At 38.6% G+C, this 144179-nt stretch overlaps 2 pseudogenes; both read right to left on the bottom strand.

Annotated features, from left to right (window-relative positions):
* Positions 1-24845: 24845 nt before the first annotated feature.
* On the bottom strand, positions 24846-95000 carry LOC110287142 (large ribosomal subunit protein uL10 pseudogene; annotated as a pseudogene).
* Positions 95001-96989: 1989 nt separating this feature from the next.
* LOC110287140 (macrophage immunometabolism regulator-like) lies at positions 96990-98821 on the bottom strand (annotated as a pseudogene).
* Between the last annotated feature and the right edge of the window lie 45358 nt (positions 98822-144179).

Raw genomic sequence — 144179 nt, 5'->3', positions numbered from 1 at the left:
CAGTTGGCTGCCATGCCTAACCTTTGGATATGTTTTCTACAGGTTCTCTCTTCCCTTTGTTGAATATTTTAGCTAATGTCATCTCCACTGGGTCCTGGGAGCCTCTTGCTTTCCTGGCACCTGGGACTTTCTGGTGACTAAATAACCATTAAAAATTTTAGAAAAAAAATGTTAAGGTAATTGTTAAAGTTTGCTTTTTTTTCCTATAGTTTGTTGAATATCTGAGGACAAAAAACATGATGTTTTATGTTCATTGTTATAACATTACCATATTGGGGTTCTCTAAAGGAACAGAACGAATGGAAGTGTGTGTGTGTGTGTGTGTGTGTGTGCACATGCATCTGCATATGTATGTGATGTCTTGGAGTGGCTTATAGAGTGTGGTCCAGGTAGTCTACCAATGGCTGTCTCCCAATAGAAAGGTCAAGAATATGACTTGTTCAGTCCACAAGACTGGGTGACTCAATGGTCCCAGTCTGCTGTTGGAGTCAGGGAGGACTCCTAGTGAGCTGTCCATCTTCAATCCATATTGGAATCCTGAAGAAGTAGGCTCTAACAGTGTAGGGTTGTTGGCCCGTGTCAGATCTGCCACTGAACATGAACACTTAGGGAGGCAGGAAGGCAGGGGGTTTGATTGTGTGCCATGTTGGGTGTTGGGATGTAAGGAAGTGCTGAGACACTGCTTTGGGGGGTGGGAAAGTGCAGTCTGAGGCATGGGAAAGCTGGAACTGCTTCCGGGGTCTCTCAAACTACAGTGAGGCCTGGGTTTTGGGGTTCTCAGACTCTTGGACACCCAGGTGGCACTGGAAGTTGCAGAAGAGCAGAGAATGGAGTCAGGGCCCTTGGGCTGGGGACAGTGTCTAGCCCAGGATGGGGGGTGATGGGAGGGGAACTTTGGCTTGTCCCAGCAGAGATGATTGTCCTTGTCTTGGCAGAGGCAGGCTTAGTGGCAGTTGTGGCAGGGAGCACAAAGAGGCCTTTTACTGGAGCTTGGGCTACAGCTCTGTAGGCAAAGACCTTCTTCATGGTTTCCTACAACAGATCTTGATTAAAAGAGACAGCCCATGGTTCTAAGCAGTTTATTGTCATGGTGGAAAGTGGATGCATAAAACCATACCCCACTTCTTAGAGTCGACCTGAGAGTAAATACCTTTTGTAGGGAGGAATGTCTAGGAAGGGAAGCTTATTGCCTAAGCCCTTTGGGCCTCTGCATACCTCCTTAACATTGAGAACTCTATTTTGAGCTTAAGTGGCCACAGGTCACATCCCTTTTCCTATAGTCTTGGTCTAAAATGTTAGGGATGCCTCATCAACACTTGAAAGGGCTTGAGGAGTTTCCCCTATGTGATGGATGGCCACAAATCTCTCTATGGGAGGCTGTGGCTACATGACAGTTCAAGGAGGAGGTGAAGAAGCTCTTCTTTGTCCTTTCAGGCTCTCTGGAGCTTCTAGCCTTTCCTTGACCTTACCAGGCTTCCTCTCATGGTTCACTGCCATGAGCAATAGGATAGATAAACTTGTCAGTGGGAGTGAGGGCAAGAGGGCAAAAAGCAGAAACTTTCTTTTCCAATGTTCTTTGATGTGGGCTTCCACCTGAAGATGTTGTCCAAATTTAGGGTAGGTTTCCCCAGTTCAAATAATTCAATCTAAAAATCCCCACAGGTGTGCCCCACTGCTTAGCTTTAATCAGATGTGATCAACTTGAAAATCAAGATTAGCACTCATGTCCTTTCACATAATATATGGTGCTTAGAAGATGGAGTCCTATGGTAAATAAATAAGGAGGTATTGTTTCCACATTTGAAGGTAGGGGCCATTTCAAAAGATTTCTCATTCTTTATATGGTGGTAATAGTTTACAGACCGAAAATGAAACTTATGTGACTATTGGCATAACAAGAGGCTTGGTAAATTGTTAGTTTTCAAAATATTATTTTATTATCTTTTAAAACACACGTATCTGACATGATAGTTGTTTTCATTGCTTATATTCATTTCTTAGATTTTATTGAAATATAAATTTTTAACTAATAGTACAAGAAAGTAAGAAGACAAAGAGGAGTGGGAGAAAACCTTTGAGTTTTATACACACATATATATTTTTATACATATATATGTGTGAGTTTTATACACACATATATATGTGTGTGTGTGTTTCATGTACTTATATATGTATCACACATAAACTCTACATATATGTATATATATATATAACTCTACATATATATATATATAATTTATCATAAGATCTTAAAAAGAACTCATATATATTGACAAGAAATATGACCGATCATCCGATTTTAAAATATTTGAAAATCAGGATAGGAATTTCACGAAATAAGATATTGAAATGGTCAATAGCATAACTGGTTATCAGGGAAATAAAAATTAAGAGCACAACCTGGTACCACTATGTGCTGATTAGGATACCTACTACATAAAAGAAGTCAATAGTATAAACAATTATTGAAGTTATATAGGAAACTAGTGGAACTCTGATAACATTGTCCATTGTAATGTGAACTAGAAAATGTAGAAAGTTTGGCAATGTCTAAGTCAAATATTTATGTACTCAATGACTGTAACAAATCATTTTCTATGTATAATCTCAACAGCATTTCACACATATATACAGCAAAGCAGGTACAAATGTTCAAAATACTGTTTTTATATTCATATTAGATTTATTTAATTGATAAGAAAACTAGCATACAGAAATCAAATGAAAGTTTCAAGGTTAGTCCAGTTCAACAATGAAATAAGACAGAAAAACAAAAGCCATAGTATAAGGGAATGACTTCTCAAAAAGAGGCCAAAGGAGTCCTTAGGGAGTTGAAGAATAAACATTGTATTTTAAAAGTTAAAATTTATATGTAACTTTGTATTCTGTGCTGTTTCATTTTAATTCATTTTTCTTAATTTGTCATCAGCAGAGTATTATGTTTGAATTACAAAGAATAATTAAATTAAATACATAACATATCAAACTTAATAATTACCTCCCAGTTTGAGCCAAAGGCCTAAAATAATATTTCATAATGTATTTTGATTTAATAAAATAAAAAGGAAAGGTTTAAAGCCTTGATTTCCTTAAAGTATAGAAATCCTGATTTATTTGTTTTATCTAATAATGGTTTTATTAATTCTTTTGGGATTTAGACAATGTACTTTGATCATTTTCAATCTTCTCTCTCAACTCCACCTGGATCTGTAGATACTTTTTTACCCACCCAACTTCACATCCTCTCTCTTTTGAATGCATTGATTTCAATTTGTTTTGCCCAAATACAAATATGCAGTTTGCGCTGTGGCATGGTAGACTTACTAGGGAATCAAAATATCTAGTTATACTATGCTAGGACTTATATCCCAGAGACTCTATGTAGATTAGTTGTTTTGTCAACTTGACACAATCTAGGATCATCTGGAAAGAGGAAATTACAAGGGAGAAAATACACTCATCAGACTGGCAAAGATTGTTGGCATTTTCTTGATTAATGTTTAGGTTGGTGGTGCCATAACTGGGCTAATGGTTCTGGACTTCATAAAAGAAGCAAGCGATCCATGGAAAAAGAGCAGAACAGTAACCAGCATTTCTCTATGCTCTCTGCATCAGTTCCTGCCCTACTTGAACACTCTTGTTTTTAACAGCATCATTTTAAAGGCAACATAACCATTCATACACATTAGAATGAATAGTATAGTGTGAGATAATTGTGCAATAGAATATTGTAAGCAACTGAAAAAGCAAAATACTCTGAGATCGATAAATTTCATGGCTATCAGGTTGAGAAATACACCAAACAAAAACCATAATCCATTTATAGCAAGTTTGAACACAGATAACACAAACAGCAAGGGAGTAGATGCACATTGAGAGACCTTGGAGGTACTGAGCATAGTCTGAGCTTTAATCACAGTGGTTGCATGCTGCTGCTGTGCTCACTGTATAACAGTGTGCACAATTCACATTCAACTTTCCTGTTGTTTATTATGCTTTAATAAACATTTACAAAATAAATGAGAATATAAGACAATTAAGCTGGTTACCTTTTCATGTTCTCTGTACCTCTGACTTATTAAGAATTTATGTGAAAATTCTTAGAAAATAAGAAAATCCACTGTGATAAGGTAAGGAATTGTGATCAGTGATAGATAGGCTGGGCTTCCTATTTATTTTATTTTACACACACACACACACACACACACACACACACACACACACACACACACACACACACATTCACTTTACATCCCAATATCAGGTTACCTCCTCCCAGTCCCTCCTCAAACAGCTCTTTCCCCTATTCCCCCTCCCCCTCCTCTCCGAAAGGTCTCCCTCTGAGTTTCCCCCAACCATGGCAAGTTACTGCAAGGATTAGGTGAAGCCTTCCCCACTCCAGGCCAGATAAGGCAGCTCAACTAGGAGAACAGGATCCACAGGTAGGCAACAGATTCAGGGTCAGCCCTTCCCCCCAATTGCTGGGAGACCCACATGAAGACCAAGTACATTAGCCACACATGTGCAGGAGGCCTAAGTCTAGTCCTTCTATGTTTTGCTGGTGGTTCAGTCTCTGGGAGCCCTCAAGTGTCTGGGTTAGTTGACTCTGTTGGTTTTCCTGAGAATTCTCTATCCTCTTCTGGTCCATCAATCTTTCCCCCAACTCTTCCACAAGACTCCGGAGTCCATCTAGTGTTTGGCTATGGGTGTCTGCATCTGTTTGAGTAAGTCCTCTCAGAGGATAGTTCTGCTAGGCTCCTGTCTACAAGCATAACAGAGTATCATTAATAGTGTGAGTGTCCATGGGATGGGTCTCAATTTAGGCCAGTCATTGGTTGGCAATTCCTTTACTATCTACATCATTACCTGTACTTCTTGCAGGCAGACTTGTTTTGAGTCCAAGGTTTTATGGATGGGTTGCTGTCATTGAGATTCCACCTTACACCTATTGGAATAGCTAAGATTAAAAACTCAAGGGACAGAAAATGCTGTCGAGGACTTGCAGCAAAGGAACCACTCTTCCACTGTTGGTGGGAGTGCAAACTTACACAACCACTCTGGAAATCAATTTGGCAGTTTCGCAGAAAACTGGGAATAGTTCTACCTCAAGATCCAGCCATACCACTCCAGGCTATATACCCAAATACGCTCCAACATTCTACAAAGATACTTGCTCAATTGTATTCATAGCAGTTATATTCATAATTGCCAGAAACTGGAAATGACTCAGATGTCCCTCAACTGAAGAATGGATAGAGAAATGTGGTTCATTTGCACAATGGATTACTACACAGCTATTAAAAATAAGGATGCCATGAAATTAGCAGGCAAATGAATGGAACTGGAAAATATCATCCTGGGTAAGGTAAATCAGACTGCAAAGGATATGCATGGTATGTATTCACTTATAAGTAGATGTTAGCCTGAAAGTGCAGGATGGCCATGCTGGAGTCTGAGGACCCAAAGAAGCCAAATAATAAGGAGGTCCCAAGGGAGGATATATATTAGTCTCTGTCAGAAGAGGAAATGAAATGGGTTTCAGATATGGATGGAAGGAGGGGACTTAGTGGGAGAGGGGATGGGAATGGAAATGGGGTAGGGGTCAGTTGTGTGGAGAGCAGAGGAGAGAGAACAGAAATTGGTGGTAGGCAAGGGGGTAGTATCTCTAGGACATGCCAGAGACCTGGGATGGGGGAAGCTCCAGGGAGTCTATGGGGGTGACTCTAGCTGAGACTTCTAGCACTGGTGGATGTGGAGCCTGAAGTGGCCACCTCCTGTAGCCAGGCAGGATTTCCGATTTCTTAATTGAACTATAACGAATATTTTGAAATTTCTCTATATTTCATTTCCACCTTGGCATTTGTTATCTCTCCCTCCTGGTTCATATTTATTTTCTAGTTTCTTTGAAGTTTTCCTTTGTAGACCCTGGATGCACCATGAAAGACATCTGTTTTGGAGCATGAAACCGATTACTCCTTACATTTTGAGCTGGTAATAAACAACAGCAAAGCCTCTGAATGCAAAGCAGGAAGGTAAAGGTGACTGCCTTCCAATTGCTTTGAGCCAACTTTTGCCTTTGAGTCTCTCTGCCAATCTTTTCTACATAAGCACTGATTACAGTTTAGCCCTTCAACATTCCCATCCCCAATTTTGTATGTTGAATGTGCTGTTCTCAACAGAGCAGTGTTTTTATGTGAAGTCCTTAGGAGGCTAAGATCATGGGGCTTCTTGCTTAGTCAATGAAGCAGTCCATAGATGGATTAAAAACTTAATGAAGTGGTGGAGATCTTTGTTATGAGACTGAAGGAATGACCATCCAGAAACTGCCCCACCTGGGGATCCATCCCTTAAGCAACCACCAAACCCAGACACTATTGCAGATGCCAACAAGAGCTTGTTGACAGGAGCCTGATATAGCTGTCTCCTGAGAGGCTCTGCCAGTGACTGACTAATACAAAAGTGGATGCTCACAGTCATCCATTAGATGGAGCACAGGGCCCCAATGAAGGAGCTAGAGAAAGTACCCCAGGAGCTAAAGGGTTTTGCAGCCCCCTAGGAGGAACAACAATATGAATTAACCAGTACCTTCAGAGCTCCCTGAGACTAAATCACCAATCAAAGAAAACACACAGAGGGACTTGTGGCTCTAGCTACATATGTAGCAGAGGATGGCCTAGTTGGTCATCAATGAGAGGAGAGGCCCTTTGTCCTGTGAAGGTTATATGCCCCAGTATAGGGGAATGCCTGGGCCAGGAAGCAGGAGTGGGTGGGTTGAGGAGCAGCGGGAGAGGGGAAGAGGATAGGGGGTTTTCAGAGGGCAAATTAGGAAAGGGGAGAACATTTGAAATGTAAATAAAGAAAATATTTAATAAAAAAAGAAATTTCTGACAAAAAAATAAAGTGAACAGATTTGCTCTGCCATGGGTTCTCTGCAGTGACACTCGCCATCCCCTCGGTTACTGAGTCAGGAACTCAGGTAACTAGGAACTGGGATCACTATGGGCCACAATAAACTTTTTCCTTTAAGTTGATTGCTCCTCATTTTTTTTTCTTCATAGTAATGGAAAGCTAAAACTGCATATTGTAGTAGTGGAAAAGGAATAATTTTCCCAGTCTTGTGACTTCTCTCAGAGGTCCATAATTTTGATATCAGAGGAAATAGTACTACAGTGCTATAGAAGTACAATAAGAAACACTTGACTGTTATTTCCAAGCATAGTCATTCAAATAATTTAATCTTTCAAAAGGATTTATTTTTGTCCGAGTGTCTGTGTGTTTTCCACCTCCAGTCATGTGTGTATGCACACATATGTGCAGGTGCCCAAGGAGGCTAGAAGACAATATACGATTCCCCTGGAACTGGAGCTACAGGTGGTTTTGAACCGTCACGTGGATTCTAGGAAACAAATTCCTCTCCTCGGCAAGATCAGCAAGTACTTCAAAACACCAAGTCTTCTCTCTAGAACCCTAATGATATTAGCGTTATAATTATCATAACGTTCTTTAGCCTTTTCAGTAAAATTGAGTTAATGAGTCTACCTGTAGGCATAGTTGATAAAATATTTCACTTATTCTGAGAGCTAGGCTTTGGCTTTATTGAAGCCATTGGGGTTGTTTAGAACTCACTGTGTTCTTTTTTATTTATTTTTTTTCTTTTCTTGGAAGTTTTTCTGTCTTCAGGTATTCATTAAATAACCAACTTCCTGGTACCTAAATGAAAGTGTGTTTCAAAGGTATATTGCCATTCTAATGCTTGACCTGGGGGAAAATGTCAAAAATTTCTTTAAAACCCATCTAGTGAAGTATTTTAAATGCTCATCTTGCACTTTTGAGTGAAGTGTAATTTACATTTCATAAAAGTAGAAGCTGAGCAGCAAGCTGTAAGTAATTATCATATAATTAAATGTCTACTATGAAGGGGATGAAAACGTGAGCTCCTTCCTGCTTTCCGTGACTGGGTTACACAATGGCAAATTAAATTTTAGCTCTTTATCTCAGAAGGGCTCCAGGGGACCTACTTAGAGTTTGAAGAGATACTTCTGAGTTGCCAACATAGTTTTAGTTGGAAGCTGAAGCAATCACTTCACCCTCCAAACAAGCCATATGGAAATGGTTTCTGTGGTTTCAGTTTTAGAAATGGAAACTGAAGTATATATTTCTCTCAGTGACTTTGAAAACCCCCTCTCTATGTTAATGTTTGTAAATGGGAATCACCATCAGGATAATTAATACCTAATTATTACTGTAGATGACTCTCATTTTTTTCAATTTCACAAAGCAGTTGGCTTTGGGGATAATAATCAAATGCCAAGTGCATTTATAATTAGTTGAAATGCTTCCCCTAATCTGATTTTGTTTAATATTCATTTAAAAACGTGCATTAAATACCTGATAAGTTTGAGATTCAGGAAAGTACCCAAAGGTCAGAAAAAAACCTCTTTGCTCTGAAGAAGAGTGTAGATGGAAAAAGAATAAAAGATATGTACACAAAGCCTACAAAACAAGATAAAATTGGATGGATATCACATAATCTAAGGTGTGAGTATATCAGGAGAGATAATAGTCACATTTTTTGGCTATTTGAGCTGGGCAGTTTTCAAGAAGATATATAGTATTTAACTTGGTGTGTGAGGGTTAGATTTTTGATCTCAGAGTTTCCAATAAAAGTCAGAACATCTGCTAGAGATATTCTTAAAATATACACTACTACGAGAGAAGATTGAGGAGAACATTAGCAGTAATGGAGGTAGGATATTTGTACAAGGGTTTTTCAGAGGATGAAGGAGACCAGTTTAGTTACTTACTCAACAAAACAAAAGTTTATTGAAATCTGTGAATGACTGCCAACTTTTATGAACTCTCCTGTCAAAAGTTATAATGTGGTATTTTTAACTGTTTGTGTTGCAAAAGTCTTGGGCATCAGTTCAATGAAGATTGTCTTTGTTCAAAAAATATGCACTGTTTAAATAGTTATTGGACTATTGTGAATTGGGTGCTTTCAAAAGCATGCAAATACAATGTTGAATGTTGTTTATGCTTCTAGGGAAAGTACGACAGTGGAGTAGATTAGTGAAAAATGTGATAGCACCAATCCTGGGCAGGATGTGAGCTCTCATGGAAAGGCAGGTCTTGTAGAAATGGAAAGCACAGCTGTTGTGTGATATCATGCACAAGATCTATGCAAGATCAAGCCAGACCAAATACCAACATGGAGGAGGGAGGAAGGCACATAGTATCATCCTTAGTAAAGCAGCCATTAGCAACTGAGAAATTCTAGGAGAGGGGGAATTAATTAATTTTCTTTTTTAAAGAGCGTGAACACACTTCCCACATAAAATTATTTCATTGCTACTTCTTAACTGTATTTTTTTCTATTGTCATGAATTGTAATGTAAATAGTATATCTGATATGTGAGCCCAGTGAAAAGGTCATTCAACCCCCAAAGGTTGAGAAACAATGGTATAGACCCTAGTAAGTAGACCATACACCAGTGGAAGATGATACATCCAAGAACGAATGGTCAAAATGTGTTGGGCTTGGTGGGATCAAAATAAAGGACATACAAAGTTGGGTAAATAGGAAAGGGGGAGTGGATCTCAGAGAAGTTGGGGAAGGGACTGAATGTGATAAAAACACATAGCATAAGATTATTTTTTTTTTTTGATGCAAAAGCAAGAGATTTATTTTTCAGCACATTGGGGTCAACCCTCAATCAGTCCCTCTGGGCAAGTGATGCGAAGGCAATCCTGAATTGTTATTACAAGCAGTTTTTATGCTTTTTAGAGGGACAGGTTATATCAGCTAGGTTACAGTTCAAATTTATTGGCTAAGCATCTTGACCTTTAAATCTATTGGCTAGCATTGTGACACACATTTGAACTCTACCTGGGACTTTCCAGAGGGTCAGGTGACTCTCAGTACATTCTGAGATTTTTTTTTTTTTTTTTTTTTTTTTTTACTCAAGAATGCTCCTGTGGGTGGAGAATGGAACTTGGCCTAGCCTTGATCCCAGGTGGGAGGAAGAAGCTGTAAGGAGGGTGTGGGACTGGAAAAATCCTCGTGTCCCTCATTCCCCCCTTTTCTTGTACAAGCTCCAATCCTAGAGCTACTTTTAGCGGTCTTGGGTAACTAACTCACATATTTCAGGTTCTATTCTCAGGGTCTCATATTGTTGGCACAGGACCATCAGCCCCACTGCCCCTATTCTGTTTTATGAAGGCTATAAGTTTGTTCAATATGCAGGGTCCAAAGGTCAACAATAGCAGGAGAACAATTAAGGGTGCTAACAAGGTCGATATGAGGGTGGCTAACCAAGGGGAGGAGTTAAACCAAGACTCAAACCAGCCCTGACTCTGTTCTCTTTCTCTCTTCTGCTTGGCTAGCCCTTCTCTCACCTTAGCCATGAATCTTTTAGAAGCCCAGAATGGTCTATATGAAAGCAACACTCCTCAGTTAAGGCAGCACATGGGACACCTTGCTGGAGGAGTAGTTAGGTCTAATCCCCTCCTATTCTGTAGTACTACTTCTGATAATGAAGTAAGTGATTCTTGAAGGTGACAGATGGAAGTTTCTATTCTCTTTTCTATCTAAATCAATGGCTGTCCTCAGAATGTCATAATTTTTCCCTTGCATAACTCCTGGTGGCTGCCCTGGCCACACCCAACCCCAACAGAAAGGAGACAGTGAGTGCTGTAACAGGTTTGGTGGATGGGAACATAGGATGGGGAAAGGAACCAGAATTCGAAGGTAGCACCAGGCAGTCATGAATGATCAAAGTTGAGTGATCTTGATTGGATTGCCCATCAAGTGGGGGTTCCTGGGGAGTGGGGCATCTGCATGTTTCACATGGGAAAGTGTGTGTCTACCTTGAGGGCTGTGGGAGTAGTTAGCAGCACCAGAAAGGGTCCCTTCCACGGGGGTTCCAGTGACTGTATCTAATGCCTCCTTATGTAGACCCAGTCACCAGTCTGTAAAAGGTAAGGAGTCTCTGGCATCCCTGGAGCATTTAAGGCAGACAGTTTGGGCCAAATCTCGTGTTGTATTGACTGAAGGGCTTGGAGCCTCATTTTCTATCAGTGAGTTGGGATACCTCCAGGGAGGGCCCAGTGGACACCAAGGGAGTTGGGGTACCAAATAGAATCTCAAAAGGGGTCAGGTTAAAATGGTAGAGGGTGTTCTGAGCTCAGAACAGGGCCAGGGGAAGGAGCACCACCCAGTCAGTGGCAGTCTCCAAGGACAATTTAGTTAATGTTTCTTTTAGGAGTCTGTTCACTCTCTCTACCTGCCTTGAGCTCCGGGGATGGTATGCACAATGGAGCTTCCAATTAGTTCCCAATGTCTGCCAATCCCTGACTTACCTTAAAGACAAAAGCAGGACCATTATCTGATCCAATTACCTTGAGCACTCTGAACCTCAGGAAAATTTCCTCTAATATCTTTGTGGCTACCATGGTAGCTATTTCCTGCTTGGTGGGGAAAGCCTCAACCCATCCAGGGAAAGCATCCACGAACACTAGAAGGTATTTACAACCATATTTTCCTGACTTAACTTCTGTATAATCGGACTCCAATATACTCCAGGCCATTCTGTCTGAGGTGTTTTGCCCTGTTTACTCTTGGCTGCATAAGCATTTAATTGCTGGCATACCTTACACTGTTCTACTATCTCTCTGGCCCAAAACCTGCGGTCCATTATATATACTTTAGATCCCTTAACTGCTTAGACAAGCTTTTTATCCCCTAAATGAGTCCATCTGTGTATTTGGCCTGGTAAGTTTTTTGCTTGCTTTCTGGGAGTATAGTTTTCCCTTCTTGTGTGTACCACTGTCCTTCCTTCTCTAGGCAATAGTTGGTAGGGTGGTTAGAAATCTGAGTCCTTTCTTCTTCAGTATGTTTTAAATGAGGCCATTCCTTAGTCCAGTCCCATTTCCCAATGGGTGTCTCTTGCCGGCCCATAACTGGGATAGGTTCCTGCATAGCCACTTCTTGAGCCTTCTTGATCTGCCTGGTTATTGCCCTGGGCCATTGAGTCTCTTTCCTTCTGATGTCTGGGCAACGAATAATACTCACAGTTGCTGACTTCATCAGGGCATCCAAGAGATCCAAGATTTCTTGCTTGTGTGTGTGTGTGTGTATGTGTGTGTGTGTTATTTCTTTTCCCTCTGATGTGAACAGTCCTCTCTCTTGGTATACAGCCCCATGAAGGTGGGCTGTGGCAAAGGCATACCTGCTATCCATGTAGATGTTAATTTTCTTGCAGGCTCCACGTTCCAAGGCCTTTGTGAAGGCAATTAGCTCCACTTTCTGTGCAGACTTGCTGGGAGGTTAGAGGTTTGGCCCAGATGACATTTGTGTAGTTTACCACAGCAGCACCTGCTCGTCTCATGGAGCAAATTGTTCCTGTCTGTAAAACAGGTATCCTCAGCTTCTAGCAGGGGTTGGTTGAAGAGGTCTTTCCTTCACCTATGCGCTCTCCATTTGGGCCAGTTAGTTGTGGCCCATAGGCAGCAAGTGTATCTGGGCCCCCGTTTTGGAGAGTAAGTCTCATCTCAACAGAGGGTAAAAACAGTCTGGGATGACCATAAATGAATGGGATACCAATCTCATCCCAAGGTCCACTGTTCTTCGGGTAGTCCATGAATACATTTTGGTGCCAATGGATCCTTGGACCCAAGATCTTTTCTTAGAAACGGCGCCATTGGTTTGGTGGAGGACTGAGTCTCTGTATCGACCAAGAATTGAGGGAGTTTACCCTCCACTCTCAGAGTTACCCTGGATTCGGGGAGGAGGTCCAAACGCTGTCTATACCAATCACTGTCTTCACCCAGGGCTAAAACCTTTGCTATTTGGGGGTGCTTTTCCCAAGGTCTGGGATTTCCCAACCTGGCTTCCATTTGTTGGGCATTCTGTGGCAGAGCAGTTGAGGATCAGCTGCACTCAGAGCAGTTGGACAACAGCTTGACTGCTCCACTGAACACCCAACAGTCTGAAGGCCTCCAAGGAGATCTACTGCAGCCAGGGCAACAGATCAGCAGCTTCTTTGCCCCAGTGATGAGCCCCTAGTTGGAAGGCTCCACAGGTGGTCTGCTACAGTCAAGGCTGCAGGCCTACCCAGAGACCTGAAGCAACCCAGGGACAAAAGAGGCAGACACCAGACAGTCACCCAGACCAAAAAATTCAAGAGATATCCAGATGACAAAAGGTAAGTGCAAGAAGCCAATATATGTGGGAATCATCAGAATCCAGTTCTCCCACCAAGCAAGTCCTGAATACATTAACACACCTGAAAATCAGGAATCTGTCCTAAAATCCTATCTCATGAAGATAATAGAGTCCTTTATGGAGGATATCAATAACTCACTGAAAGAAATACAGGAAAACAGAGGTAAACAGGTGAAGGAATTGAATAAAGTGATCCAAGTCCTAAAAGTGGAAGTGAAACAATAATGAAAACACAAATGGAGGCAAGCCTGTAAATGGAAAGCCTATGAAAGAGGTCAGGAATTAGAGATGTAAGTATTAACAATAGAATACAAGAGATAGAAGAGAAATGTCAGGCGTAGAAGATACTGTAGAAGATATTGACACAACTGTCAAAGAAAATTCAAAATATGAAAAACTCCTAACTCAAAGCATCCAGAAAATTCAGGACATAATGAAAAAACCTAATTTAAGAATAATAAGAATAGAGGAGAACCAAGATTTCCAGCTCAAAGGACCTGAAAATATCTTCAACAAAATCATAGAAGAAAACTTCCCCAACCTAAAGAAAGACATGGCCATAAAGGTACAAGGAGCCTATAGAACACCAAATAAATTGAACCACAAAAGAAAATCCCCTTTTTACATAATAATTAAAACACTAATTATACAGAACAAAGAAAGAATATTAAAAGGTATAAGGGAAAAGAGCCAAGTAACATACAAAGGTAGACCTATCAGAATGACACCAGAAATCTCAACAGAGACTATGAAAGCCAGAAGAGCCTGGTCAGAGGTCAGGCAGACTCTAAGAGAACACAAATGCCAGCAAATACTACTTTACTCAGCAAAACTCTCAATCAACATACATGGAGAAACCAAAATATTCCAAGACAAAACCAAATTCAAACAGTATCTGTCTACCAATCTAGCCCTACAGAGTATCCTAGAAGGAAAACTCCAACATAAGGAAGATACCTACACCAAAGAAAGGACAAGATATTAAGCACCTCACAACAAAGCCAAAAGGAAAGAACCACAAGCACATAAAGCCACCTACAAAAACAAACATATCAGGAACCAACAGGCATCTCTCTTTAATATCTGTCAATATTAATGGATTCAACTCACCTATTAAAAGACACAAGCTAACAGCCTGGATATGCAATCAAGATCCAGCATTTTGCTGCATACAAGAAACACACTTCAATAACAAAGGCAGACACTATCTCAGAGAAAAAGGATTGAAAACGGTCTTTCAAGAATATGCTCCCAGGAAACAAGCAGTAGTTGTCATCCTAATATCCAATAAAGTAGACTTTTAACTAAAAGTTATCAAGCATGATGAAGGAGGACACTTCTTATTCATCAAGGGGAAAATCCATCAAGAGAAAGTTTCAATTCTGAATATCTATGCCCCAAATGCAAGAGCACCCACATTCAAAAAGGAAACTTTACTAAAGCTCAAAACACACATTAAACACCACACAATAATAATGCGAAACTTTAACACCTCCCTCTCATGAATGGACAGGTCATTGAAACAGAAACTAAACAGGACAAAGTGAAACTAAGAGAGGTGATGAACCAAAGGAATTTAACAGCTATCTACAGAACATTTCACTCTAAAACAAAAGAATACACCTTTTCAGCACCTCATGGTACCTTCTGCAAAATTGACCATTTAATTGGTCACACACACACACAAAAAATCCGTCAACTAATACAAGAAGATTGAAATAATACCATACATCCTATCAGATCACCACAGCCTAAGACTGGTCTTCAATAAAAGCAAAACCTAAAGAAATTCCATATACACATGGAAACTGAACAACTCTTTACTCAGTGATAACTTGGTCTGGGAAGAAATAAAGAAAGAAATTAAAGACTTCCTGGAATTTAATGAAAATGTTGACACACCATAAGCAAACTTATGGGACACAATGAAAACAGTGCTTAGAGAAAAGTTCATAGCATTAAGTGTCCTGGTAAAGAAAGTGGAGAGATCTTAAACTAACAACTTAACAGCACACCTGAGAGCTCTAGAACAAAAATAAGTAAACTCACTGGAGAGAAGTAGAAGGCAGGACCAGAGAGGAGTAGAAGGCAGGAAATAGTCAAACTCAGAGCTGAAATCAACCAAATACAAGCAAAGAAAACAATACAAAGAATCAGCTGAACTGAAAAATCTAGATGAAGTTGATGGTTTTCCAGACAGATGCCACATATGAAAGTTAAATCAAGAGCAGGTAAACTATCTAAACAGGCCCATATCGCACAAGGGAATAGAAGAACTCAGTAAAAACCTCCCAACCAAAAAAAGCCCAGAGCCAGATGGATTTAGTGCAGAATTCTACCAGACCTTCAAAGAAGACCTGATACCAATTTTTCCTCAAATTATTCCATGAAATAGAAACAGAAGGAACACTACCTAATTTGTTCTATGAAGCCACAATTACTGATACTTAACCACACAAGGACCCAAGCAAAAAAAGAGAACTTTAGACCAATCTCACTTATATTGATGCAATAATACTCAATAAAATTCTTGGAAACTGAATCCAAGAACACATCAAAACCATCATTCACCAAGATCAAGGACCTCAACATAAAACCAGATACACTGAATCTAATAGAAGAGAAATTGGGAAAGAACCTTAAACTCATTGGCACAGGGAAAATTCCCTAAGCAGAACTCTAATGGCTCATGCTCTAAGATCAAGAACTGATAAATGAGACCTCATGAAACTGTTAAACTTCTGTAAGGCAATGGGCATAAGCAGTAAGACAAACTGGAAACCTACAGATTGGGAAAATAATTTCACTAACCCCACATCTGATAGAGGGCTAATATTCAAAATATATAAAGAACTCAAGTACCTAATCACCAAAAACCAACTCAATCAAAAAATTGGGTATGGAACTAAACAGAGGTTTCACAACTGAGGAATCTCGAAAGGCTGAGAAGCACCTAAAGAAATGTTCAAAGTCCTTAGTGATCAGAGAAATGCAAATCAAAACAACCCTGAGATTACACCTTATGCCAATCAGAATGGCTAAGATCAAAACCACAGGTACTAACACATGCTGGAGAGGACGTGGAACTCCTCCATTGCTGGAGGGATTGCAAACTCATACAACCACTCTGCAAATCAATCTGGAGGTTCCTCAGAAAATTGGAAATAGATCTACCTGAAGACTCAGCAACGGAGGGAAGGCAGAAAGAATGGAAACAAACAACCTCAGGAGATAGGAGGTTGGGGGACCCCTCCAGAATGCACCAGAGACCTGGGAGGTGAGACACTCCCAGAACTCAAAGGGAGGGACCTTAGATGAAATGTCTGACAGTAGGGAGAGGGAAATCATAGACTCCACCTTCAGCATGCAGACAGGACATCAAGTAAGGGATGGAGTTGTCATCCCACAGTCACAACTTATAATTGTTCCTGTCTGAAAGAACTACAGGGATTGAAATGGAGAGGAGTCTGAGGACAAGAAGGTTCAGTGACAGTCTCAAAGTAGGATCCAGGTCAAGGGGAGGTCCCAAGGCATGACACTAATACTGAGGCTATGGAGAGCTCACAAAAAGGAACCTATCATGATTGCCCTCCAAAAGACCCAGCAAGCAGCTGAAAGAGTCATATGCAGATATTTGCACCCAACCAATGGACAGAAGCTGCTGACTCCTGTTGTTGAATTAGGGAAAGTCTGAAAGAAGCTGAGGAGAAGGCGATCCTGGAGAAGGACCAGCAGTTTCAATTAACCTGGATCCCCAAGATCTTTCAAACACTAGATCATCAAACAGACAGCATACTCCAGATGCTATAACTCCCCCCTCCCCCCCATACAGTAGAGGACTTCTGAGTCTGTGTTCATTCAGAGATGATGCACCTAACCCTCAAGAGACTGGAGGCCCCAGGGAGTTTAGAGGCCAGGTGGGGTGGGTCTGTTGGGACATCCACATGGAGAAAGAGGGGTGGGGAGGAATGGTGGGATGTGCAACAGTCGAAGGGTGGATAGTGTTGGGGGAAATAAAATATGGAGTGTTAATTAATTAATTAATTAATTAATTAAAGAAAACATAAAATGGCATTGTGAAACCAATTACCTTGCAGGCAAATTAAAAAGTTACTAACAACAAAAGATATGATAATATAAATGAAGACTAACCATGTTGTACCATTTTTATCCCTTAAACTCTTTCTTTCTCTCATACTCATGCTGCTAGTTTCCTGACTTCTTCAGTTACTCCAAGTTATAGCAAATGAAGATGTGAAACTGAAAGGGGAAGGTGAGGTTGTGGTCCTGGAGGACTTGAAAGTAGTGATGGATGTGATCTGAAAACATTGCATTCATGTAAGACATTTTCAATTAGGAAATAAATTTCAAAAACAAAATATTTAAATATATTTTGTCTGGCATTACAGTCATGTAATAAAGTAGCTAACAGGACTGACTAGTTATTGTAAATTAGAATCAAGTTATACAAAGAAAAAATGCTTTAGCCCTGTTGGAAAAACATGGTAGTAGGAGGGAAGAAGAAGGCATGCACTTGAGAGTTTATAGGATCTCTAAGCAGTGGTATGAAAATCTAGAGAATAGGTACCAATGTTGGATCTTGGCTTAACTGTTAGGGAAGGGGGAAGTAGAAAGATAAAGCTTGAGTTGGAGGAGCTGAACTGTCTATGCTGGCTGTAGAGGTGCCTATTAGATAGTCTAAAAGAGATAAGATGTTGGCTGTAATTCAGAGTGTAGGAATTTTGTTTGGCTATAGATAATGCTTTTAAAAAGAATCATTAACACCAAGAATCACATTTGTAGGATGGGAAAAGTTATATAAATGGATGATTTTGGCTGGACTGATATACCCTATATCAGCTTAAGACAGGGTTATCAAGTTTGATAACAGTCTGGTAAGCCAGCCAAACAAAATCCATTGGCAAGCTGCATGCAACTTGAATTAGCCAGCTTTCCATACTTGATCCTGGAGTAGTCATCATGGAGAATGTGTGTGTGTGTGTGTGTGTGTGTGTGTGTGTGTGTGTGTGTGTGTGTGTGTATGTGTGTAGGGTATAGAAAATGTCAAGGATAAAATTTCAGAGGAACAACATAAAGAACAGGCAGTTATTATGAATGTGCTTCCCATCTTTGACTTTTGAGGTTGTACTTTGCAAATGATTTCTCTGGTTCTGTAGTTACACTTTTGCATTCTTGTAGAAGGGTCATTCACAGAGAGAAGGTTCTGCATTGGTTGAATTCCAATATATCAGCTTTCCTTTTGTGAAATGTGCTTTTATCTATCTTAGTTGTAACAGTTTCTTTTGTGTTCTTAAAGGGTTCCTGGTTTTATGTTTATTTAAAAGGTCATAATCGATACTGAATTATTTTCATTGTTTTTGTTAAACATCAGATTTGTGTGCATGTGTGTGTGTGTGTGTGAGAGAGAGAGAGAAAGAGAGAGAGAGAGAGAGAGACAGAGACAGAGAGACAGAGAGAGACAGAGAGAAGAGAGACAGACAGAGAGAGAGAGAGAGAGAGAGAGAGAGAGAGAGAGAGAGAGAGAGAGAGAGAGAGAGAGAGAGAGACTACTTGTGGTTTCTTTATTTTATTCCATTGACTTATGTACTTCTCTCTCTGCCAGTGCCACAGTCTTTATAACTGTAGCTTATAGCAAGTTTTGAAATGAGGTAAACTGACTTCTCTTCTTGTTGCAAGTTTCTTTAAAAAATATTTTGATGAGAGGGGTTTATCAACCTCTCTGTTTGGATTTGGAACCTCCCTCACAGAAGGAAATACATGACTGCTCAAAATCCATGGTGGGAGACATCATAGGCCTTAGGGGTGGGTCTACTGCTGTTGTTTAGATAAATTAACAAAATGTCAACCTGCCTTCTAAATATTTGCTTATACTCATAGACAAACACTATTCTCTGCATTAGTCAGAGAAGCCTCTCTTTCCAGTGGAATAATGGTGGTAAATGTACAGGCCCATGGCTGTAGAAGATGAAGTGAATAAGTGATGGGCAAGTGTTCAGTCCTAAACAAGACATTTTCTACTTGGTCCCTGTAAGATTCAGGGAACATTGTGGAAGAGGGAGGAGAAAGAATCTGAAAGAGGGAAGAAATATAAAGTGTCATTTTCTGGATAAGACTCTTCCATTGCAATCATCAACTCCCAGCAGCTTCAGATGCCTGCCGTGGGTTTTCCTAAGAAAGTAATGTCAACAGTTGAGCATAGGTGGAATGGGGGCACAGAAGTCCTACTTGTCAATTCTGAACTATTTGCTACTGATGGATTCAGGGATTGGGGCAATCAGTTTGCTTTTAGTTGTATAGCTATTGGTATGTCATACGGCTCCAATGTATACTACAGTTCAATAATCACACAATGGCCCTGGTTCAACAAAATATGTTACAGAAGCAACCCAAAGTCATGATTCTAGGAAGGGGTTGGGGTTAATAAGGATAGGAGGGGAGATCAGAGAGGGTATAGCAGAGATAATACATTATGTGCATGAATGAAATTGTCAAATATCAAAATCAATCAATAAAAATATTTTAGCTATTTTTGATTTATTTACCGTTCAATAGAAACATTGGATTACATTTTAAAAGATTTGGTTATTTATTATGTATATAATCTTCTACCTGCATGGCCAGAAGAGAGCAACAAATCTCATTATAGATGGTTATGAGCCACTATGAGGTTGCTGGGAATTGAACTCAGGATGTCTGGAAGAGCAATCAGTGCTCTTAACTCCTGAGCCATTACTCTAGTTCCCTGGATTACATTTTTAAAGCTTCTGGAAATTTTGTATGCTTTAAGTTTTGCTTGAAATATAAACACATCATTTCCTCTCTTTGCTTTTCTCTCTCTAACTTCTCCCATTGGGTTTATTTCTGTGTATATGATTTTAGGATTGACAACTTGGTATTGGATAGCCAATTAGGGGCCTCATGCCAGGAAAAGACTAATTTTCTGTCTCCCAGCAAAGATTAGTTGCTTGTAGCTGTTTGTCTACAGGTGGGACCTCATGAGATTCCCCCCATGCAATGATACCCATCTAAGTCTTGGTATGTAAATGTGTGTTTTCAATTTACCTGAGTCAGCAGTTCTTGATATTTATGAAATTCATTGATCTTTTAAAAGTACCAGCTCTCCATTTTACTGATTTTGTTGTTTCTCTTTTCAATTTTATGGACTTCTGGTCCTCCTGTTTTTTTTTTTTTTTGCTTTGAACTTTATTTTCTCCTTTTCTACATTCAAGAAGTGAGACCATACATTATTGATTTGAGACATTTCTTTTATTAATAGTGCTGTAAATTTGTTAAGCTGTGCCTATAATTTTGGTGTGTTATTTATATAGTTCAAAGCACTTTAATGCCTTTTAAGTTTTCCTTATTGATTTATGAATTATTGTGAAAATGTGTCCTTTATTTCTTAGTGCTTAGAAAATTTCCTTTTAATTTTCTGTTACTGATTTTTTTGTTTGATTTTATTTTGGTTGCAGAATATATTTGGTATTGTATAAATTCTTTGTTTTATGTCTTAGTATATGGTCTATGATGAAATGTTTCAAAAACATTTGAAAAGTATGTATATTCAGCCCTCTTTGGGTACATGTTTCTATATCTGTCCATTAGATCTTGTTGGATAATTATATTGTTCAATTTTAGAACATAATTGATTTTGTATCTAGTTCTATTAATTGCTAAGGGTTGAATTTTGAACTATTCAATTCTAATTGTGGATTTATCTATTTCTATACCAATGAGTTTTTTAGGTTTTTTTCTCTCTTTCAGTCCTGTTGTTGGGTATACATTTAGACTGCTATTTCTTTCTTATAATTTATTTGATGTCCACCCCTCATCTCTGACAATTTTATTTTTAGCTTACTGTATCTGATATGATTCTTACCTTATTTTGTAGATGTTTCTATAAAATATATATGTTCATATACATGAATGCATATGTGTTCCTAAGTTTATTTCCAACATATCTGTAACATTTTAGTGGAAACCAGTGTCTTACATTAAGCACAGAATTGGGTTATAAGGTCATATTCTTAAATTATTTCTTCTATTTCAATCTTTTCATTCATATGTTTAGATCATTTATGTTTGGTGCAATTATTGATAACCCAGGGATGGCTTAACTCTCCCATTTATTTATTCTGTATTTTTACAATTGTGACTCAAATGTAGTTTTTCGTACATTTCTTTACATAGTATTTTGATGCATGCATTTACTATAAAATCATACCTACATAACTTATCTGTCTACTTGTGCCAGTGACACTATTTTACCAGTTTAACCATAGAAATTTTACCCCCTTTTAATGCATCTAATACAATGTTGTAAGTATTTTCTCTACATATACTTAGAACCATATCAAGTAGAGTTATAATTTACTCTCAAATCCTAAAATATAATTTATAAAATAATTTAGAAAACACAAGAGAGTGCATGTGAATATAAATCAACATGTTTTTGTTTTCTATATATTTTTCCTTTTTGTTTTCTATATATTTTTCCTTTTCTATTCTCTTTGTTGTGAACTCCCTTTAGACATTCTTATTTGTTGTATTGATTTTATTTGTTTGCTTGCTTGTTTCTTTCTTTCTTTTTTATTTTGAGACAGGATTTCACAATGTTGCTTTGACTGACTTGAAATCCTGAACTCAGACCAGGCTGGTCTTGAGTTCACAGAGATTTGCCTGCCTCTGTCTCCTAGTGTTTGGATTGAAGGTCTGTACCACTGTGTCTAGATCCATAACTTATGTAAGACTGCTAGTGACAAACTTCTCTCACTCTCTTTTAAATCCAATACTGCTTTGATCAACCCAGTTCCTGAATCAACATTTGTTCTGGATGTAGGGTTTTAGGTTAATAATGTTCACACTTCAGCACTTTCAAATGTACAATTTTGTTTGGATGTCTATGGTTTCTAATAAGAAATATGCTGTTTCTTAAATCATCACTATAAGGAAGGAGTAATATGTCCCTCACTTTGTTCTTATGGATTTAAGCTTGCCCTTTTTGGAGATTACTCACTTTCTTGAATCTATAAGTTATTGTCTTTATGGCATTTAAGGATGTTTGCAACCATTATTTGTTTTTTGAGAAAATTTTTAGTTTTACTTTATTTCCTCCTTTCAATATTTTGATTCAAATAGCTAGATCTTTTGTTAGAGCCCTCCAAGTCCACAGGTCTGTTTATTATTTGTCAATGTATTTTTATATTGTTTAAATTAGTCATTTTCTATTGTTTCATGCTCTAGTTCATAAATCCTTTCCTTTATCTAACTACATATATTTAGCCTGTTAATTTATTTTAATAACTGAAATTTTAGTTCTAAAATTTCCATCTTTATATGTTGTAGAGAAATTTTAATTCAGCAACATGGCTGCTCTGGCAAAGGATCATATCTAAAGGCCTTTTAGGTCTATATGATCTGGCCAGAATGCAGAGACAACCTGTATTATGGTATGATCCGGCTGGAATACAGACATACCCTTAGTACATACCTTTAATCTTAAACATTAAAAGTAAGGTTAGTTTATAGAAGAAAGTGGCCATGTTTGAATGTGACTTCTAATTGAGTGGCAGACAAAGTAATAAGTCAGAGAAAGATTTGACAGGATGAGTCAGAGAGAATATACACCCAACTCTCATGAGAACAGCACAGGAAAGGAAGCTATTTAAGATAGGTACAGTGAGAGATTGAGTAAGTTGAGTGCAGAGCAGTTCAGTTGAATGGAGTTCCATTCAGTTTCCTGTAGTCAGTTCATGGTGTTCAGAGGAAATAAAAGTTACTCTTACAATAAGGCATATTTCTTTACTGATAATTTCTATTTTTTTTCAGGCCCGTGTTTCTCCCCAAAGAGTTCTCAAGTGTCTGTTGAACCTTGGTTGTGATGACTGTTATTATAATTTACATCTGAAGTGTATTTAGAGGCCCACGTATTGAAGCTGTGTTCCATAATGCAGCAAGTGAATGAGGCTTTGGGCAAATTATTGGGTCACAGGGGATCTAATTTCTTCACGGATTAATTCAGTGATGGATTGCTGATGGTCTCTTAGTTTGATGAACTATTGCTTTAGCATATGCCTTTGAGGAGTATATATTGACTATTCCCCTCGGTTTTGCATCTTCACAAGGATGCCCTTCTCTGTTACCACACCCAAAACTATTTCATTATCCCTCTGTGTAGGACTAAGAGAACAAAGCCAGCCTATCATGAACTCAAAGTTTGAACCCATAATTCAAAATGAACATTTCCACTTTTCAATTTTTTCAAGTATGTTATTACAGTGATAGGAAGTTAACACATTTCCAATAATCTCTCAAATGTTTCTAAACTCTGTGATATGCCAGCATCGTCATCTATTGGCTGTCTTTAATCACTCAGTTTGATATCTTCCTGTTTCCTGGCATGAATAAAATTTGGAAACATTTTCTAATATGTTGTGAAACTTTGAATTTGATTTACATGTTGTGTTTATATGACATTGTAAACAACATTATGCCAATGAAAGTAGAATATCAGGTTGAGATAAAAAAAAAAAACTATATTCTCCCCTTATCCTATGTTGATGCCCAATGTGAAGATCTTCATTATTGTACAAGAATAGAATTTTTAGCTCCATCCTAGGCTATTGATAACTCTGTGGGTGGGGAAAAAGAGGACTGCTTTATTACTGCTCACAGGTTGACTTCTCTTTGACAACCCTAATCGAAAGGGGAGAGAGGCATCTTATTACTGTCAAAGTCTCTTCTGATGATGATTTCTAATGAGAGAGGTTCATTGCCTCCTTGGCAAGGGTAAAATCCAAACTTTGTGCACGGACTTCCCTGATACTCTAATAGATATTTGAGGACTGTTCTTTATAGCATTAGAAAAGTAGGAGTTGATGTTTCCTGCTTGGCCTTTGTTGGCATGGGTAAAGGAGAACATTAGCATTATATGGGGTTTTTGGCTTGAAAAGAGTACTAGTTGTCCAAAATTTTCTTTCCTATTAAGGCTTTCTCTGCCCTTTGGTTAATGAAGCTTTAGTTGGTGGTTCCATTTTGCCTAAGCCCACGTGGTATTTCTGCATTGCAGGTTCTTCTTTGAGGCTGTGATATATGATACAAAGAGAAATCTCAAGAAGTTTACCACTGTGTTGTTCCTCAGCTACAAAATCCCTAGTCAGTCTTCCTTTTCTCTGCCTTCCAAAGCTGGCCTATTATGCTTTACACGTACTTTCCAGAGAGTTTCTTTGTAGTTAGGAGAAGGCATAGAAGAAAATACAGTCGAAGTCCTGGGTCATTTTTCTTTAATCAAAGTAAAATATTTGCATACTTTAAAAAGCCAAGGTAACCATAAGAAAATGCATTATGGACTTCTAAATCCTAGTTTTAGAAGAGACCACTTTCAACGTTTTTAGCTGTTTCCTCTCTTATATAGTCCTACATTTATTTATTTCTTTGTTCCTTTCCTTCTGCCTCCCTCCCTCCCTTTCTTCCTCCTTCCTTCCTTTTTTCCTTTTCTTCCCTTCTTTTCTCCTTTTCCTTTGTTTGTTTCTTTCCTATGTCAAAGCGTCTTTATTTCCATGTTTCTCAAATTAAGCTGGCTGAGTGGGTTGCTTTAAGGGGATTAGTCAAAGAGGCCAAATCCCACATCCTCATCTGATTCCTTGGCTGAGGCTGCAGCAGCAGGAACAGCAGTGATGGCAGCAGTCACAGAGTCTGTAACCATGGATGCAGATGGGTTATCCCAGAAGGCCTTGGCTTTTTCCAGTAAGTGGGTAGGTGTACTCAGTTTCCACAGGCTAAGGCAGGACCTGCTTCTATCAATTGATAATAGAGGCAACATTTGGATAACCATTCTGCAGACACACTGTCAATAATGATGACACCCTTCAGGAAGCAAGACTGCAGAGTTTCCTTTATGATGTCATATACTTTTGGAGCTATAGATGCTGCAATTGTAAAATACCTGCTGGATGATCAGTCCAAAGCAGCATGTTCAACAGTGTGGCTTCATCAGCTTCCACTTTGTTTTCTGTCTTCATCAGCTGCACAGCACTCTGAATGTCAACGGCACCCTGGAGATTTCAGTGGCGATGCCTAAGACCTTGAAGTAAGGAGTCTTCTGGGGCCCAAGACCAGTGTTCTGGACTGACATAGTGACTTCACATGGGGTTATGGCACAGGTATGGGTGCCAGTTGGCACCTAATTGCCAGCATGTCTCTGACCTCTGTAAAGTCTTTAGTGAACACAAACTCTGCATTCTCCTTGGATATGAAACAACAGTTTCTTCAGAGCTGGGTTGTTTTCCAGATGCCTGCTCATGGCTTGGCCTATGACAGTGTTGCTCATCAGCACCATAGCCTCTCCTCAGAAGTATATGCCAATCTGCTTGGAGCCTACGTGGCTCCCAAAATGAAGCAATTGGAAATATTTGGACTTTCATGTTGTCCTGTATTTTGGAGGCATCTTGGCAGTGTGTCAGGTTTAAAGATGATGTCACTCTAGAGAAGCTGCCTGGCAAGAGAAGCTGCTCTCCTGTCTCTAAACAATTGTGCAACTTCATGACTTCCTTAGTCTGCCAAACAGGTGCCACTCTGGGAATTCCTTTCTCTTTACTCTTTTCCTTATCCACGAGCCCACTTACAGCCTTATTGAAATTGTACAAATGCAGTAGAGTGATAATAACTATAAAATCTAAGTGGATGATATGTAAGTATTCCTTTTATTTGCCTTTTTCTTATTATGTAGGTTGAAATTTTTCAAAATAAAAACATTTAAGGAAAAATTTCCATAGAATTTTGGAATGTAATACCCCTTTCTCTTTCCTTATGGAAACTTTTAGAGTATCTTGTTTTTATTTTAATTAGGTATTTTCTTCATTTACATTTCCAATGCTATCCCAAAAGTCCCCCATACCCTCCCCCCCATTCCCCTACCCACCCACTCCCACTTCTTGGCCCTGTCGTTCCCCTGTACTGGGGCATATAAAGTTTGCAAGACCAAGGGGCCTCTCTTATCAATGATGGCCAACTAGGCCATCTTCTGATACATATGCAGCTAGAGTCAACAGCTCTGGGGTACTGGTTAGTTCATAATGTTGTTCCACCTATAGGGTTGCAGATCCCTTTAGCTCCTTGGATACTTTCTCTAGCTCCTCCATTGGGGGCCCTGTGATCCATCCAATAGCTGACTGTGAGCATCCACTCCTGTGTTTGTTAGGCCCTGGCATAGTCTCACAAGAGACAGCTATATCAGGGTCCTTTCAGCAAAATCTTGGTGGTGTATGCAATGGTGTCAGCGTTTAGAGGCTGATTATGGGATCTTGTTTTATTCTGTAATGGTTTGAGGTTTCATTGCTTTACTCTGGCATTGGACCTTTTTATAATCATTATACTAGACACTCTGTGGTCCTGTTTAATAAGTAGATTCATGTCCTAAAGGTCCGAGAAATTATTTTATACTGTTTATTGATAATTTTCTTTACTTCTAAAACTATTTTCTAATGTAATTAATTAATAGCATCCCAAATGCTGGCCCCCTTCTGATACCCCATCACAGAGTCCTTCCCCTCTCTCCCTCCCCTGTTACTCTGAGTTGGTGCCCCACCCATGGTTTCCTCCTACCCTGGTGCATCAAGTCTCTGCCAGATTAGGTTCATCCTCTCCCACTGAGACCTGAAAAGACACCCCCGTTGGGGTACAGATACCACAGTCAGTCTACAGCTTTAGGGAGAGTCCCCCACACCAGTTGTTGGGGGACCCAGATGGAGACTGAGATGCATGTCTGCTACATATGAACTTGGGCCTCAGTCCAGCCTGTGCATGTTCTTTGGTTGGTGGCTCAGTGTTGAGAGCTCCCCTGGGTCCAGGTTAATTGATTCTTTTCATCTTGCTACTGGAACCCCAACCCCTTCATGACCTTCAATCCTTCCTATAACTCTTCCATAAGAATCCCTGACCTCTGTCCAATGTTTAGCTGTGGGAATCTGCATCTATTTCAGTTAGCTGATGGGTAGAGCCTTGCAGAGGACAGGTATGTTAGGCTCCTGTCTGCAAGCATAACAGAGTATCATTAATAGTGTCAGGGATTGGTGCTTGCCCATGGGATGTGTTTCAAGTTGGTCCAGGTATTGTTTGCCCATTTCTTCAGTCTCTGGTCCATCTTTGTGCCTTTATTCCTTTTTTAAAAATTTTTTCTTCATTGTTTTATTAGATATTTTCTTCATTTACATTTCAAATGCTAACCCAAAAGTCCCCTAAACAGGTCAAATTTTGGGTAGAAAGTTTTGTGGGTGGTTTTGTGTCCTTATCCCTCCACTGAGGGTCATACCCGACTATAGGAGGTAGCCTCTTCAGGTTCAATGTCCTTCCTGTTAGACATCTCAGATAAGGTGACCTGCATTGACTCCTGGGAGCCTCCCCATTCCAGGTCTTTGGGACTTCCTAGAGATTCTGCACCCCCTACCCCCCCCCAGGCAGCTGCAGATTTTCATTTATTCTCCTGATCCTCTGGGCCTCTCTCCTGTCTTTCCCCATACATGGTTCTGCTTCCCCATTCTCCTACCTCTCCACTCTCCAGTCCAATTCTCTTACATCCTTTGCCTCCTAAACATCCTTGCTTGGACCTTCCTTCTTGTTTAACTTCCTTGAGTCTGAAAGGTATATCATGAGTATTCTGTACTTTATGGCTAATATCCACTTATTAGTGAGTACATACCATGCATCTCCTTTTTGGTCTGGGTTACCTCACTCAGGATGATATTTTCTATTTACATCTATTTGCCTGCAAAATTCATAAAGTCACTGTTTTTAATAGCTGAGTAGTACTCCATTGTGTAAAAGTACCACATTTTCTGTATCCATTCTTCAGTTGAAGGGCATCTGGGATGTTTTCAGTTTCTGACTATTATCAATAAAGCTACTAGTGGGGCATGTGCCCTGGTTCAGCATCTTTTGGGTATATGCCCAGGAGTGGTATAGCTGGGTCTTCAGATAGAACTATTTGCAACTTTCTGAGAAACTGGCAGATTGATTTCCAGAGTGCTTAAACTAACAATGATTCAGATATTTTGCCTTTTCTATTGAGAGTATATAATTAATATTTTCTGGCTTTAAAATTCTCATTATTACTATTCTATTTTGGATATTTTTGCTTTACTTTTTCCACATTATATTGAACTTCTCTTCACCAAGTTATAACTATTAGATTAATTTTCTATACAATTAGCTGTTTATTTCTCTTAAGTTTCACACTCAATGAAACTTATTGGTTTTTAGTTTTTTCTTATTTTTTATAATATTTTGTATTTGCTTTATAGGTCTGATACTATTGTTATATTTCTCCCATTCCTAGGTTTTTTTTTTAGTTTCCTTTACTCTTTCATTTTTCTCATATTCAAGAGCTTTCCTCAGTAATCCAGTGATTATAGTTACCTGTTTGATGAGCAAAATCCTTTGTTTATGATTTCTGTGTATAAGCATAGTGTGAAGTCCAGAGGTATTCACCATGAAATGGTCACATGGTCCAGTGGAGACCTCAGATGCTGTGTGGGAATCTTTTCTTTCAAGTTATGTTTACCTAGGAAACTCAATTCTAATTTCTTATTGGACGGCAATAATCTGGTTGTAAGGCTTTTTGCTCAGAATGTAGAGTCAAGGTTGTACATTAGTATTCAAAGATTTGTCAACTAATATTTGGCTTTGTAATTCATGCTTTTTTAAAAAAAAATTTCATTTGCTTTTCCTGATTCTGAAGAAATTCCAATGTTTTCAGCCAAAGAGTAGGATACAGCTTCTGGCTTATGAAGTAGGTCTTGGCTAATGATTTTCTGTGATTACAAGATGCATCTGTATGCATGAGAGTAAATTTTGAATATTCATACATACATTTCCAATTCATTTCTCATTTGTTTTTGCCCCCTACCCTTTTCCAAAAAAGATGGAGCCAAGTTATAAGCTTATTGAGTATCTTTTAACAAAAATTCCCAGTGCACATTTTAAGTTATGAGCTTCTTCACTGCGCCAAATTAGTTCCTACTTCCCTACTTACTTTTGGTCTCCTAAAAAGTTTCTTTGGTCAGCTGCTGCCTAATCTCCTGCTATAATTGGCGTTGATTATCCTTTTTAATATGACAAAGAAACACATGTTTAAAATATATTTGTTCTTACTGTTTATGAATATAGGGAGTGAAACTAGGCCTCACATATCCTAGATAAGAGCTCAGACACTGACATACATTCCTGGCCCTTATTTATTTGTTTATTCATTCATTTATTCATTTTTATTTGAGACAGTATCACTAAGTTCCCTAGGCTATTGCCCTTGTGTAGCCTTGGTGGCCTTGAACTGTAATTTTTCTGTTTTAGTCTCATATGTAGCTGGGATTACAGGACTGTACTGTAGGCTTAAATTTTTTCTCAACCCTATTTTTAATAATGATTATTAAACAATTTAACATCTCTTCTACCCACCCATCACCAGGAGTTATGGAAACGAAAGGTTATTAGTCTATGAGGGAAGTAGACCTATTTAGGAATTGTTTTTTGGAGCAAATCTCATCTGCATTCAGCAGTTCAATGCATAGGAATCATCACTGGCAACTCTATCCATCCGAAAGTGCTTCGTGAATATACAAGCAGTCAAGTTTGGTAGTTTTGGACTAGCAAACACAATTCAGCAGCAGTGGCATGGCATAGCAGAGACATTCAGGCCTCAGTCAAATCGTCATGAGTCAGCAGGAAGAACCAGGACCACCAGGGATACCAAGTAAGTTCTCTATCATGCCTCTTAATGAAGAGAAGATCAGTGATGTCAGGAGACAAAGAGGCATTGCAAAGATAGCTATGCGAGCAAGCAAGTCCCTGTCACTCTTCACCAAGTCCTATTTATACTTCCTCTACACATCATGTGTTCTCTATGTGTCTTGCCTCTGGACGTGAGTCTGTCTTAGCAAAACTCCACACGAGTCTGTATCAGCTAACATCACTTCAGTCAGCCTGAGTGTCCAAGGAAGTAGCAAGAAGCCACCAGAAGGTTTTTGGTGTGTTTCTCTCTATGGGTTCCAACAAATGATGACCAATAAACAATGGTAAGGCTTACCAATACCATTCAGCACCATCCATCATCTGTTGGGTCCTTCTTAACTTCACATGTCCTTTCATGGGTTTGCTTTAGCAAAACCTCATTTCACTTGTGTCCACTTCAGGAAAACACTCCTTCCTGTGTCTGCCTCAGCAAAACACCATCTGACATAACTGACTTTTAAAGAAACTAGAAGTTTTCACTTCACTGTACTGACATTTTTCATTCTAATCTTTATTGGAACATGTCTCAAGAATAAAATCATCTTAAGCTTTAACATGTATATGGATCATCAAGATGATTACACATTATTGAGATTCTGCATTTCACACCAACATTCCTGAAAACACAATGAGTAGCAATATTCTATAGCACATTCTTTGCCCAAATTACTTTGATAGTTCTACTATTTGTCATGTTTAGGTTACAAATAAAGTTGGATTGTTGTTGTGGGATTTCTAGATGAGGAACAAGAGTTGAAAGGACGTAGAGAAAGGCTTTTAATTAAAGGTACTTCTAGTAAGAATTTTTACTCATGGTCTTTAGGACCCAGAACATTTCACACAAATACACACACAAACAAACTGCCACAAAAAGTTTTTAAAATGAAAAATATAGTATGATGCTTGTGTTTGGATTTTTCTCTGAAAACCAAAATGGTACATTGTTACAAAAATATCCAACCAACAGTTCTGTTACTCTACTATGGTGATATTTACTAATGTTTACATGGGATAAATTTCTATAGAACTACCTGTAAAAAAGTACAAGCAAAACTGGTGAGCTTTTACTTTTGCTGAAGATGCCACACATTTTGGTCTCAGGACATGCAGAAATCAAGCTAGAATTGACTAGAAACTTCCCATGTGTTGGCCAGAAGGCACTATGCAGGTTTCTCGGAAAAAATGTCATCAACATTATTACTCAGGTGTAGACTTGTGTGCAACAAAATTAACTGACCAGGCAAGATGTAACAAAGCTGGCAGGCCACTGGTGAAATGGTAGTAATTCTTTTATGGAAGTAACTAACTGCTATAGTAAAGCTGGTGAGAAGCTGAAGACTGGGGAGGTCACAGGCCATAGTGAGGAAGCTATTATTGTTGTTTTGCTAAGTATATATGTTGTAACCATCCAATTGACTTTGAACTGATGTTTATATCCACAGAGTAGTGCTGCTGTAAGCTGTTTACAAATAAATTTCCTTTTTTCACTGGCCAATACTGACTACAGTGACACATACGAGACAAAATGATAGGCGAATATCCAGCCATGTATAGGACATCTACATTATCCCCTCCAAGGCTTAAGGAATATCTTGGGAAAAGATAGAAAGAATGTGGGAAACAAAAAGAGACAGCAGCGTGTCATGCTGCCAGACATGTTGTAACAGTTTGATCTCACAGTGACTATGTATCTTCAGAAAATCCTCAGAAAATTGGATCTATTAATACCATATCATACAGAATGGAGTGACTCATGGGGGCTTTGCCTCTACTTGAGGATTTGTAGACAGTTAATGGTTGATGGGCGATGGAAAGACAGTATATTGAGTGGTTCAGCCACTAGCAAGGTGCATACGCTCCTGGAAACAAATGTTCAGCTCATGTTCATGCTAGCAACTCTAGTAAAATTCATTGGTGTACACACACACACACACACACACACACACACACACCACAGTCATTCAAGTAGGAGAGCTAGCTGGGAAGAGGAAGGGGATTAGTCAGAGTAGAAGAAGGAGAAGAGAGAGGAGCAGTATCTACAGATGATCAAAATACATTATAAACAGGTATGAAAATATGAGACCCATTATGAATAATTATATATGTAAATGAAATCATTAAACACCAACTACCTCAAAAGTTTGAATCTTAAGAGACATCCAACAAACTGGTGATCGTTGAGTAAAGTTTGTGCCACAGCTAATAGTATTGTGCCAGTATTTATTGCCTGACTTTTGCCATGGAGTATGGTCAGGGAAGAACAGATGAGGAGAACAAGAGAAGATGTTATTTTACTGAGTTTTTTGTGTTTTTGTTTTTTGAGACAGGGTTTCACCTATCCTAAGCTGGCCTCTAATGAATATGGCCACCATGAAGGTGCTAGGAATTGAACCTATGTCTTCCAAAAGAACACCCAAGGGTTTTAACCAATGAACCATTTATTCAGACCACCTTTCTGTGTATTATTAGCTTATTAGCTTCCTATTGTCCTCTGTTGAAGATAACATTATCATTCTCATTTTACTCATGAAGAAAACAGATCTTAGTTGAACTTCTGTTCCTCTTCATTGTGTCCACCTGACTTCTGGAATTACTGGCAGGTGTGACTGAACCTAGCCATAAAATATTGTTTTAAAATTGCCTTCAATAAATAAAACAGAAATATGAGTTACTAGCAGATCAATGGTTTTATAACAAAAAAGAAGTTTGGAGGGTGATTGACATCAAGCATTTTCAAACTGTATACTTTATAGTTTATATGTTATATATAATTATTTCACATAATTTGTGTAAATGATATATATGGGGTACATATGAAGGTCAGATGAAAACCCCAGGTGTTTATCCCCATGTTATACATTGGTTAAGGTCAGGGTCTCTTATTGTTCACCACTACATACATAAAGTTAGGAAGTCTGTAAGTTTCCAGGGATCCCTGTTTCTGTCTTCCATCTAATAAGAGGAACACTTAACAACACAGGTATCTACTACCAGGCTGACCTAGGTTTGGGAGACTTCATCTTAGGTTCTTACATTTTCATGACAAGTGCTTTACCCACTTGGCCATCTCCCTAAGCCATAAGTCATATATTTATATGGGTAGTTATTATATCTCAGTTACACTTCAAAAAAGATATAAATAAAATGAAACAAAGTAACTAGAGAAAATAAAGATCTCTCTCTCTCTCTCTTCCTCTCTCTCTCTCTCTCAGAATCCCACCATTATGATGTTATTACTGATAATTTTAGTGAACATTTTCTGCATTGATATCTCTACATTTATTGGTCACTCCTTATATTCAAGGAATTTATCTGTATATTATTGTTTGTTTTATTTTTAAATATATGGGAATTTTTCTTGCATGTATGTATGTGCATTATGTGTTTATGTGCATCATGTGTGTCCCTGCTACTTGGGGAAGTCAGAAGAAAGTGTCAGATTTCCTTGGACTAGAGTTACAGTTGGTTTTGAACTATCATGCAGGTGCTAGGAATTGAACCCATGTCCTCCAAAAGAACACCCAAGGGTCTTAACCAATGAACCATTTATTCAGACCACCTTTCTGTGTATTATTATCTTATTAGCTTCCTATTGTCCTCTGTTGAAAATAGCTTTATCATTCTCATTTTACACATGAAGAAAACAGATCTTAGAAAGATGAACTAGTTTTTATTATACCATCCAGCTAGTATGTTTCCTGGCTGAGATGTAAGTTGATAGCTGTCTGATGAGTAAGCTAATTCTTTTTCTTGCTGTAACCACCATACCTTCTTGTAAGCACTGACATGTGAGCTTCCTATTCCAAGTACCTGCCTCAATGGTTCTCATTAGGATGGTTATATATGACACTTATTTTCATAAATTTCCATCTCTTTATCTGCTGAGACTTCCTTCTTTTCCTCAAATATTTTCTGTGCTATTTTTTCCTTCTATAGGAAAATATGCCACTTGCAGAATTTTACTTCTAGCTTATTTCCCTTTTGCTTTTAGATTTATAAATTCACAGTGTCTTATTTCAGTCTTTCAGGCTTCCTCTGAATATTGACAGAGTGGTTTTGATCCAAGCATTATCTATCTGGGTATATTTAACCCCTCCCCCTTTCATCTTTAAACTCTACTTCTCTCAAATATGATATCATCACTTTCCATGAGAGAGGCGTGACAGGCCACATAAAAGGATAGCCTTTCCTTGCTGCAAGTATCATTTCAATTTATTCCCTTTCCCACCCATTGCTATGTGGTATCTTGTTCAATTTCCACAATACATCTGGCATTTCATTTCTCTTCAAGAATTTGAGAAGAAAATCACACACCAGAGCCTTTTCTTGATCCAGACACATTTCACAGCCTTTGACATTTAAAAAAAATCTGAGAAATCCTAGTTCTTTTCAGTCAAATACTGCCTTTTCCTCTCTTGCTGTTTCTAGCACCTTGAGGCATATGCATTCTGCCAGCCTCAGCGCCGACTGCAGTTAGATTCCATGTGTCACCCTGATGACCATTTCTCCTTCTTCCCAGGTGCCACTGAAACCAGCAGCTTTCAAAGTTATGCTGAAGCTGCTGTCCTCCAGTCTTGTTGAACTCAGCAGTAAAGGCAGCAGGGCAGGGAGTTTTTCCCTGCTTCAACAACTGGATCCTGCTGCTCACTTCTGGAGCTGTCATGTCAGCTCCTCTATATACTCTTTCTGCTTTGATTGGTACCTTAGCATAGGAGCACAGCTTTTCCTTTCTCTCTAATCCTAAATCACTTAGGATGGGAACTCCATGATCCAAGTTTCTTTTCTTCTGCACTGACAAATCTCTCCAATTTGATTATTAGGGCTACCTCCAACCAGTATTCTTCTATTTTACTTAATCTTTTCTTGAATGTTCATAGGATTTGACTTTTATTTTACCTTAGCTAGCTCTCTTCATTTTCCCCCTTCATTCTACTTACAACTAACTTATTTTTTCTTTTGAATTTTGTTTTTGTTCTATCTCTGCTACCCATTAAACATATCCTGCATTTGAGAATTTGTGCTTGGCTTTCTTAAGCAATTGGTTTGGCTCTTTTCTTGTGTGAGACTTCCTAGGGAGATGTGAAGAAATATATAGTCATCCCAGATAGGGAATCAGAATCTGCCATAGATCAAAGTGAATGATTCCAACAAAGTGCAGCTTGGTGAACCAAATGGGTTTATTGGGGTTACTTACAGGAATGTAGGTGAAGGGATAGCTCAAAGGAAGCTGTATCACCAAAAAAGATCATCCTAACCTTGGTGAACACTCAAGAAAGTTGCATCACTGGAGATCTCTGGGCAGCTGTTTAATGCATGTATAACCTTGGGGAGGGAACATGAATCTTCAGTTTTATTTCTCCAGGACTTGTAGGATTATTTTCTTCCTTAATTTCATGCACCTTGCCTCCAGTAGGGAACTGTTGCAGAACACTGTTTCTGGTGGGGATTTCCTTTGAACGTTACTTTTCAAGTCATCTCTGTGGTGACCCCAAAGTGCTATGCAGCTTCTAAGAACTTATTCTGAGAGAAGAGCAGCACTTGTATGTGATGATAAATGTTTATATAAGAGTTGGGAAGATGGTCCAGTTATTAAAGTGTTTGGCATACAAATATGATGACCTGGGTTCAATCCCTAGACTTTATGTAAAAGGCTGGGTATAGCAGTGCACATCTATAATACCAGAGTTACAGCAGTAGTGCCATGTGGGTCCCTGGAGCTTGCTGGCTAGCCAGTCTAGCAAATTGGCAACCTCCAGAGTCAGTAAGAAAGCCTGACTTTAAAAAAAAAGATGGAGTGCTATTGGAAAAGATACCTGAAATTGACCGGTGGCCTCTGACACACACACACACACACACACACACACACACACACACACACACGCATGTATACCCATATGCATGTATACACATATGTATACTATACACATAAACCACATACATATATGCATACACGTGTATACCAAATGCATATATAGACATACAGAAAATGAAAATATGGAAATATAACCAAACAAAATATAAAAGCTATTTCCTTGCAAAGAAAATAATCATTCGAGTGACAACATACAGACCAGGAGAAAAGCTTGCAGACTGTAGATCTTTTATGATGTCATTATCCAACATATATACTGAATCCAACCCAATACCAAGAAAACCAACCAAATGAAAAATGAGCAAAAGATCTGGGTACATGTTTTTTAAATAGACATACCAATGATCAAGAAATATCTAAGAAAATATACATTTCTCTCTTGTTCTCTAGTCATCAAGGAAATGTATTACTACATCACTTCACCTCAAGTAGAATAAGTATAATCAAAAGAATTAAAGATGTTATCAAAAGGAATTCACATTCATATCACTTGCTACTGTCTGGGATCAAGTTGGTCTGAATTGTTGATGGAATTACTACTTTCATTTGGATTGGAAATTTTAGTTAAGTATATCCAGCTACTAAATATTGGATGCAGGAGTCTTGTTATTCCATGATATTTTCAGAATTGAGCCATGACATGTGGTTTTAGAGGAAGCTATGTATCCAGAGGATTTCCAGTCTTGAGAACCAGAAGATATTATCAGTTCTGATTCTGAAAACATGAGTTCAACATTTGGCTCAAAGGTGTTCTTATTTTATGTATCATTTTTAAAAAATAGTCAAAAGATAAGCCTAACAGATTTTTCTTAGGATGGGAACATTTATTATCATTTGTTATCCATTCTAATGTATTTCAATAAATTTTTACTTACAAAAAAAGCAATCAAGTATTTGTGAGGCTAAGGAAAGAAGGGAATACTTGCACACTGTTGGTAGGAATTTCAGTTATTTCAACTAGTATAGAAATTGGTATGAAACGTCCTAAAAATTAAAAAAAAAACAGAGATACTATAAAGTGACTATTTTTATACATAACAGAAAAGAAATATAAAAGAAGTTAATTAATGTATGGAAAAGAAATCTTTATTCTCTTGTTCATTACAGCAAATGATGATGAATACTGTCAATTCAGCAGGATTGCCTATCACTCAGACACTTATCTAGACATTTCTGTGATGTCGTTTCTATATTAGAATAATTGATGGAGAAAGACTGACCCTGAATAATGCTGACAACATTCCTTGTATTTGGGTCTTTGAGTGAGTATAAAGAAGGAGTTTTGTACACTAGATTATGTCTCTCTTTTTCTTGGCTATGAATACAACATGATCATATATCTACCTCTCACTTCTGCCACCATTTCTTCCCTTCCATTGTCATGATGGATTGGATTCCCTCAAATTATGGACTGTAGTAATCCCTTTTATCTGAAGTTGCTTCTTTATATATATATATATATATATATATATATATATATATATTCATATATATATATTCACATATATATTCAGTTTTCCAAAAATGACATTTTGTAATTTGTAATAACCTGGATAAGGCTGGAGAACATTATGTTAAGCAAAATAAGCCAGACACAGGAAGACCAAAACTATATAATCTTACTTATATTTAGATTCTAGCAAGGTTGAAGTTATATGAATAGAAATGTAGAATGGTTGTTACCCAGGGCTGGTAGTATTTTGAGGGGTATTTTTGTCAAGGAATATCACATTTCAAATTTATGAGAGAAGTACTTATGTACAATTTTTGTTTATAGTACCTAGTAATATATTGAATTATTGAAAAATATTGAGGATAAATTTTAAGTGTTCTTATTACACACAAGGGAAGTTTACTGAGGTAATGCATACTTTAATTAGATTGTCACTTTACAATGTATCCATATTTCAAAATATGATGCTTTTCATGATAAACATATGCAACTAATAATGTTATGGTTATGTTGATTGATATTCTTGCGGGACTCCTAACAGTGGAGGTAGGAACTGTCTCTGACTCTTTTGCCTGCTTCTGGAAGCCTTTTCTTTCTACTGGGATGCCTCATTCAGCTTTGGTATGAGAGTATGTGTCTAGTCTTATTGTAACTTTTTATGCAATGTTTGGTTGCTGGCCCTGGGAGGCTGGCTCTTTTCTTATGAGATACAGAGGAGGAGTGAATCTGAGGAAAAGGGGACTTGGGGGGATATGAGGAATGGAAGGAGATGGAAGGAGGCAGGAGTGGAAGGTGTTCAGGGTGTGATATATGAAAGAAGAAGAAATAAAAATAAAAAAGAGTGACATGATTTCTGAGAGTCTCTGGTTTGTGTAAGGGAACCTTGACCTTACCTCTAACCTCATTTCACCTGTGTGTAGAGGGGACACTTAATCGAATTAAATCATTTGATATGTTTAATATATTATTACAAGGAGGCATATTACAGGAACACATACTGCCTGTCTTCCTGAACGACACAGGACTTTTCATTTGGTCAAGTGCTTACTTTTTTTTAACTTGGCAGACTTGATTTTCAACCTAGTTAATGTGATAAAAGGTTACATGGGTTTTAAAAATGTTTAGAATAATTTAGAAGCCATATTAGTTATACAATACAGCAGACACTGTCATAAGTATATGTAGTGTATATTGTTCACATCCACTCCACTCTTGTCTTTTGGATCAAGTTTTAAAGAATTTCCTATCTGCCAATGTTATTATAGAGCCTTTTCCCCCTTCCTCCAGCTGTTCTCATGCTCTTTCACCCTCACTTCTTTTCAAGTTAATAGGTTCATTTTCTTTAATTGCTATTATTATTACCTGTATGCATATATAAGTATATAAATATAACCAACGAAGTCATTTTAAGGTTGCTTCTATGTACGCGTGTTAATGGTTAACCTCTTGGTGTTGGGTAATGGATTGAGAGGCTCATCCCTAAGGAAGACTGAATGTCTCATTCTCCGCAGCCATTAATTGCCTATAGTTCTTCATATAGCAGTGGGTCGTTGTATGATTTCCACATCCATATTGATATAGTTACTGATGTTGTCATTGTTCAGGCCTTGTTAGGGCAACTGTGTAGTTGAGATTTCATGGTATAGCTTCCCTGTCATGTAAGACATGTCATTATGTCTTCTAAGACATAATCTTATAGCAGATTTCCTGATACTCTAACTTTTATACAAAGGTAGAAAGAGGTGCAAGAGTATCTATCTAGTCTGTATAAACCGTGTTACTGCTAAGAACATGCAAAGATAGGAGTAGAGAAAGCCCTATAATGGTAATTTCCCCTGCCTTTCTTACCATCATTCTTTAGGCTACTGATGTTAGTGCTTCATCTTTGAGTCAAGGGAGTGTTTGTACACATATTTTGATTTGCCTTGGGCCTTGTCCTGACATTGATTGTTCCCTACCTTCCTGTGACCTCAAAAAATGGTTAGAATCATAACAATATTCTTTCCAGAAGTAATCTGCTGCTTGGATCATGGACATCTCTGGAGCAAAGATGATAAATAGGTTTAATCTTGAGCCAATTCTGATTGAACGGTACTTGCCATGGAGTAAGAAGTTATTTGGGTCTCATCTGAACACATCATCAGAGGATGCCATGACCAAATAATGGTATGTGCTCTATAGGTATGGGATGAGAGATTGACAGCATCCATATCTCAAAATGCATTATCCTTGGGATCTAGGAACAAGCTGTATAGTTCTGCCAAAAGATGTGATATGAAACTTGTTAGGTCAAGAAGTTACAACACATGACTACTGATTTTAAATCCTTGTACATTTTCTGGCCATCAGCATCATATACTAAATTAAACCTTGATTTGACAACAAAATCATTTCTGAATTCTAATTACAGCTGATTCCTGACCCTGGGAACAAGTTGAATCCCAGTTTAGCAACAGATAATAACCTGCCTTCAGGTAGCTCTTATACAAAGAATCATTATTACGTGGATTAAGCCAAACCTATTGCCACTTTTGGAAACACAATTCAAGAGCTGCATCTTACCTGAGGGGTCAGTACCTCTGCCTTTTGTCTGTGAGGGCAGTGCATTATTGATATAGTAATATGCCTGTCAGTGTCTCTCCTTCAATTATCTAGCTGCAGAGAGCACAAATGCTTTATTGCCATTGCAGACAGTCTGTTCCTTAAAAAAGATCAAAAAAGAAAGAAATGAAACTCGGGTGAAAGAAGTAATTTCCTGTGACTGTGAAAACATAAAGCCAATGCCCGAGCATAATTTTAAATGGGTCTGTGAATGCAGCCTATAGAAGCAAGCTTTCCTGGGAAGGCCACAACTGTGAGGGCTGCTGCATACAGTGCACATTAGGGGGTGAGGAAGCCAGTAGTCATGTGCTGGAAGTCAGTTTCTATTAAATGAATAGGCTTCAAACAGCTACTAAATATGGTTTGGATAAATGGGATTTTAGAATAATATTTTTTTAAAAATCATGAAGTGAGTTGATAAGCTAATAATGAAACTGTCAGAATCTCCCCTTTGACTGAGATTTAGGTGTAGTAGGGGATTTATTTCAATATTTAAATCTTTTCAGAGTGTCAGGAGGGAGAAGCTGAGGAATTAGAGCTCCATTTGAATCCCATTACTGGGAAAGGAGTGGGGGCTCTGGGCTGTTCTAGAGCAGCTCTGTTGAGAACTTTCTGTGATAATGGAAATAGTCTGTATTCTCACTGTCCAATATAAACACCTCTACTAGCATGTGACTATTAAGCACTTGAAAAGTAGCAAGTACAATCAAGAAATATAATTGTGAATTATCTTCAGATGGAAATAAGTTAAAATTAAGCAATGATGGCTACTGTATTATACAACACAGTACTAGAAATTTAGGTCAGCTTCAAGATCTAATACTCTAAAATAAAATCCAAAGGAAAGAGCCAGTAAACATGCTGTGTGCATGTGTGTGTGCTCGCGTGCATGTGTGTGATGTATAGTATATGGTATATGCAATATGTGTGTGCCCATGGGAGCCAGAGGAAGATGCCAGGTATCTTACTTTATCATTCTCTGCCTTATTCCCATGAGACAAGGCATCACCTTTGAATGTAGAGCTAGGCTGATAGCCACGGATCTTATTGATACATACAAACTTAGAGCTATAGGCAAGCATGGTCACACCTGACTTTTTATGTATGTGCTGTGGATTTGAACTCAGATACTTATGTTTGCACAAAAACATTCTTCCCAATGAGCCATATCCTCAGCCCCAGAAAACAATATGTCTGTACTTGATATACATCTCTGGTGAGAAAGACAGCCTCCTGTTCACCTTGGAAAGACCCAGTACCTTGATTTTAGATGCCAGAATGTCAGTTGTTTTCAGTAATTTTTCCGTTACTGTAATAAATATCTGAGATTCACACCAGTCAGAATGGCTAAAATCAAAAATTCAGGTGACAGCAGATGCTGGTGAGGATGTGCAGAAAGAGGAACACTCCTCCACTGCTGGTGGGATGACAAGCTGGGACAACCACTCTGGAAATCAATCTGGAGGTTCCTCAGAAAATTGGACATAGTACTACCGGAAGATCCCGCAATACCTCTCTTGGGCATATATCCAGAAGATGTTCCAACTTGTAATAAGAACACATGCTCCACTGTGTTCATAGCACCCTTATTTATAATAGCCAGAAGCTGGAAAGAACCCATATGTCCCTCAACAGAGGAATGGATACAGGAAATGTGGTACATTTATACAATGGAGTACTACTCAGCTATTAAAAACAATAAATTTATGAAATTCTTAGGGAAATGGATGGATGTGGAGGATATCATCCTGAGTGAGGTAACCCAATCACAAAAGAATTCACATGATATGCACTCACTGATAAGTGGATATTAGCCCAGAAACTTAGACTACCAAAGATACAATTTGCAAAACACATGAAACTCAAGAAGGAAGACCAAACTGTGGATACTTTTTCCCTCCTTAGAATGGGGAAAAATACCCATGGAGGGAGTTACAGGGACAAAGTATGGAGGTGAGATGGAAGGAAGGACCATCCAGATACTGCACCATCCGGGGATCCATCCCATAATCAGCCACCAAACCCAGACATTATTGCATATGCTAACAAGGTTTTGCTGACAGGACCCCGATATAGCTGTCTCTTGTGAGGCTATGCCAGTGCCTGGCAAATATGTAAGTGGATGCTCACAGTCATCTATTAGATGGAACACAGGGCCCCCAATGGAGGAGCTAGAGAAAGTACCCAAGGAGCTGAAGGGCTCTGGAACAACAATATGAACTAACCATTACCCCCGAGCTCATGTCTCTAGCTGCATATATAGCAGAAGATGGCCTAGTTGGTCATCATTGGGAGGAGAGGCCCTTGGTATTGCAAACTTTATATGCCCCAGTACAGGGGAATGCCAGGGCCAGGAAGCAGGAGTGGGCAGGTTGGGAAGCAGGGCGGGGAGAGGGTATAGGGGACTTTCGGGATAGCATTTGAAATGCAAATGAAGAAAATATTTAATAAAAATATAAATATCTGAGATTAATCAACTTTACAAAGAGGAAAGTACTTTTTGAATACTGTGTAGGGAATAACATTCCATACTTGATTGACTTTGTAGCTTTGGGTCTGCTCTACAGAGAATACATCCTTGTGACCAGCGTTCCAGAGTTCTCCTCTTTGAGAATATGTCTCAATGACCTAAATCTTACACCAAGATTTCTATTCTAATGTTTCTATCACTTTCCTATCGGATTAAGCTTGGGACCATGACTTTAACACTTGGGACTTTCGAAGATACTTTAGATCTTAATTATATTAAAGGTTTTGATAGAGTCTATAGCTCTGTGATCAATCTAAGGCTACTGAAAGTTCAAATACATTATCTTTTACTAATGAGCATTAATAACTTTAATGAAAGTAATCTATCTCATTTGAAGACGAGAAATGACTAATTCGCATAATATAAATAAGATTTTGATTAAAAGATCAGCTAATGATTCTTCTCTGCTTTAGATATAATAACCAGAATTCAATCTTATATGAAATATACAGAGTTTATTCAAAGTTAAGAAATTCAAGAGTTTGCTTCAGTATCTCTTTAGTGATTACTTAAATTTCAAAATAATGAAAATAACATGTTGCAGATAGCTCTGGGGCTAATTGTATTTGATGTTAATTCTGTCCTCCTGTGAGGGGCTACAACAAGGAATGAGTCAGCACTCAGGTGATTTCCTGTAAACCTTCTTCCCACCTTAATTTATAAATAAAGGCCAGAGTCGGTGATTAGGTGGAGAAAGAGGGGAAGGTGGAGCTGATGGTTTTGGGAGAGAGAGAGAGAGAGAGAGAGAGAGAGAGAGAGAGAGAGAGAGAGAGAGAGAGAGAGAGAGAGAGAGAGAGAGAACAATGGAGGAGGAGGAGGAGGAGGAGAAAGGAAAGTGGAGCAGAAGCACCTGGCCTGGAGAAACTGCAAGTTCTAAGGGGTCTTTTATATGGGGAAGATGGTAGTGTAGAGGTAAATCTGCCCAGTCTAGGCGCACAGCATGTATTCATATTAATTGAGTTGTGTTTTCTTTGCCTGGGCTTATTTTGGTTAGAGATTTACGGCAACAATGACACACCAAAATTCTATGAGTTTATATGGACATAGGTTGAATGCAATAAGGCTGATTGTATACTTGACTGGTTTCTATGTATTCCCTTGTTCTTTTAATGATTCCAGTGTCAAAGACTGGCTGTTGAATTTACAACTTGTTTTTCTGTGTGCTATATTTATTCTTATTTTTCAGTTTATTATATATAATGCATCTATTTAAAAAACAAAAATACCTACTCTGTCTGGTGTACTGAATAGGTTGGATTTTTGCCTTTTTTATGTAAATAAATGGAATTTATTATGGGTTACCAAAGATTTTATTTATGCTCACTATTTGTACTTATTTATTTATTATTATTTCTTTATTTATTCGCTTTACATCCACTCATTGTCCCCTTCCTGGTCACCCCCATCCACAATCCTTCCCCCCATCTTCTCTCGCTTTCTCTTCTGAGTAGATGCCCCCCCCCCCATAGGTATCCACCCTAGCACTTAAAGTCTCTGTGAGGCTAGGTGCATCCTATCCTACTGAGGCCAGTCAAGGAATCTCAGCTAGAAGAACATATCCCATGTACAGGCAACAGCTTTTGAGATAGCTCCCACTTTGGTGTTATAGTTTGATACATTAATATAGTATATGGTGTTCAAATCAAGTCAGTTAATGCAAATTTTATGTACTTTATATGACTATAATTTTTCTGAAAGAAAGAGTTTCTTGGATATCTGATCTGATTTTCCTGTTTATTAGTAAATCTTTCTACCTATTAGAGTCATACTACAGAGGATGAGTTTAATTCTATTCTTTCAAAATTATTTAACTTTCTGTTTCTCACAAGGTACTCTGTGGAGATCTATTTTTATATTAGTGAACAAGATCTTTAAAATGGGTAGGACACAGAAGCAAATAAATATGAAAAACCACATTATTTTGTAACACATAGGTATTGAATATCAATGATGCCAGGTGTTGCAGATGTATAATTTCTAGCCTCATGGAACAAACTTTCTTCTAGAAAAAGTAAGTCAGGAGTTTGCTAGGTTAGTAAGGAAAGGGGTTGGGGGCGGGGAGTTGTTGGTGGTAAGAAAGTTAGAAATGGACCTTTGGTGTATTACAAGTTGATTGTATAAGACAAAGGGGGAAATGCATTAAATAATATGAAAAAAGGTAGAAAGCAGCTGGACAGACCAGTGCTAGTGAAATTGAGAACAGAGGAAGCCAGAGTGTCAGAATGGGCCCACATTAGTCCCAGGTTCAACTTCATGTCCAGAAATTCCTGGTGCAAGAATATGGCCAAGAAGATGGTAGATGGCCAAGATATGGGTAATATTCAAGGGCACAGATATCCTTGAAGTTCAGAGTAGATCAGCACTGTACTTTAGAAGAAAGAACTATGCACATGTACAAGGACAGAGTGGGAGTCAGGGAAATGAAAACTTTCAGAGTGATTTTGACATTTAAAGGGAAAAAATGAAATGAAATAGCTCACATTTCCCTTAAGATTTATTTTTTCTTGTGTTTATGAGTGTTTTGCCTGAATGTATGTACGTATGTATGTATGTATGCTATATGCAATGTGCATGCCTGGTGCCCATGGAGGATGGAAGAGGGCTTCAGATCTCCTGGAACTGCAGTTATAGGTGGTTATGAACTGCTATGTAGGTGCTGAGAACTGAACCCTGATCCTCTGCAAGAGCAGTAACTGCTAAGCCATCTCTCTAGTCCCAATTAGCATCCTTTTGCAAAAACATGTTTGGAACATAGAAGGCAATTAGTCACACCACTGAAACCAATGTTCCTTTAATTCTCTCCTTGATTAGGATCTATTTGAATTAAGAGCTTGCTGGTCAATTTATAGTTGACTTTAGGTTATAGAATGAGGTAACACAATCACAAAGGAACTCACACAATATGTACTCACTGATAAGTGGATATTAGCCCAAAACTTAGGATACCCAAGATATAAGATACAATTTGCTAAACACATGAAACTCAAGAAGAATGAAGACTGAAGTGTGGACACTATGCCCCTCCTTAGAATTGGGAACAAAACACCCATGGAAGGAGTTACAGAGACAAAATTTGGAGCTGTGACAAAAGGATGGACCATCTAGAGACTGCCATATCCAGGGATCCACCCCATAATCATCTTCCAAATGCTGACACCATTTCATTCACTAGCAAGATTTTGCTGAAAGGACCCAGATATATCTGTCTCTTGTGAGACTATGCCAGGGCCTAGCAAACACAGAAGTGGATGCTCACAGTCAGCTAGTGGATGGATCACAGGGCTCCCAATGGAGGAGCTAGAGTAGTACCCAAGGAGCTAAAGGGATCTGCAACCCTATAGGTGGAACAACATTATGAACTAACCAGTACCCCGGAGCTCTTGACTCTAGCTGCATTATGTATAAAAAGATGGCCTAGTCGGCCATCACTGGAAAGAGAGGCCCATTGGACACGCAAACTTTATATGCCCCAGTACAGGGGAAAGCCAGGGCCAAAAAAATGGGAATGGGTGGGTAGGGAAGTGGGGGGTGGGTATGGGGGACTTTTGGGATAGCATTGGAAATGTAATTGAGGAAAATATGTTACAAAAAATATTAAAAAAAAGAGTGGTACCTTGGAAGGAAAGAGGAACTTGCAAGATCATTAGTGATAAATTGAAGAATATGTATTATGTCTTCTCAATATTTTTACTGCATAGAAACAAAATACTTGTAAACAGCAATTATTTGACAATGATGTCACAGTACTTAAAGGAAAGCACAGAGAATACATCTATGCCTTTATTACTAGAAAAATGACTCCACCCAAGTTTAACTCAATTAAGGTTTTACCTCCTCCAATATGCTAGAATCACAAATTCTGTAGGGTGTTAGTTATGCATTCAATTTACTTTTGCATATTCAACCGCAGCTAAATCATTTTTACTTTTATATTGCCTTCTTACTGATACTTTGCCAAATTCACATATGGACAGAAAGAAAGTTGATATTTTCTCTGTTAGCATAAGATGCTTTATTGCTGAACTCAATGGCACCACATTAATTCAAAGGGAGAGAGGCTACTGAGACTGGAAATCAAGCCATTCAATCCAGCATTTCCACATTTATTGCATTTGAGGATGCCAGAGTGTAGTGATGAAGCATTCCAGCAGGCGGAACTCACAGTTTTCAGCCTATTTACTCTGCTGTAGTTGACACATGTTGTGAATAAGTACATTTCAAGGCCAAAGAGCTCTGTGAGAAACTCCATCATTCTAAAGATCACAAAGTCATTTCAGAAATTGAACAATATTACTGCAGCTTAATAGCAAATTTGAATCTTATGTCTGCAACACGCCAAGAGCTTAAAACTACCATGCTTTTTGCACAAATGGCTGGTGTTCCTTTGCTTTGGACCTGTCAGGAACTCAAGCTGAAATTCCCCCAAGAACAGAATGGACTCAGCTACATGGTTACAAGCTGTGTGGTCAAGATTGTCATGGTGCAGGAACTCAGGAAATCAGGCTTTGTTAGTGTGAACAAATCATATCAGTTGAACAAGGAACACACCACACAGCTTGAAATTAGAGACTTCACTTCTAGGTTGTAGAATCTGAAACATTAGAGTCAACAAGTTACAAGTAACACTTGTCTCCTTTTGAAATGGGTTTAAAAGGTGCTGAAAAAAAATCTAATAAAATACTTACCAAGAAATCTCTGTTTTATATGTGTACATAAACCCCGAGTTCCAAGTGTTTTAGAAGGATCTTTGTTAAAAAAAAATCTTCTCAGGCCCAGAAACTATTGCTGCTTGCAAACCATTCTCTTACTTTCAACACGTCATTTTTCTGACATTTTTTTGAACATGTTTGAGGCAACACGAAATCTCTGGTAAGACAGCTTGAGTTAAAGTTGACATTGGCCTTGTTTACTATAAATTTAATTTTCAGTTTCAGAAGGAAATTCTTGCATTGTACCCTGAACATGAGAGGGAGGAAGATAGAAATTAATCCCAGGATTCTATGGCATCCCATACCTCACTGAGCATCTGAGTTCAGCTGGGAAACAGGAAGAAAATAGGAAAAAAATAAAGCTAAGTGGGAGAAGATGAGACATCTCTGTATGTTTACTTTCTTCATTAAAAAAATTTTTTTTGAAATAGGTTCTTCCTAAGTTGTTCAGACAGTCCTCTAACTAATGAATCTGCTCGTCTCAGACTCTGAAAAAGTTGGGGTTACAGGTGTGCACTACCAGTCCTGGCTCATTATTATATTTTGGTGGAGAATTTGGTAACTGTACCTCCTAATACTTGTTTAAACACAATTCCAAATCAACCAGTTTAGAAGGTAATTTGCAGAGCTGGGTCCACATGGGCACAGCCAGCAGAGATAAGTTGTTGGCTTTCCTCTGACTTCCATCGTCTGACCCATGGCTCTCCTTGCTGTTCCAAGGAACCATGTGGGACCCCAAGTGTCTTTGCTTCCCTGAAGAGGCCTTCTAGGTGCAGGAACAAATTAGACTGCTTCTCAGACATTCCTCTGCTTGCTGGGTCTGCCTGGGACACAGTCAGCATAGGTAAGCAGCATGCTATTCCCTAAAATCCATTCTGAGGCATGGTTCTGACTTCTTCCCTGAGGAGATCTGCTGACATCAGGAACATCCAGCCAACACCAGGGAAAATCTTGATGGCTCAAAGACAGTGTAAGAACACAGTCAACTGGATCCAGGGCAATATGGAATTATCAGAGCTCAGTTATCCTGATACAGCTATCCCTGGCTATCCTAACATAGCCAAAACACAAGATGACCTTAAATCCAATCTTATAAAAATGATAGAGGCCTTTAAAGAGGAAATGAATAAATCCTCTAAAGAAGTACAGGAAAATACAATCAAACATGTGAAGGAACTGAATAAATCTGTTCAAGACCTGAAAATGGAATTAGAAGCAATAAAGAAAACACAAACTGAGGGAGTCCAGGAGATGGAAAACCTTGGGATGAGAACAGGAACAACAGATCCAAGCATCACCAATAGAATATGAGAGACAAAAGGGAATCTCAGGAGTAGAAGATATGATTGAAGAAATCAGTATGTCAGTTGAAGAAAATGTTAAATCTAATAAGTTCCTGTCATAAAACATCCAAGAAATACAGGACACTATGAAAAGACCAAACTTAAGAAGAATCGAAATAGAAGGAGAAGATTCCATGATCTGTCCATTGGTGAAAGTGGTGTGTTGAAGTCTCCCACTATTATTGTATGAGGTGCAATGTCTGCTTTGAGCTTTACTAAAGTTTCTTTAATGAATGTGGCTGCCCTTGTATTTGGAGCATATATATTCAGAATTGAGAGTTCCTCTTGGAGGATTTTACCTTTGATGAGTATGAAGTGCCCCTCCTTGTCTTTTTTTATTATTTTGGGTTGGAAGTCGATTTTGTTAGATATTAGAATGGCTACTCCAGCTTGTTTCTTCATACCATTTGCTTGGAAAATTGTTTTCCAGCCTTTCATTCTGAGGTAGTGTCTATCTTTTTCTCTGAGATGAGTTTCCTGTAAGCAGCAAAATGTTGGGTCTTGTTTGTGTAGCCAGTTTGTTAGTTTATGTCTTTTTATTGGGGAGTTGAGTCCATTGATATTAAGAGATATTAAGGAAAAGTAATTGTTGCTTCCTGTTATTTTTGTTGTTAAAGTTGGCATTCTATTCTTGTGGCTGTCTTCAAGATTTTGCTGAAAGGACCCAGATAATGCTGTCTCTTGTGAGACTGTGCCAGGGCCTAGCAAACACAGAAGTGGATGATCACAGTCAGCTATTGGATGGATCACACGGCCCCCAATGGAGGAGCTAGAGAAATTACCCAAGGAGCTAAAGGGAACTGCAACCCTATAGGTGGAACAACAATATGAACTAACCAGTACCCCGGAGCTCTTGTCTCTAGCTGCATATGTATCAAAAGATGGCCTAGTCCACCATCACTGCAAAGAGAGGCCCATTGGACTTGCAAACTTTATATGCCCCAGTACAGGGGAACGCCAGGGCCAAAAAGGGGGAGTGGGTGGGTAGGGGACTGGGGGGGTGGGTATGGGGGACTTTTGGGATAGCATTGAAAATGTAAACGAGGAAAATACCTAATAAAAAAAAAGAAGGAGAAGATTCCTAGCTAGAAGTTCCAAAATATATTTTCAACAAAATCATAGAAGAAAATTTCCCCAATGTAAAGAAAGGTATGCCCATATACATACATGAAGCTTACACAACATTAAATAAATTGACCTAGAAAAAGGAAATCCTGTTATCATGTAAGAATCAAAACATTAAATGTATAGAACAAAGAAAGAATTTTTAAAGCTGTAAGGGGAAAAAGCCAAGTCACATATAAAGGCAGACCAATCTAAATTATACCCGACTTCTCAACATGGACTATAAAAGCCAAAAGGACCTGGACAGATGTTTTGCAGGCCTAAAGAGACAAGAGATGTCAGTCCAGAGTACTATATACAGCAAAATTTTCAGTAACCACAGATGGAGATATTCCAGACAACTATTCCATGACAAAATCAAATTTAAATAAAATCTATCCACAAATGCAGCCCTGCAGAAAGTATTAAAAGGAAAATCCAATTCAAGGAGGCTAACTACACTGAAGAAAATACATAAAATAAATACATGAGCAAATCATACATGCACATGCACATATCCCATATACATACAACCACTGCCAACATCAAATTAGCAGGAATTAACAAATGCTAGTCTTTAAAGTCTCTCAACACAAATGGAATCAATTCTCCAATAAAAAGATGGAGACTAACAGAATGGATGCAAAAACAGGATTCTTCATTCTGCTACATACAAGAAAGACAGCTCAAGCAACAAAGATAGTCATTATCTGAGAGTAAAGGTCTGGAAAAGGGTTTTCCAAGCAAACAGACCCAAGAAGCAATCTGGTGTAGTTATTATAATATCTAGTAAAATAATCTTCAAATCAAAGGAAATTAAAAGATATGGGGAAGGACACTTCATACTTGATCAAAGGAAATATCAATTCTGAACATGTATGTCCCAAATGCAGGGACAACGGCAATTGTAAAAGAAACTTTCTAAAGCTTAAATCATGCATCAAACCCCACACATAGCTGGAGATTTTAACACCCCACCTAACCAATGGACTGGTCATCAAGACAGAAACTAAACAGAGAACCACGCAAGTGAAAGTTCCATATGAAGAGAAGTCCAAGTACCTAAAGAAAGAAATTGAAGAAGATATCCAAAGACGGAAAAGATCTGCCATGCTCATGGATCCTTAGGTTTAACACGGTGAAGATGGCTATCTTACCAAAAGCAATCTATAGATTCAATGCAATTTCCATCAAAATTCCAACACAATGCTTTATAAACCTCGAGAGAACAATTATCAATTTCATATGGAAAAACAAAAAAAAAAACTCAGGATAGTAAAAACATTACAGTACAATAAAAGAACTTCTGGAGTATCACCATCCATGATTTCAAGCTGTACTACAGAGAAATAGTAATAAAAACTACAAACTATTAGTGTATAAACAGACATGTTTGCCAATGGAATTGAATCAAAGACCCAGAAATAAACCCACATGCCTATGGACAATTGATTTTTGACTAAGAAGTCAAAACCATACCTACAATGGAAAAAGAAAGCTTCTTCAACAAATGATGCTACTGGATGTCTGCATGTAGAACAATGCAAGTAGATCCATATTTATCATCCTTCGCAAAACTCAAGTCAAAGTAGATCAAAGACCTCAGTATAAATCTGGACACATTGAATCTAATAGAAGAGAAAGTGGGCAACTACCTTGAGCACATTTGTATAGGAGAGAAGTTCCTCAACAGAACAGTAGTAGCTCAGGTACTACAATCAACAAGTAATAAACAGGACCTCATGAAACTGAAAAGTGTCTGCTGGGCTAATGATACAATCAAATCAATGGGACTAGCAGCCTACAGAGTGGGGAAAAAATCTTCATTAACCCTATATTGGACAGAGGACTAATATCTCTATCTCATCTATGTATCTATCTATGTATCTATCTATGTATCTATGTATCTATCTATGTATCTATCTATGTATCTATGTATCTATGTATCTATGTATCTATCTATCTATCTATCTATCTATCTATCTATCTATCTATCTATCATCTATCTATCCAATTCAAGAAATTAGACACCAACAAACGAAATAAAAACTGAGTTACAGACTAAACAAAGAATTCCCAGCAGAGGATTCTTTTTCTTTTTTAAAATTTTTTAAAAATTTTATTTTATTAGATATTTTCTTTATTTACATTTCAAATGCTATCCTGAAAGTTACCTATACCCTTCCCCCACCCCGTCCTGCTCCCCTACCCACTCACTCCCATTTCTTGGCCCTGGAATTCCCCTGTACTGGGGCATATAAAGTTTGTAATACCAAGGGACCTCTCTTCCCAATTATGGCCGACTAGGCCATCTCATATGCAGGTAGAGACATGAGCTCTGGGGGTACTGGTTAGTTCATATTGTTGTTCCACCTATAGGGTTGCAGACCCCTCAGCTCCTTGGGTACTTTTTCTAGCTCCTTCATTGGGGGCCCTGTGTTCCATCTTATAGATGACTGTGAGCATCCATTTCTGTATTTGCAAGGCACTGGCATAGCCTCATACGAGACAGCTATATCAGGGTCCCTTCATCAAAATCTTGCTGGCATATGCAATAGTCTGGGTTTGATGGCTGATTATGGGATGGATCCCCGGGAGGGGTTGTCTCTGGATAGTTCATCCTTTCATCTTAGCTCCAAAATTTGTCTCTAACTCCTTTCATGGGTATTTTGTTCCCTGTTTTAAGGAAGAATGAAGTATCCACATGTTGTTTTTCCTTCTTGATTTTCTTCTGTTTTGCAAATTGTATCTTGGGGATTCTAAGTTTCTGGGCTAATATCCACTTACCAGTGAGTGTATATCTAGTGGCTTCTTTTGTGATTGGTTTACCTCACTCAGGATGATATCCTCCAGATACATCCATTTGCCTAGGAATTTCATAAATTTATTGTTTTTAATAGCTGAGTAGTACTCCATTGTGTAAATGTACCACATTTTCTGTATCCATTCCTCTGTTGAGGGACATCTGGGTTCTTTCCAGTTTCTGGCTATTTATAAATAAATGCTATGAACATAGTGGAGCATGTGTCCATATCACCACTTGGAATATCTTCTGGGTATCAGGAGAGGTATTGCTGGATCTTCCGATAGTCCAATTTTCTGAGGAACCTTCAGACTGACTTCCAGAGTGGTTGTACAAGCTTGCAATCCCACCAGCAATGGAGGAGTGTTCCTCTTTCTCCACATCCTCCCCAGCATCTGCTGTAACCTGAATTTATGATTTTAGTCATTCTGACTGGTGTGAGGTAGAATCTCAGGGTTGTTTTGATTTGCATTTCCCTGATGATTAAGGATGTTGAACATTTTTTTCAGGTGCTTCTCAGCCATTTGGTATTCCTCAGTTGAGAATTCCTTTTTTTTTTTAGCTCTGTACCCCATTTTTAATGGGGTTACTTGAATTTCTGGAGTCCAGCTTCTTGAGCTGTTTGTGTATATTGGATATTAGTCCCCTATCAGATTTAGGATTGGTAAAAATCCTTTCCTAATTTGTTGGTGGCCTTTTCGTCTTATTGACAGTGTCTTTTGCCTTACAGAAGCTTTGCAATTTTATGAGGTCCCATTTGTAAATTCTTGATTTTGCAGCACAAGCCATTGCTGTTCTGTTTAGGAATTTCTCCCCTGTGCCCATATCTTCAAAGATCCCCCCCCCCTTCTCCTCTATAAACGTCAGTGTCTCTGGCTTTATGTGGAGGTCTTTGATCCACTTACTCTTGTGCTTTGTACAAGGAGATAAGAATGGATCAATTCGCATTCTTCTACATGATATCCGCCAGTTGTACCAGCACCATTTGTTGAAAATGCTGTCTTTTTTCCACTGGATAGTTTGTGCCCCCTTGTCAAATATCAAGTGACCATAGGTGTGTGGATTCATTTCATGGTCTTCAATTCTATTCCTTTGATCTACCTGTCTGTCACTGTAACAGTACCATGCAGTTTTTTAACACAATTGCTCTGTAGTACAGTTTAAGGTCAGGCATGGTGATTCCACCAGAGGTTCTTTTATTGTTGAGAATAGTTTTTTGCTATCCTAGGTTTTTTATTGTTCCAGATGAATTTGCAAATTGCCCTTTCTAACTCAGAGAAGAATTGAGTTGGAATTTTGATGGGGATTGCATTGAATCTGTAGATTGCTTTCGGCAGGATAGCCATTTTGACTCTATTAATCCTGCCAATCCATGAGCATGGGAGATCTTTCCATCTTGTGAAATCTTCTTCAATTTCTTTCTTCAGAGACTTGAAGTTCTTATCATACAGATCTTTCACTTCCTTAGTTATTGTCACACCAAGGAATTTTATATTATTTGTGACTATTGTGAAGGGTGTTGTTTCCCTAATTTCTTTCCAAGCCCGTTTATCTTTTGTGTAGAGAAAGGCCATTGATTTGTTTGAATTAATTTTATATCCAGCTACTGCACTGAAGCTGTTTATCAGGTTTAAAAGTTCTCTGGTGGAATTTTTAGGGTCGCATATATATATATATATATATATATAATATATATAATAATCATATAATATATATAATCATATCATCAGCAAATAGTGATATTTTGACTTCTTCCTTTCCAATTTGTATCCCCTTGATCTCCTTTTGTTGTCTAATTGCTCTGGCTAGGAGTTCAAGTACTATATTGAATAGGTAAGGAGAAAGTGGGCAGCCTTGTCTAGTCCCTGATTTTAGTGGGATTGTTTTGAGTTTCTCTCCATTTAGTGTGATGTTGTCTACTAGTTTGCTGTATATTGCTTTTATCATGTTTAGGTATGGGCCTTGAATTCCTGATGTTTCCAAGAAAGATCATGAAGAGGTGTAGAATTTTGTCAAATGCTTTCTCAGCATCTAACAGGATGATGGTTTTTGTCTTTGAGTTTGTTAATATAGTGGATTATGTTGATGGATTTTCGTATATTAAACCATCCCTGCATCCCTGGGATGAAGCCTACTTGATCATGATGGATGATCGTTTTGATGTGTTCTTGGATTTGGTTTGTGAGGATTTTATTGAGTATTTTTTCGTCAATATTCATAAGGGAAATTGGTCTGAAGATCTCTTTCTTTGTTGGGTCTTTGTGTGTTTTAGGTATCAGAGTAATTGTGGCTTCATAGAATTAATTGGGTAGAGTACCTTCTGCTTCTATTTTGTGGAATAGTTTGAGGAGAGTTGTAATTAGGTCTTCTTTGAAGGTCTAATAGAACTCTGCAGTAAACCCCTCTGGTTCTGGGCATTTTTTGATGAATGCTTCTATTTCTTTAGGGGGAATGGGACTGTTTAGATTGTTAATCTGATCCTGATTTAACTTTGGTACCTGGTATCTGTCTAGAAAGTTGTCCATTTCATCCAGTTTTTCTAGTTTTGTTGAGTATAGCCTTTTGTAGTAGGATCCGATGATGTTTTGGATTTCCTAAGGTTCTGTTGTTATATCTCCTTTTTCATTTCTGATTTTGTTAATTAGGATACTGTCCCTGTGCCCTCTAGTTAGTCTGTCTAAGGGCTTATCTATCCTGTTGATTTTTTTCAAAGAACCAGCTTCTGGTTTGGTTGATCCTTTGAATACTTCTTTCCAGCAGAGGATTCTAAAGGCTAAAAATCCCTTAAAGAAATGTCTTTAGACATCAGAGAAATGCAAATCAAAGCAGCTTGATATTCCATATTACACTCGTAAGAATGTCTAAGTTAAAAAATCTCAAATGGTAGCACATGCTGTCGAGGATGTGGAGTAAGGGGTACCCTCCCCAATTGCTGATGGGAATGCAAACCTATACAACCACTTTTGAAATCAATTTGGCAGTTTTTCAAAAAAGTGAGAATAGGTCTACCTCAAGACCCAGCTATACCATTTCTGGGCATTTGCCCAAAAGATGCCCCACTATACCACACTTGCTCAAGTATATTCATAGCAGCTTTATTCATAATAACCAGAAACTGGAAAAAACCTAGGGGTTTCTCAATTGAAGAACGGATAAACAAATTGTGCTACATAGAAAGTCTGGTGTCTAGCAGTGCTAGAAGATGGAGGTGGGAGGTTCCTGGAGGGGTTGCTCAGCCACTAAATCTAGCCAAATCTACAAGCTTCAGGTTTAGTGAGCAACTCTGTCTAAGGCAATAATGTGAACAGCAGTAGGAAGAGACAGCCAACACTCATCTCTGGCTTCTACATATGCACATGTACATATATACTATAAACCAACATGATAGATAAACTTTTTAAATTTAAAGGCAAAGAAACTGGATACTTCAGTTAGCTGTTAATTACATTCCCACTAAGTTTTTAAAATACTGAAACTGGTTCTGTGCTATTACTGTCTTCTATTGCACTACTGAATCAACCATTTTTAAGAAAATAAATCCAATTTCAAAGATATATTTTGCAAAATACAAAATTATCTGTATATGTCTGTGTATGTACATCTGTGTTTTTATTCTTTTTTCCTTCCTTCCTTCCTTCCTTCCTTCCTTCCTTCCTTCCTTCCTTCCTTCCTTCCTTCCTTTCTCTCTCTCTCTCTCTCTCTCTCTCTCTCTCTCTCTCTCTCTCTCTCTCTCTCTCTCTCTCTCCTTCTTTCTTCTGCTGATCAAACCCAGGGCCTCAGATATTTACACATCTGGCAAGTTCTGCCACTGAGCTACATCTCTGGGCACAGTTTTTTTTTTTCCTTTTGGTTTTTGGAGTGTTTCTCTGTGTAGCCCAGAGTGTCTTGGAGCTTTCTGTAGACCAGGCTGGTCTGGAATTCAGAGATCTGCCTGTCCTTGTGTCCCAAATGCTGGGATTTAAGGTATGTGCCACTTCCATCAGGCTTCAACTGTTCTATACAGTATGTATTCTGAGAGCAAAATACTGAAAAGAAGCCAATTTTCCTTAACTCAATGATAATGTTGGTAAAACTATACAATAAAGTACTGAATACTTACTTTTAAAAAGAAAATATTGTATATTTATACAACGGAATGCTACTCTGCTATTAAAAACAAAGACATAATGAAATTTACAGACAAATGTATGGAATTTGAGACTATCCTCTTGAGTGAGGTAATCCTGACCCACAAAGACACAAAGGTATATACTTGCTTATCATTAGACATTATTCACAAAGGGCAGGATAACCATGCTACAATTCACAAACCCAAAGAAACTAAGTTAATAAAGAGGGCCCAAGGGAATATCACTCAGAAGCAGAAATTCAATAGACATTGGAGGTGGATGGATGGGAGGAACTAGGTGGGAGAGGAGGTGAGTAGGGAAATGGGGATAGTGATCAGGTATGGAGAGGGTTGGAGGGAGAACAGAAATCAGTGGGGGACATCTCTGGGACTAGCTGAAGACCTGGGATAAAGGAGGTTCCTGGGAGTCTATTTGAGTTACCCTAGCTGGCATTCTGAGCTGCTGGGGATATGGAGACTGAAGTGGCTAGTTCCTGCATCCTGGTTGGATATATCCAGTGGAGGGAGAGGTACATCAACCCATCCCCAAAACTTTCAACCCCAAACTTGTCCCGGCTACAAGATGCATAAGTATAAAGATGGAGCAGAGATTGAGGGAATGGCCAACCAATGACTGTCCTAATGTGAGACCCACCCTACAGGAAAGAACCAACCCCTGACATTATTAGTGATACTTTGCCATACTTGTATACAGGAGCCTAGCATAACTGTCTCTGGAGAGGTTTCATCCAGAAGCTCATAGAAACTGATGCAGAGACCTACAGTCAAGCATAAGGTAGAGCTCAGGGAGTCTTGTGGAAGAAACAGGGGAAGGATTGAGGGAGTCAGGGAGGTCAAGGACACCACAAGAAGACCTACAGGGTCAAGTAACCTGGGCCCATGGGAGCTCACAGAGCCTGAACCACCAACCATAGAGCATGCAGGGGCTGGACCTAGGCCCTATGTACATCTGTAGCAGATGCATAGCTTCGTCTCCATGTGTGTCCCCTAATAACTGGAGTGGGGACTGCCTCTGACTCTGTTGCCTTCCATTTGATCTCCTTCTTGTAGCTGGATTTGCTACTTCAGGGGGGAGGGTGGAACCCAAGAGGGCTGGAACCCAAGGGGGAGAGGGGTTTGTGAGGATGAGACTGGGAGGAGAGGAGGGGTTATCTGTAATTGGGATGTAAAGAAGTGAGTACATAAATTAACGAAACAAGAAAACACTTCACAGTAACAAGTATGGTTTTTAAATCTCATGAAGATAAATACTCCCCCAGGCCCCATCAGGTTTTAATTGTTAAAACATCTTTCTATCACCTACATGAATCACGAACACACCCTAAATCTCAGCAGGATCAAAGTTTTCACAGTTTGTATGTTTTTTTGTCAGGTTAATTAGCATCTCTTGTAGTCCAATCCTTCATTTTCAGCTGACCCACCCCAAGAACTTGCATCTACTTTTGGAGCTGTGGGAAATCTGAGTGTCATGACCCATTGAGCTGAATTTATATTTTTGGGTGGCAGGGACAACACTAGGTCCTTTCTAGGTTGGTGTTTGAAACCTGAGATTGTACATGTAAACAGGTACAGTGCTTTCAAGCAAACAACAGGATCTGTTTGGATTTTGAGGTTATAGCCAGAAGTAGCTGCATTTGATAGACAGCACTCTGGTTTAAGCACTAAGGCTTTCTTTAGATTTACTAGATTTTTTATTTTGTTTGCCTCCGGGTACTCATGCCTTCTTTCTCTTTTGCAAAACACCAACCCGTTCTGCAAATATTTGATACCTGCAGGCTTCTGCTATACTATTTGAGTCAGACTTCAGTGTGAATGAAATGCCAGGTGTAGGGACTATTCAAATATATACAGATAATAAACTAGCGAAGAAATGAGAATGGAAGAACCATCCTTACAGCGAAATACCAGTGATATGTGTGAAAGGAGTGAGTAGAGTGGGAACTTCAGTCGTTTTTGCTATCACAATGCATACGAGTGCAGGAAAGAATCATCAAAAGATGAGAACTTTGACTTTTGATGAGGAACTTTGTTTAATGTCAGGTTCACTGTGTTCCTTCATAGGCTATATTTTATATATAAAGTGAGAGAATACAGTGGGAAAACTGGACAAAGCCTCGAGTTTGTGATCAAAATCAATGGGAGAGACCATGTATTCTCCAAGTATGATGCTCTGAAGTAGAACACATTGTTCCGCACGCTAGGAATGCATTTACTGAACCTAATCAAAAGAAAAATTTAGAATACATACATATCTCTATACCCTTCAAAGATATCAATGTTCTGAAAGACAAAGGTTCAAAAAACATTGAGATTAAAGGAAGCAAGAAGCACTTCAAGAAAAAAAATGTAATTTATGATGCTTGGTTGCTCCTGGTATTGTAGGAGGAAGCAAAACTGCCATAAAAGAAATCATTAGGACAATAGTTGTGATTCAAATATGGACTGTAGATAACTTTAGCAATATTAAATTCCCTGAATTAAAACACTGAATTGTGACTATTTAAGGTCATTGTCCTCAGGAGGTACAAGCTTAAGTATCTTAAGTAAAGGCAATTGATATATGTAATATACCTTCAAATAGCACACAAAATAAATGACATGAAAATGTGAAATCAATATGATATTTTTCTATATAGCATATAGAAATATATTTTATTTATTTGTTATGTGTATATGGGCAATTTGTGAATTTACTTTTTATAGAACTTCATGCCAAACAAATCTCTTTAATGTATGTATGTACGTGTAGTGGCAAATACAGAGATAGAGATAGTTAGAGAGGAAGAGAAAAACAGAGAGAATGAAAATGAAGAAAAATGTGAACGTCACTAAATCTGTCAGAAGGACATGCAGAGGAACTCTATTTCTCAACACCTCTAAGTTTGAAACGTTTTTTTTTTTTTGAAGGTTATCATGGTTCATCATAGTCAACTTAATGAGATTTAGATTCATACCTCTGGGTGAGTCTGTATGTACATTTCCGACCAGTTTAACTGAGCAGGAAAGGCCCATCTTGAAGATGGGTGGCATCATCTCATGGACCCAATAAAAGGCAGATAAGTCCAAGCATTTATTTGTCTTTGTTTTTTGACAATGGATCTAGTGCGGTCACCTGCTTGGTGCTCCCACTCACAAGCCTTGCCTGCCATGTGTCTTAGTCAGGGTTTCTATTCCTGCACAAACATGATGACCAAGAAGCATGTTGGGGAGGAAAGGGTTTATTCGGCTTACACTTCCATACTGCTGTTCATCACCAAGGAGGTCAGGACTGGAACTCAAGCAGGTCAGGAAGCAGGAGCTGATGCAGAGGCCATGGAGGGATGTTCCTTACTGGCTTGTTTCCCCTGGCTTGCTCAGCCTGCTCTCTTATAGAACCCAAGACTGCCAGCCCAGAGATGGCACCATCTACAAGGGGCCCTCCCCCCTTGATCACTAATTGAGAAAGTGTTCCACAGCTGAATCTCATGGAGGCATTTCCCCAACTGAAGCTTCTTTCTCTGTGATAACTCCAATTTGTGTCAAGTTGACACACAAAATCGACCAGTACACCTTGTTAGAAGATGTACATTTAAACTGAATCCTCAGGGACTCCCCCTCCTTGATGTTGCTTTTGTCAGGAATTTTATCAGAATAAGGAGAAAAGTAACCCATAGAAAGCATATTGGCTTCAGTAGGTAAAAGACTTGCTGTGCAAGCCTGATAACCTGAATTAATCCCCAAGTCCCAATGTGGAAGGAGGTACCTGACTCCCCGAAGTTGTCATCTGATATCTACATATACTGTGGCATGCATGTACATCCCCAACGATAAAAAAATTAAAAAATTAAAATAAAAAGAAACAGATGAAAAAAAACTTTATATATTGCCTTCACTGACATCATTCGGATCCTGCTCCTGGACCTCAACCTGACAATCAGTTAATACAAGTCCTCTAAATCTTGCCCAGATCTCTAGGTCTAGCTCAGTTCTGGCCTCTTTTTGTGCACTTCCTCTTTTGTGTGTTTTTCTGGGCATATGGTTAGTCTCAGAGTTATGTGACACTAAGCCAGTTTCTGTTGGCCATGTGCTTAAACTACAGACTTAGATTACACAGATTTAAGTTTCAGTTCTGCTGTGTACACACCTTCTGACTTTAGGCTCCTACCTTCTCTTTCAGTTTAATAGGAAGCAGCATTTCATGAGATGCTAAAGAACATTCACAAAATGTCTAGAAGCTTGAATCTAGATCTAGAAATTATACCGCAGCCTATGACATTGGGCGACACATCTCTGTTCTGTGAGCCTGAGAACTCTCTTATGATCTATAAGGGAACTGGTTGGATGACTAAGTACTTCTCTACTCTGGCTGCACCTCAGAATTGCCTGAGGCATTCTAAAAGCACATTTAAAATTCATTGATGACTAGAACTCCACCTCATCCCCCAATTCCAACTGGATTGGCCAGGGGTAACTCAGGTCTGCTCCTGGGTTTGTCATGTATGGCCTGGGTTGAGCTCCACCGAAGCAACTAGCTCTTAAGGTTGCTTCCAGCTTTATAATTCTATGGAAAAGTAGTTATGTCATTCCTTGTTCGGTGCATGTTTAGAAAGGCATGTTGGTGACTTTAGGAGCATAGTTTATGACATTAATAGACATAATCTCACAACAAACATACTGCTTCTCTGGCTATTACAATCTCTCCGTCCCCACTTCAGCATGTTTTCTGAACTGTAGGTGTAGGTGTAGGTGTGGGAGTATTTGTTTTATGTATCCATTGAGACTGGGCCCCACAACTCTGCATTTTGATTGTTTGTGGTTTTCTATACTGATCTCTGTCTGTATATTGCAAAGATATGTTTCATTGATGAGGGCTGGCTAGTTTTATGTCAACTTAAAACCAACTAAAGTCATCAGAGAGGACAGAATCTTTTTTTTTTATTGGATATTTCATTTATTTACATTCCAAATATTCTCCCCTTTCCTGGTTTCCCCTCCACAAGCCCCGTCCCCCTCTCCCTCCTCCTGCCTCTATGAGGTTCCACCCACGCAACCACTCCCACCTCACTGCCCTGCCATTCCCCTATACTGGGGCATCGAGCCTTCACAGGACAAAGAGGAGAGGACAGAATCTTAATTAAGAAAATGGCCTCCAGCCGGGCATTGTGACGCCAGCTTGGTATATAGAGTGAGTTCCAGGAAAGCCAGGGCTACACAGAGAAACCCTGTCTCAGAAAAAAAGAAAGAAAGAAAAGAAAAGAAAAGAAAAGAAAAGAAAAGAAAAGAAAAGAAAAGAAAATGTCTACATAAAACAGGCCTGCAGGCAAGCCTGTAGGGAGTTTTCTTAATTAGTGATTGATAAGGGAGGGCCCAGCCCATTGTGTGTGGTGCCATCCCTAGACTGGTGGTCCTGATTTCTATAAGAAACCAAGCTGAGCAAACCATTGGGAGCAAGCCAGCAAGTAACATCCCTCCACGGCCTCTGGCCTCTGCATCAGCTCCAGCCTCCAGATTTCTGCCCTGTTCTTTTTTTTTTTTTTTTTTTTTCTTGAGACAGGGTTTCTCTGTGTAGCCCTGGATATCCTGGAACTCACTCTGTAGACCAGGCTGGCCTTGAACTCAGAAATCTGCCTGCCTCTTCTGCCCTGTTCTTGATCTTACTACTTTCAATGATGAGCTATTATATGTAATTGTGAGGCGAATAAACCCTTTCCCTCCAACTTTGTCATGGTGTTTCACCTCAGCAATAGTAACCTTAACAAAGGCAAGGAGAGAAGACTCAATTTATCTGTGGGTATAAGGTCAAATATTTAGAATGTAGTTAGGCATTACGCTGAGCCCATAAAGTAGCAGTTGTAACTTCTCTTCCAAGATCCATGGCCTTACTAACACTAAGTAGTTGGCTGGGTTTCCAGTATCAGGCATGGTTTCCCTCTTGTTGAGTGGGTCAAGCCCTAAGACCAATTAGAGAGATGTTGGTTATTGACAAGCTATGTATGCCACTATAGAGTGATCAAGGCATGATGATCTTTGTGGTTCATAGGCATCGTAGTTGGGTAGGAATGCTGGTTGAGGCATTCAGATCAGTTCCAGCTCAGTAGCCTCTGGGCCATGTGTCTGAAGTGTATGATCCTTTCAGTAATTATGACTGACTTTCCACCTCTGAAGGGTAACCAAGGGCAATAGCACAAGTCTGCATGTTTTGGAAGTCTCTTAGAAAGCTGTGCTGAAGAATTCAAAAGAAAACTCTTTCTGTTTGGTATTGGGGTTTTGTTGGGTGGTCTTTGGAAGGAGCATTATCAGCTCAGTTAAAATAATTTTATTAAAACCATACGTGTGTATTTATACACAGAATTACATTATTACAGTTTTTTATATTTTTATTTTTAATTTTTTCAATGTTTATTATTGTATTTATTTACATTCCTGTCATTGTCCCCCTTTCGGTGCCCCCTCCTCCACAGTTTCTCATCCCATTCCTCTTCACTTTTGCCTTTGAGAGGGTGCTTGCCCCTCCAGGTCTTCCCCTTCCCTGGGGCCTCAGTCTCTCAAGGATTTGAGGATTAAGTACATCATCTCCCACTAAGGCCTGACCAGGCAGACCTCTGCTATATGTGCTGGGACCTTGGAATACCCCATGTATGCTCTTGGTTGGTGGCTTAGTTTCTGAGAGCTCCCTGGAGTCTGGGTTGGTTGAGACTGCTGTCTTCCTATGATGTTGCTCTTCCCTTCGGCTTCTTCAATCCTTCCCCCAATTCAATCATAAAGGTCCTCAACTTCAGTTCAATGGTTTTCTGCTTCTGTCTCAGTCAGCTGCTGGTAGGGACTCTCAGGGGACAAGCCATGTCAGGCTCCTGTCTGTAAGGCACATCACAGCATCAATAATAGTGTCAGGCCTTGGTGTCCTCCCATAAGATGTATCCCAAGTTGGACCAGTCATTGGACCACCTTTCTTTCAGTCTCTTCTCCAATTTTGTCCCTCCAAATTTTGACTGTGGATGAGTAACCCATTCCTCCTCTTGAGGCGCTTATCTATCTACCAGAGGTGGGCTCTTGTAGTTCCCTCTCACCAAAGTTGGGCATTTTGTCTAAGATCACCCCCATTGAGTCCTTAGAGTCTCTCAACCCCTGGGTTTCTGGTACTTTTTAGAGGGTCCTTCCACCTCCCCCCAAAAGTACAGAATTTCTAGGACACAACCCACAGACCATAAGAAGTGTCACAAGTAGAAAGGCCCAACTGAGGAGGTTTCAATTCCACTTAGAAGGGGGAATGAAATAATCATGGGAGGCAGAGGGTGGGAGGGACCTGGGTGGGAAAGGGGAGGGGCAGGGGAAAGGGGGAAGAGGATCAGGTATGGGGGTAGAGGAGAGGAGTATTATAGGTTTTAAAAGATAGTTAATAGTATGATTCCCCAAAGCTGACAAAGTGTAAGGGAGAAAGTTGAAAGGCCCCAACACTCCTCAATAAACTCCAGGCAATTAAGGAATGTTGAGAGTAGGGCAATAGTCTTCCCCAGGGAAAAGCACACAGATCAGTTATCCAATAGCAAATGATCAGCCCTGAAACCTTACATTTGAGTAACTATAGAAACTGAGCAGGTCCTATCATATTTATGAATGTTTATGTATATATATATATATATATATATATACATACATATATGTCTGTAACAACAATTAATGACAAAGGAGTTCATGAATTTGAAAAAAGAGACAGGAGTATATGGGAGGATTAAGAGTGGAGGAAAAGGAGGGGGATGAAATTATCTCAAAAATAGAAAGAAAAATAAGTACTGCTGTGGGTTCTTTGCTGTTGGTATTGAACTCCTTTCTCATATATAGTGGTGCAGAGCTTGATGACATGGTAGGGAAATAAAATTTGATATGTTAGTCTTAATGAAGAACAGCTAAGATTTTCCCCACCTCAATGAAAAGAGACCTCTTTGACAATCTCAGCATCTTCACAAAATGATTATTGCTCCTTGTATCCCCTACTAGCCATAAGAAATTAGCTGCTGTAATGTATGTGCTGAATCGGAATCTGGCATGTCAATGAGCTGTTTCTGTCCTTGTGGTTTAGGCTGATATTCCAATATGCCCCTGCTGCTTTTCATGATACTTAGGGGTGAAAAGAGAGACAGTGGTCCCCCCTTGGTTCACAGCTGACCAATTGCAGTGCTTGGGGCAATCACAAAACACCATAGGTGTGGAAATGATTAGGGTCAATTAAGACAGTGTTCTCTCTAAGGAAGAAGCCACTATCAAGCCTTCGATCTCCCAACAGCACAGGTTGCGTGTTCCTGCAGCAGCAATTACCTAAAAATATCTAGTACTTAATTACTTCCAAAGTGTCAGTCTTCATAACAGGGTATTAGAATGTTCTAATTGATAGCACAGCTGCAGCTTGTCGGCTTGATACTGGCATATGGCTTGCAATGTTATTTTACCTTGATCAGTTTTCTTTGTTTATGAAGCTCACTTAAAGATTGAAGATTTCAGAAGCAATCCAGCTGGGGTTTGTATTACAGTATTTTTTTTTAATTTATCATTTTCTGCTTTGCAAAATAGTAAAAAATAGTGAAAAAAATAGAAAAGAAAGTAAAGAAAAAACAATAGCTCAGAGGCCAAGAGTAACTGAATTACGCTGGAAAACTTTCTGGTTCCTATGGCTTTTACATTTCCCTTTAAGAAAACCCTATACATATGTAATCAAGGGCTTGTGGCAAACTTATCATCCTTAAAACCTTGATAAGATTGACCAGAGCCTCTATCCCAGAGGTCCTCAAGCTGTGAGCTTCTAGGATGCTAACGCTACTGGAGACACCTGTAGCTCTGAGCTCTTACCATTGCCGAGTCTGTTTTATTTCAAGATCTTCTTACTGAGCTGTGCGTGCTGTTTCTGTCCTATGCCATGTTGACTCAAACAAACAGTGGATTTTACTGAAGCTTGCTGATCCACGGGTTTTCTTTGTTTCTTTCTTTCTTTCTTTGCCACAGGCACGTAAACAAGTTCAAGTGCTATGGTAGGCTCCCTTTTCTGTACACAGAGCTCTTCTACAACATTTCTCTCCCGTCCCTCACCCCACCCCTGGGGTTCTTTCTTTGTGATTCTTTACTTTTTGTACCATTTGTCTCCGGTGGAAAATAAACACATTACAAATACTCCCATGCAGAACAGCTCTGCTCTGTTTTATTCCAACTTCCAAATTTAGTCTGTACCCCTTGAATAGCCACAGGTGTGTAACTGCCTAGCAGTGCCCTTCTGGTTAGATTTTTTTATAGCAAACACACACACACACATACACACACACACACGCACAGTGTCTCAAAGTTTATAAAGCTCACATGTTGATTTTAATTCCTTTAAACAATTTGGCAATGGAGAGTTTCTTATACTATGGCTCCCTAAATGATGTGTAAGGCTCTGGCTTTTTACTGGTTCTAACTGATTGTCTACATAACTGTCAAAGGAGTCATCTAGAAGATTTTTAAATAGTGTTAATAGGATCTAATGGCTATCTAGGTATTCACAGTTAGTAGTGGATGGATATATTACCCTTAGTTAATTTATAATGTCTTAATTACCTTCAGGGACATATGGTATCTTATACTAAAGGGATAATAACCTCTATGTTCTGCTTAGAATAGATACTGAAATATAAAAAGCACTCAGTAAAGGCAAATGGCTAATATTATTTCATTAATATTGAGATTTAAGGGCGTGGTAGTGGTTGAATCAGTAGGTCAGTCACGGGAAATCCTCAAGTCCTGGGGAGTTGCTGGTGCTGTTTAGATTCCTATAACTAAACATTTCATTAGATGTATGGGTAGTGGCAGAGCTAGTTATACACATTGCTCCTTCTTTATCACAATTCTCTTGCTTTATTTACTTTCTTTGGGCAACTGGAGAATTATTCTTAAATGAATGTCCAATCTCCTTAGTGTTCTATGTGACATCTTACCTTGATTCTCCTGTGCTCTGCACACTTGTGTTCTAGTTATAGCCATACCCCCAAGAGATTATGCTTGCTGAAGTAACTCTAAATGAGAATTCTCATTTCAAATTACAGGTAAACTCTGATCTGCCTAAATGGTATGGTGGGTGAAGGGGAATACTTTAGGAGTTAAATTATGTAGTGTTAAACTTACACATCATTGTCCATTTCCTATTTTCTAAATAATTAGATATAGTGATTTTGTTCATTTCCCTTTACCTTTCAATATGTAAAAATACTCCAATCTTAAAGGCTCCAAGTGTTTTCAGAACCCCATTGATGTCTTGCTAGCTCATTGAGCAGGGTACTTTAAGTCTGCTCTAACTTTAACCTCCTTTTTCATGAACCAGATAAGGCCAGGGAAGATGTTCTTCCGTAAACTGAGGCAGGGTTGTACAGAGGTCAGAGGCAAGTACCAACTCAATTAGCAGAACATGGGAGGCCAAGCCCTCTGGGAAGTGTCTTAAGCACTGTCAAGTCCTTAGGTGGAGGATCTGGGCATGCTTCAGCTGCTCAATTTCTGCCTCAAGCTTGTTCCAAGGACAGTAACTTCAGAAGTCTAGCTCATTTGTTGGTCCATACTGTAATGAATATGATCAATCAAAAGGCATGCTGCTTTCCCATAACTGAGTTTATTGTTGTCTTTCTGAAATGATTTCTTTGGCTGTTTAGCATCTAAACAGAATTCTATACTGGAGAACATATTGAAAACACTGTTGTTTTGCTTCGTAAGATGGCAAAATTGGTGCATCTGTTTTTCTCCTTGTTTACCTGTAGCTGCACAAATGCTCAGACACACCCCTTGCTTTCTGCCTCAGGCTTTTTCTAATGCATTCAGCCAGCTGGAGACTCTTGCTTTTATTTCTGGAGTTGTTTCCTTTAACAAAGGGAACAGAATATTTAGGGGGGAAAGGTCTCCATTCTGTTGCAAAGATTTCTCTTACCACACCTACCTGACTTCAAGAAAGGTATGGGCAGGAAATGTGAATTACAAGGAAATTATGGCTCAAGCATAGGGCCAGGATGGGGCACGCACACAAAATTATATGTTATTGGGAGCTAAAATCATATAAGTTATTGAGTGCCTTAGAGAGTAGATGGGGATATATGGAGCCTGAGTTTAGCCCACACTGCTTCTCTCTCTGTGTGTCTCTGTCTCTCTCTCTCTCTTTCTCTCTCTCTCTCTCTCTCTCTCTCTCTCTCTCTCTCTCTCTGTTGTTCATATGGAGGTTGGCAGGCAACTTGTGCGAGTTGATTCTCTCTTCCTACCATTTGGGTCCAAGGGATTAAGTTTGGGTTGTCAGGCTTAGTGGCAAATTTATTTATACCCTGAACCATCTTACCAGCATTTAATTTTTTTTTTCTAACAGGATCTATGTAGCTCAGGTTGGCTACTAACTTAGCATGTAGCAAAGAGATTTTTCAATTTTTTCTTGCCACCCCCATGTTGACCAAAAGTATAAAACAGTTCTGAATCTATATTTATACTTTGCTCTGGGAACTCTACAAAATTCTCAAGTGACTCAAAGTAATGATTGTGAAAAACTTTGTAAATAGAAAAGTGTTGTACAAATGCAGGGACTTGGCTAGACAAACACAGAATCTTAATATTTGATGAGACATTAAAGGTCATCCAGTCCAATTGCTTGGCCTGTGGTTGAAGAATGTACAATTATTATTTTGTATACTTGAAGGTTTACAACAAGAAGGAAGTATTAACTGGCAAGAGACTGAATGCATTATTCAGCAAATAGTCACTTGGTGCCACTGTTGTTCAGATGCTGTTATGGATGTCGTAAATGCCACAGTGAACAGAACACACATGACCTCTGCCCTCAAAGAACTTTGAGGAAATTTGAGTAGGATGAGACATATAGGTGAACAGAAAAATGCACCTCACTTCTGATAGTGACATATTGTCTGCAGGGATTTCAAATAGAAGTATGTACTAGGGAGTGATTTTGCCAAAACAAAAACAAAACCAAAAACCTAAAAACAAACCAAAACCAAAACCAAACCAAAAAACAAAAAACAAAAAAACTTAGATTAGATGGCCAGAAGAGGGTTTCTCTGAAGAAGTGGTATGGATTTAGTTCTGAATGGCAAAGAGAAGCCAGATAGCAAAGAACAAGAGGAAGCAGTTTGCAGGCAGAGGAGATAACCAGTGCCGAAGTCCCGATGAGGAAGGTATGTTTGAGGAGCAATGGGACCTCTTCTGAGTTTGTGCAGAGGAGATAGAGATGAGAGGGCGCCTTAGAGGGAGGCTGGGCCAGAGCATGAGAGAGATTGAAAACAAACAAAATCTTATATTTGGCTACATGTTATGGGAAGCCATTAGGAAGTTTTAAACAAGAGCAATTATGTGATAATTTATGAATTTTCATAAGAATCCTCTGCCCTGAGCCAGGTGTAGTGACTCACATGTGTAATCCCAGAACTAGGGAGACAGAAGCAGAAAGCTCACCCTCTGTCTGAATTTGAGGCCAACCTGGGTTATACAGTGACACTGAGGTCAGCGAGCGCCAAAGAGGCCCTATCTTAAAAATAAGAAGAAAAATAAATAAATTACTGTAAATCCACTTTAAAAAAATCTGATGCTTGCTTTGTTGAAAATGTAATGGTGGGTAAGGGTAGGAAGCAGGACAAAAGTAACACCAGGATCCACATTATCCATTTCATTCCTGCCATGATTTCCTGTAGGGTGAGTCACTTGAGGCTTTGCCTCTTAACTTAGTTTGGTGAATAAAATGTCAGCAAGTATCCAGTCTGAGCAGAACTTCAAATATATCTGTATTTGGCTCTGCACTCTGAGCCTTTCATCCCCACCATGAGACTAACCCTTCCTTCAGGCTGGGTGCTTAGAAGACACGTGGAGCTGAATGTGTCCTAGCAAAGCTTAGCAGGGTCCTGATGAGGTGCAGCCTTCCATGACTCAAGTAACTGATAAATATTTATTCATGAAAAGGCCACAGGGTTATTTGATTGTTTTTCAAGCAAATACTAACCTCACAAAACAAAACACTTACTGGTAAGAGTGGAAGTAGTGTGAGAAGCAATATATCATTCATTCATACATACATATATAAATTATATATACAATATATTATATATTATATATAATTTAAAGAGAGAATAATAACACTTGCTATTTTATATCATGTTTATATCATGTGGGATGAAACAGATGTAGAAGAGACATAGGTGACTTTTGAGCAACTGGGTAAAGTTGCCTTATTGCTAAGAAGACTTTGGGAAAGCAGCTATAGAAGGGCATGGATTCTCATTTTCTCAAAACATAAGTTTGAGGTGGTTGTTCATATATTGATCTACCTATGCCTCCCAATAAATTCTTACTTCTATTAGTTTGTTTTGAAATTACATCTGCAGGAAGAATGTTTGGTGACTTATAGTTAAATTTCTGGTAAAATGGTTAATACAAAAGGATCCAGAAGGGAAATTATGTTGAGAAATTCTGGCAGAGAAAAACTATTCCAATCCAGTACAATTAGTTTTGAGCTTCTTAGCAACCAAAATGAAGAACGAAAGGCAATGACTTATAAAAGTCTCATTTTCTGGGGCAGTGGCTCTCATTCTGTGCTGCAGAGTATAATCCTGGGGATTAGCTAAGCACATTGTGAATGGTGACCCTGGAACTCCAGCTCAGCAGCCCTGTCCAGTGCCCATTCCTAGAAATTCAAATTCAGCTGTTCTGGGAAGGAATTGGCACACAAATATGTTTACTGTGAGATATTTTAATGTGGTGCCAAGATTGAGAACTGCTAGTTTTGTAGAAGAAACTATACCCATTGACACGGAAAGATAAATTTGTTCTTGAGCTCTAATTAAATTTGTCCCCAGCAATTTTATGAAAGGGGCACTGAGCTGTGTCATGGGTATTGCTATATTCAGCAATTTCACAGGAGATATAGAAACCTTCCCACTTTGCTGCTTATTATATGCACCCCAATTGAAAGCTGTTGTGATGAAAAATTATAGTCATATAAAAATCATCTCTCTACAAGACAGAGTGACAGGGTCCAGTTCTATAGCTTTTGGGCAATTTGATTCAGTGCAGCATTAAGCTTACAGAATCATGAAGAAGATTTAGTGAAACTGTTGCGACCACCAATAGTTTCAATCGGTCAGCGGACCACGGTGGACCATTCCTCAGGGGCTCAGGTCTTTTGGTTGCCTCTTTTTACCTTAATGGAAGCTGGCTTATGGTGGGACATGGAGTGGCTTGTGTTCTCCTTTCCTTCTACTTTTGTCACTCTTATGCCAAGCATGTTTTTCCTTTGGGGGAAGACACTTAGGCAGAGAATAAAATTAAGAAATAATGTAATGATGATGGTGGCAATTCTTTGCACAGCCTAAGAGCAGTTGGCTGCTAATTGTAGAGTTGTAATAAGGGGGGCCCTGGGCCATAAGGTTTGCATTTGGAACACCTGTAGTTTTCATTTAACACCATGGATCATTAAACAGCTGCTCAGAATGGCCTTATTAAAACAAACACAGTTGTGCTGTTTTGTGCATGTGTTATATTGCACCAAGCAGATCAGATGCAAGCTGAGGGATCTTGATTTTACAAAAGCTGTAACCATAGCATATTCTAAAGGTGCTATTTCCTGAAGACCAACCTATATGGATGCTTCCTTCTGCTGTTGGGAAGCTGAAGTTTGCTTTAAGTGTTTTGGCTTTGGCTCAGGAGTACAGGAAATGAGGTGATGGGAGCCTTTTGGGAGGGAGGCCCTCATTCAAGCTAGTAGTGTGCTCTAAACCTGGCTTGTCAAGTGTGTTCTCACTGAGAAAAGCAAGTGACACTGTTCTCAGTAATGCGAAGATGGTTTTCTGGGAACAAAGAGAGCTTTCTGAGGATTCCTGTCATCAAAATTGTATTTTTTCCTTCTGTCTCCCATACTTCCATAGTGATATCCCCTTAAAATTTTTATCATACACTTTTTAAAAAATTAAGTATTTTCTTCATTTACATTTCCAATGCTATCCCAAAAGTCCCCCATACCCTCCCCTCCCCCATTCCCCTACCCACCCACTCCCACTTCTTGGCCTTGACATTCCCTTGTACTGAGGCATATAAAGTTTGCAAGACCAATGGGCCTCTCATTCTAATGATGGCCAACTAGACCATCTTCTGATACATATGCAGCTAGAGACACGAGCTCCGGGGGGTACTGGTTAGTTCATATTGTTGTTCCACCTATAGGGTTGCAGATCCCTTTAGCTCCTTGGGTACTTTCTCTAGCTCCTCCATTGGGGGCCCTGTGATCCATCCAATAGCTGACTGTGAGCATCCACTTCTGTGTTTGCTAGGCCCCGGCATAGCCTCACAAGAGACAGCTATATCAGGGTCCTTTCAGCAAAATCTTGCTAATGTATGCAATGGTGTCAGTGTTTGGAGGCTGATTATGGGATAGATCCCCAGGTATGGCAGTCTCTAGATGGTCCATCCTTTCGTCTCAGCTCCAAACTTTGTCTCAGTAACTCCTTTCATGGGTGTTTTGTTTTCAATTCTAAGAAGGGGAAAAGTGAAATCACTTTGGTCTTCTTTCTTCTTGAGTTTCATGTGTTTTGCAAATTGTATCTTTTACCTTGGGTATTCTAAGTTTCTGGGCTAATATCCACTTATCAGTGAGTACATATCATGTGAGTTCTTTTGTGATTGCATCACTCAGGATGATGCAGTTGTGATAAAAACTGCATGGTACTGGTATAGCGACAGACAAGTAGACCAATGGAATAGAATTGAAGACCCAGAAATGAACCCACACACCTATGGTCACTTGATCTTTGACAAGGGAGCTAAAACCATCCAGTGGAAAAAAGACAGCATTTTCAACAAATGGTGCTGGCACAACTGGCAGTTATCATGTAGAAGAATGCGAATTGATCCATCCCTATCTCCTTGTACTAAGGTCAAATCTAAGTGGATCAAGGAACTGCACATAAAACCAGAGACACTAAAACTTATAGAAGAGAGAGTGGGGAAAATCCTCGAAGATATGGGCACAGGGGAAAATTTCCTGAATAGCTCAGCAATGGCTTGTGCTGTAAGATCGAGAATTGACAAATGGGACCTCATAAAATTGCAAAGCTTCTATTATACACTTTTGAAATGACTAATTAAAATTAGATTCAAAGTTGGTGCCCAGGGTTAAGATACAATTTTTTTTCTATATTAAAATAACTGATTGCTATGTGTGGGGCAATGGGCACAGACAGCCTGGCCTACAGTCAAGCTGAGCTCTTGAATCCCAGTAGGTCCTGATGGGTGATAATTTTCACCTACATGGGACCTGGACCCCTGACTCCTGTCAAAGTTACCGCCCCCACAGCCCCTAAAAGAGAGACATGTGGCTAGCAGTCAAGTAGACAATGTCCCAAGCTTCTGGCTTTCTGGCTAGACTCCTCCCCACAGTTACCTAGCAACAGCAAGATAACAATCCCACTATAAGAGGGGCTGTTTGGCCCCTCCTCGCTCTCTTACTTTCTAAGTTTTTACCTCTCTCTCTAAGCTTTCACCTTTCTTACTCTCTTCCTATATCTCCAGGGCTGAGTGCCCCCTGGAGGCCCCTATTCTGTTCTCAGCTCCTCTTCCGTACCCAGTGTGGGATGGCAGAGACTGAGAACCTGGTACCAAGAGCTGCCCCTTCTCCACCCCCTCCCCCCGCTGTGTGGGGTCAGTGACTTCACCCAGCCAGATGCCCACCTGGGGCTGCATGGAAAGCATCTTGCAGTCCTCCCCTGTCCACCATCCCAGAGCACCGGAACTCTGACAGGATGCTGGCACTCTCTTCCACCCTTCTCTTTCCCAAACACCCACGGCCCCACAGCTTTGTAGTTGTCTGGAGGTTCATGTGGTTGAAGCTTTGTCCCTACTACAAAGGGGTAGGTATTAGTTAGCGGATGAGGTCTTAGGCAGACTACTCTTGGGCTGAATCATGGTAGTTCTAGAATTGCATTTGCTTATGAGAGTGGGCTTTTACAATACGAGGCTACCTGTTATGCTTGGCATCTTCTGCACACAGCCTTTATGTTTTCTTCCCACTTTGCTATAATTTAACTAAAGGAACTCTAGTCAGATGTCATGTTCTTTGAACTTTCCAGAAACTAGACTTGTAAATTAAATAGGCAAATAAATCCATTTCCTTCGTAATTTACATAGCCTTAGGTGTTTTGTTATAGTAGTGTAAAATGGACTCAGCTATCGATTCTGTCCTTTGTGAAAATATTTATTATTTTTTTTATCAAAGGACAGTGAATGTTTCTGGATGCATAAATCCCAAAGATATAATTTAAGTAGGCACATGCTGGTATTTTTAAGGTATATTCTATGAGTCTGACAGTAGAGAATGCATAAGGAGAGAGTGAGAGCACAACATAAAGCTTTGAATGTAGATTAATCTTTGATGTACAAATACATGTCCATGAGTAGTAATTTATGTCTTTTCCCTAATTCTACAAAAAAATTCTCTTTATTTGTGGCCTTGATTTCATTAACTGGCAAGAACTTGTTTTTATCATTGTAATCCTAAGTGATATTCAGAGTAGGCTAAGAGATCATAGTAAAGGCATTTTCTTTGTCATTTGAATTATAGTTATGTGTTAACTTCACATTACTTCAATGTAATACTTGAGGCAATTTGCTTTATGAAGAGATAAGGTTTATATTCTATTCTTGCTTCTGTAGCTACATTTTTTGGGGGCCTTTGTGTGTGTGTGTGTGTATGTATGTATGTATGTATGTATGCATGTATGTTTCTGTGCTCCTTTACACTTGTGCATGCACGTTTACATGTAATGGAACAAAACACATTATGATCCATGGAGCAGAGAAAGATTCTGAGAAACCTGAGAAATCAGGGTTCTATAATCTTCTTGGGGGCAAATTCTTAGTTATTTTAGGCCCTCTCTCTATACCCATCTGCCCAAAGGATCACCCCTTCCCAAAAGAGCCACTCTGGAGACAAAGCCTTTAACAGAGGAACACATGAGAACCTTATTCATGCTCAAAGCATCACTGGTTACTCTGAAGAAAACTGACATGACAGGGTAAATTTTGAGTGGATGCACTTCACACTCTCTTCTCTCCTGTAGGAACCCCTTGTCAGGTGCCACCCACCTCAACCTACTTCCTGGCTCTGGGCTATACTGACAAGTTAATCTTTATCATAATTGTTAAAGCTAGTCGTTCAGTTTGAGTATTCTTTATCCTCACCTCTGTTCTCCTTTTTTCCTTTGGTGGGTCAGCCCTTCTTTCCTTTGCTACTCTCTTGTACTTACTGGCTAGTTCCAAGATCCCTTCCATGACATTTTGTCAGATAGGTTCTAGGAGAAGATGGGAAAGTACTGCAATATGATAGAGAAACTGTTGGAGGATCCATTGCCTCAAGGTCTTGTCCTTCAGTTAATGAGATGAAATACTACTATAGGACATTCAGGCATCTTGTTGGCTAGGGATAAAGTTGGGAGTAGGGGCAAGATTTAATCCTTTCCTATTAGATTTTGAGACCAAATCATAGCACATGGACTCTTTCTATGTACATTTGTTATTAGATTTAGCTCCCAGGCATGAATGATAGAAGGCTATCAATAGCCAGATAAATAAATAAATATCAATGACCAGATAAATAAATGAGCAAGTATATCTAGGGAGATCACTTTGTCTATTTGCAAGCTTTATCCTAGGCAAACAAACAAACAAACAAACACCAGCATCCCCAAGTAGAAGAATTAAATTACCAAGAACATCATCCATGGTTTTGGTTTGTAGTTAAATTTCAGTTAAAAGATCAAGCTAAGCTTTATGGGCAACAGGGTACTGCCTCTACCATTGTGCAAGAATGGGAAGAAGAAACCCATCTTTTCCCCTTAAGTAGCTTCTCCTTAAATGCACTTTTAGATTGGCAAAATGGAGCTTTATAAACAAAGAGTTAATTTCTCCCACTCCATTTTCCTTCTCTTTCTTTTCTTTTCCTTTCTTTCCTTTTCATTGCTTTGCTTTTCAGTTTAAATGTATTTTTAGCACTAGGGCTCTCTCCATTCTTCTCTAAATTATAATTACTAATGCATATTAATTATACATACTAATATACTTAACTATGTCATTTCCACACATACATATATAGTGCTTTATAATCTCACTCCATTTCAAGATCTGGCGACAATGAAAAGAAGAAATAGTTCTAGTTTTAATTTCTATTTTTGCATGGAGACTGATTACTTTCAGGTTTTTTTCCTGTTTTTTGGTGTCTTGAGTCTGGATTCAAGTTAATCTGTTCAGTCAAACATTTTATTCTAGGATTCTAATCTCTAAGGCTTGATTTAGTTTTGGGGACAGACATTCAAAGACTTAAACCACTGGCATTTTATCCCCCTCACATTCCTCATCATGTCTGTCTGAATACTTCTAGGCTATTTGAGAGGTATTATATAGCCAACTGTATATTAGAATTCAGAATGTTTAGGTTTTTGTAAGGTAATCCAAAGTATGTTTTTATGATATCCTTAAAGAAATGCAAGGCAATGCTTTATAATCACACATAGTTTTCAGCAGCAAACTGTATAAATATTCAACCTATGCAAGGCAAACAAGTGCTATAAATGCCACAACTCTTCATGTCAGATTTTGATACCAAATAATTTCTAAAAATCTCTCCATTACAGAACCCTGTGTACTTGTAATTGAATATAAATGTTTTTGGACTTCCATTTTAACTATCATCTAGACAATTTCCCGAACACGCATTGTATGCGTGGAAAGAATTTGGCTCATAGAGATTTGTGCTTTGAGTGCTGTTAGTAGTATTCTGAGGGATTGAGGTCCTGTGCCTTTAAAAGTGCTGGATAACAAGATTTTACTGCAGATAAGAATTTGTCCATTTCTATTCTGTTTGTCTGGCTGTTTACAGCTTTGGCCTAAGGTTTGGCCATAGACTCATGCATTCATTCATGTGGATCTGTCATCGCAGGCTGGAGACGGCCCTACATTTCATCCTAGCTCTGCCCCCAATTCTCTTTAGCTCAAAGGCCAGACTGTGGCAGCCTGGTCATGTTCTCTAAGCAAACAAATCCCATCCTATCTCTGGTTTTGCTTTTGAGAATCTAGTTTAGCGTTGACATTTTATGGGGACTTCTGCCCTGCCCTACTTGGTCAAGTTAAGACAAGCTTGACCTGAGAAATGGTTGGGAAGGAAATAAATAAAGGTCAAGGTTAAATACATGCAGCACCCGTGCAGATTGAAGAGCTGCCTCGAGAGGCAAGTATAAGAAATTAAGCAAGTAAATCACAGGACATCTTGAAGCACTGCTGTGTAACTTGATGGCTGCCTGTCCATGCCTCTTCCTGTGCTTCAGCTTTCAACATTCTGCTGGATAATGAGTATTTTCCAGAAAGAAAAGTCAGAACTCTTTCTTCTATACAGACCAAGGAATGAATTTGGTGAAATGATAACTAATGGATGAAAAAATAAAGAGAACCTGTAATTACCTATGATAAACAATATGGTATGCTTTCTTTTCTTTGTTCAGAATCTGCTGCTGACTTGTGTAATGCAGTATTTCAGGCAGGCATTGCTTTTCAATTACATGGCTCATGTGAAAGTTCCTGCTGACAAGGAGAATGAAAGCATATTTTGGTTATTATGTTTTGCTTCCCTTCCTCATGGAATCCAAATGCCTATATGCTAATGTAAGCCCCGATGACAGGAAGTCCAAGTGGAAATGTTATTAGAAAGCTATGAATATGTAGTTAATGAAATATGTATGATTACAATATTGCAGGACATGTGTAATATTGATGGAAACTCAACTGATCTCAATATTTAATAAAGACTTAATTTAAAATATGGATATTTGAGGGAGTGGGTTGTTTTATTCTTTCTGCAAATGCAGCATATGTTAATTTATTGCTGAGAATTTGTCTGGTGGATTCAATTTCCTCCTGTAATTTCTCATTTTGAATTTTCCTTTTTTGGAAGCAGGCATCTGTGTGCCACTCTGAACTCACTACATCTGAATGTCCTAGGGTGATAGAAACAAGAATCACATGTTTGAAGGCATTTGAGAGGAGATAAACTGGCCACTAATGATCTCCTATAGTCTGTTTTAATTGGCATTTGCAACTATTGGGAAATGTAGGTCAATAATATAGCTGTAGATACTGATTTTAAGCCTCAGTGTTTAGTCTAGGCATTGGTTAAAGAGGTGGTCCAGGAAGTGGACTTAACACAGACTGAAATTGCCTGTGTAGTTATCAGAAAATGTACTTGCAGGTTGGTTGAGCTCAGGTCTTTTTATGAATGCCAAGAAAATGACAGCCTATATAGATCATTAATAACTGAGCAGTAGAGGGTCACAGAAAGACAAATGGAAGTTGCAATCCATCAAAAATCCTGTCTCCTTGGATTTATAAGAGTATTTTATTGTCATTTTTATTTCAACTATTCATCCTTCTGATAATTTCTACAACTTGAAACCAAAAATGTGATTTTGTGTTCTTTTTTTTTTTTCCTGAATGTTTCCACATGTGTAACTGTGTTCTCCCTAAATTCCTTATGGAGAGACACTTGTATACTTTAGAGCAGAGAAGAGCAAGTCACAAAAAGGTTATATAACTCACCCAAGGTCATGCATAAAGCTAGGAAATGGAAAAACTAAAAGTCTGAATTTGGTCTCTCTGTGCAAAAACAGAATATGAAAAATGATTAGGTGCTCAGGAGTGCAATATAAAACGACATCTAGTGTGAGAAATGGAGGAAACTATTTAGGAATCAATTTAAGTTTATTTTTAAGGTTTATTTAGCCTTTTTGGAATATTTCCTCAGGATGAATCCTTAGACCAGAATGGAAAATGTGGATGACTTGGCAAGGACTATATGTCTATGCTGCTGGAGAACCAACTTCAAATACATATCATATTAATTATCAGGGTAGAAAAGCATGTCAAGATTTGGCACATCGTTCTATTGCATTATGCTGCTTGCCCATATGCTTAGGATGAAAGAGTAGGACTTCTGGTCAAGCACCCTACTTACTTGCAAATTGAGAGAGTAGGCTAGCAAGATAAGTTTGTGAATCGTTATTCGTGTTTGCCCCTTTCTGAGTGTCTCCTGGGAATTCCTTGAAAGGGTAGGCTGTGGTGATCTATGTACCATCAACACCTCTGATTAAACCAAGAGTGCGTTACCAGTGTTAAACATGCATAGAAGGGAATCAAAGTTCAGGGCTTCATCTCTGACACCAGATATCTTGGCTTGGAATACCAGTTCTAGTTATGTATGAATTTTTAAACTTGGTTTGCTCCCTTTCAAAATAGAGACAAGAAGCACTTTCTTGACTGAAATATCTAGAGGGTTGGGTGTCATTGTCTATGAGTATTTTGTGTGGTATGTGTCTCATAGTAACCCCTCAATAGAGATTAGTGTTGGCCATTATTATTATCAGCTAAAGTGCTTGCCCAAATTGGAATCCGTGGTTCTTTAAAAAGCAGCATTGATCTGATTTTTATCAAGTGCTAGTGTCCCAGCACTCTGGAGGAAAAGGATCATGAGTTTCAGGCTAGCATCTTGAATTTCAGGTTAGCTTGGGCTGCATAGTAAGACAATTTCATCAAAATATTTTCTAGGAAAGTATCTACCTATTTTGAAAAACCTAGCCAATAATGTTATCGTGTTATCCATATGGCTTTTATATATTTATTTTATTTTAAACTTGTTTGTGTGTGGATATTTGTGCATGCATAGTGTGTATGTGTGTGTGTGTGTGTGTGTGTGTGTGAGTTTATGCCATGACATGCATGTGAAGGTCAGGGGAGAACTTGTGGGAGTCAGTTTTCTCCTTATACCATGTGAGTTCTGGGGAGCAAATTCAGGTCAGCAGGCTTGCTTCAGAGCATCTTTCCGCACTAAGCATCTCAGTGGCCCTATTTATTGTATTTTGATAGTCCTTTCTCTCAATTTGTATGTTTGAACATCCTGATTGGGATACATCAGTTCTGTATCAGAATTTATAATAAATATGTTCACCACTCAAGTTGAAACATGTTTTCTAGAAGTGCAGTAATATGCACAGAGAAGGAAACTGACTAACCAAAGAATATTTTAATCAGCCCATCTATGTGAGTTTGTCACTTTAATTATTAGAGATTCTTAATACTAGAAAGTCAGGTAATGGCAACAAAGAAATATATAGTTGTCATAGATTAAATAATGATAGTATAGTCGTTCTACTGTGAAGGTTATTTTTGTATCAGGTTTCATTGTGCTAGCCTATCTGATTTATGTCTGGAACCAAGTGACCCTGGCTTTGGCCCTTCTCTGCTCACATAGTAATTTTAAGCACATCTTTCATAAAAAAGACCCTGCCAGAGTATTTATGGAAGTACCCAGGGGTCAATTTATATGAGCTCTGAATTAGTTGACCACCATCACGACTGCTGCTGCTGTGCCCTAGACTCCTCATGCTGCCTTGCTAGCTTGCTGTGCACCCTGTCCTGCTAACTGTCCTTCCTATGGATCCCTTTAGTTCTCTTGCAGAAATGAGACCTTATAAGTCATTGGCAACATTAGAAGAGTACCTTTTTTTTTTAACTTGCATTCCATACCATCAGAGAACATACTGCAGACATTTTGTATTTGAGCTATTACAAAGTTTTGTCAGCACTTGGGCCTTTACTCCTATCGCCAAAGCACAAACATTTCCCAGTCACAGTAATTAGGGTGAGGTGCTTGTGTGTGTTTGAAAGAATAATGCAATCAAATGCTGAATTCTGGGCAGTGTCTCTTTCTTTAAAAGACTTCAATATTTTCCTCTTGCTTATTACATGGTTTCTACTTATTTGTATGATACATACAGTATAATTCCTGCCCATGATCTTCTAGAAGTAAGGTGAGGTTTCCCCCTTGATTTCTTTTGAGATATCTCTCTGATCTTTGCTTTGCTTCAGTTTGAATATACTGTGCTCAGTTGCAGGTTATGTAGCATTTTTCCTGCTTGGGTTTTTGTTTTGTTTTGTTTTGTTTCATGGATCTTAGTTTGGTCTCTGTCATTAGTTTTGGAAAAGTATCAGCCAGAACTGCCTCAATTATTACATGTGTCCATTTATATAAATCTTTATCTAGATGTTTGCACTTTTAAAGGATAGTTTCAATGGATACAGAATCAGATATATCATTTTTTTTCTCTTAGCATCGTAGAAATGCATCACTTCCTTCAGGCCCTCATTGTTTCTCATGGAAAAAAATCTACATCCTTTCATGACATTGTCTTTCTACAGGTAATATATCCATTTCTCCAGTTGCTCTCATGATTTGGATTCTGTCTTTAATTTTCAAAAGGTTGATCTCTCCTTCCCAGATAACTCAAATATTTTCCTGTTTGTTTTAAGACTGGTCAGAATTGCTCATGTGAACATTCTTTTAATAGATACTTTAAGGTTTTAATAACCTAAGTACAAACTAAGCTTCATCTAATGACTGCCTTCTATATTTTCTTCTCCATGAGGGTCAGGGTTGGAGTGAATTTTTGTATGTATTTAGTGATTTTTGACTGTGTTGATAACACCTTTGAATATTTGAGATTTGTTTATATCTTATGACACTCTGAGCCCTGCTTCAATTCCAGAAAGCAAGGTGGTATATATTATTATTTTTTTTTAAATCAGGCAATTGATATGGCTCAATTAAAATCACAAGTTTTTCATGAGCTGAGATTTTCATGACACTTTGATTTTCCCATCATTTGGGATGCATTTTGGAGTTGCCTTAGATACTTGGTGCCCAGTAGCTTGAATGAAACCTGAGTAGTGGTTTATCAGTTGAGTTCTTAGTGGCATCACCATGCTGACTCAGACAAGATTCACATATGTACAGTTTGGGCATGGTCTTGGCTTTCCTGAGTTCCTTTCTTCAGTTTTTCTGAGACTCTATACTGCTTAAAGACTCTTGCTTTGGGTCTTCTGGCCTTCAACTACCAACGTCAGTGATCTTACTCCTGTCAGTGTCAAGCTGCAAGGGACTACGGAGAGAAGTAATGTATTTTAATCTTACCCACTTGGAGCTTCTATTTAACTGAATGTACAGCAATGGACATCTTTAGAGATTTTTTACTATATCGTCAATGCTCACTGTACCATTGCAGTACCGTTGCTATAGCCATAAGGTTTGACTGTAGGCTGTGGCACAGTAGGAATGATCAAGAAGGAAAGGAAACCAGGGATTCTCCTGTGCATTGACTGTTGACATAGTGGGAGAGAGCTTCTTTTTTTCCCCATTAATCAATTTATTTATTCATTTTACATCCCGATCATACTCCTCCTCCCCATACCAGCATGTTTACTTCTAGTATCATGGCTGGCTTGATTTCTGGGAGAAAAAAAAAAACAATACTAAACTCACTGATGGTTAGTGATACTGCAAATTTTTATGTTCTTCCTTGCTATTCCAACTGTTGCTTACTCTTCTGGTCCATAAATAAATAAATAAATAAATAAATAAATAAATAAATAAATAAATAAATAAATAAATAAAATTCTTCATGCATTTCCCTAGGTTTCAGAATTCATTTCAGTAAGAGGAAATGTCTGGCATGTTTTCATTCCAATTTACCTAACAGTGAACTCAGTCCTCTTCCGAGTGATCTTGGCTTGTCAAAGAGACGAATCATTTTCTCTGTAATAAAAATGAAAAATATGGTTAATGCTTTCTTACCTAGAACTCTTCAAGTGCATACAAATGTTTTTCCTTGGAATATAGTAGCTTCAGGTTTTCGCTGAATTTAAATCATTTCTTCAACCCTCTTCCCAAGATTGGTGCATGAAAGATGGTGATTAAGTGAATAAAATTATTATATCACATGGAAAAGCTGGAGTGTAGCCAAATATGCTTAATGTCTTGGCTTAAGTGTTTCACAACATTTCCCTGTAAGTAAAATGCACACCTCCAATTTGTTTTTGTTTTTGTTTTTTTTTTTTTTTTTCTTAACTGGTATGTTATGATAGGCTTGGCTAGTGAGCTGCTTTGGTCTAGTAGAGGGTGCTTCTTCATTGATGGTAAGCTTTGTCATGTGACTAGGAAAACTGCAAAGAATAACCTTGTGGTAGGATTTTGTAGTCGACCTTGCCACCATGCCCTTCTATCAGTACCATGTGAAGAGTGTGCTTCATGAGCTCTGCACCTGGTGAAGGTTGGAAAACCTGGACTCTTCCTACAGTTTGGAATAAAACTCCAACTTACACAACTGCTTTGACCTTTGGAGTTTAGAGGTAATTTGCTAACGAAGCATTTTTTATGCAACCAACATCTTAATTATGACCTTATAAATGTTTCATTGAGGATATGTTGTATTTCTTCATGTAATTTAAACCAATATAGAAATTTTATTTGAATTTCTGAGTTTAGGGATACAGTTCTCTTCTTTATTTTCTTCACGGTTTATTCTTTTCTCACTGATAGATAGCTCTTACCAAGGAACAGGCCTTTTTCAAAACTCCATCTCTGGTTTTTCAAGTTCTGCCAGGCCTATTTGGGGCAATGGAACATGGTGGGAGCTTGCTGTGAGAGACATCAAAGTGTCTATTTCTACACACCGTATTTGTTATTTTCCATTCCTTTTATAAATGCCACATCAGCATTCCTATAGGTCTTGTCTCACAGCTGGCGCTTATAGGAAACCTCAGATCACAGGGTTGTGTGCTGATCTGCTCCTCATGACTCTTGTGTTCTAACTAGGTGATGCAGTGAACTTTGGAGTAGGGTTTAGACAGTCTAGGGCTTAAGTCTTACTTCTCTCCTTTAATGTCTGTAGAACCAGAGATAAAATATATACTGAGCTTTAGACTCCTCACCTATAAAATGGGGTGATACTCTCTGCCTAGCTTCCCTCATAGCAGTGCTGTGTCTGGAGATGAGTGTAGGCTAAAGATATCTTACTGTTCTTCCTTTTTCTACCGGGTACACTTAGCAAGCTAACAACAGTCATCACAAGTGTTCTGGTGTTCTAGGGAGTTTCTAGAGATCTGTCCCAGGCAGCCCCATCTCCTAACCACAGCTGAGCTCCATAGTCTCACTCTTCCTTTGCATACTTCCAGCACCTGGAAAGGTATACCATTAGCCACACTTACCATATTCCCAGGACCCAGAGAACATTGATTCCTTGACAGTGAGAATGCAGGAGGCCAGAAGAGGGCATCAGAGCCCCTAGCCCCTGTAGCTGGAATGTCATAAGCCTCCTGGCATAGGTGCTTAGAACAGAACTCAGATCCTCAAGAAGAGCAGCAAACACTGTTAATTACTGAGCCATCTCTCCAGTTCCGGTTAGTGTTACTTTTAAAACTGCAAAATCTGTGGAGTATAGAAAAGAGTAATTATGATTGCATATACCCTTTTTTTCACTGTATCAACTGGAAGGATTTAAAGTGGAAAAGTAGTCTTTTCTTATCAGCTATTTACCACATATCAGGTTCTTTATATCCCTTATATCACACACTATGATTTGTCTTGAAATTAGTCCTTTCATTTTCATTAAACTTTTCTGGAAACCTAGGCATAGAGTTACTAATAAATAGAATCAGAGTTACATTTGCATCCAGCTGAATCTAAATTTCTGCCTTCTAGGAAATTACCTTATTTGTATCTTCAGTGTTGTCATATGAGAAGTATGGTTATATGTGTATCCCAAAGTCATTTTGGTAAACAATGATTAGAACTGAGATAGGTAATTGGGCTTTTTTAAAAATTTTGAATTATGGCCTTATCATTTCTCAGTTGGGTGACTAGAAATTTTGCTTAGTTTGTCTGAATTTCAATTTCCATATGACAATAATAGTGTTTCTCATCTAGAATTGTGAGGGAAGTCCACCAATTATTTTTCCTGTTGTATTGATAAAACAACACAATCAAGGCAACCTCCAAATGAGTTTATCCTGTGTTATTGATTCTAGAGGGTCAAGAGTCCCTCATGATCCGGAAGTATGGTGGAAAGCAGCAGGGGTGGCAGCTGCAGTAGGAACACAAAGCAGAAAGATTAAACAGGAGATGTGGTGAGACTATAAACATGCAAAGCCTGCCTCCAGTGACATACTTCCTCTAGAAAGGCTCCACCTCCCAAATCTTCCACAACCTCCCCCAGACAGTGCAAACAACTGTGGACCAAGTGTTCCCATATCTTCTTCACTTATGGAGGGCATTTTCATTTGAACTGCTATAGGGATTTAACTGAAATTGCTCATAAAAATGGTTTATATAGTACCTATTACATAGTAAGCACACTATAAACATTGGTTAAATGTATTTCAAGGTAAAAGATTCATAGGAGCTAAAATATCATCTTTTTAGTTTTATAGGTCATCAATGGATATTAGAAACTCAGTTATAGGATATTAAAACTAGAGGGTAGCAACTTAAGAGATTTAAAAAAATCAATCTTTTTTTGGCATATAGTAAAACTAGGGTTCATTGACAGGGTACAGCTGAAGTCAGTGGCCTTCTTTCATTTGAAAAACTGGCAGTGATCTCTAACATTTACTTATAGTGGCTGGGATTTGTAAGGAGAAAATGGGATTTTAAGGGGGTTTGATTAGGAAAAACATGTTTCCTCCACTATGCTCCTCTTTCCCACATACCCTGCACACTCATACTTCTCCCAAAAAGTCTTGAAATGAAAGAAATCACTTCCATCTGTAGACATCTCTCCACTCTTCTTATATCCATACTGTTCAAAGTTCCTTTTCTATGTTCCATTGCCACTGGGACCTGTTCTCTGTCAAATTTACTCGATGGAGTAAAGTATAGATGAAAGTGTTAATGATTTAGTATACTGCCTTTCCCATATATTATCTGCATATTACCAGAAGCTTTTCCTCCAAGGAATATATACAGAAATATCTCATGCATGAAATTATAAGCTTATGGGAGAGGAACATCGAAGGAGGCATCTCTTAACTACCTGGGTAGTCACTTGGAAAATAATCATCCTTTGTTGTTCCTTCAAAGAAAAGATCATGAGGGTCTGGAGGAATGGCTTGGTGGTGCTACTCTCTAGCAAGATCTGGCTTTTGTTCCCAGAACCCATACTACTAGTTTCCTGTTATCCCAGCTCCAGCAGATCTGACACCTTTCGACACCCACAAATACGTGCATACACAGGCACAGAAATACATACACAATTGAAACTAAAGTAAATCTTAAAATGGTGCTTCTTCTTGCAAATCACTAGGTGTGTCTTTGATTTGGTAGCCTTTGGCAGTAGAAGGGAAGAAGTAGAATTTGCATCAGCTCCTAGTGTTGGGTGTTAGCATTCTGTCTAAACTCCACTCCACAGTTACCTGGCAAAAGACAGGTATGCTCCTCACCACAGTTTCCTGGCAAGAGCCAGGTAAGCCTGGCCCACTATAAAAGGGGCTGCTTGTCCTCTCTTCTCTCTCTTGCCTCTTGCTCTCTTGCTCCCTCTTGCTCCCTCTTGCTCCCCCTGTCTCCCCATTCCCTTCTCCCCTCTCTCCACGTGGCCATGGCCAGCCTCTACTTCTCTACTCTCTCCCTCTCTCTGCCTTTCTCTGCCTCTACTACCCTCTTAACTCCCCTCCCCATGCCCTGAATAAACTGGTCCCTCAGGGGGAAGGGATGCCTTGGCATGGACCTGCAGAGGCACCCCCTTCACCCACACCTCACCACACCCCAATAGAACATATTCTTACACCTTTTTATTTTTTTATAAACACATCATTGGGACCTGGTGTTCTGGAGTTCCGAGGTTGCAGGGTGTAGCGAGACTCACTATGGAATATTTAAGGACCTGGGGATTGAATAGTGTAATAGTATCAATAGAACTAGTAAGAAGATTTTTCTTGGAATCAAAGCCATGGGCATCTCCTATCATTTCTTTGAAGGTGACAAAATAGCTAGTGTTCATTTTCATACTTCTCTATTCCCCACATCCATGTTGTTAGAGAAATCAGCATACTCATGAAAATTGGGCTGGCTGTGGCGATTGATATGGGAGCTAGTATTTCTCATCTAATATGTGTGGGAAGGCACTAGTATAAGAAATTCCTAGGCAAATGGATAGACCTGGAGGGCATCATCCTGAGTGAGGTAACACAATCACAACGGAACTCACACAATATGTACTCACTGATAAGTGGATATTAGCCCCAAAACTTAGGATACCCAAGATATAAGATACAATTTGTTAAACGCATGAAACTCAAGAAGAACAAAGACCAAAGTGTGGACACTGAACCCCTTCTTAGAATTGGGAACAAAACACCCATGGAAAGAGTTACAGAGATAAAATTTGGAGTTGTGACGAAAGGATGGACCATCTAAAGACTGCCATATCCAGGGATCCATTCCATAATCAGCTTCCAAATGCTGACACCATTGCATACACTAGCAAGATTTTGCTGAAAGGACCCAGATATAGCTGTCTCTTGTGAGACTATGCCGGGGCCTAGCAAACACAGAAGTGAATGCTCACAGTCAGCTATTGGATGGATCACAGGGCCCCCAATGGAGGAGCTAGAGAAAGTACCCAAGGAGCTAAAGGGATCTGCAACCCTATAGGTGGAACAACATTATGAACTAACCAGTACCCCAGAGCTCTTGTCTCTAGCTGCATATGTATCAAAAGATGGCCTAGTCGGCCATCATTGCAAAGAGAGGCCCATTGGACTTGCAAACTTTATATGCCCCAGTACAGGGGAATGCCAGGGCCAAAAAGTGGGAGTGGGTGGGTAAGGGAGTGGGGGGGGGAGTGTATTGGGAACTTTTTGGATAGTGTTGGAAATGTAAATGAGGAAAATACCTAATTAAAAAAAGATGTCAAAAAAAAAAGAAATGTCTCCATGTTACCACTCCTGCTGTAATGCCTTGAATTATTAATTTTAGCATATGAGAGATAAAGTTTTCAGGCATGGCTTACTTTGTTACATAAGGTGGTAACTTACAGAGTAAGTTCATGGCAAAGGGAAGGCTAAAGCCCAGGGTTCCTGACACTGTGTTCAATGTTCTTCCCAGTGTAGTCGCTTTTAAGTGGGTTATGGGTGGGTAGCATGAGTCTTAAGATTCTTTGCCAGTGTCTTTATATATGGATGTATAGGTACATGTGTGTATATGTACATGTTTGTATGTAGTGGATGATGAACATAAAATGTTTTAGATAACATTACTTTTATTGCTAATATTTTATACATATGGACTCAAAATATGAGAGCTTTGAAACTTCATAGCCTTTGGTATGTGAATGAAATACTTTCAGAATTTCTCCACAACTTAAATCTTCATAAAAAAAATCTTACTGGAATAACAGCTTTCTCCACCTCATATTGCTCTTCTTCCTATACTTCCTCTTCCTCCTTGTTATTATTCTCAATCTATCAGGTAAAATAATAGGGTCAAGGCTATTGAATGGTTGAGCACTGACTCACAGTTAAGTTGCAAGTCAGTGATGAAGCTGAGTAGGCCAAGGCTGGTATTTATCCTCCCACACCAGATACTCATTCCCAAGGTCCATACAGGAGTTATCAGAGCAGGCTCTGGCCCTTTACACAGAGTAACAGCAGGTTCAGGGATGGAAGGATGTTGTTTTGTATAAGAATCAGATTCCCCAGATTAGGAGCTGAGGCACAGTGTGGAAGAGGCTGCTCATCCCTCTGTCCTCTGTTCTCTTAGCCAAACATACAAGAAGAGTGGCTTATGTTATCTCAGTTCCATCTAATTGGAATGAAACTGACAAAAATTAATGAATTCTGCTCATATTGAGAGGCAAGCTCCACAATGAAATCATAACACAGCAACATGTTTGAGAAGCAGAAAGTAGAGAGAGGAAATAGAGAACACTCGAGAGGGAGGGACAGAGACATGAAAGCCCTTCACGGGCAAGATCTCAACATAGAAAGTAGAGAGGTAAAAAGCAAGCAGCTGTGTGAGAACAAAAGAATATTCTTCAGCTTCTCATTCTGCTTGCTGCCCAGATTCTTCAATTGCGGTTCCTGCTAAATAATAATGTGGGCTCTCTCTGCTCCCAACTCAAAGAGAATGAGAAAACAGCAAAACACTCAAAGTTACAGTATAGCCACAGATAAAAGTTGATGACACGGACTTCCCACTGCCCATCCTCACGTTGGCAACCACTGCCGGAGATGCACAATGACAGTGAATTTATTGAACAAAGAAGAAAAAGACTTGAGCCAAGATGGGGAAAGGAACCTTTCTTTACTTTCCCTAATGGGGTGTTTTGATGATTGCTAATGTTGGCAGTGTTCAATTTTGCAGCAGCGCCTTGGGGAGGAAGGAGAGGCTACTTACTCTGCTATCTAAATTCACAATAGGCCAGAGCTATCATAGCTACAAAAGGTGCACAGCAGATAACAGGATCATAAACATTAATTTCTGGAACCTTATATGGATTAAGACAGTTAAAGAAATTCATCCCTGAGAGTTCTGTTCATTAATATGAAGACAAGAAATCACAACATGAGATTTCAGGTTTTAGAAAGGAACTAATACTAATTATGAGCCACATACTGACAAGCTGGGTGTCAATTTTAGATAGTGAGTCTTGAAATTTTCATTAAAATATGGTTCACAGTCACAGAAGATTTTATATTAAAATATAGCTCAAAGTCAACAGAGACTGTGGCCGTTAGCATAGGTTTACTGAGAAGCTGTGTAACACAAGCTTCGCAGGCTCATTTGCCTTGAGTGATTCAATGATGGTTCTGGAGAACAGAGAGCTGTGCTGCTTAGTGTCTGCCAACTTGATACAAACTAGAGACACTTAGGAAGAGGCATTGCTGAGGAACTGCATTATCATTTTTATGGAGAATATTCTTGATTGTTGATTGATGATTGATGATTGATGTAGGAATACTCAGTCCATTATGGGAGGTGCCACCCTAGGCAAGTGGTTTTGACTTGTATAAGAAAGCAAACCAAGAAAGCTATAAAGATTAAGCAAATCAGTAGGATGCTTCCATGGTCTCTGCTTCATTTCCTGTCTCCAGGTTCCTCATCTAAATTTCTGGCCCAGCTTCTTTCAATGACGGATTGTAACCAAAAATCTAAAACAAGTCCTCTTCTTTTCTAAGTTAGTTTTGGTCAGTGTTTTATCATAAAACAAAGAAGCAACATGGAATAGTAGCCTAGACTATGTAGATGTCTCTCTTTCTGTCATTCGGCAAGATTTTTATGACATATTTGTGGAATATATAAAGAACTATGGCCTCACATGTCAGTAGTTTCTTGAAATAACTTACTAATAAAATTCATGACACAGATCTTGACAGATTATTTCCTCCATCTTGTACTGCTAACTTTTTATTAATGACTTGGTTGAAATTATATATATATGTGTGTTCATGAAAGAATGGTTTAGTGGTGCTAGAGTGTAATGAACTCAAATATAAGTAGGCTGTATTTGATGAGATGTATTTGAAGACACATTAATATAGTAGTTTATACAACTGATTATCTAGGATTCAACACTAATCAAATGCATATGCTCTGCAAGCAAGGCCTAGGAATCAGTATTTTTAGAACTCCTCAGTTGAGCTTAGTGGGAGATCAAGTCTGAAAATTCCTGTGACAACAGAGTGTGGAGGAGTTGATGATCCCATTGCAATGTATATTGGGCAGGGTATCATCCAAATATTTCTTTTAATCTTGAACAATGCCTTTTATAAGTAAGAGCTCCTTAAAACTGCAGCAGTGACCAGAATAGTAAGGAGACTCAAACTCATGTAAACTATGTCATGTGAGGAATGCTAAGAACTTGAGTCTCAGAGAAAATGGAAATGAGTGAGCTATAGGGACTCTCCTTGCCCTTTCTGTCCCCAGAAATAAGAATTAGAACCGTAAAGTCAAAGCAACATGCACACACATTTTGACTCAGTTGAAGGAACAAGATTATATTGGGTACAATGACAAAATGAGATGCTCAGGAATAAACAAGAACCTCAAATTTGAGGACTATAAGACATTTGACCTGATTAGCCATTTTACCTTAGTTAATACAGCTTAGGTAACAGTTTGAAAACAGGACCTTGTGCATGCTAGGGAAAGCACTGAGCTATATACCAACCTATGGTTAACCTTTTTTTTTTTTTTTTTTTTTTTGAGGAAAATGTGGAAAGTGACACTACCCGAGATTCCTGATGACACATAAGAGGGAGTTTAATTGTTTAATTCAAACAGCTTACAAACAGAGTTTATCACTTAATAGAGAAGTGACGTTAAGAGAGTTCATTAAGGTTTTCTGCATTTGGTGGCTTGATTTGCTCTTTCCTTGCTTTATTCTGTGCAAAAGCTCTTTCCATGTGGTGTCCTAGAAACCTCAGCAGATACTTTTTTCTGATACATCTCAAAAAGGTCCTGATGAACAAAATTCTAAATAGAATTCTGAGTGGTCAAAAAGAGTGTGTGTGTGGGGGGGGGGCTGGAGCAATGGCTCAGTGGTAACAGCACTGACTGCTCTTCTGAAGGTCCCGAGTTCAATTCCCAGCAACCATATGGTGGCTCACAACCATCTGTAATAAGATCTGATGCCCTCTTCTGGTGTGTCTGAAGACAGATACAGTGTACTTACATATAATAAATAATTAACTCTTAAAAAAGAGTGAGGTATGTGCATGAGCTTGTGTATGGGTAGGTGCTAAGGTATTGGAGAATGCTGGATACATAAAGTGCCACCCTAGCCCTGGCCTTCTAGTATTGCTTGATACTATGTCCAGAATGCAACAATAAGTTCAGGACAAGGTGCCACCTACAGCTCCCGAGCACAGATTTGTTTCTGTCATCAGGCTCATTTCTTATTTATGTCGTTCTCTGTCATTTCACTTTTGCCAATTCTTCATTTTGTTTCTAGTAAAACTTCATTTTACTAGAAACACACATTTATTCTAGAAACATTTATTCTACCCTACTCCATGCTCTCACACCCACTATACGTTTTGACTCATCCTCTGTTATGACAGTGTTAGGTCACAGTGATTTGTATCTTCTTTAAAATGCTATGGTAGTCTACACAATTAAATATGCCCTTCTGGCAGGTCTTGAATTTTTCTATTATACGGTATGAGCTAGTGTTTTAAATTGTTACTTATTGTAACTGTGAGTGTCTTAAAGCAAGGACAATGCCTTTTTGTTTATCCTCTGTGCCTACCATATAGCTGATGGAATAGTGTGTGTGTGTGTGTGTGTGTGTGTGTGTGTGTGTGCATTTATGTCCCTTTATTGTTGTTTCTAAAATTCTCTACCAGGTCATCAGAATGTCTCTGTGGTAAATTTTTACAGTACTGAAGAGGGCATTGGAGCCCTTAGCCATTAGTATAGGCTATATCCCATGTTCGTGCTGACAAACATTTTTTGCTTAATTTTAGACCCTAGGAATGAGTGAGTTTCACAGTTAAGGCCTTAGTCTATTTTGGAATAATTATGCCAGACCCTATTCTAGGACACAAATCCCCTGTTATCATTAAGCCTCTGAGAAGAAAAAAAGAACAGCAAAATTAGATGATTGTTTTCTAGTATCGACCATGGGGCTCATGGACTAAATGGATAAAACACAGCCTACCCACTCATCTCCACTGAATAAGGCTAGAAAATTACATTTGAATGATTCAAACACTAAGGACAATAGTGGCAGACTGAGGATGTACCAAGATTCAAAAGTGCCACAGTATCTATGATGTTCTGGGGTCCTGTGTAGCGCTGGATTTTCTTTTGCCATGTCCTGACCTGAACTCTGTGTTCTGGAAACCTTGTGTGCTCTTCAGAGTGCTCGCCAGACTGAGCGAATTGATCTAATTCTGAATCACAGACTAGAGAAACTCCTGATGCTGAGAGAACAGCCTCCCCCAACCCCTGTTTCCTCATTTCATTTTCTGATATTTGCTGCTCTGTTCTAATGGTGGCAGCAGCTGATGACTGAAGCATACAGGAACGGATCTTCTGAGGACCTAGAATGCTCTCTTTCCAGTGGAGTTGTGGTAAAAAGGAGGGTTTGATCAACTTTTAATGCTTTTGCTTTTCTTCTTTTCTTCTTGAACCTCACCATTGGTTCTAAACAAGAGCACAGAGGAGATTGCATAGGAAAAATACTTTAATTCTACCTTAATTCTTTTGAAGTAGAGTATTAGATAATTTGTGGGTGCACGTTGATTTCTTCGTATTCATGGTGGACTGGCTTCAGGATGCCATGAGGATTTCTAGAGTTTTAGATCTTCAAGTCTCTTATGCACAAGGTTTACACATAATTAATACAATGCTGCCATGTACTTTAAATCAAATTACTTATAACACTGAAAACAGTGAAATGCCATGTAAATAGGTGATACACTGTATTGTTTTGAGAATAAAAATAAGAAGAAAAGTTGGTAAAGTGCAGATGACACTCACCTACGCCTGACTTCACCATGCACAGAAGACACATAGGTGAACAGCACTTACCAGTAAGTGATGGAGAGGGTGAGAGGGTCTGTAGAATGCAGCAGGCCACAGCAGGGATGCTGGCATCAGCAACATCTCTGAAACGCTTAGCACCATTTCTGAAATCTCTGTATTTGTTGTGTAGCAAATGCAAGTTTGGAATTTTAGAACTTTCTAATTTTTTTCCCAAACATATTTTAGTCCCCACTGGTTTGACTCTGCAAGTGTGGAATCTGTAGATAGGGAAGAGTGATTGTGTTTTTAAGATGCTTCTGACAGGAATGCAGTGAGGTCATTATAGGTGGAAAGAGTCAGACATGAAAAAGCACTAACACGGATTCTGTGTACTCAGTCATTAAGCACTGGTAAACTGGAGTGAAAATATGCCAGACATTTCCTTTCACTGAAATAGAAAACTTAAAGCCTAGGGAAAGGCATGGAGGATATTTTATTTTATTTTATTTTAGGAGCAGAGGAGTAAGTAACAGTTGGGATAGCAAGAAAGAACATAAAAAATTGCAGTATCACTAACCATCAGTGAGTTGAGCATTGTTTTCTTCTCTCAGAACTAAAACCAGCAAGCCACCAAAAGTGAGCACTCTGGTACTGGGGGGTGCGGGTGGGGTGGGGATGGACAAGGGTGCTGATCAGGATGTAAAATAAACATATAAATTAATTAATGGGAAAAAGAAGCTCTCTGAGACTGTGTCAACAGTCAATGTACAGGAGAATCTCTGGTTTCATTTGCTTCACAGTTTCAGGTAACTGTCTGAACCCCCATCACCCCCCTTGTCCTTTATGGCTTTGGAAGGCAGCGGACCCAGCACTCTCACACTGAAAAATGAGTAGAACATGCAACTTCTACTACTTTGATTTTTAGGATCTTAGAATAAAAGGGAGACTATGTAAAGGTGATTTCTTTTAGTTGTAGGTGTAAGCCTTAATGTAGCACAGGGAGGAGGCCCGAGGGTTTGTTAGAGGCCAAATGTCCTTGATAATAGTCTATACTAGCTAAACAACTGTAAGTTAGTTGTATCATTTTATCCATTTTGAAAATATGAATTTGTTCCACTGAAATTGATAGATTGAGAGACAGCTTGAACATGACATGAATTTGTGTTTGCCTGAGCATGATTCCATCAGCAAGAAACACGAGATAAAGAAAATTGCACACAACTCTATTGAGCTGCACGTAATAAATAAAGCACACCTCAACATCTACCAGACATTTCCATTCACATATAACAAGAATACTTTCCATATGACTTCAAATAACCCCTTTTTACCACTTTAAATAAACACACTTATACCTCCTCAAAGTAAAGTGCCATTGTACTGTATTGTTTATATTTTTTAAAACATCAGCATCCAAAAAAAAAAAAAAACCTATGTTGCCGTTCCTATCTGTTTTTCTTTCTGTATATGGTATAGTGTGTGTGTGTGTGTGTGTGTGTGTGTGTGTGTCTCGGGGTTGGGGGGTGAAACTAACTTATGTGGAAGCACATGGATTCTGATGTTGAGATCACTTTCTGAATTGCTTCTCTATCTTATTGTTTGAGGTGAGTTATTTCACTAAATGAAGAAGTCTGTTTTGAATAGATTGGCTTTCCAATGAGTCTCTTGGGATTTGCCTGTTTTACCATGCGACACTGGGATTATAGATGTGTGCTGTCATCCCAGACCTTGCAAAAGTTTTAAATTTTTTTTAAAGTTTTTGACAATACTATACATATATAACGCACTGTGATCATGTTCTCTCTCCCAATTAAACTCTCATTTGCATCTCACTTCTTCCCTCCTTCCCAATATTCCTCTCATCCTTTTGTCCCTCTCTTACTTCCTTTCCTGACTCGCTCTTTCTTGTCCTGCATCCTTCATTCTCTCTCTTCCTCTCCCTTTCCTTCTCCCTCTAGTCCCTCCCTTACCACAAGTACCTCTTTTTGTGTATGTGTCTCTGTCAGTGTTTCTCACTTACCCTGTATAGCCATTTATAGCACCTCTGTATTCATGATTTTTAACAGCCATATCACACCTAGAAGATATTTCCTCACCATACCCATATTAATCTTTTAGCTACCACATTCCTTCAACCTCTTCTTATATTATGTCCCTTGGTATTTGTGTATGTCTGTGTGTGTGCGTTTGTGTGCTCGCCCATGTGTGTGACATAAAATTTCCAGTTTGAATCAAAGACTTGGCATATATATATATATATATATATATATATATATACATACACACACACACACACACACACACACACACACACATATATATATATATATATATATATATATATATATATATATATATATATCTTTGACTAGTTAGGACTCTTTGCATTGACAGATGTCCAGTGGAAGACACTTTTAAAACAAGGCTGAGTGCTGCAATAGTGTATGAGTATCAACATCAGTGTTCAGATGGCAATTTAACTATATATCCATTTGGCAAAATATCAGTAGTAGATTCCCTGAAAGAGCCTGTGAGATCCTTAAGCATGGGCTTCTGACTAGAGCTACAGTAACAAATAGCATTTACTCTCCCTTGGAGTAGGTCTCAAGTCCAATCAGGAAGCAGTTGGTTAGTCCAAGAACATTCATACCAGTGAGCATACCTTGCCAGACAGGTTGACAGGTCAGTATTGTAGCAAATAGAGTACAGTTGGCTGGGACCATTTATCACATTAGTCCCTGAAGAGCCTGCCTAATACCTTCAACAACAATGAATGCTAGCCAGAAGAAAAAAAAATACAGCTCAGTTTCTGCTTGCTTTCTCCATGTTTTGTGTTCCTGTATCCAGTGTGTGTGGTGCCCTCATTAATTGGGTCTTACTGTATAGTTCTGGTAACATCCACCTATTATGTAGGTGCTGTGGATCTCCATGTTCATAAAGCAAGTTTCTTACCCAGTGAGCCATTTTGTATGGAATTCTATCTTTTTTTTTTGTATACCACTAATGTGTGTGTTTCATTGTGTAAATTTCATCCTTCCTTTGATAATATACTTTCATAATTTTCTAGTCATGCTTGCCCTTGGGTCTGTGACACATGATGCCAAAATGGTCCTCAACAAGTCCCAAAGTGGCTGGAACATTTGCAATAGAAAATACTTCTTTTCCCCATGGAACCACATTGGACTTCATGGGTGGAGGCAGAGGATAGAATTGCAAATTATTTATTTTCTCATTCCTTTCTTTCATCGTTATTCAGTTGGTGCTCCATGTTGGTTAAGTGTTTGGTCTCTGAGGCTGACTAGTCTTTTGGTCCTAGGTCACTAAATTTGTCTTCACCTCAATTCTCTTATCTTTAAAAGTTGGATTCTAACAGTACCTCCTTCACAGGTTGTTGTGGTGATTAAATGGGGTAGGGCATTTCTTTTTTTTTTTTTAATTTTATTAAGTCACACTTTAATAATGCTAGAAAGGAATATTTTACAGCCATAAAGATCAGTAACTTTCCATGCGGAAATAAAAAAAATCCATTGCTCAATATCATTATTGAGGCAAGTGAAGAAAGATTATTCTCTTAATTATCTGAAATGTTAATTGTTTTCAGTGCAAAACCAGTTATAAAATATTTAAACTCAATATTTAAAAATAAAAAGTGTTCCAGTTCAGCCATGTTAAAGCTTTAAATTTCATAAGACAAATCCTTACATACATTTTATAGTAAAATACAGAGATCTGAGAAGCACTGGGTACTTCAGTATAAATTTCTAATGAATCATACCAAGTTAGCAACAACCAAGCAGGTAACATTCCCAATTTGGGTGTCAGAATCACAAAGGTGAAATAACTGCACCAATGCCTAAAAAGCTATGCAAACTAACAGTCAACATTCGATTTTCTTTGCAGTTGCATGCTCTAGAATGATATTCCCTCGCCCCACCCCAAGTACCTGTGATTTCATTCCTGTGTCTAAAACTTGACCCAAACAATTTTTACATGAAGGGTCATGTACAGAGTACAACAGTAGACTTTTCTCTAGCCGAGATTAGGCTGACCTAAAGTGGTTTAAACTCTGCCCACGTCACTCATGTTATTGTTTCTAGGAAACACTAGGTCCCCTCTGAGGGTCAGGTGCTGAAGCTGGTACTGGAGCACTTCTGTGTCAGCTGGCTCCTTGATGTTCATCTTATCTAGATTGAGGTAGTCCAGGGATTTGAAGTGAACCCTCTTACCTTTAAGAAGACATAGAGGCAAGGGCCCATGGAGGGCCTTATAGGGTTCATAAGGTAAGGATTTGTGCCGCAGACCCTTTGGGCCCCTTTGTCTGCGTGGAACGGGTCTCTAGTCGCGGGTGGACAAAGCTTCCGATGAATTGACAGACAGATGCACACAGGAGAGGTTGTGTGGTATCTGAATGTATTGTCAAATTGAACATCAGACTTTTTATGCAGAAGACAATAAGGAAGAAGCAAGGTACAAAGAGGTTACTGGATTCTTACATAAAACAGAGGAATGCAAACACAGAAGGTCTAACAGGAACCACCTGGGATAGAATTCATTGTTACCAACTGGGATCAAAAAGGGCTCCACCTAAGATTCGCTTAATCTTAGAAGCCAGGGTCAAGGGCTTCGTGCCCTTGCCATAGTTCCTATTTTAGTCTATTGTATAGTCTACCTTCCCCTTAGGCCATTGTAAATACTTGTGTATGGGTGTAACTCAGCTATAGTCTTAGAAGCCAGGTGTGAGGTCTTTACTCTCCTAGGACAAGGGCTTTCACACCCAAGTCTTGGTTCTAACTAGGGAGTTCCGTTATAGCTAACCATCTCATGAATAATGCAATACTCTAAAACCATAGCCCGATCTACTTCCTAAACCATTGTAAATTCCTGTATATGGTGTGACTTGGCTTTTATTCTAAGTGATAGTGTAGTACCAGAGGCTATTTTGAATAGCAATATTCTTACTGAATTTCTGGTCTTGCTCAAGGACATTCTAGGACTGTTGGAACACTGGTGGAAGGCTTTAGCTATGTCAGAATTCAATCTTAAAAGGCACTTATAATAGGATAATACTAAAGGAGAGCACGTGGATCCATACACTAGACTAACACGGGAATGGAAAATTAATGTATGGGTTAGAGAGAATGCCAGACTCCAGGAGCGAGTTTCTGTGAAACTCTGCTGCCTCAGTGAGTAGCTTCCTAGCCTCTCAGCTTGTCAAGCTGACTGACCAGAGCAGGTGGCATTTCTCCCTTTCTTTTTTTATTTTTCAGCCAAAGTTCCAGGATGTCCCGCCTCATCGTAGCTACAGACCTCAGGAGCACTCTGTCAATTCATCTGACGCTTTGCCCACCAGCGACTAGAGACCCGTTCCATGCAGACAAAGGGGCCCAGAGGGTCTGCGGCAGATTTGGTGCACTTGTCTCCTGAGCTGGGCATCCACCTTCGCCTCCTGCCATTAACCGCTGGGATCTCATATGGCTGATAGTACCTACTTCTAGTTTTATACAGACGAGAGGAACGCGTGAGTCCTGTGTCCAGCTGTCTTCCCCTCCTGTGCACTTCTGGGTTAACTTCAGGAGTTCCTCACCAGTGGTGAAGCCAATCAAGTAGTTAGAGTCCATGTGGAGGATCTGACCACCAGACACAGTCCATCGCATGGGCGAGGAGGGTGTGCTAGAGCAGCGGGGTTTCTCTGCCTCTGCTTTTCCTGGAGAGGTCCCCTCTGCCACAGGCAAGGGCAGGGTGGTCAGGGTACTTCTGGAATCCCCATTTATATCTACTTCCATCTTAGGCACCAGGCTGCACACGCCAGAGTAAATCCCAGATGATGTCACTGTACAAGTTCCAAAGTGTCCTAAGGGAGCACAGGCATAATAAGTTTTCTGTTATACTCCAGATACGGTCGTCCAGGGTTCCGCTGGTTCCTCTATGGCCGGTGGCCGCAGACCCCTGAGCCAAGGGCAGGCAAGGCACAGGGTTGCTGCGCCCAGGTGTGGGCAGAGGTCACCAGCGGAGCCAGCTGGGTACCCGCTGCTCCGGGGTAGGGCATGTCATGAAGAATAAAAGAGGTAGTAAGTGGGCACTGGAGAGGGTAGGGGGAGTTGAATTTGAACAAAGAATTATATATATATAATATTTGATCACACGGTGAACCTGAGATTGTGTTATGGTGCAACTCAGCCCTTAGCACTCACCTTTAAGGCCCAGGTTAGCAGACTGAGGCAGTAAACTCAGAGAGAGCAGTTGCTACAAGAAAATAAAAGTTACTTTTACTAACACACACACACACACACACACACACACACACACACACACACACACACACATGCCATAATGAAACATATTACTTTAGATGATAACCTAAAATAATGTACTAAAAGAAAAACTACTTAAAGTTGAGTTACTTGCTTTACATATATAACCTCAATCAATATTAAAATATAAGAAGCCTGTACACATTTAGAATCTAATAAAGATAAAATTATTTTGAACTTTTAAATTCTGTCAGAGGAGAAATGGACTTGTATTTATCCACAGTTATTCTTTATTTTTTATTTTAAGACTTGGCCATCAGATTCTATTTATGAATCTTATGAGCATTGATCTATTTTTCATTACCTACATATCAAGGTTATCCAGGTAAATATGCTCCTATATAACATTGGGAGAAGATTTAATATTTAGGTTATACAACATTACTAACAGAAATATATTTTAGGCTGCTCAACCAGATATAAACTATAGTAGAAAATGAGACTGACACCCTCAATAGAAGATATGCTGCTTATTTGATCTTGTATGTTCTTAGCATCCAATAAAGTGGTTCTCAAGCAGGGATGATACACTCCAGGGGATTCTGGCAGTATCTGAGTCATTTTAAAAATTATTTCTATCTGGAGAAAGGTTGCTAATGGTATTTAATAGCCAGAGATACTTCTAAGCATCCAAGAATGCACAGTTTAGTCCATTACAACAATGAATTATCTTTCTGCAAATGCAAACACTGTAAGCCTTAGAAATCCTGTTCCAATATAATAACTAAATGTTAGGAAAAAGAGGCCTATCAGTAGTACTTATTAAATCGATAAATGAATAAAAAGTTTTGGGGACAACAATGTCATTTGATGTTAGAGTCAATCTCATGGAACTGTAAATGGCAAAGATGGGCATTCGACCAGTTGGTGCTAGCAAGATATAAAGAACCGTGTTTGCATTCATTCATTTCAGTGTGTGTTTGGGCCATATGGTTATTAAATATTTTGGACAACGTCCATGAGATATATTTTTCTAAAGGCTTAATGCAATTGCTTCTGCAAATAATTATAAACCACAGGACAAGAAAATATACTGACTGTCCTTTGGAAATAAACAGAAAATGATACAGGGAAAGGTTACAGATGAGTCAAATTCTGGAGGCCATAGAAAATTAGAGTTAAAACAATCCAGGAAAAGTGAGAAAATCAAGTCACTCTATTTTCAAGTCTATCTTAATCAAGGCAACTGACTCCAGAAGGGAAGGAAATAATGGAGAAAATGAAGAAGTAGAATAAAGCAAGTCAACAACGCACAGGCAGGAAGCCCTAAATCCATTTAAAAGGCTGTTATTGTACTCCTATAGTAAAGATGTTCTGACCATGAAGAATAAAAGGTTTTTTAGGAAAATAAACCACAATGTTGGTGACGTGACAAAGAAAAAGATGTTCTTGAATGTAACAAGGCATCCTTCAGAAACTGCAAGAGTTCAAGAGACCTTGAGTCTACAAGCTATGCAACAGTAGATGCTGAATTCAGGTGTCACTTTTAGAGGTATAGATTTTCTGGCTGTGGGAAGAACTATATATGTAATTTTAGAGACTAGAAGATTCAGGAAATTATGGATGTAAACAGTCCCCTGAGGCAAGCACCTCTACCTGGCTGAGCTCACAGTGGAGCTAATAGAGCTGAATGAGAGAGGAAGAGAACGTGTCGTGTCCTTGATTATATACATGAAGAGGCATAAATCTAAGGCAAGAGAAGGAAAGAAGCTTACATCCCAATTACCACTTTTGTCCAAAGAAAGTAGAAAATAATCATAGACTAGGGAAGAACTGGCCAAACTGTATCTTAAGGGTCTCTTCCCTTTCTAGGTCTCTACCCCAAACCAACTCTGACAGCCCATCCTAGGTCCATCCTGGCACCAGGAGAAAACCTGAGTCTCAGGTGTCAAGGGCCAATATATGGAATGACGTTTGCTTTAATGAGGTTGGAAGACTTGAAGAAATCATTTTACCACAAGAAGCCAATAAAAGAATGAGGCGTATTTCTACTTCCAGGATCTGAAGATACAGGATACAGGGCACTACCTCTGTTTTTACTATGATGGGTCATACAGGGGCTCTCTGCTTAGTGATATCCTGAAAATCTGGGTGACTGGTAAGATATGGGTATGCTACGGAACAGGTTATGAAGCTTCCTCTGACTCCCTCTCTCCTCTTGTACTGTCACCCAGCCAGAGCTAGTGGTCAGGGTCAGGAACAGAATTTGTGCACCATACTGAGGGATTTGTAAAGTACAAATGGGAAGACAGAGGAGGGAAATCACCCTAAGTAGTAGAAGGAGTGGAGACTTTCACCATTGGCTGTTTGTATTTTGGGTCTCATCCTAGACACTTTCCCCAAGACCTTACTTGTTCAGCCCAGTCCTGTGATTCAAATGGGTTAAAACGTGAGCCTGAGGTGTGGAGGACTGATGGATGGAGTAGGTCTTGCACTCTATAAGAAGGGAGAAGAAAAGCCCCTTCAGTTTCTGGATGCCTCCAGAAACATTGTTGCTTTTCCTCAAGTTTAAAAGCATGAAATTCAATGATTGTACATATTTTCCATGCGTTCCTCAGTCAGAAGTTGTTTAATACAGAACCACTCACCTATGGACTGCCCCAAAAACTGTATTTTGAAATATGGTTAAATTTAATTCTGATGATAGTTTTTTTTTTTTGTATATATTTGGAGCATAGAAACAGTCTGTCTTAACTTTGTTTGTTGCATAGGCAACTGCCATATTTTTCATCTCCTTGGTAGAGGTGGGCCTCATGTTCAATTGGTATAATATAAGAAATTATTGATAGAATGTCAAGTAGAGGACTGGATAGCAGTTAAGGAAGGGCCGTGAAGCTTAGTAAGCCTCTGAAACTGTATTAGAATTTGGAGGTAATCAAGGAGTTGTAAATTGAAAAGTTGAGATGTTTTACCCATTAGGTTGGCAAAAGAAAAAGTTGAATAGTTAATGTTGCTTCAAAGTGCACGGAGCTGGATGCCCTGGCCTTTGTGAGTATTGTGGCACAGCCCTTTTAGAGTACATTTTTACTATGCCTAGTTAAATCAAAAATGTTCTATCTTCATTTTATCAAACACATAGATATGTACATACAAATTCCATACAGAAATGCTTAAAATTAATATGAAGGTATTTACAAGAATTCTTTCATGAAGTATCAAATACACCCTATCCTCTTCCTCACCAAAGGTATTTGATTAAATAAACAAGGATACAGCTCTGTTATGAACTAGTTCATGTCAGTTAAAAAGTATATGATAGGTCTGTATCTACTGACATGGGAAATACCTAATGTATATTGTTTGTTTGTTTTATGCAAAAGCAAGAGGTTTATTTTCCAGTGTGTTGGGGTTGACTTTCAATTAGTCCCTCAAGGTAGGTTACTATAAGGCGACCCCGAATGGCTATTATAAGCAGTTTTTATACTTTTTAGGGGCACAGGTTACATCAGTTCAAACTTATTAGCTAAGCATATTGACCTATAAATTTATTGGCTAGCAAGCATGCCATGCATTTGAACTCTACCTGGAACTTTCTAGAGGGTCAGGTGACCATCAGTCAGTACATTCTGAGAAGTTTTTACTCAAGAAAGATACTGTGGGTGGAGAATAGAACTTGGCCTAGCCTTGACCTCAGGTGGGAGGGGGAAGCTGTAAGGACGGTGTGGGACTGGAAAAAGCCCTAAGGTATATTGTTAAGGAGAAAAAAAAAACAAGTGGAAAAATATATAGCTTGATACTGTTTATTTATTAAACAAACAAACAAACAAACATCCTTTCCAGCCAGCCAGACCTCCCACATCTTTCTCCATGGGTCTCCCCAGGCATGAATCTTCATGTCTTCTCCCCAGCCCATCAGATCTAGCTTTGGTCCCATATCCAGTATCCTAAACAATATAGAGCTAGACAGACATATAGATCAATGGAACAGAGAAGAACCAAACATGAGTACATGTAACTTTTTCCACCTAATATTTGACAAAGAATAAGCTAAAGAAATGCGTCTTCAACAAATGATGCTCAGAAAAGTTGGAATTCTAGTGAAAGAGAAAGAAGTTAGACAAGTTTCAATTCACCTTGCATAAGTCTAACTCCAAATGGATCAAAAACCTAAACCTGAATGAAACCCGAAGCTTTGAAATTGCCAGCAAACAAACAAACAAACAAACAAAACCCCCAAACCAAACAAACCCCCCCAAACAAACAAACAAACAAAAAAAACATAGCACACCCTATGACATAGGTGTATGAAAGCACTTTCTGAATAAGATTCCATCTGCTCAAGAATTAAGGCCAACAATTGACAAATGGAACTTCATAAAACTAAAAAGTTTCTGTAGTTAAAAGAAAAAAACATCTCGGTGAAGAAGAAACCTAAAGAATGGAAAATAATCTTTGTCAGCTATATATCTGACAAGATTAATATTCCAGATATACAATGAACTTGGTGGTAGGGGAGCCTAGCACCTAAACAGAGAGTTCTGAAAAGAAGAAAAATAACTAAGAAATATCTCAAAGTGTTCATTATTTCTAGCAATGCAAATCTCTGGATAATGTGAATCAAAACAATTTTGAAATATCATGTTATCCCCGGAAGAATGGTAAAAACCAATAAAACAACCAACAGCAAATAATGGAAAAAAAGAACCTTCAACCATTATTAGTGGAACAGCAAACTGGTGTAGCCATTATGGAATTAGTGTGGAGAAATCTCAAAAAGCTATAAGTAAAACTAACATACGATCCAGCTATAACATACCTTAGTAGATGTCCAAGGGATTTGATATTCTACTCCACAGATACTTGCTCAGATATGTTTATTGCTGCTTTATTTATAATATCTAGGAAATGGAAAGAACTTAAATGTTCTTCAACTGTTGAATGGATAATGAAATTGTGGCACATATACACTATGAAATACTATTCATCTGTGAAGAAAAATAAAATAATGAACTTTGCAGGAATGGATGGACATAAAATAGATCATATTGAGTGAGGTAACTATGACCCAGAAAGACAAATGTCACATGTCCTCTATCATCTAAGGCTCCTAGCGTCAGATCTTCAGATGTTAGTGCATATGTTGATGTACTTTGCAGAATCCAGAGAAGTAAAAAGGGAACATTGCTAGGTAGGTGGTAGGAAACAGCAGAGAGGGGAATAGCAGGGGGTATAAGTCATCTGATGGTAAATAGTTTTATAATTCTATCTATTGAAGAAAATATTAACCATTTTTCTTCTACTGAAGAAAAATGTATAATACACATAAATCTGTGTATAAATATACACACAGAGTTTAAATGAAATTTTGTCATCTGGGCTGATGTGCTCTATCCAATAGCCAAGGACCACATAACAAAATCCCAAATACCAGGCACGAGAAGCCCTCATTTGAGTTACTGGTCAGGGTTTGTTGTCCAAGAGACTTCTCAAACACTAAAGGATATTGCTATTGTCATTGGTTGCCCCCAAAGGTGGAAGGCAAATTTCTATTGCTGTAGATATCATACATTTCAGTCAGAGGACCCAGGGGCTCCTGAGCTGTATCTTACTTAGATGCTTCTTCCATGAGGACTAGCTTTCATGGTAACAGAAGGTGCATGCTAGCTTCCAAAGGATGGAAGCAACCACCAGCCCTACCTAACTACAATGCCTATCAACCACAAAAATGAGTAGCACGGTATAATAACCCTAAGTGTGCAGTAGTGACTTACATACCTTGGTGGTAACCAGTAGCTCTCTAATTGGACTTAAGACCCATTCAACAAGAGGGAAATCCTGCCTGGTGTTGGAAACCTAGCCAACTACCAAAGGCTAAGAAAGCCATAGATCTTGGAGGAACATCTACAACCACCACATTACTAAACCAGCAAAATCCCTAACGGAACTCTAAACATTTGTCCTTACCTACTGATAAGTGTAGTCTTCACCCTCATCAAGGAAACTTCTCTTTTCAAAAGACAGAGGCAATTACAGAAAACTCAACCAGTCAAAATGCAGACTTGTGGATCGCACTTCCAGTGGATTAATCTCTAGCATTCTTTTTCACACAAGGCTCAGGAAATATTGAAGAAGAAGGGGGGGAGGGGTAAAGGAATATAAGAGTCATAGGATGTAGGGAGTTTTCTCTGAGATTGTGCCTTCTAATAATTTCAGAAACTACACCCATAGTCTCAACATTATGATTGACTAAATATGAGCAGAACAAGGAATATGTCAGTAGACATGCTAACATGAAAGGGGGAAGGCCAATGAGGCCTTAAACCAAAACAAAGAACAGGCAATTAAGGAGTGATAAGTGTGGGGACTTCCCCAGAGAAGGGCACATCAATTGGTTATCCAATATCAACGTTCAGCCCTGAAAACATATGTAAAAGTAACATTGTGCACACTGAGCAGGCCATATTTAGAAATATGTATACATACAGACGTGTATAGGCATGCAACAAAAATGATTTTTTAAGAAGAGCCACGAATTTGAAAGAGCAAGGTGCATTGTATGGGAGGGTTTAATGGGAGGAAAAGGAAGAGGGAAATTTATAATCTCTAAATTTATAATTTAGATTTATATTTATAGCTCTAAATTTATAATCTCAAAATTGAAACAAACAAACAAACAAACACCTTTACAAATTTACATGCATACATACTTGTTGCCTGTGCCCTGGACTACTCACCACCAGACCCTACCTGCTCTTGGGGGTTGGAGATGAGGTGGAGAGGAATCAACGATAAAGACTCAGGACTCAGCTTACTGCTGCAAGCTCCTTTAATACCCTCCACCCATGTCCCATTGGTCCCAAGAAAGCATCTCTTCTAAACAGCAGTTTCTGATTGGCTGGCATTATCTGCGTCAGCAATCCTTGGTCTCTCAGGAAGTCTTCAATCAGGTCCTCCTGTGTGAGATGCCTTTGTGGCCTGGGGATTTTCATAGAGGTGGCCACCACTGTTCCTTCTATACATATCCCAAAACAAAGGGGATTCAGAAAAAGACTTTGAGGCATATAGAGCAAGGTGGTCAAAGTAGTTTTCTTTGGGGAGAGGAATAGGCCAGGGAAGCAGTAGTCAAAGGGGCCTTTCTAATCTGCTTTTGTGTTGCTTTGATAAACATCATAACTGAAAGGAACTTGGAGAGGAAAACATTTATTTCCTTGTACAAGTTATCTATAGTCCATCATCGAGAGAAGCCATGGCAGGAGGTCAAGGGCAGGAACCTGGAGACAGGTACTAATATAGAGTCCATGGAGGAATGGTACTGACTAGCTTGCTGTCATGGTTGACTATCTTTTTTTTTTTTTAATACATCCCAGACACATCTGCCTAGGGATAGTATGGTCCACAGTAGCTGGGGTCTTTCTACATCAATTAACAACCAAGGAAATGTCATATGAACATGTACAGAGCACAGTCTGATGGAAGTAATTCTTCAATTGAGGTTTCTTCTTAGGTGAGTCATCTTGACAACAAAGATTTGCCATTACAAGTGCCCTTTTCTTTATGTGTACCAATTAAGTTTTATAGGAGCAAAACCATATTGTGTTTGTATGATTAAAATAAACACAGTGGAAAATGGAAAAATCCATAAATGTGGTATAAGTATACAAAAGAATTATGAGGTATTTTATGTACCAAAGAAAAATTTGTTTCCAGATTTATATTTAAAAAAAAAAACCTTGATGCACAACTTGCTGCCTAAGCATGGGAATGGGACCTAACAGCCAGTTATGTTCAATGCCAAGTAATGAGAGAAACAGGACTGAGGTGGGTATGGCTACCAGTTGTGTTAGTTTGTCAAACCTTCTGGCTTAGCTCCCAAATCACAAGGTTGCTGCTACAGCCTAGCCTGTAGGTGGAATCATTTGTAAGCCCTGGAACTGCTTAGGGTATGTAGAATTCACTTTGTGTTATCACTCTGCTCCCAGGCCAACCACTGCCATAGAGAAGATCTGAGTGTCTTACCTGTGGCATAGCTGGAACAGAAGTGTCCCAGGCTTCTGCTGGATGAACTCAATCGGCTGACTTCCTGATTACCTTACAGAAAAGGAGTCTTGACATTCAGCATTTAGTCTAGTAACAAGCTAAAAAAAATGTGTAGTTTTCCCTTCAGTCTGCATTAATATAAATCTATTATTTCCTAATAATTCAGTGAAATGCCTTAGAATTATCTTCCAAATAGCTTCTTCAGTAGTAACTTACTGGCTCATTTCATCCTTGTTGTATTATTAAAGTAACATTTTCCTATAATGTAGAGTGGGAGCCTTTCAGTATTCCAGTTGGAGTAGGTATGTAGTTCATTTTCCATGCATAGGACTTGCCTAGAGAAGATAGGACTAGTGGATTTGGAAGATGGGTACAGCTCTGAATAGCAGAGATATCATGGTAGGTGACTAGAATTGAGATCTCATAATTCTTTGATAATCCACCCAAGTTATGGAACCTAATGTTTATACCTGGGAAATCAGGACCTTCATATGTTTTGTTTTTTTAAGATTTTTAACAATATTTACTATTTAATAATTACATACAATGTATCTTGAATATATTCTCCCCCAGCTCCTCCTATAACCACCCTTTACACCCTCTCATACTTTCTCAGCTACTTTGAAGCTTTATCTTTTATTTCCCCTTTGAGTCTACTTTATTGCCCAGCTATTCTTGTGAGTGGGACCTGCCCTGGCATGTGATCAGCTTTCCAAGGGTCACATCATTAAAGAAAACTGAATCTTATTTTCCTAGCACTAACAAATGCCAATAATCCCCAAGACAGCAATAGGATTGTGTGCCCATATTCCTCACTCTATGCTGGGATTTTGTCTGGCCGGAACTTCTATAGTAGGTGTGCATTCTGTCTTTCTCTCTTAGATGCTGTCCTCCTTCCCTCTGATGCATACAAGGAACGGATCCCGTTTCTGAACTATAACTGAGCCTAAATTATCTCTCTCACTCATGTTTGGTTCCATCCATTTCCAGGTCAAATTTGTTTTTGTCTTTGTTTTGCTTGAGGAAACAGAATTCTGGGAACAAATACAGGAGTGGATATATTTGTTCATAAAGAATCTTATCTGCCTTGTCATTGGTGTATTTTGAGTATATTAGGTGCTCAACAAATATTTGTAGAATGAGAAATGAGATCACCAAGCACACACACACACACACACACACACACACACACACACACACACACACACACACACACACAGAGAGAGAGAGAGAGAGAGAGAGAGAGAGAGAGAGAGAGAGAGAGAGAGAGAGAGAGAGAGAGAGACTACATAATATGTATCTGTGTATGCTTCTCTTTGTATGTGCATCTCTCTGTGTATATGGGTGTTTTGCCTGAATGTACATCTATCTGTGTATAACTTGTGTTCTTGGTGATTACAGAAGCCATAAAAAGGTATCAGTTCTCCTGGAACAGCAGTTACAAACTATTGTGAACTGTCATAAGGGTGGTGGCTAGGAGGAATCAAACCTGTGCTCTCTGAAAGATTTTCCAGAGTTCTTAAGTGCTGAGATATCTCCCCAATGAGCAGGCATATATATTATTGTCTGCTTCACTCTAGTAGCAGCAAGAAAGCCATTATAAATAGAATGAATTATTCAAGGAAGGAATAATAGAAAACAGAGACAACTTATATAAGATTTTGTGGGCCATATTCAAAATTCACCTATTTTTTACTTTATTCTAATTATGTCAAATCCTTTGTAGTATGTTGAGCAAATAAATGACATGATAATAGTCAGTAGTTAAGGTTCTAAGTGCTCATCCAGGTTCTTTCAGTGTATCTAATCATACACTTTTTAAACATATTTATAATGTAGTTGTTAATATAATCTTTATTGTAAAAATGAAGTCAAGCAACAGAGATATTAACTTTGGCCAAGATTAGCAAGGCAGTAAGTGATGCTATAGAAGTTTGAATCTGAGCATTGGCAATTTGTCTTCAGAGCTAGAGTCCTAGTTGCATTATGATTCCCTTTTTTGTACAACATACAAATGATCTGATTTACATCTTAAGTGGCTCCAGATAAGTGCTTTATCATGAACTGACCACTGGGTAGACAGACAATTTGAAAAGCATCTGTAGTTGACTTGGCAAGAGATATTGGTGGCTTGGACCATGTTGGTGGTAACAGAGATGGAGAAAAGAGATTCTAAATTTTGTAGAGTCTATAGAATTTCCTGAAAACTGGATAACAGTCTATGAGAAAAAAGACAGGTCACAGATGGCCCATATTTGACTTTAATATAAAAATGTTCAGCTATGTTCTCTGTTTCTTCATATGCAATATCCCTGTCTCATTCCCAGTGCTGCAACAGAACACCAGCTTCAACATCCATTCCCCTGACCCCTGATCTCCTGTAGATCCCACCAACCATCCCCTTATCACTTCCCTTCCTCCACTAGTCAGTGTATCCCAGAGCACAACTCCAGAAGGCATGCCCTGCTAAACCTTAGGTGTGCCTGCCAGAAAAGAAGTTATGCTGCTGGCAGACCTTCTCTTCCCTCTTGGTTACTCCAGACTCAATCCCCACATCTCATCCCCAGCTTTGCAGCAGAATACCCTGGGAAGTTTTTCCTGCCACCCTGCTCCCATCTCTTGAGGACTCCACAAATCTTCCTCTTATAGTCTTCCTTCCAAAGCTTGTTGCTTTGTCCCAGACCCCAAACCCAGCAGGCACCCCTTGCTAATGCAAGGTCAGCTAGTCCCAGGGGAGCAGGTAAGCTGAAGGCAGACTCAGAGTTCTAGCTCTGCTCCTGAAATAAATGGATAATTTCACATTAGCAGAATTGAAAGAAGGGAAGTACAACCACCACTACTACAATAGCAAAATATCAGGAATCACAATCATTGGCCATTAATATCTCTCAATATCAATTTTCTCAATTACCTAATAAAAAGACACAGACTAACAGATGTATACAAAGCCAGGATCCTCCCTTCTGCTGCATCTGAAAAAACACATCTCAACATAACGGGTAGACATTACCTCAGTGTAAAGGATTGGAGAAAGATATTCCAAGGAAATGGACCTGAGAAGCAAGCTGATATAGATATTTTAATATGCAGCAAAATAGACCCCAAACCAAAATTCATCAAATGGAAAAACACTGAATACTCATCAGGGGAAAATCCATCAAGAGAACATTTCAATTATTTTTAAATTCCGTTTTTAAATATTTTTATTTCATTTGCATTGGTATTTTACCTGCCTATATATCTGTTGAAGGTGTTGGACCTCTGGAACTGGAATTACATATAGCTGTGAACTACCCTATGTGTGCTGGGTCTTGAACCTGGGTCCTCTGGAAAAATAACCAATGTTCTTAATGATAGAGCCACCATCTCTCCAGCCTGACATTTCAGTTCTTAACATTTAAGCTCCAAATACTAGAACACCTAAGTTTGTAAATGAAACATAGCCATAGTCACCTTCACACACTGATAGTGGAGACTTCAACACCCTACTCTCTCCAATAGACAGGTCATCTAGATAAAATCTAAAATGATAAATGCTGGAGCTGGCCACTATAAACCAAATGGATCTAATAGATATCTACAGAACATTTCACTCAAACATAAAAGAATATACTTTCTCCTCTGTGCCTTATGGAACTTTCTCCAAAATTGGCCACATACTCTGACATGAAGCAAGTCTCAACAGGTACAAAATAATTGAAATAATTTCTTGTATTCTATCAGAAAAGCACAGATTAAAGTTGGACGTCAACAACAACAGAACAACAGAAAGCTTAACACTCATGGAAAGTGAACAACTCCCTGTTTGAATGAAAAATGGGTCAAGACCAAAGAAACTAAAAGACTTTCTAGAATCCAATGAAAATGAAGGCATAACTCACCAAATTTATGGGACACAATGAAAGCAGTGCTAAGAGGAAAGTTCATAGCACTAAGTGCCTTCATAAAGATATTGGAGAGCTCTCATACTAGCAACTTCACAGTACACCTGAATACTTTTAAACAACAACAACAACAACAACAAAACACCCAAGAGGAGTGTGGGCTGAAATCAATAAAATAGAAACAAAGAGAACAATACAAGCAATTAAACAAAGAGTTGGTACTTTGAGAAAATCAACAAGATAGACAAACCCTTATCCAAATTCACTAAAAGGCAAAAAAAAGAGTATCCAACTTATGAAATCAGAAACAAAAAGGGGGCAACAGACACTGAGGAAATTCAAAAAATCATTATGTCACATGTTAAAAATCTATACTCCATAAAATTTGAAAATCTAAAAGGAATGGATAGTTTCATTATTAGGTATCACTAACCAAAATTAAATCAAGATCAAATAAACAAAATAGACCTATAACTCCTAGTGAAGCAGTCATTAAAAGTATCCCCCCCCACCACAAAGTGCACGAGAAAATGGTTTTAGTTCAAAAGGCTACCAGACTTTCAAAGAAGAGTTAACATTAATGCTACTCAAATTATTCCACAAAATAGAAACAGAAGGAAAACTGTCCTATTCATTTTATGAGGTCACAGTTACCCTGATACACAAACCACATGAAGACTCAACAAAGAGGTTTACAAACAAAATCTGTATTCCCTTATGAACACAGATTCAAAAATAGACAATAAAATACTTCTAACTGAACCAAGTAACACATCAAAAAAGATCATCCACAATGATCAAGTAGACTTCATCACAGAGATGCAGGGATAGTTCAGTATATGAACATTCATCAATGTAATCCACCATATAATCAAACTGAAACAAACAAACAAACAAACCTCATGGTTATCTCATTATATTCTGAAAAATTCTTTGACAAAATCCAACACTTCTTTATGATAAAAGTCCTGGAGAGATTAGGGATACAAGAGACATACCTAACCATAATATAGGAAATTTACTGCTAGCCTACAGAAAACATCAAATCAAATTGAGAGAAACTCACAGTAATTCCATTAAAATCAGGAACAAGACAAGGCTGCCCACTCTCTCCAAATCTATCAATACAGTACTTGAAGTTTTAGCTAGAACACTGTGACGTCTAAAGGAGATCAAGGGGACACAAATTAGAAAAGACGAATTCAAACTATCACTATTTATAGAGGATATGATAGCATGCATAGGTGACCTTAAGAATTCCACCAGGGAACTCCTGCAGATGATAAACATTTTTAGCAAAATAACTGGATATAAGATTAGCTAAAAAAATAAATCAGTAGTTCTCTTATATTCAAATGACAAATGGGCTGAGAAAGGAAGGGAACAAAGAGCAATGTTTGCCATAGCCTCAAGTAATATAGCAGACCTTGGGCTGACTCTTACCAAGTAAGTCAAATATGTCTATGATAAAAATTTAGTCTTTGAAGAAAGCAATTGAAGAAAATATCAGAAGATAGAAAGATGTTCCATGCTCATGGATTGGTAGGATTAATATAGTAACAATGGTTATCCTACCAAAAGCAATCTATAGATTTAATGCAGTCCCCATCAAAATCCCAACACAATTCTTCATAACCTTGAAAGGATAATTCTCAATGTCAAATGAGGAAAAAAACAGGATAGCTAAAGCCATCCTGAGTAATTAAAGAACTGTTGGAGTTTCCACCATTCCTAATTTCTATTATTATTATTATTATTATTATTATTATTATTTAAACTTATTTGCTTTAATTTATATCCTGCTCACTGCCCACCTCCTAGTCACCCCCTCCCACAATCCTTTCCCCACTCCCTCCACTTCTCCTCTGAGCAGGTGTTGGCCCCTTGGTATCCCCCTACTCTGGCACAGCAAGTCTCTGTGAGGCTAGGCACATCTTATCCCATCAAGGCCAGACAAGGCACCCTAGCTAGAAGAATATATCCTAATACAGGCAAAAGCTTTTGGGATACAGACAACAGCTCCAGTTGTGAAGGACCCATGTGAAGACCAAGCTACACATCTGTTACATATGTGTGGGGAGGCCTAGGTCCAGTGCATGCATAGTCCAATTGGATCAAAGATTTCAATTTTCCTATTGTTTAATGATGATGGATCTCTTCTGAGTTACACATTGGGTATTTGTATATCTTTGGAAAAATGGATCTTCAAATCCTTTTCTGATTTTTAACTCGTATATGTTTTAATTTTCAGACTTTCCAAAATGGTGGAATGAACATATTTGAAGAAATATCAATGTATATAATGCAAATTACAATTATTAATAGTGGAGGCACATTGGAGAGGAGAGAGACCTCAGCTCATCACTTTCCTTCATTGCAGCCCCTCGGAGGACATATTTAAACCCTTAACATTATTTTCTAGCTTCTTGTAAAACTACTGCCTCTTTGGCATTTAGAAAGGGATCTATGCCTCAGAATGTTTGAGGAGACACAGGTAAGCACAAACAAAAGCTCACCTCAATGGTTCACCAGCTTCAAATATTGACCATGACAAGAGAAATGAGGGGTTTTTCACTGGAGCACATAAATGTTTTGTCACTTAGCTTCCAAAGACACACTCAGCTATCGATCCTTCTACCTATCAAGGGAAGCTCATAAATTATTGGGGAAATGTCAACAAAAATGAAGAAAATGACAGAAACTCTTCTAGGTCCAGAGAAATCTATTATTTGCAAATTCATGTCCCCAGTAGCATGAAAATCCCCACAGGCAGTAGAAATTTGTGAGAGCAAATAAGCCACTGATCGTGTTGCTATTTATCACAGTTGCTCAATTCCGCTTCAGCCTTCAGACCATGTTGAATCAGTAGAATTTTGAAAAGCTAATGTTTGTAAGGTTTAAAGATTTTACTTTTTAGTTTAAAAGAGAAAGTTCTAAAAATAGACCTATTATTTTGGGAGCCCACAGTTGGCCCTAAGCTAAGTTAATATTCCTTTTGTAGTTTTCCCTATTTGGGGGTGATAGCCCCAATATTTATGTGCTGCCCTTGGTCCCACAGGACCCCTCCATTTATTTATCAGAATTCCTGGCCCTTTGTCATCTTGATGATCTATTTTCTCTTTATATCTTGAACAGTTTGTAAGTTAGGTGACTGAGAAATTAGGATAATTCTGAAGATTCATTTATTTAACTGTTTGTGTTTGTTCATTTATTCAGCCATTTGAGACAGACTCTTAAACTATAGCCCAGGCTTGTCTCAAATCCAGTGTAACCTAAGCTGGCCTAGAACTTGCAGCATTCTTCTTCACATAGCCTGTTAAGTGCTGGAAGTATAGATATGTGCTACCACACTGGCTTTGAAGAATAAGTTTAAATTAGCACATTTATTATGAAAAATTATAATATGGATAAATGATAAATGAACACAGATTACACTGATGAGCAATTGGGCCTTCTCACATGGAGAACCTGAGTTTGGGAGTTTTATCTCCTAGGCCATAAGTGGAAATGAACCACCATCTAAACTTCTTAAAAGATAGACCACTTTCACTGCTGACAGAAGTTGGAGCAGGACAGAGCCTCTGTTTAGGTGGCTAAATCTTTCAATGAGGGTAGCATTCTAGAATCAGGTATTTGCTAGTTCTTACTTAGTCCTAAGCTTTCACGAACAAGTTAGGTCCTCCAATTCTCTCATTTCTACAGGAATTGAATAACTTTGACATGAAAAGAAATGAGACAAAAGTCTTCTTTAATTTTCTCCAATTTGTTTTTATATCAGTCTTCTGTGTTTTACTTGAGGCTCTTCAACAGAAGTCAGAGGTGAGTTTATGAAGACATTTCAGCAACCCTCTTCATGGGCTTTCCCCCAACTGCAATCACTAGATCCGTATATATTGTGGTACATTGTAAAGTTTCTGAAATATGTTTGGAGAACATGTTACTAAAGAATAAGAATATTCCTTTCCGAAGACCAAAGATGAAAATTCATATTCCATTTCTCTTCTGGAACAGTGTCCTGCTACAATGCTATAAATAGCCTATTAAAAGGAATACAATGAGCTCAAAGGACAACATTAAGAGATTACAAAAATATACAGCAATAAGATGTACTCATTTGAACATAATCTTCCCTTATCACATTTCCAGGGGGACATTAGAGTCCAGATATTAAATTCCATTATACTTTACAGTTAAAATCCAGAGAAATGAAAGTTCAAATTTCTTAAGTCCAAAGGAATTAAATTTTAAAATGAAGTTTTTCCCCCTTTGGGAATGAAAGTTCAAAGACATTAAAGACCAAAATATAGTTTTCCTAGCTTCTTATTCTACTCCATTTAATGAGAAAAGTTCTCAGGGCCTGTGGAGAATTGGGGTTCTTCATTGGTTTTAGTCTATGTTGTCCCTCAGTGGAATTCATGTGGTTCCTTTAGGGATTCAGAGTTTGTAGTCTGTGATGTTTTATAATTCAAAGAACTCAGAACCTACAAGACAAATACATCACTGCCACAGGCATTCCAAATACAACAACCAACTGGTGTTGGTAGTCATCCAGGGGCTCACATGGATCTCTGCTTCCTGGAATTTACTCCTTGCAGAACCCTTCCAGTGTGTGGAATGAGGTTCGTATTCTAACAAGTTGAGTGTGGCTGAAATGATGGAGTGTCACTTCACTGCTAATTAGTGTAGTATCTTCCCCTCCTCTGGCTCTTTTTGGTTACTTGCGCTAATGAAGCCAGTTGTTGCATACATTGTGAGCTGCCTACTGAGAGGACTATAGAAGAAGAAATTTGCCATTAAGTATTGGATCCTTCAGATCAATTGTATTAGTTGCTTTTCTTGATGCTATTAGGAAATACCTGACTAAACAACATAAGTGAAGAAATATTTATTGTGGCTATCCTTGAAGTTATGGTCCACCACGGTGGGGAGGGCATTGCCTAAGGAATAGGTAGTTGCTTCTTCATATCTCAGTTTACCAGGAAGCAGAGGGCCAGATGCAGGGCAGAAGGAAGCTCGAGACCATTGTAACCTCAGTCAGGAGAGACAGAGACAGAAACACAGAGAGAGACAAAGAGAGAGAGAGAGAGAGAGAGAGAGAGAGAGAGAGAGAGAGAGAGAGAGAGAGAGAGAGAGAGAGAGAGAGAGAGAGCTGGAAGTATCTCCAATAGTGATTCATTTGCTCCAGAGAGGCCTTACCTCCTTAAGGTCTCATAGCTTCCTGAAACATCTCTTCCAGCTTGAAGCTACATGTTTGAACACACGAGCCTATGGGAGCATTTCATGTTAAACTTTAGCGAGAACAGTCATCAAGGAACAGGATTCTGTCAATAGTCTTGTGAGTGAGCTTGCAAGCAGAAACTCTCCCAGTTGAATTTACTCATGGCTATAGTCCTGTTTGATACCTTGATTATAGACTATTAAGGGTCTTGAGACAGAGAGAACAAAGATAAGCTGCATCAGACTCTTGTCCCACAGAAACTGTGAGATAATAAATAGTTTCCCATTTAACCACTAACTTTTGGGGTAATTGATTTTGCAGAAACAGACAGCTAACGCCCATCCAGTTGATAGTCCCTAGGGAGGCCAAATTATACTGCCTATAACTAGTACTCAGTGTTGCTACAGGTGTGGCAGAAACTCAATATTGTTTGAAGGAAGAAAAGGATAGATATAAAAACTTGATTTTGAACTTGCTAAGGGTGTGTCTCTGAACAAATACTGGGCATCTGTGATCTACAGATTTAAGTTCAAAACTGAATAATTTCTCACCAAGATACTGATTTTGATCTCATGCATTTAAAACACAATTGTTTAATTATATAGACAAGATTTTTGTTACTTAAAATAGTGACTTCTTTAAACTCAAAGATTCAAAATATCCCACTTAAACTTTGAAGTTCAAAGCCCATTTCTATGTGACCTGTCTCCACTCAGAGACCTACCCTCTTGTTACTGAAGTCTGTTAGCTATAATTTTTGTCTCTCTCCATATTCTTGGTTTAATGAATCATATGTTTGGACTGGAGAAAGTCCAATGAATAACAACTCAAAATCCAAACTGATAGATCTTTTTTAAAAAGAGAAAAAGACAGATGGGAAATAAAAATAACTCCTTTATTTTGGGTTAAGCTGAAAGGAATGTAGCTTATATCTATGAGTGAGCTTCCTAATATTATACAGCAGGTCCTGTACCTAATCAAAGGCAGCACTCATAGTGCTATCATAGTGCTTGTGCTTCATCCCCCAGGCTTATTTAGGGCCTGCAGAATTCTCTTAGAGAGGTGCAGATTATAGTCCCAGTCTCTGTAAAGTCTTTACTCCCAAGAAAAAAAAGAGATGAAAGTAGGGCAAAGTGGGGCAAGAGAGATTGCTCAGCCGGTGAAGACACCTGATGTCAGATCAGAGACTTGAGTTGGATCCCCTGGTTCTATATGGTGGAGAGAATTGACTCCTAGATATTCTTTTAAACTTCCTTTAACACACAAATAAAGTTGCTAGTTCTTTAACAATTTCAGAGTCTCTTTTGATTACATTCACTCCACACCCCAATGTCTCCAAGATCCACTACTTTCCCCTATGCATACAACTCTGTGTCCTTTAAAGAAAAAACTATCATGTTCAATTTGTGCTGTCTGTATAGTCTCAGACCTACAGGCCTTCCATCAAACCATGGTCAAATTATGAGGGTCCACACTCTTAAAGAGAACTCAATTTCCTTCTCTCAGGAGCAACAGGTTTTCAGTGAGAGGTGAGACCTCTTGACCACTTCAAATCTCGCTGTTGAGATTTTTTTTTCTGGCTTTAGCTTGTGCAGATTTTGTTTATGCTGTCACAGTTACTTTGCATTCATATGTGAAACTGCCTTGCTGTATCCAGAAAACAGGCTGGATTTTTGTATAGTCATTCACTGTTTCTGTCTTTCAATTGGTCAAGATTCAATGTGAGACACTTCAGAATGCTCAGCCATAAATGGGGATATATATTCCCTGTTGGAATGCAGTCCAAGAAGGGAGTCCTGTGAGAATTTTGAGTGCTTGGAGAAAACAAGACAAGGGTTTTGTTTTGTTTTGTTTTTTTTTTTGTTTTGTTTTTTTTTACCTCAAAGCATAGAATTATTCTTGGAATGCATTTTGTGCTCCTCCCAGGTGTGTCTGATAGCAGTTGAGTTTCCTTCAGCTCTTGCTATCCGTATGCCTCCATGAAAAAAACTTGGTTTTGCCATGTGCAGATTCTTGGGATTGTATACAGCTTGAACCCATGAGAATGTTACTCGTGTGACATTTCTTAATCCTTAGGGCATAAATTGTCTGATGCTTAGAATAAAGTTGGCTACTGCATGATATTTTTGTCTACCTCAGTTTTAGACCCTGTTCTCCTGTTCATACTGCCAACTAGAGTGGTAAAAAATATCCCTCCTCCCAAGGCTTGGGGATCAGTGTGGAAGAGGGGAGTAGCAAGATTTTAAAAGGCAGAAACAGTGGATGGCCATAAAATGAAGTTTTAAAGTTTAAAATTTTACGTAGGACAACTGGACTAATTTTCTGGCTGACTGAATCCTCAGGTAACTCCTTCTCTGAGAAGTGAAGTGGTGAAAGTCTACTATGTGGCCACAGGATCAAAGAAGCAGGGTGCTTTCTCATCTCCACATCTTTTAAGCATCCCTGTCTTCTTCTACTTCTCCAGCTTCATCTTTTACAGATACCACACAAGTTTAGTTAAAGCACTACTAGGGCAATAACGCCAATTGAAGACCTTAGGAAGGGAACAGCTAACCTGTTATTAGAATCATATGTTGAGATGTGTAGAAGAGATGCCAGAGAACTACTTTTGGTCAAAATTATTCTCTTGGTATCTGCTTCAACATCAATCCTAAAACCTCAAGACCCCCTTCAGACCATCTATTTTTTCATTGATACTCAAATTCTCTTGATCTATTAAAGTATCCAGAATTTCCTTCATGATAAACAAAGATATATACACATTTAACTTTTTAGAATGTATGTGCCTTTGGTTTATTGTTTAAAAGGGAATACATTTATATGAAACACAAAATAGGTTTCATTATGATATTTTCATGCATGTATATAAGGTATTTTGACCATATTCACTCCTGTGAACCTCTCTTATCCACCCCCTACTTCTGCTGATCCTCTTTCTCAACCAGTTCTCTTTTTAATGTCACGTCCAGCATCTTCGGCCTAACTCTAAAAGATTTCATTTTGATGATATGTGGCAAAATTCTGAGTTATCAACATGAGAAGCTAGCTCTTGGTGAAGCTAGTTCTGATCTGTACTTAGAAATGCCTGAATTGGCCTGGAGACTGACTGACTACTGACCTCTGAAGCAGATAGGGCTCATGAGGGGAGTCAAATTTTTGGATAAAATAATTTTATGTTTGGGAGTGTTTTATCATTTTAAACCCAAGAGAATTAAGATTCAGGTTCTTTGGGAGTTACCAAAGATGAAAAACACTTACAAAAGACTGTAAATTGAGAACCAGGAAGGCATTATGCATTGTCAATTTCATTTTGGATAAATATATCATAGAAGTCTTTTGTCTTTTATAGTATTTTTATCAGTGCTTTTTTTTTCTTCTTGGAAGTGTAAAAATATTTTGCAGCCAAATACTCTGGCCAGGATCTTCTGCTTTATTTGGGAAAGATCAACTCACAGCTAAGAGATTTCATCACTTCTTATGGGCCATCGGGGAGCTTAGAAATAGCCATGGCAAATCCAATATTCTCAGGAAGAGAGAATTCTGACTGGTTTTGTTCTGTGCTCATGCTTTTAATGTTTATCAATTTGGAGAAGCACAGAGGTGTTCTAACAGGTTTCTGACAACACCTGTGCTCCCCCTTTCATGCATTATTTCTTATCAAATGTGTTTGACTACAACACAACTCAGCATTTACCCTTGGCTCCACTGTGACAGAACATTATGATCTTTTTCACAGTTTACCTGGTGCCCAGAGATACTTGTTTTGTGTGTATGTTTGTGTTGGAGGGAAGGCTAGGGTTCAGCAAGGCAGGGAACTAGGGAGATTGGAATGACAAAAGCTTGTTTGCTTCTGTTCTTTTACTCATTTTAACATCATATGTTCAAATCACTTGAGTGAAAAGTCAATTTGTAGAATACCTGTTGAAACTCATCTTTCCTCTTTTTCTTTTACATTTGGACCCAAATGGAAGCAGCCAGGATTCATTCCCAGCATATATATTAAAAGTGTGCTGACAATGTGTGGGAGGACACCAAGTAACTAGGCCAAGAATCTCTTTATTTTTCATTATAAATATTTTCAGCCTTTGTCAGAATGTAAGGAAACCATCACCAATGGGTTAGGCAGTGGTTCAATGGATTAAGCAGACAGATAGGGCCCTGAGGGACATGAAATAAATGTTTTTTTTTTTTTTTTTAATGGGAAGTAGCAAGGGAATGTTCTAGAAACTAATTATGATGATACCATTTTAAGCACAACTATCTCCATTATAACCATCACTGCTATTGAACAATTGATGCATGCTTGGTATCCTGTAAATATTAGTTCATTTCACATGATACGCCACCGTATGCTGGGTACCTATGCAGGGATCTATTAATTCAGTGGAAACATAGTATTTAACTGGAAAGATCTCAAATCCCATCAAAGCAGACTCTTCACTAATAGATATAATTCAATTTGTATTGTTTTTGAAACAGGCTTTCAGCCTATAGTCTGTTAATATGGTACATGATTTGTAGCCCAGGCTGCTCTCAATTCATTGCAATTCTCCTGCATCATCTTTCCAAATGCTATGATTGACTTATAATTGATAAATGTAGATGTATCAAATATATTGCATCTGGGGACAAAGCTCTTTACCATAAGCAGAAATTCTTAGTTTTTTTTTTAATCTTTGAAATTGGGTTTCTAACATTTCTTACATTGCAGAAGCTATCAATGTATATGAAGGTGTATATGATAAGATATATATATATAGGCAGGTTATAACATGGCTCATTATAAAAATTCCACTTCACAATCAGAGATGTATTCTGTTGCTTGAATTCAATGAATACATTGAGAACTACAGAAGAAAGGAAGACAATTGTCTCCCACTGGTTTTCCTACTTTAGTTCCTTTCTGGAAGTCTATCCAGGAAAGTACAGACAGTCACTCTATAAGTTGGCTTAAATTTAAATTTTTTTATGTGTACTTTGTCTAGAATATTCTGCTCAGTTTATGAGTAGCTAATGAAACTACAGCAACATATGGTTGCAATGAAAATCATTTATATTCCTTTCTGATACTAGTTGATGGAAAATGTCATTGTCTTATTTTGTTTATCAGAGATGGGGATAAAATGTGGCTGATACTTCTATGATAGATATCTAAGAAGATTATTTTTAATAACCCAGCCATTCTGTATTATATGCTCATTTAGTTCCTATGTTGGAGTGAGAGAACATAGTCTTCTTGTATTATTGCCTGTGAACTATTGTGAGAGGTCATTAAATTTATCTTTGATAACTATAGCCTCCTATTTTATGATAATGCTATTTCTGAATACTTTCCATAAGTCCTGAAGTTCGTGACCTGCTTTACAAAAGCATATATAATTACATGGAATCATTTTCACAAGTCTGTTAAGCTACTTTTTGGAGGGCTCCTTGTATGTCCTGCACTATACTATGTATCTTTTGGTACTGTCTTTATTCTTCATGACTGAAACTTAGGAAGTTATGGCTATTACTGTTTCCACCTTATAGACAAGGAAACTAAGAATTCATAGAATGAATTTTTGTTTTAGTTCATGCACAGAGAAATCACTAGAAATGATGTTTGAAATCTGGCTTTCATAGAAGAAGTTGAATTATGGACACAGTGATAATAATTAAATGTCTGGCACAGGAGAACTATTTCTTATCCAAATATTCATACAATTTTCTTGAGTAATTCAGGTTAAAACTCCTAGGTTTCCTATTCTTTCTGCAAATTCTTGAAAAGATAGTATGTATGGAGCAAACCACTTCTCATGTTCACGACTATCACTTTGGTTCATGATACTATCATCTCATTTAGATAATTAGATCAGTTATTTTTAGCTTCATCCCTCTATGCAGAGATTGATGACTGTCCATCAAAACGCATTTGTTTTTCTCCATCCCATATATGCCCTGGCAATAAAAACACAACACAGTTAATATGATTACATGCTATGCACCTAGATTGGGCAGATCTACTGCTACACTACCATCTTCCACAGCTTATGAGACCCCTTGGAACTTGCGGTTTCTCCAGGCCACATGCTTCTGCACTGCTTTTCTCCTTCTTCCTCCTCCTCTGCATCCTCTCCCTCTTCCATATTCTCCTTCTTCTTTCTCCCATCTTCTGCTTCACCTTCCCTTTTATCTTCTTCTTTCCCTTCCCCTTCCCCTTCCCCTTCCCCTTCCCCTTCCCCTTCCCCTTCCCTTTCCTCTTTCCATACCTGATCTATAACAGATATTATAATAGGTATTAATTAAATGAAGTCTGTGGCTCCTGGTAGAGAGCACAACAGACAGGATGGCTGCTCTAGGCAGAAAGCTTATTAATTATGAGAAATTTCATGTTCAGAATTAGATAGGGAATATTAGTCACTGGCTCCAAGTAGAGAGAGCACAGGGCATGGAGAAACTGCAAGTTCTAAGGGGTCTCATAAGCTGTGGAAGATGGGAGTGTAGCAGTAGATCTGCCCAATCTAGGCACACAGCATGTAATCATATCAACTGTGTTGTGTTTTCATTGCTGGGGCATATTTGGGAGGAGAATTACCACAACAAAATACACTTAAAACAGCTGTTTGGATGAAATATATGCACCCAGTTTTGCTTATAGTTAAATGAGGTTCTGTGAGTATGTTTTCCTCAGTAGAATGTAAGCACATGCCATTTCTAAGTCAAGGGTCTATAATATTTGGGCTTGCTTTTTCTGTATTTTTGTTGTTATTGTTGTTTTCTCTTGTGGAATCTGGGTATTTTGACACTCTTGCCTCCTCTGTATATACCACGATAAGGCTTTACTTAAAGTCTGAGCAGGAACTTGAAAAGAATGTGTTCGTTGGGATTGTTGTGATCAGTGGATGTTTCCTATAGTTCTGGACCAGCCACATTTTGAGAATATCATACATTATTACCCTATATTTACAACATTTTCACCCCTCCTCTTCCTCTTCCACTTCTTCCCATTCTCCCTCCTCCCTGCCAAATTGATGACCTTCTCCTTTATAATTATTGTTTTAGACACACACACACACACACACACACACATACACACACACAGGTCCAGTTAGTGTTGCCCCTATGTTCATGTATTTAGGGATGAACAGTTAAGATTGGGAAAACTATCAGAGGGCTTGCCTCTTGACAAAGTTTATTTTCATTTTCTGAGTAGCATTGACTGCCTGTAGCTGTTCACCTACAATAAGTTCCCATCTGTTAAAATTTCTCCATCTGTGTTGACATGTTGGTTGGTCTGGTGGTCTTGTGAGGATGATTATATTTTTGAGAGTTAATGGATGCAGTAACCCTATTTTGTTTTCCAGAAGAACTATATGACAACATTGTCCTGATCTTCTGGCTACTAGAAATAGAGAGGGTTGTGTTGTAGATGTCTCATTAGCACCTGGCTATCCCAAGTCAATTATTATATGCCTGTGACCAGTTGTGGATTTCTGTAATAGCCTTGATCTCCTGCATAAAAACCTTACTTGATGAGGAGTGAGAGCTATAGTTACCTATGAGTATAAACATAAATACTTAGAATACAGTTGGAAGCTAGAAAAATCAGTGGTAGGTTTTCCTTTAGGTACTACGGTCTCTCCAGGCATGAATTCTTAGCCAGGCTGATAGTGCCAGGCATGAATTTCCTTGTATTGAGTGGCTCTTAACTTCAATTGGTTATCTCCAATACATAAGTGCCAATATTACACCCGTTAGGACATCCAGGTAGGTTGGTGATTATTGTGATTCACAGTCTTTACTGCTGAGTAATGCTTTGAACAGAGACAGGGCCTGAGGCTTTCTGCTAGGAGGCAGCATATATCATGCCACCACTGGCTCAGCAGATTCATATTAAAGGGCTGAGCCTCAAGTGCTTCAGGGTGTTGCCAACATATACCTTCTACCAGTTTCCTTTTCCACTTTAGTATTTTTTAATCCATCAATATGGTAACATATGTTCTGATTACATGTGTCATATTATAGAGTTGTCACATATGCTATGTTACTTTCCCTTCATTCTGGGAGTGCTTTTACAGTAGAACTGTTGTAACATATCTCCTTTGGTACCTTGCACAGCACTTTCTCATATTATGAGACCTAGCTCTTAGGGAAGGACTCTTCTAGGGCAGTATCAGATTGATTCCTCTAAGTCCTGTGATCAAAATGTATAGTACCTTCATCAATAGTCTCTTACCTTCAAGTTCAGGGATGCAGCCAAGAGATGTGACAATTGCTTATGTTGTTTTGGAAGAGACTCTAGGATGCCCCATACAACAGGTTCTTAGCTTCCATGCACTCTGCTAAATGCCAATACTATACCAATAGGATCATCTTAAGTTTTAAACCCATTTACACAAAGATCCAACTCCCTTGGGCTTGGCAATATACTCAATGGTGCTTCCAAGTGACCTAAGCTGTGTTTAAAGATAGTACCTCTGAAAATTTAATATACACAAAAATCACCTGGGTATCACTTAAAGTGATAATCTGATTTAGTGGGAGTGGGATGGGGCTGAGAGTCAGTAAGACTTATAAATTCCCAGGTGAGGCTTATATTGCTGGTCCATGAGCCACAGTAGAGTAACTACACTTCAATCTTCAAAAGGGTAGGCAGTTTACCTGGGCAGCTGATTACTCTTTCTATGGAGCTATATGGTCCTCTGCTGCAGAAACAAATCCTTGCCCGAGGCCTAGTGTTAGCTGCCTAATTTTCAAGCTCTATCAAGAACTATACATGCTTTAATTAAAAAAGACTCTGAAACAATTAAGACACACCATCTAGAGTGACTGTAAAATTCATGGATGTAAATTGTGTTGTTTTGCGGAGGGGGATGGAGTAATGTTTCTGTCTGTGTTTAATTAAAAAGAAATGACAAAAATGGGAGCTTTAGGTGGATGACAGACAGATGCCTGATAGAGCTTCACAGAACTTGGTTGGAAGTTTGTTTGGTAAACAAAATTTATGTTTGCTACATCTCTTAATGTGGGCCACTATGTGGGAAAGTGTCTTTCTCACCTGAGCTTATTTTCCTTTAAGAAAATTTAAACATCCTATTGCCCCTTCGGGGTTTTTTTTCCCTCAATGCATTTAGATTCCAGGAGTATTCCTCAACAATATAAATGTCCCCTACAGGAAAGCATTAAGTACTCACGAGTCACCAATACCTTAGGGCAGGGATTTCCAATGCCATGGCTTTCTTGTTCAGGCTTCAGGGGAACTCTGAACTCAGAATTTTTCCTCCCCAAAATTTATATATGTACTTACAAATAGACACATTTTCTTCCCTTATTTTTTTTCCTAGGGTGAGAGTCTGTAACAGGATTTTTTCTGCTGTGGTTTCTAATTCCCTGAAGGCTCAGAGTCTTCTTAGATGTGAAGATAACAAAGAATTGAGGTTCTTTTTAAAGATGCGAGAGAAATTTACACTATAGTTGTATAGTTCTGTTTTGCTTCTCTCTGTATGTTTTTTCCCTGCATTAGATTGTGTCTTCACTGAGAGGAAGTACTGTTCATCTCTTCCTGATGTTCAATATAGTGTCTGGCATGGGAAACACACTCATAAGATCTAAAACTAGCCTAGAAACTATATGCTCTTTCTCAGATAGAATCTATCTAGGAAACAGAGAATGGAAGGTGTTCAAGAAAAATGGCATACCTAACAGGCCCTGGTAGCTTGATATTGTTCAAATGACTAGGAATAGAGAGGACAAGACTAGGGCAGGACCAAGTGAAAGCTAGATTGATATTTTTCACAGGGGTTAACTTCATCTAGGTACATTCCACTCTTTTCTGGGATCATTCTCAATGGGATACAAAATGTAGGTCTAACATCTTAGCTTTCTCCTTGTTTCCTAGTTAAGACGTGCAGTTCAATCAATAAAAATGAATAATTTAAATTCAATATCCCTCTGTCACTATCAGTAATACTTTTGTGAGTGATGTAGTACTATGGTAATTCAATTTGTTAGTCCCTGCCACACTTTCACGTGACAGTCTGCTGAAGTTGTAAACTTAATTTACTCTAGGCACTTGACACAAGTAACATTGATGGGTTTTATCTTTAAAAGTATTGATTTTTTTCCACTGGAAAAAATCTCTCCCCTGTATTTTTGTTTATCAAATAAACAGACACCTGTCTGGTTAAGGAAAACTTCTTAAAGCTAAGAAACCTATCTCTTTGGTTTAAAGCAACTCTTGGTTGGATGACATATAATTTAGGATTGGAAGAGGTATGCGATATTATGTAGTCTTATCTGTTTGGTCTCTCCCTAGGTTAGCTTCTTATCCTCTAGCATAGTAGAGTCTGCTGCTGGGCAACCCTAGTGGTTTGCAATCTCTCCACAGGAGTGCAGAGCCCACTCTTCTGCAGCTTTGACCATGATTCACTCTCTTGAGTTATATATATGTATTGCTTACCAACTGCTTGACAGGTGTTTCATAAGTTAGACAATTGTTTACATGGATTTCTAAAGTTTTTCTTCACCACTTAAACATTCCTAGTACTTTTTAACTCATTTCATTTGAAAAGGGTTTTGTATCACTTCACAGTTGTGGATGGTTTCCTCTGGCTACACCAAGTTGTTGATATAGATTTTCAAAGTGTACCATCCAAGCAGAGTGCTCTTGACAAGATCTAAAGAAATTGAACTTCATGTAGAATTTTTCTTAAACTGATACTCTAAAACAAATACTTGTTAAACTTCCTAAAACATTTTCAAAATACTAAATGAAAAAAATCATATATGTTGTGCATATGATTCTGTCTCCCTCTGAGAGTTAGTTCAATATACCCTTTTGATTTGTTATTGTATATTGTGTATCTTGCATTCCAATAAAAAACAGCTCAAAAGAAACAAAAGTCAGGTTTCACTAGTATCAATCACATAACCAAAAGGATAATATAAATTCATCCTCCTTCCATGCTACTTACCAGCTTTCAAGAGAACATCTGTCAATAGTTACTGGTGACTTTTATTACAATTGTGAATTTGTATGTTTAGTACACTTATGCTTTAGGCCTAGAGATATAGCTCAATAGTGAAGAACTTGTATAGCATGTAGGAAGCCCTGGATTCTATCCCCAATAACAAAATAAATGAATACGTGCTTGGATTTGTTGCAGTTATCATTTATGGTGAAACTGTTTAACAGATCATCTTCATGTTGACTCCTTTGACATGACTCCCTGATGTTTGGTGTTAACATGATAATGCAGCCCCATTTTAAATATTTCCCGTCCTAAACTTGCAACTTTTAAAATGTGCCATGGTTTCATTTGGTAGAAAATGGTATTTTGAGGCCTAGGTCCTAGGAATTGCTTATTACTTATGTGTGTGCAGGTTTATTTTGTGGACAGAGATAGAAAATATTTTAATATAAAACATATCATGATATTTACAATTCAAATCCAAAATTACAGATTTTTACTTCACATTATTGATTGTTTTATATGACATCACTGATCTTATGTCTGCCTATCTTTTATTTTATAGCAAAATTCTTGCCACTTATTAATGATAAAAGGCATTTATTTCCTTTATCATTTAATGATACCAAATTATCACGCGCAATGAGACTACTAAAATGAGTGTAAGACTTTCAAAGCTCCTTCTGTGCTTAATGAAATGTACTCTACCAGGGTTGAAGAATAAAATTGTTGCATTTTAAAATTATTAGATGTCTGAGGGCATGTTTTGTAGGCAAAGATGCAAACAGGAGGACCTGAGTATGAATCCATAGAACCCATGTAAAACTGGATATGGTAACATGTGTCTGTAATCGCAGTGCTCCTACTAGAGTGGTGGATGCAAAATTCGCGGATGTTCATGAGCCAACTAATCCAGCATCTAAAGAAGTGTACAAGAAGAAACACTGTCTCAACCAAGATTGAAGGTGAGGATCAACACCTGGGGTTGTCAGTTGACCCTCACATATACTCTATGGTATACACATGTCCACACTTGCATGTGGGGCAGGAAGGATGAAGAGGTGAAAGGGAGGGAGGGAGGGAGGGACGGAGAGAGAGAGAGAGAGAGAGAGAATAAGAATTCTCTGAGTTTTTCTAGATTTGTATTTCTTTCACTTTGGTTTATATCAGCTTGTTTTTGTTTGTTTATAAACCATGTTCAGTCTGTCAAGCAGTCTTAAAGATCATTGCCATGTTAACAACATAAATGTTTCTAGTGAAGTCTTTACATTTTTAAAGCATTCCTTAAATTCTTTTGACTTCCTATACAAGAATACAGGCACAGGAAGAGAGAAAACTTCCAACTTTAGAATGTTTTCTTTCCCGATTTTTACGAGGGCCATCCTTCATGGGACCTTCAACCTACACAGCCAAACAATGTCTGTACCCTTTGAAAATAATATTAGTGCCTGGGTTATCCTTTTGGCTTAGCTGTATGTATATCTGGGTATAGATTCCCCTTACGATGAAATATCCTGGAAACAAGGGAATAAGAACCACACTGGCCCTGGAATCACACTGAACCTAGACAGGAGTCTCATTCCAAGAGGCTGTGCCTGGGAGGGAGATTTCTGCAGAACTGAGTACAGAGGTGATCTTAGAAGTCTCCAACTATAAACACTCACTTTTATGAGTGGATTCTCACTTTGTATATAGGGATGGTGAGAGGAGTATCAAAATAGGACCCACCATATTTCATATCTAACATTAGTATTTCATTTGCTTAGTTTACAAGGGCATGTCTGTCCAAATTAAAATCTGTATGATTTGATTTTCCAGAATTTTAATGAGAATTGTTATAATGCTCTCTGGCAAAAACATGAAATATTTCTTACATATAATTGAATTTTATTGATTATAGGTATTTATTTTTGATGGTTTGCTTGTTTGATATTTCCAATGGAAACATTTTACAATGAATCCTACATTAATTTTCTATAAAATTCTATTAAATATATCTTAACAATTTTTCTTTGAGTATTTTAAAGTTTTGTATTATCTTTCTGTGGGTTGTGACATAACACTGGTCTCAGACCTAGTGTAAGATGAATGAAGTCTTTGACAGTGTGCAGTGTTTTTTTTTTTTTTTTTTTTTTGTACCAGATGTCATGGTTCATATCTGTAATCCCAGAATTTAGGAGGTAGAAGAAGAAGTATTAGTTATTAAATGAGGTTGAGGTGGGACTGGATCACATGAGACCAGTCTTTTAATGAGCAATTGTTGTAAAAAGTAAATAATGAGTCTTGTTGTAAAAAGTTAAAATACTTTTATTACTAGCATGTTTATTTATTATGTTTTCCTATTTGTTATTACATTTTCATACATCTATACAATGTATCTTGACATAGTCTATCCTTTCATCCTCATTTATCCTCTTACTGGTCCATCTTGCCCACAGATCATCCACTTATACGTTCATGTTGTTTAAAAATCAAATCTAGATTCTGCATATGAGAGAACATATGCATGCAATATTTCTCTTTTGAATTCTCTCAATATGATTTTCTTCTTTATATGCTGACCTTAAAGTCCATGTGCTCATTTTATGTTTCTTTATGAATAAATAATATATCATTATACATATGTTGCATTTTATTTATCTTTTCTTTCATCGATGAACACCTGAGCTGATTTCCATAACCATACTCTTGTGAATAGTGCTGCAAAGAATATATGTGTGCAGATATTTCTATTGTATGTTGAGTTTGATTCATTTTGGTATATATTCACAAGGAGTAGAGTTGACTTACATGATAGTTATGTTTTTAGTTTTGTGGAATGACCTCTATGGTGATTTCCATAGTAGATACATTGATTTATAATTTCACCAACAGTATGTAAGAAGTTTCATTTCTTCTGTATCATCATTCATGTTGGTATTCATGTGTTACCAGCAAGTGTTGTTTGACTTCCTGCTCTGACTCCAGAGTGGTGAAATGTTAGTGTTATCTTGAAGTATATTCATGTAGTAGCTGATGATATTAAACTTTTTATTCATGTAATTCATGGACATTTTAATATTCGGTGCTGAAAACTAGTTAGTTACTGAATATAACCACATGTAGAGTGGAATTTTTTATTTAGTTTTAGTTTTTTTTAATGTTCTGGATAATTTTATCCATTTTCACATGAATAGCTGGCAAGATCTTTCTCCCATTCTGTAGGCTATATTTTTACTCTGGTAATTGTTTGCTTTGCTTTGTTAAGTAGAAGCTTTTTATTTGCTATTTCTTAGAAAAAAACCTAATTTGAAAATTCAACAAACATAGTTTGGAGAGTAATAGATATTATCATGATAGTGACTTTCTTATATTAATAATATCTAGGACCATGGAATACTATTATACATGGTGAAGTAACATGTTTATATTTTGATGGATATGTATTGTGACATGTATATGCTTTCCTATTGTTACAAAACAAAAAAGCCTAACTTCTTATAGCTTCATCAATATTTTTCCATGTTTAAATTGAGCAAAGATTAAGTTGGACTACGTCAAAGACAATGCAGACAAATACTATACATAATTATGTTGCATTTTTATTTTTAAGCACAAAAAGATTCACAAAGAGGGAGAATGGAATGATTTGGTAATTCATTTGGTGTATTTGAGAAATTGTGAACTAAATAGTTTTATAGTTGAATTTAAGTTGAATGTGTTCTTGAATAGACCATAAATGTATTCAAAGTATTTTGACTATATTATTGAATACATTTTTGAATATGTTCTTGAATATACTCTTGAATACAGTTTTCAATGCCTTATTGAACACAGCAAATGCAGTTGGCCCTTTATATCTGTACATGTCATACATACAGAATCAACTAGGAATCAAATATGGAACAATAAACCTATCTATACTAAAAATGTATGAGTATTTTTCTTATCTTTATCCTGGAGCAATATTGTATTATAAGTTTTAATGTAATGTTTATTTTGCCTTTTTTCATTTATTTAATTATTTATTTATTCACTTTATATCCTAATAGCAGCCCCCTCTCCTCCCAGTCCCTTACATAGATCATCCCCTCCCTGCTTCCCTTCTCCTCTGAGAAGGGAGAGGCCAATCTGGATATCACCCTGCCCTGGCACATCAAGTCACTGCAAGACTAGGCACATCCTTCCCCACTGAGGTTAGACATGGCAGCTGATTTAGGGGAACAAGATCCACAAGCAGGTTACAGATTCAGGCACAGCCCCTCCTCTAGTTAATTGGAGACCTGCATGAAGACCAAGTTGCACATCTGCTACATAAGTGCAGGGTTCCTAAGTCCAGCCCATGCTCACTCTTTGGTTGGTGGTTCAGACTCTGATATCCAAAGGGTACAGGTCAGTTTGCTCTGTTGGTCTTCCTGTGGAGTCCTTATCCTCTTTGGGTTCCTCAGTACTTCCCCCAACTCTTTCACAATACTTCAAAGCTCTATCTAATGTTTGGTTGTAGGTCTGCATCTCTTTCCAGCTGCTGATGAGTGGAGCCTCTCAGAGGATGTGGGGCCGTGAAAGGTAGCCTATTTTGGTTGAATGAGGCTTGCTCCAGCGACCCAGTAGAAAACTCTACAAGGGACAGAACAGTGAGCCACTTTCCCAGAGACAGGTGCCTGACATCACAGAGCCTCCAACCCCATAATTCTGTAACTATAAAAGTCACGAAGACAATGTCCTAAGCTCCTGGCATTCTGGCTAGACTCCACCCCAGGTATGCTCCTCCCCATAGTTACCTGGCAACAGCAAGATAGTCCAGCTCACTATGCTTGGCCCCTCCTCATCTCTTTAAACTCTCACCTTTCTTACTCTCCTCTCTAGCCCTCTCTCTCTCTCCTCTCTCTCTCTCTTTCTCCCTACCCCCCCTCCACGTGGCAATGGCCGAACTCTCTCCCTATTTTTACCTTCTCTCTTTCTACAATAAAGCTCTAAAACCATAGACTGTCTCTGCTTATCAAGGCCCGCCTTGCTTGAACAATGGGATAGAATTTCCCCTAATGAGCCAAGTCTAACCTCCCGCCGGAAGGAAGGCCTATCTGTGCTCCAACTATGGACGGGACCAAGGATTCTCACCTTCGTGGGAACCACCCAGCGCCCCCTCTCCCCCTGCCCTTTCCTCCTTTTGGCCCTGGGGGGGTGGGAGGCTCTGTCCCCCCCCCCGTGGTCCCCATTTGTTCTCAACTCTTCCGAGGTATTCAGCGTGGGATGCTTGAGACTGAGAACCTGTTGTTGTAAAGTGCCCCTTGTTCACCCTCTCCCCACCCACCCCCTCAGCTGGGGTCCAGTGGGTTCCTACAGTCAGACACCCACCCAGGACCACGTAGAAAGCATGCTGCAGTCCTCCCGCATCCGCCTGCCCAGAGCACCTGAACTCTGGTGGGACATGGGTTTTCTCCTACTCCCTTTATTCCCCGACGCCCAGCACCCAACAAGAGGACAGTTATGCTAGGATCCTGTTTGCAAGCATAATAGTGTCAAGGATAGGATTTTGTTCAAAGGGTCTCAATTTGAGCCAGTCACTGGTTAGCTCTTCCCTCTATCTCTGGTCCATCTTTGTCTCTGCACATCTTGTAGGCAGGTCACATTTTTGGTTGAAACTTTTCTGGGTGGTTTGATAACCTTATCCCTCAATGGAGTCCCCTCTGGTTACAGGATGTGGACACTTCAGGTTCCATATCCCCCACTGCTAGGAGTCTCAGGTAGAGTAACGCCCATATACTCCCTGCCCCTCCCCCAGTCCCAGGTTTCCGGCACATCCTAGAGATGCCCCTGCCCCTTTTCATCACTGATTTCCATTCTCTTTCTCTACTCTCTCTACACTTGATGTCTGCTCCATTATCCTCCCCATCCTCTTTTCCACCCAATTACCTCCCTCTGTCTACCTCTGATATGTATTTTATTCCCTATCCTGAGAAAGATTCAAGCATCCTCACTTGGGTGCTCAATGATATTTGGCTTCTTTGCATCTGTGGATTGTGGTGTGGGTTTCCTGTGCTTTATGGCTAATATCCATTTATAAGTGAGTGCATACCATGCATAACTTTTTGGGCCTGGGTTACCACACTCAGGATGATATTCTTAAGTTCCATCCATTTGCTTGCAAAATTTATGATGTCCATGATTTTAATAACTGAATAGTATTCCATTGTGTAAATGAATTACATTGTCTATCAATTCTTCAGCTGAGGGACATCTAGGTTGTTTCCAGTTTCTGGCTATTATAAATAAAGCTGCTATGAACATAGTTGAGTAATCAACCTTGTGAGATGGTGGAGCATCTTTTGGGTATATGTGCATGCGTACTATAGATGGGTCTTGAGATAGAACTAGTCTCAATTTTCTGAGAAACTACCAAATTGATTTCTAGAATAGAAGCAAACTTTTGCAGCCCAATCACCAATGGAAGAGTGTTCCCCTTGCTCTACAACCTTGCCAGCATGTGCTTTCATTTGGGATTTTGACCTTAGCCATTCTGATGGGTGAGTCATTTTGATTTGCATTTCCCTAATGACTAAGGAAGTTGAACAGTTCTTTAAGTGTTTTGAGTTGGATGAGGTCACAGCATTGAGAAGAGGAAGTTGACAGGCATTCTTACCACTAACCAAGAAGCCACCTGCAATTGGTGTGCACTGGCAAGGGGAAAATTAGTTTTCTCCAGTGATGTTTCATTGGGCATACCAGCTGCACTTGAGGGAGTAGTTGGTCAACACAAAACAAGGACAATGGTAGATTTTGACTTTTTGTTTCTTCTTCTTCTTCTTCTTCTTCTTCTTCTTCTTCTTCTTCTTCTTCTTCTTCTTCTTCTTCTTCTTCTTCTTCTTCTTCTTCCTTTTTCTTTTTCTTCTTCTTTTTCTTCTTCTTTTTCTTCTTCTTCTTCTTCTTCTTCTTCTTCTTCTTCTTCTTCTTCTTCTTCTTCTTCTTCTTCTTCTTCATTTCTTCTTTATCTTCTCTTCTTCTTCTTCTTCTTCTTCTTCTTCTTCTTCTTCTTCTTCTTCTTCTTCTTCTTCTTCTTGTGATTTTTTTATGTTTCTTATATTATGATTTTCTTTCTTTCTTTTTATTGTTTGAAAGAGAGAGTGAAGAAAAAATAAAACAATGTTGGATGGGTAGGAAAACAAGAAAGATTTGGGAGTAATTGGTAGAGAAAGAAACATGATCAAAATATATTGTATGAAAAAGTGCAATGACAATGAAAATTATAAGTATGTGTACATATCCTATGCATCAATATTTATACTTCACTGTAGATAATGCATTTATTTATAAAAACAACTAGTGTATATCATCTTATTCATGTTCATAAAAATGTTCTCCTATGTAATGTCTAAAATGAAAATTGTATCTGAATGTTGTTTTAGGATATTATTCTATAAATTTGATCAGTTTAGAGGATAGACATCATGGTTTCCACTTTTGTCTCTTGGGGACAAAACTTGTGTTTGTGCTTATTATTTTATTTAGGTTTGTGTTTTCTCATATTCCTTTCTTTCTTTTAATTTTTTTTTACTTTTTTCACTTTTTATTGGATATATTCTGTATTTACATTTCAAATGTTATCCCCTTTCCCAGCTTCCCCCCAGAAACCTCCTATCCCATCCCCCTCCCCCTGCTTCTATGAGGGTGTTTCCCCAACTCACCCACCCACTCTTGCCTCCCTGTCTAGAATTCCCCTACTTTGCAGCATCAAGCCTTGATAGGACCAAGGGCCTCATCTCCCATTGATGCCTGACAAGGCCATCCTCTGCTCCATATACTGATGGAGCCATGGGTGCCTCCATGTGTACTACTTGGTTGGCTGTACCCCATTTTTAAATATTGATATTTGATTGGAGTCTAACTTCTTGAGTTCTTTGTTATATTGGATATTAGCCTTCTACTGGATGTGGGATTGATGAAGATCTCACCCCAATCTATTGATTGTGGTTTTTGTCCTATTGACAGTGTCCTTTGCCTTACAGAAGCTTTGCAATTTTATGATGTCCCATTTGTCGATTCCTGATCTTAGAGCATAAGCCATTGGTGTTCTGTTCAGTAAATCCCCCCATGCCTATGTGTTCATGGTTCTTCCCCACTTCCTCCTTTATTAGTTTCAGTGTACCTGGTTTTATGTGGAGGTCCTTGATCCACTTGAATTTGATCAATACATAGGAAAATGAGAAAGCAGGGCTGGAGAGATGACTCAATGTCTGAGCAACCACATGGTGGCTCACAACTATCTGTGTTGGGATCCAGTTTTTTCTCCTGGTGTGTATGTGGGTAAACTTTTTCTCTATTTAGACACAACAGTGAGGGATTTGAACTCAGGACCTCTGGAATAGCACTCACTGCTCTTGATTGCTAAGCTATCTCTCTAGCCCTATTTTCTCATTTTCATATGTATTGCTTAATTGTATTAGAAAACATTTACAAAAATATAGTTTGGTTGTGTGAAACCAAAAACATTACTGTATTTTTGTGATCTTCATTTATGTAACAAATTTTGGGGCAGTTATTTTTAAAGACTAAATAGAATTAACTTGTTATACTACTGCTAGAATCATTTGGAATATTTGACCTTCAGATATACATTTATCTCCAAACTATTAGCTTTTTCTTGAAATTGACTTTATTATCCTAGGCAATTCTAAGGCCTTGATATGCATGGATTTTATTTTAAAATATTGCTATGTCGTTTGGTCCTTTGTTTCAAGAAACATTCTGGAAGAAGAGTATGGATTCAAAGACCAGGACACACCAGATCACCTAAGCAATCTAGGTCTCCAACTTGGGAGAAAAAAGTCAAGAACTGGATCTTACTGCAGTATATGGACAATGACAATTACTGATAGGTGTAACCAAGCCAGAGGTATGTGAACATAAGAATCAGAAAAACTTGACAGTCTTATTAAAGCATAGATTATCAGGTCTGTGTCCCATATTTCTTGACTGAATGGCTCTGGAATGGGATCTAAAAATTTATAATATTTTTCCAATTTTTGATTAGCTATTTACTTCATTTACATTTCAAATGCTATCTCAAAAGTCCCCTATACCTGCCCCCCCTCCGCTTCCTTACCCCACCCACTCCCACTTCTTGGCCCTGGTGTTTCCCCTGTACTGGGGAATATAAAGTTTGCAAGACCAAGGAGCCTATCTTCCCAATGATGGCCTACTAGGCCATCTTCTGCTACATATGCAGCTAGAGACATGAGCTTTGGGGGTACTGGTTAGTTCATATTGTTGTTCTACCTATAGTGTTGCAGACCCCTTCAGCTCCTTTGAGGGTACTTTCTCTAGCTCCTCCATTGGGGGCTCTGTGTTCCATCTTATAGATGACTGTGAGCATCCATTTCTGTATTTGCCAGGCACTGGTATAGCCTCACAAGAGTCAGATATATCAGGGTCCTTTCAGAAAATTCTTGCTGGTGTATGCAATAGTGTCTGTGTTTGGTGACTGATTATGGGATGGACTCCTGGGTGGGGCAGTCTCTGGATGGACCATCCTTTTGTATCAGCTCCAAACTTTGTCTCTGTAACTCCTTCCATGGGTGTTTTGTTACCAATTCTAAGGAGGGGTGAAGTGTCCACACGTAGGTCTTCCTTCATCTTGAGTTTCATGTGTTTTGCAAATTGTATCTTGGATATTCTAAGTTTCTGGGCTAATATAGAATTATTAGTGAGTGCATATCATATGAGTTGTTTTGTGATTAGGTTACTTCACTCAGGATGATACCCTCCAGATCCATCCATTTGCCTAGAAATTTCATAAATTCATTGTTTTTAATAGCTGAGTAGTACTCCATTGTGTAAATGTACCACATTTTTTGTATCCATTCCTCTGTTGAGGGACATCTGGGTTCTTTCCAGCTTCTGGCTATTACAAATAAGGCTGCTATGAACATAGTGGAGCATGTATTCTTATTACCAGTTGGAACATCTGGATATTCCAGGAGAGGTATTGCTGGATCCTCTGTAGTACTATGTCCAATTTTCTGAGGAACTGCCAGACTGCTTTCCAGAGTGGTTGTACAAGTTTGCAATCCCACCAACAATGGAGGAGTGTTCCTCTTTCTCTACATCCTCGCCAGCATCTACTGTCTCCTGAATTTTTTATCTTAGCCATTCTTACTGGTGTGAGGTGGAATCTCAGGGTTGTTTGATTTGCATTTCCCTGATGATTAAGTATGTTGAACATTTTTTCAGGTGCTTCTCAGCCATTCGATATTCCTCAGTTGAGAATTCTTTGTTTAGCTCTGTGTCCCATTTTTTAATGGGGTTATTTGGTTTTCTGGAGTTCATTGGATATTAGTCCCCTATCTGATTTAAGACTGGTAAAGATCCTTTCCCAATCTGTTGGTGGCCTTTTTGTCTTATTGACAGTATCTTTTGCCTTACAGAAGCTTTGTAATATTATGAGGTCCTATTTGTCAATTCTCAATCTTACAGCACAAGCCATTGCTTTTCTATTCAGGAATTTTCCCCCTGTACCCATATCTTTGAGGCTTTAACCCACTTTCTCCTCTGTAAGTTTCAGTGTCTCTGGTTTTATGTGGAGTTCCTTGATCCACTTAGACTTGACCTTCGTACAAGGAGATAAGAATGGATCAATATGCATTCTTCTACATGATAACTGCCAGTTGTGCCAGCACCTTTTATTGAAAATTGCTTTCATTTTTCCACTGGATGGTTTTAGCTTCCTTATCAAAGATCAAGTGACTATAGGTGTGTGGGTTCATTTCTGGGTCTTCAATTCTTTTTTTTTTTTTTTTTATTGAGACAGGGTTTCTCTGTATAGCCCTGGCTGTTCTGGAACTCACTTTGTAGACCAGGCTGGCCTTGAACTCAGAAATCCACCTGCCTCTATTCCATTGGTCTACTTGTCTGTTGCTATACCAGTACCATGCAGTTTTTATCACAATTACTCTGTAGAACAGCTTTAGTTCAGGCATGGTGATTCCACAAGAGATTCTTTTATCATTGAGAAGAGCTTTTGCTATCCTAGGTTTTTTGTTATTCCATATGAATTTGCAAATTGCCCTTTCTAACTCAGTGAAGAATTGAGTTGGAATTTTGATGGGGATTGCATTGAATCTGTAGATTGCTTTTGACAAGATAGACATTTTTACTATATTAATCCTGCCAATCCATGAGCATGGGAGATCTTTCCATCTTCTGAGATCTTCTTTGATTTCTTTCTTCAGAGACTTGAAGTTCTTATCACACAGATCTTTCACTTCCTTAGTTAGAGTCACACCAAGGTATTTTATATTATTTGTGACTATTGTGAAAGGTGTTGTTTCCCTAATTTCTTTCTCAGCCCATTTGTCCTCTGTGTAGAGAAAAGCCATTGATTTGTTTGAGTTAATTTTATATCCAGCTACTGCAAAGAAGCTGTTTATCAGGTTTAAAAGTTCTCTGGTGGAATTTTTAGGGTCATTAATATATACTGTCATATCATTTTGACTTCTTCCTTTCCAATTTGTATCCCCTTGATCTCCTTTTTTTGTCGAATTGCTCTGGCTAGGAATTCAAATACTATATTGAATAGGTAGGGAGAAAGTGGACAGCCTTGTCTAGTCCCTGATTTTAGTGGGATTGCTTCGAGTTACTCTCCTTTAGTTTGATGTTGGCTGCTGGTTTGCTGTATATTCCTTTTATCATGTTTAGATATGGGCCTTGAATTCCTGATCTTTCCAAGACTTTTATCATGAATGGATGTTGGATATTGTCAAATGCTTTCTCAGCATCTAAGGAGATGATCATGCGGTTTTTGTCTTTGAATTTGTTTATATACTGGATTACGTTGATGGATTTCCATATACTGAACCATCCCTGCATCCCTGAGATGAAGCCTACTTGGTCATGATGGATGATCGTTTTGATGTGTTCTTGGATTCAGTTTGAGAGGATTTTATTGAGTATTTTTACATTGATATTCATAAGGGAAATTGGTCTGAAGTTCTCTATCTTTGTTGGGTCTTTCTGTGGTTTGGATATCAGAGTAATTGTCGCTTCATAGAATGAAATGGGTAGAGTATCTTCTGTTTCTGTTTTGTGGTATAGTTTGAGAAGAACTGGAATTAGGTCTTCTTTGAAGGTCTGATAGAACTCTGCACTAAACCCATCTGGTCCTGGGTCTTTTTTTGGTTGGAAGTCTATTAATGACTGCTTCTATTTCTTTAGGGGATCATTCTGGCTTTTATAGTCTCTTTCATCAGGATCTTCTTGCTTTCATAATCTCTGGTGAGAAGTCCGGAGTAATTCTAATAGACCTGCCTTTACATGTTACTTGACCTTTTTCCCTTACTGCTTTTAATATTGTCTTTATTTAGTGCATTTGTTGTTCTGATTATTATGTGTCAGGAGGAATTTCTTTTCTGGTCCAGTCTATTTGGAGTTCTGTAGGCTTCTTGTATGTTCATGGGCATCTCTTTCTTTAGGTATGTGGAGTTTTCTTCTATAATTTTGTTGAAGATTTTTGCTGGCCCTTTAAGTTGAAAATCTTCATTCTCATCTACTCCTATTATCCTTAGGTTTGGTCTTCTCATTGTGTCCTGGGTTTCCTTGATGTTTTGAGTTAAGATCTTTTTGCATTTTGCATTTTCTTTGATTGTTGTGTCCATGTTCCCTATGGAATCTTCTGCACCTGAGATTCTCTCTTCTATCTCTTGTATTCTGTTGCTGCTGCTAGCATCTATGGTTCCTGATTTATTTCCTAGGTTTTCTATCTCCAGAGTTGTCTCCCATTGGGTTTTCTTTATTGTTTCTACTTCCATTTTTAGATCCTGGATGGTTTTGTTCAATCCCATCACCTGTTTGGTAGTGTTTTCCTGTAACTCTCTAAGGCATTTTTGTGTTTCCTCTTTAAATGTTTCTAGCTGTTTACCTGTGTTTTCCTATATTTCCTTCTTAAAGTCCTCCATCATCATCATGAGAAGTGACTTTAGATCCATATCTTGCTTTTCTGGTGTGATAGTATATCCAGGACATGCTACGGTGGGAGAGTTTGGTTCTGATGATGCCAAGTAACCTCGCTTTCTGTTGCTTCTGTTCTTACACTTACCTGCTGCCATCTGATTATCTCAAGTGCTTGCTGCCCTCAATATATCTGATTGGAGCCTGTCCTTCCTATAAGCCCAGTTGATTAAGGTCTCCTCAGAGTTCAGCTTTCTCTGTGACCCTTTGATTGTGGGCTCCTGTGAACCTGAGATTCTGGGTGTGTCAGAGATTTTGGCAGTCAAGCTTCCTCTGAGACCCTGAAATACTGGTGTGACCCAGGTCCTCTTATCTTGGGATCCTGTTGTCCTAAGATCCTGGGCATGTTACAGTGCCTGGATGTGGTGTCTCTTTTGAGGACCATAAAGCTGTCTGGTCAGTGATCCTAATATCGTGTGGAGATTCCTCTGGGGACTGTGGGGGTGTCCCCTGATTCCGTGCCCTAGGTGACCTGGTACTGGCGCTGAATGGAAGGGACTTGTGCCCCTGGTCAGTCCGGGTTTTCTGCTTCCTTTCTGCTGTCTGAAGTCTTGCATGATTGGATAGGAACAGATGTTGTGTTCCACTCATCAGTGATCCTAAGATCATGTGGAGAGTCCTCTAGGGACCATGGGGGTGTCCGGCGACTCTGCGTCCTAGGTGACCCGGTGCTGGCACCGGCTGAAAGTGCTATAATTTTTATTAGATATTTTCTTTATTTACATTTCAAATGCTATCCCCAAAGTCCCCTAACCCACCCCCACCCTGCCCCCCAACTCACCTACTCTGCTTCCTGGCCCTGGCATTCCCCTGTACTGGGGCATATGATCTTCGAAAGACCAAAGGCCTAACTCTGTCACCTAATTGCAGTTGGTATAGGTACTTCTCATTGGGTACCGTGCACTCAAAACTAGATTACTTTATTGCTACCTATAAAGAACAATAAATAATAAAGCAATAGGAGAATTTTTCTGTAGATTTTCTTCTTTAGGAGCTTGCATAGACTCAAGGTCAATGATTTGTCTTAGTTGTACTTGAATTTTAATTTGTATTCAAATACAACTTGTTCAGAACAAATGGGATAAATTTTGTTGATATTTTTATTGTTGACAAAATGATCTATCCAAATAATTACTCAATTTAGTATTAGGACAAAGTTATTTCATCTAAATCACTTTGTTACTGAACAACAACTGTTGACAATTCACCTTTTTCTCTTCTTGCATTTCCTGCTATGAAATTTAGAACTTATTTGTGTGTAATTGCAGTACCTATTGCTGATCTATATTTTCTTCAAGTATTTATATCATTCCTTCCTTTATTATGAAATTCTGGATCTGTAGTACTAATTTGAATTATTAAAGTTCTATGTATACACCATCTATTTATCACCTAAAATTATGAATTATCTCAAATATTTTGCCAAATACCAAACTAAATTAAAGATGGTAAGTAATATCTATATTAGAGGGAATAACAGGGAACAGGGGCATTGTACTTGTTTGCCTCATTGGTCAGTGTCCAATTCTATAACTAGCATTAATCTTTATTGAGGAAGAATAAATAGTATCATGGCATTGTCTGTTTATTTGATTGTGTTTAATATGCCCATTTATATAGAACTCTGTAGAGTAATTCCTCAGTAATTTCCCTGGGATTATGAATCTAGAAAAAAATTAGATTATACTTATTTCTGATTGTTTCAAATATATGTTATTTTTCCACTCATGGACCTTAGTTTGGGGAGATAGGCTAGAGGGAGGCTAAGAATAATCTATTTCAGAAAATGTAATATCCTGTTTTCATGGAAGAGCTGTACATAACCAGAGATAATAAAATATATTTGCATTCCTTCAAAAGAGTTTCCATAATATCCCACAAAGCATTGGGTGCTCTTTAAAATGGACTTATGCATGTCAAGGGAATGAGCATAAAGAACACAGCACAGTCATGATCAAGAAATGTAGCCTATGAAAAAAAACCTAATTGCTCCTTGCTGAACCCATCAAACAAGACGTGTTGTCCCAGTAGGAAGCCTTATGGAAAGAACATTGCAATAAGCCTCCCAATGCTAGTTATAACAAGCTGAAATGAGACTCCCAACATTCATCACAAGGCATTCAGATACAAATCCATCTGATTGTTGAATACCTTCATCATCACTATCTATTTCTAGATACTGAGAATTGGTTTTCACATATGGGTATTCAAGATTCTCAAATAACATAAATTCATGAACATCTATGTACTAGGAAAAGTGCCATACTCTGAACTCAATGAATATTTATTAAGCACCTAGTATGTTTATAGTACAATACTATGTATCTTGGGGGACTCACTGTCTAAAGAGTGAAATAAACATAGTTTAAAGAATCAGAAACAGGGTTTGAGGTATCAGTTGTCATGGCAGTAGTGTTTTTTTTTTAATGAAAATGAAATATATTAAGTGAGACCTCATGTCTCTTTCTCAAAAGAATGCTTTCAAATTTGACTTTCTACAATATACTCTTTCTTCCTCCTCCATCTTCTCAAAAGCCCATTTTGTTTAATAAAATTATTCAGTGTAATGTTTCAAGAGTGTAGTTAGTGCAATGTTACCTTAAATATATGCTTTTTGGTGGTACATGGGTCAATATAATTTTGCAATTTCATAGTTTTGTGGTTTCAGTATAATACACAATTGAAAAATGCTTCAAAACAGATATTAATCCTCTACTTTAATAGCTATGGTGGTTTAGCAGTATCAACCATGAACAAATGACAGGATTTGAAGAAAATACCCAAGTAGTAATGCAGGGTTAGGAAATGCTTTTTTTTTTTTTGTAATCATAAGTAAATGATTATTTTAAAATACTAGAAAAGTATATGCAACCTATACTTGTATATTAAATTAAAACCAAACTAAGCTCCAAACCAAAGCCATCATTTCTGTCCACTAAAATTACTGTAAAATGCTATTTTAAAGAAGTAAATGGCAGGGGGAATGTAGTGTTACGAAAGGGATAGTTTTTAGACAAGTTTGCCTCTAAAGTCCCCTATTGTCAGACTGATTATTGAAAAGGAACTCTACTACCTGAAATGAACTATTTTCTCTTCAGAGCAGCAAGTCAAATATTCACTTTTCATTAATAATTTATCGTGGCAAATGTATTACTTTAAAGGTGCAGAAAGTCAATTAGACAATGGGATGTTGTATCTTCCTTTCAGCTTTTTTAATTGGCTTCCAAGTGTGACAGTCATCAAAACCTTGATTTCTAATGTAAACTGAATTCCATGAGATGGGTATGGAATTGATACTAGGCACACTTGAGCAACCCCCAGAGGGGTGGTAGCTACATTGATCTACAGGTATAAAGATAAGATTTAGAAGGTAATAAGGAATTATGCTGGTCTAGCAAAGTGACAGCAGTAGTTTTTTTCCTAAGGTCCACGATTTCATTAGCCACAGGGAGTAGGCTAGGTTTCTAGTACCAATACCCCATATTATTTCTCTCCTGTGACCCTTAAGTTCAATTAGAGTTTTTCTTGCCATTCACTGATGTGTGAATGCCACTTATTATACTTTAAGGGATATCTTGCCATGATGGTCATTGTCGTGGCTCATAGGTAATAGAGCTAGGTAGGACTATTAATTTCCTCCATTCTTTGGTAGCTTGCACATTATTTTCTGAAAATATGGAAGCCAGGCCACATTTAGAAGGCTTTCAAGTTAGATGCAGCTCAAATTATCCAAGTCCTATGTCCTAAGTGTAGCAGATTCTGCACATAGGGCTTACCTTCAACCTCTGAGATGCAACCAAGGGTTACATCAATAGTTTATATTGTTTTGGGGGAGTCATTCAGGATACTCTGTCCAACCATGTGAAAGGTTTCTTGTATCTGGTACTTGCTTTTGAGTTAGTTCATGATTCTTGTAGGGAGTACCGTCAAGC

Source organism: Mus caroli, unplaced genomic scaffold (assembly GCF_978045245.1).
Source record: "Mus caroli unplaced genomic scaffold, Mus_caroli_1 scaffold_5, whole genome shotgun sequence".
NCBI classification, from domain to species: domain Eukaryota; kingdom Metazoa; phylum Chordata; class Mammalia; order Rodentia; family Muridae; genus Mus; species Mus caroli.
Note: the sequence above shows the minus strand (reverse complement) of the source record. Positions and strands in the feature narration are given on the sequence as shown.